Source organism: Pyrus communis, chromosome 17 (assembly GCF_041283825.1).
Source record: "Pyrus communis isolate YQ-2024b chromosome 17, ASM4128382v1, whole genome shotgun sequence".
Taxonomy (NCBI): Eukaryota; Viridiplantae; Streptophyta; class Magnoliopsida; order Rosales; family Rosaceae; genus Pyrus; species Pyrus communis.
In genome coordinates this window covers 8,935,892-9,077,303 of record NC_142581.1, presented here as the reverse complement: position 1 = coordinate 9,077,303, position 141,412 = coordinate 8,935,892, and the positions used below count along the sequence as shown (strand labels likewise).

Genomic DNA, 141,412 nt, shown 5'->3' with positions numbered 1-141,412 from the left:
TTATAATAAAACTCAATGACATGGTAGCTTCCAACAATGTTAGTCCTCCAGTGTCTTGCATTGTTTCAGACGGCCTCATGGCGTTTACTATCACGGCTGCTGAAGAATTTAGACTCCCTATCACGCTGTTTTTTACTTTAGCTGCATCTGCATGCAGCTTAATGGGATCTGAACACTATTCTGCTTTGGTAGAAAGAGGATTTGCACCACTAAAAGGTGAAAATATTTAAGAATTTATTTTATTTTAATGATTTATTGCTTGTTTCTTAAATATGACATGATTGATTGGGTGTTGTAGATGAAAGCCGTTTGACAGATGACATTCTGGACAAGGTAATAGACTGGATTCCGGGAATGAATGGTGTACGCTTAAGGGCTCTCCCCTACTGGGATAGTGACATCTTCCTTAACTTCACCGTTGAAGCAGTGGACAGAGCTCACAAAGCCTCAGCTGTTGTTTTTCACACTTTTGATGCGTTGGAGCAAGATGTTATGGATGCTCTCTCATCTATGCTTCCGCTTGTTTACGCCATTGGCCCTCTCCAACTGCTTCTCAATCAGATACCAGAACACCCTTTGAAGCCTGTGGGATACAGTCTATGGAAAGAAGAAACCGAGTGTCTCCAATGGTTAAACGCCAAGGCACCAAACTCTGTCATTTATGTGAATTTCGGCAGTCTAGCGGTGATGACACCTGAACATGTTATCGAGTTTGGTTGGGGACTTGGAAATAGCAAGCATCCCTTCCTGTGGATAATTAGGCCTGATCTTGTTGCCGGGGAAACAGCAATTTTGCCACCCGACTTTGTGGCCGACACCAAGGAAAGAGGTATGATAGTAAGTTGGTGCCCGCAAGAGAAAGTCCTTAACCACCCATCAGTTGGAGGGTTTTTAACACACAGCGGCTGGAACTCAACAATTGAGAGCTTGTCTGCCGGAGTGCCTATGCTCTGTTGGCCACTCTTCGGCGACCAGCAGACAAACTGTTACTTCACTTGCAACGAATGGGGCAGTGGCATGGAAATCGATAGTAAAGTGAAGAGAGATGAAGTGGAGAAGCTTGTTAGAGAATTAATGGAGGGGGAGAAGGGCAAGAAAATGAAAAATAAGGCCATAGAGTGGAAGAAGCTTGCGGAGGAAGCCACCGGTCCGCATGGTTCTTCATCCAAAAACTTAGACAACTTGGTGAAGCAAGTGCTATTAAACAATAGCGATGTACTGCGCGACTAGATGCGCTTCGCTGAGGCTCCTGTACTCGGTTAGCAGCATCCTTATGAATAAACTGAAACATTATGCTTTTTTCTGTTTGTTCCCCGCTTAATTGGTCGGTGAAAGTACTTGGATTTCCTGTGTTGGAGTTAATTGTTTAGAAGCTAGCACAAATTGGAGAAAATATACAGCGATACAGTACCACCAGCTGGCTTTGCTGAGTGGCAGTACCTGTCCACTAAAATTTTGCCATGTGTACAACAAATACACATAAGCTTAAGCTGTTTAAACCCACGTTATATAAAACCAAGATGCCATTTACTCCGACGTTAAAAACCGAAACGGAGGTTACACTGATCCTCTGCCATGGCAACGCCACCCAAAAGCTTGCTGGACCGGCGACGGCGAGTCTACTGACCAAATACTTTATTTTTTGATCTGCCATCGTTGTGCAATTATATCTTCTAACATTGGATGACATGTCCCGATCCCAATATACCAGGATGGGCACGTGATGGCTGACACTTTAGGGTGACGAAGCCATACTAACCAGTATGGAAGTGCTATCGGTATAGAACATTCATAGTCACATCAATGATGTACTCAACTAGGGGTATTATAGTCGCCCGAAGGCATAACCATCACTTGAAGGTGAAGCTGAACGACATTGGGTTACAACAGTGAAGAAACATGGTAGGCCCCATCACCCGAAGGTGAAGTTGTACGACTTTGGGTTACACCAGAGAAGAAATATATACATAACATAACACACCGACACTAGCCATGGCTAGTGAAGTTGTCTGACATTGGTTTCGCCAGTGAAGCTGGGAGTATGTCATAAATATCCTTAAATGTGTCATATAGCCATAAACATATACATACTCAGGTTGTGTGTGTGTGTGATGTATGAATACCCACTAATTAAGCACAAAAAACATAAATCACATTTCTCGTATCAAATCATCAGGGCTCAAAAGGTCAAAGCATCATCTCATAAACCATAATAAATCAATCATGTGAAATCATAAATTCATATTCGTGAATCCATCATATATTGTAAAGCGTAAAAAGCCATGCTTCGTAAATCTTTCGTAACCATATATTCAATAAATCGTAAATAAATCATAAATAATGCATAAAACGTAATATCATGAAAACATGCTTTTCGTGAATGCAAGCCTAGCATTTAATAAAATAATGCAATTTAAGAAGGTGTCCACTCATAGGTACTCTATCGTTGAGGAGTTGTTCGAACTAGGGAGGACGGGATTGCCACAACAACCCACCTAAGCACATAAAGGGACCAATTAGTAAAACCTTACTAAAACGATTGAATTTGAGAAAACGGATGTCGGATTCAGATTCGGAACGTCGAAAATCTAAAGAGGGACCTCGGGTTCCCCCGCGCATCACCATGAGCCAATTTGGGTCGCTAGAAAATTGGCCAGAAAAGTCACCAGTGCCGCCATGGACGGCGGCAGAGCACAATACCTTCGGTAGAGGCACGTGTGCTTTATGCACCAGGTACTACAACACCATGCGTAACCCATATGCCCGCGAGTATGTTGTACTCGCGAGGCCTCAAACTGGCCGAATTCTAGGCTATTTTTCTAGAGCTCCGTTCGAGCTCATTTCTCCACCAAAAACAATGTTCTACATGTGGAAATGAAGCTGGGAATGAGGAGAATAGATTTGTACCAAATAGAGATCGAGTGGTGGCTGAAGTTGGCCTGAAAATGCCTGCAAAAGTAGGTTCATTCATTGAAAAACTGGGGAAGGTTCCCCCAAGCTATTTTTGCTTCCAACATGAGAGTATAACTTAAAAACTACCCTAATCTAACCTTAAAACACAATCTAAAGGGTTCTAGGCACTTAACTATGTCAGGGATGGTGAGAACTTGTTGTGGGTTCGTCAGGGAAGACAATGAACAATAATCTCTGCCACTATCGGAGTTCTGGGACCTTGGCCTGGGGTTGAGACAACGAGATTTAGATGGTGGTTCACCGACGTGAACTGTGGTGGAGTTGTTGCTGTCATTGTTTGTTTGTGTACGTGCATCTGTGCCTCGAAGAGGAGAGAAGAATGCAGAGATGAGAGGGAGAGACACAAGGAGATGGAGAGTTCACTGGGGAGAGAAATGAGAGGAAAGAGAGGGAAAAAGAGAGAAAAACAAGGAGAGAACCAGGGGACCAAAAATCAAGGCACTACTACGAAACCATTTATTAGTATCACTATAATAACCGACAAGAAATGTATATTACTGTCGGATTTTAAGAAAAATTCGACAGAAAATGGATGTAGTGGCGGATATAATAAGCAATAGAATTGTCAGCGTCAGGAAATGAATTTTTAGACAAAAAATACTCTAAAACCGACAGAAATTGTGTCAGATATAACCGACAGAAAATTTATTAATAATGAATAAATAAAAGTAGTATCTATCGGATAAAACCAACAAAAAAAATATTAATAATAAAAAAAATATAAACCACTTTATGAATCATTTCTTTCCCTTTCAAGTTGGCCTCCCCTGCATTCATTGCATTTTCCAGTGAACGGATCTCGAGTATTCCTGCAACAAGACAACCAACGAACAGATCCGTGAGCACCCTACAAAACTACCCCCAAACTTTATCATTCTTGCAAATCAACAGATTTTCGACATGCAAAACCAACACAGTCAACTGAGAGCATGAATCTTTAATTTGGATTTTGATCCGTGTTTTGTCTCTCTTGCGTAATGTCGTATCCAAGCTTTGGAGTCTGCTCTTGTGCATACATTAGAACACGGATGGGTGTAAAAATCACAGCACAAAAAAACTTTGAAAATAACATCAAAACCAAAGTTTGGGCGTGATTACGTTTTTACCTAAAGATAGGGGAGTCTTGGACAATTCGCCGTGGATCTGGAACTTTTGGGTGTTGGTGCACCTCCCTTGTTGTAGATCCGTGTACTTTCGCAAAAAAAAAAAAAAAAAATGTTGAATGGATGTGTTAGTTCTTTGATTTTTCCATGACAATAAACTCAATGGAACTCCATGGCAGCAAAATGAGATTTTTACCTTTGATTTAGGGGTTTCGCTACTAAGATCCAGTGCAGATGATGGCTTCCATGAACGGGACCAAGATCCATGGCGGCATGGATTACAGTTTTAGATCGAGAGAAATGAAGGCGAAGGGTTTGTGTTGAACAACAATGAAGACTAGATTTTGTGTAGGTCGAGAGCCATGAAGACATTTCTCATGGTTGATAGAGAAGCGGCTATGGCTTCTACCTAGGGTTTGTGTTGATTTGAGAAAGGGCTGAGAGAAATGAGAAGACCTCTTTTGGTTTCTAGAGGGAGAAGGACCTAGGGTTTCTAATTATACTCAGAAATGAAAGCAACGAGAGAAACCTATGGCTTTTCGTTTGGAATCCTAGGAAGATCCTTTTCCTGAAGCACGACATGTGTGCGCATCCTAAGCTTCTGGGCTTATCGAGGACACTGTGGACATTCGCGGAATGAGAGTGCCATGTGGGCTCTGGGCTCGAGATCATCAAAAGCTGAAATGAGAATGGGTGTAGCTGTTAGGGTTTTGCTTTGTTCGTGCCGGTTATATCCGACAGGGCCATGAGTGAAAAAAAAATATTTAAACCATGTGTTTATTTATTTATTTTTAATCAATATAACATTTTAAAATAATAAAATAATCAATTTATGTCGGTTATAACCGTTACCATTAACTTAAAAACCGCTAGAATATGTTAAAAATATTTAAAAAAAAAAAATTCAAAAATACCGGCGGTTATAATAATTTTATAGCAGTTGCATCTGACACTAAATATCCGCCAGGAATTTATGTCGGATATAACTGATAGGATTTCATTGTTATCCGATACTAATGATGTGTCAGTTATCTTTTATCTGATATAATGGCTTATCAAACCGTCACCATCATCCGACACCTAAAGCTAATATTGTAGTAGTGGGGGTAGGCCTCACAGGCTCACCAACCAAGGGGAAAAAAGATCAAACACAAAAATATTCCGCGGATGCAAAATTACTAAAATACCGCTAACACATCAGATTCTGTAAAATTCACGTTCTAGCTCCAAATTCAATTTCGCTTGCACCCACGCGTTTGTAGTGACGAGCACTACAAGGATACACCAAGGAAAAGTGCCCTACGTGACACGATAATACGGTCAACAAAAATCAACACTTTTCACCTCAGAGGACATTTTCGTAAATTCATGTTTAAAATTATAAAAACCATAAAATTTAGGATGGGTCGTTACATTGGATAATTGGGATTTGGGAAAGACCTGTAGGCTTCAAGAAGATGGGAGAAAATCCCAAATTAATTTTCTTGGAAACGATGGCGAAGGTTGTTGGAAGCCAAGCCACCGCCCATGGATTTTCTGAATCTGATTTCTCATTCAATCAAACAGCCTTTGATTGTGCCTCCATCGTTCTTGTTTCCTCTTCCTCACTTTTACATAAAATTCCTCTTCAAATTTTATTCGAGAAATTCTTAATCTTGAGCGGTGAATCAATGATTCTATCAACCATTTGGAATTTCATTTTTATCCACCGGTGGCATGTATTAAATTCTACAGATGGCAAAATTCTAGTGGAACGTTTTACCTAGGTCAGCAATGCCAGCTGGTGGTACTGTACTACCGTGTAATTCTCCCACAAGTTGATGTTGCAAAGATTTGAAAAATCCTTGTGGATTATAATCTGATTAGGTCATAGAAAAGACACATGGATGAGCAAGAGGACAAACTTTTATCACATGTGTTGAGAAAGTCAACAATCATACAAGATATTTGCCAAGGTTAGCATCCAATCAACGTTGATTTGAGATGTTGGACTGATTACCTTCCTACTTAGTGTTGATTGTATTAATTAGCTTTGTATAAATTGTAATAGGGATCAGTCATATGATTCTTCCTATATTATTTATATATTGTAACCTTGGAAATTATGGATCAAGGAAATATTCAGAAGTACTCAAACTATCAAGGGCCGGTCACCCTATTTTGTGATAACCAAGCAGCTCTCCATAGTGCTGCCAATCCCGCGTTTCACGAACGAAAAAGACACATTGAGTTTTTTATTTTTTATTTTTATTTTTAACAAACAATATTATCTACACTAAGGCGGTGGGAGAGTGTCCTCACAAGGGCTAGCAATAATGTGGCTCCAATTCGCCTTTGGCAAGAGTTGAAACTGAAACCTCTCACAAGTGAAGAGGAATACCACTAGACCGTAGTACTAAGTGACAATAAGACACACTGAGTTTGATTGCCATTTTGTTCGAGATAAGATTATGGAAGGAAAGATCGTCACCAGCTTTGTTCCATCCACATCACAGTTTGATGACATTTTTACCAAGGCCTTAGGCAAGGAATGCTTTTGTCCTTTATTAGGAAAATTGGCGTTCATGATATTCGCTCTAGAACTTGAGGAGTGTTGAGAAAGTCAACAATCATCCAACATATTTACCTTGGTTAGCATCCAATCAACGTTGATTTAGGAAAATATGCTGGAATGAATACCTCCTTACTTAGTATGCTGGAATGAATACCAAGCAGCCCTCCACTCCATAGGACGAAGAGAACCACGTGCCACATAGGTCAAAAATGAAAAAGCAAACTCAAACGTCCATTGTTTATCTGGACCACCATCATACAAATTTGAAGTATATACAAAATGTATATGACATATATACATACAATATAGATATATAGTAGTCCGGTCTTAGACTAGAGATATATGAGATGACTAGTTCCATAGAAGTAGTAGGCAATAAGCCTCATGCTGTATGTACACCGCTTCCACTTCCAAGCCATGTAACGGCAATGCTAAAACTTGCAAAGCTCCTCCACCACAAAGGCTTTCACATAACTTTTGTTAACGCAGAGTACAACCACAAGCGCTTTCTTAAATATCTTGGCCCCAGCTCCCTCGATGGCTTGCCTGACTACTGGTATGAAACAATCCCAGATGGCCTTTCAGATACCAATCCCCGCCAATAGTTCCCTTTGCTTCAAGAGTCCGTCAGAAAGAACTTCTTGGCTCCGTTGTGTAACCTCCTCAAGAAACTGAATGGCAGTAATCCTTCAGTGACTTGTATGGTTTCAGATGGTCTTATGACATCGACCATCACAGCTGCTAAAGAGCTTGGAATTCCTATCGTAGTCTTCTTTCCTTTTGCCGCAGCCGGCTTCATGGGCTCTAAACAATATCCTATTTTAGTGGAAGAAGGACTTGCACCTTTGAAAGGTGAGAAGCTGAAGCACTTCTTCTTGTAAGATTTTTTGCTTAAGTGCTTTTATTATAAATTTGTACTAAATTTATCAGAAATCCAAGTGGTTTTATTCATGAATCCAAAACACCCTTCTACAGAATCATAAGCACTTTTTAAGTTGTTCTTCGAAATATAGTCGGAAGTGCTTTTGGTTGTTGGAAAGTGCATTTAGCTTTGTCAAAAGCATTACCATAGAGGCCCTAAATACTCCTTTTGCCAATTTATCATTAAACAAACTATTGATGAGATTAATTTTCCTTTACTTGGATGTTGTGTTGTAGATGAGAGCTGCTTGACAAATGGATTTTTGGAGATGGTAATAGATTGGGTTCCAGGAATGAAGGGTATCCGTTTGAGGGATCTCCCGACTTGCTTTCGAGTTACAGATCTGAATGACCTTGTGTTTAAATTCTCCTTGGAAGCAGTTGAAAGAGTTCATGAAGCTTCAGCAGTTGTTGTTCATACTTTTGATGCATTGGAGCCAGATGTTTTGAGTGCTCTGTGATCTCTACCTCCGCCTGTGTATTCCATTGGCCCTCTCCAATTGCTTCTCAATCAATTTCCAAAAGACCTTTTGAAGCCTATGGGATATAGTATGTGGAAAGAAGAAACTAAGTGCCTCGAATGGTTAAACGCCAAGGCGCGAAATTCAGTTGTTTATGTGAATTTTGGCAGCCTAATATCCCTGACAACACAACAGCTTTTGGAGTTCGGTTGGGGACTAGCAAATAGTAAGCTTCCCTTCTTGTGGGCAATTAGGCCTGATTTGGTTATTGGTAAATCAGCGATTTTTCCACCAGAGTTTGAGTTTGAAACCAAAGAAAGAGTTGATGCCCCCAAGAACAAGTCCTGAACCATCCATCAGTTAGCTGGTTTTTGACGCACAGTGGTTGGAATTCAACCATTGAGAGCTTGTCTGCAGGAGCGCCTATGCTCTGTCGGCCCTTCTTTGCCGACCAGACGACCAACTGTTACTATACTTGCAATGAATGGGGGATCGGCGTGGAGATTGATAATGACGTGAAGAGAGATGAAGTGGAGAAGCTTGTTAGAGAATTAATGGAAGGGGAGAAGGGCAAGAAAATGAAAAACAAGGTCATGGACTGGAAGAAGCTTGCGGAAGAAGCTACCGGTCCACAGGGTTCTTCGACTAGAAATTTAGACAATTTGGTGAATCAAGTGCTATTAGGAAAAAGGTAGACCATGTATCCATAAAATTCTCTATTGTTACAACGGGAAGAACAATGCTTTGAAATTACATAGCATGCGTGATTAAAATAAGGTCTTTTGTACGTGCAGGAGTGTGCGAATGTAGAGGCTAGTGTTATTAATGTTGTGGTCATCCACAAATTTGGCAACAGGCATGTAGTGTGTAGGCTAGCTATCTATAGGCTAGGCTCTGCCGTATTGAAATCTCAATACAGCTAAGCCTAGCCTATAGAATACAATAACAAACTTGAACAAAACAGATGATAATGAACTTAGCAAGTCGACTCTCTCGAATTCAACACAACCACAAACTGAGAACGTGGAGTATCACAACATATAAAATCTCATTGTCAAATGGTGTTGAAATCAAAATACGACCACAAGGGCTTTTCTTAAAACCCACATTGATAATGAAATTTATATTTTGGTTATTAATGTCCTTTTTCAGACCGTTGATCTTTTGAAACATCATTTATATATCATACTTGCAAAAAATAGACAAATCCAAATCATTAAGACATTCATTTATAGTAAAGAAAATAGATGAATACGGTTCTACAAAAAAAAACCCTAAATCCTTAATCCAACGGTCATATGGGTTAAGATTTAAGTGATTTTTGGTAGACATGATTTCTTATGGAATACATAAAAATAGATAATTCGGATAGTTGGAATATATTATGAAGTGGGCCTTAAAAAAGCGCTATAAATTTGACAAGACAAAAGGACGCAACGGGTTTACAAATTTGGCGTCTGAGCTCCGTTTTATCACTAATGTGCACAATACATTGTTATTTTCCTTCCGCTTTTTCTCTTATGTTAGTTCACTCTGTACACTTTTTGTTTGAATTTTAGTGTTTAGTAGGGAAATTAAATTTTAGAGGGAAAGTGACCAATTGCAAAAGTTTAGCAGGTAATCAACTGAAATAAAAGTCCATGTAAAAATTAGCAGCTCTGTATAAGTTCGGAGAAAAATGGCCAATACCTCTTTTTCCTTTTAGTGTATTGGATATAAAAATGAGGGATGCTATCATCGTTGGTCTACAAGAGTTTGCTTGGGTTTCATAATGTGTAAATAGCTCATAGAAATGTACAATGATTTCACAGTTGCTTATGAAATAAAAAAAAACTCATGATTTAGAACACGAAGAACAATAAGAAAACGTCCGAAAACCTGAAACAATCGAAACCCAGAACATTCGAAATTTCGAAAAAAAAAAAAAAACGAAAGATCGAAAGAAACCCACAAACCTTGAAGACAAATCAAGGGACTCGATCAAAGTAAGGCAAATAACAAAGCTTTAAATCTTCAAAATCTCTCTCTCTCTCTCTCTACTCTGTGCGTCTGTGTTTCTTGTTGGGTTTAAAAGGGTTTTTATTTATTAATCATATTCAAATTGGGAGAGAAGGGCATGTGCTCATCTCGTTTTGAATATAACGGCTACTAATTCCTGACCGTCGGGTCTTCATACTACCGAAAAGTCTCGATGGTCTGTCTCTAACGGCTATCGCCCTTTTGTGCTCCGTGCCCTATTTATTATTTCAAATGTTTTTTTTATGGTTTTTTATTTTATTAGTTGGGCCTGGGCCTTGACCTTTTTGTATCCATTGGTTTCCAACTTTATCCATAAAAATCCAACAAAGAAAAGTATGTTGTAATTCACAGGTCATTCATTGTGGATAGCCACATATCCCACTACCAATCCACTGTTTATCTCACCACAACTTTGTCTAAAACCTTGTCTATAAAATGGATGAGAAGAAGGACAACAAATATACATAGATAGACAAACGGCAGGTAGAGGAAGAAAGAAGAGAGGAAGAAGAAAGGAGATAATAGAAAGATTTATCTTTGTAATCTTGTTATTCCAGATTATAATGAAAGCATCACTGCTGCCCCGATGACGTACTCTAGTCACACTAACTGTAGAGGAACCTCATAAAATGACTTCGAACTGTGAAATAATAATAAAAGTAGAAGGGTTGAAATAAAAGAAAATAGCAGACCAAGAAAAAGCAAAAAGATAAGGACTTAATTATTGCATTTTCTGTTTTGACATATTTATGTGCATTGTGTTGGTTTAAAGCCCTATCACAAGTTCTATTTATTTAAAGCAATTTATTTACCATGGTTGGAATTACCGCCTATTGCTTTAATTTATTTATTGTACTTTTTTTTTTCTTTACGATGAGTACATACTGGACCCGAAGTTCCTTGATTAGATAAGAACCTAAAGTTTCTTGATCCTCATCACATAAAATGATTAGACCCGAAGTTCCATCATGAAAAAAGATCAGGAATAAAGTCCCCAGATCCTCAAGATCGAACATGAAGTTTCTTGATAAGTACCTTAAGTTTGAAGAGCCGAAGTGTCACAACTTAATTGTAATAAAGGCCATGAGAGTCCCAATTCATAGGCTATTAAATAAGGACCAAAAGTTCCTTGATGTATGATACATTTTGCTAGAGAGTTTACATCTCGAAGTTTTGATGATTATTGCATGTCATTGGGCATTGATGTTGAACACCATGTTCCTCATGTTCATACTAAAAAATGATTTTGCAGAAGCATTTATTAAGCGGATGAAATTGTTTACCCATGCTCTGCTCATGAAAACGAGATTGCAAGTTTTTCTACATGTGGACATACCATTATACATAATTCACTATTAACTTTGGTTGAGACCAGTTACCAACCATCAATATTTCTCAATACAACTCGTGTTTAGGCACCAGCCAAACATTACACATGTACGAGTTTTTTGATTATGCTATGTATGTGCCTATTGCACTACCACAATGTACTAAAAATGAGCCATGAAGGCAAACTGGAAATTTATGTTGAATTTGATTCACCATCTATCATTCAACATTTGAAACCCTTGACTGGGGATATGTTTACCGCATGGCTTGCAGACTAGGATTTTGATAAGACAGTTTTCCCTCCGTTAGGGGGGAAAATAACATCGTTCCAGAAGAATGATGAGAAAAGACCGTTCTAGAAGAACGAAGAGAATTTGTCTTATTTTGATTCATGAAGCTATCAATATAAAAACGAAGTGAGAATAATTGAATGATGCAACGATATGCAAATCAAATGCCAGATGCATTTAATGATACAACAAAAGTAATAAAATCACATATACTTATTGCAAATGTGCCTACATGAATTGATGTTCCTGTTGGACAAAATAATGTGTTAACAAATCTAGTACACGCCTGAAGCATGGCAGACCCTTAGATTTAAAACGTTCAGTACTTCAAAAGAAGAAGAATATGACACTATTGAACTATTGCATTCCCAAAGCATAACTATTGCATGTGGGAAGCATGACAGTTGCCGCATGGATACATGTCCCAAAAAGGACAATCCGTGGACATGGGAATGTTGATGTCTCACGCATGAAGCATGATAGACATATAGGTTTCAATGACTCAACTCCTGGAAGTGGAGATTAAAATCTCAGCTCTATAACGCTCTAGAGGAGGTTATGATCCGTATTCTCTAAATTATGACTATCCTGGAAGAAATAGTGTAATGCCCTTGAAGCAGCAATGGGTATCCAAAGAAATGAAAAGCTTTTATGCATGTGCATGCACATGAGAATATTGGATCAATGATTGATGAATTGATGAATTGATGACAACCAAAGGTAATTTTGGTTTTTACAAGTAGCTACTAAATTCATCAATGAACTGTATTGATATTGAGTCACGTTCTTTCGTTTGTCGACGAAAGGAAATATTATTTGCCAAAAATGGAGAAAGGTAATTCCATTACAATCTTGTAAGAACGTAGAAAAATGGACCTATATATATATATATGTGTGTATGTAATACATATAGCCAAAAGATGTTGAACCAAATGAGGTTACATATGGGCATTTGTAATACAGTGAATTACACTCACATGATATGACACAAGGTTACTAATTGAAACTTGAAATTTTGCTCTTATAAACAAGTTCATATGAATGGAGAATTATATACGAAGGGTTATGAGTCGTCCACATCATATCTCCATAAGTAAATCCCTCAAACATACATGGAAGCAAGTTGCTCTGTATAAATTCCAAAGGAAAATGTGTCATGAAGTGTAGAAAATCCCTAAAGAATTTAGATTGCTTGAAGAAAACCTTGGGAGGGTAAAGCATAAAATATGTACTTAAATACCAATGGATGGTATAAATTACCTTAGTGAGTACTATCATTATGATATTGTTGTAACATACTAAAATATCTTACAAGAGTTGATAATATTAGATTTAGACTCCTGAAGAGTCTAGAATGTTTATAAAGTGTTGAGAGAGATATTGTCTCGAACTGCAGAATCGAACAATATGCTAAAACGAATCTTATCCATGATGTTTATAAATAATCATATGGATTGAAGATTATGAATTGAATACTCAAATTATTTATACACTAAGAATGATCATTTATCTTCGTGAAGGTAAAGATAAATTGATATTTGGTCCAGAAGTACCACATCTTAGTGAAGTTTATGCTTTATTGTATTTGGCACAATACATTGAGTGAAATAAAGCTTATCTATTAATATCTCCGAGAAATTACATACACATGAGTTAAAACAAACAAACAGGAGGGAAACTTTCACAGAGGTTGCTCATGTGAAGCTTCAGTACTCGGAAGTATCCCAGAAAGGGAAGGCACCAAAGGTTGATTATTTGGAGCCTCAGTGCTTGGTGAAACTCTAGACGGCTGAGACAATGGGTGTCTTTGGAATAAAGACTCGAACCTTTGATTGTCATTTTGAGTCCGAACTTCGGATTCCAGTAGTTGGTCGAGCTTTCTTTTCATGCTCGTCGAGTAATTATTTGCAAGCATGTGTAACACTCTATTCTCATGCTTGAGCCCTCTAATCTCTTGTGTAAGACTTGCCACCTTAGCCGTCAATGATTCAACTTGGTGAGTTCGAGCAAGTAGGCATTGGCCCATATTAGAAACAAAGCCCGCACACTGAATACTGAAAGCCAATGAGTCTTGAACGACTAACTCATCAGACATGTTTGAAAGGATTCTGTTATCCTTGGGAGTGAGAAGATTCCTAGCTACCACTGTAGCAGTTAGGTCATTCTTCATCACAAAGTCCCCAATTGTAAGAGGACCATTAGAAGATAAGAAGGACGGGTGCCATATATTATCCTGACACGGCTCATCTGTACCACTCTTAAGACTCAAATCTAAGCAAATGTTAGATGGGCAAACCATTTTTCAGAAATGATGAAGGAAAAAGGAGGTCAAATAAAATCTCAAAAGTGCAAGAAAGGCAACATTCTACATGTAGTAGTTTTTCAAGCTTACATTTTGAGCACAATTAATGCTTCTATAAAAGAAGAAACAACAGGGCCACTTGTTCAAAAATCGAAGAGACACCACTCTTCGAATTTCAAAAGCCAGATTTTCAGGATAAAATTTGTCAACATTTCTCATACGCAATCTCAGCTTTTGAATATCATGTGCAACTTTGTCAAAAATCTCTGATAAAGTTGAAAACGCGTGAATCTTAGTGTTCTAATTACACCATAGTTGCTGACAAGAGTAAAGGCACAACACCATTACATGTTATTGCGAAGTCCCTATATATGTCAACCTCTATCTTCCATAACAAGGCAGACCTACAAAATTATCTAGCTCTTCTTCCTCTTCAAGAATGCATCTTCAACAAAGTATCTCGAAATACTCAGTTTTCTTCCTCTCCGAGACTACCTCTTCAAATAAGTCACACCAGAGCAAGAATATCTCATATCATCAGGGACAAGAGCAAAAATATCTCATATCATGCAATCTCCCTGTCATTTTCTTTGTCCTTATTCTCACCTAGAGGACTAAGGAGAAAGAAAGCAATCAGTTGGAACTTGAAATCAAATTTCCAGTCAGGAACCGACTGCTTGGAAACTTTCCTGATTGCTTACCTAGTATCGCTCTCGAGTACTCATTTTCAAACTGCTGATATGATGATTGGAGCTACTAAGCATGATGAGTCGCTGAGAAGTGATGTTCTGAAGGACCTATCAAATGCAAGGTTTGCATTCCACTCCTGCATCAGAGGACAAATATTGCAAAAGAAGATGTCAAACCTGCATAAGGAAAATACCACTTCTACAAGGGGGACCTATCAAATGTAAGGTTTGCATTCCACTCCTACATCAGAGGAAAAATACTGCAAAAGAAGATGCCAAACCTGCATAAGGAAAATACCACTTCTACAAGGGGAACAAATAAGGCAAGCGAAAATGATACATTGAAGCATGTAGAGACAAGCACAACAAAACACGAACTAATTCATCCTTGACGGAGTCAAAGATCACTTGTCATGTGGAGTTGCTCATGGTTCCATTTCATTCAAGGACAAGTCCCAAGGATCTTGAAGAAATCACAAGTCCGATTCAATATCAAGTGTCCACCACCCTTGAATCAAATTCTGCTCCATATAAAAGGAGTAAATTTAGACCTTTGGTGCAAGTCTAGTAGAAAGTCCTACAACCCAATTCAAGAAAAAACATGTGGAAAGTTAAGAACAAGTAAAGCACCTCATTCGGCAACTCTCCCCGTAAGAGACTAAAGCAGAATGATCAATGATCAACCTAAAGAATTTGAAATCAGGGGGAGACACCCATCAGGGGGAGCATCCAAAACATATCAAGATTTTAACAAGTCAATTGAAGACTTGTGGTCATCCAAGGGGGAGTGTTGTAATTCACAGGCCATTCATTGTGGATGGCCACCTATCCCACTACCAATCCACTGTTCATCCCACCACAACTTTGTCTAAAGCCTTGTCTATAAAATGGATGAGAAGAAGGAGAGCAAATATACATAAATAGACATATGACTGGTAAAGGAAGAAAGAAGAGAGGAAGAAGATAGGAGATAATAGAAAGAGTTATCTTTATAATCTTATTATTCAAATTATAATGAAAGCACCATTGCTACCTCGATGACGTACTCCAGTCACACTCACTATAGAGGAACCTCGTAAATTTTGTGTCTTATTTATCTATTCCACTGCACACAACATCAGTTTTACAACAAAATAATAATTTTACCAAAAAAAAAAAAAAACCATTATAAAAAAATTTCTTCCATAGTTTCAAACCTAGAATATCACGTGCAATAATAATTTTTTTAATCAATATAAATGATTTACTCATTTGAGCTACAAGCCTCTTTGTACTATTGTCCTTTACTTCTTTTGTGTAGCAATAAGTAAGGTGAAAATGAAAGGGGTAGTGCTCCACACACCTATTTTTACTTCTCAAACACCCCTCTTAATTTTCACTTGCTGGATTGAATGGGTTAAAGAAGATCAATAACCAAAGATTAACAAGGCTGAACAACGGATGTGTTTGTTTCTTTTTTTTTTTTTTTTTTTTTTGAAATGTGTGGAAATGTTTCTTTTGATACAAGTTATTGTGCGGGATGGATCAGTCACAAGCATTTGAATGCTTAAACAACGGTTTATCATTACATATGTTCAAAAACCTTTTTCATGGAAGCTAGACATTATGGTTTATTTGCCTTGATACGAAGATATTGTGTAGGCATTTGAACTAAGTCACATAAGTAGAAGAAACGTTAAAAGAGATTAGTTAAAATAGTTTTTTTTAATACTATTCCCCTGTAAACTATTAAAAATTTAACAAAACTGTTGGAGATGCTCTAAATCCAAAATGTTCAAAGTTAAGAATTCTCACAACCTAAATTTGGCATAGTAAAAATCTAAGGTGCGCAAGCCCCAGTGCGTTGCTTGCATACTCAAACCCACATAGCTACATGATAAAAATTGAACGGTGTTGATTTAAATGACGTACTCGTACGTAGAGGATAATCTGTAACAATCCATCGTGGAATTTACGGAACGGAAAGGTATTTTCATATTTTTCACTTTTGGTTGGGTTTTATTTGTTTTAAAATATTGCTTTTTGGTGTTAAATGGTGTGCCTAAGGGGCCCACCTCTGATTTTGGTTCCCCGGTCTCCCTCAACTCTTCTCTCCCCGTAAGCTCTCTCCTTCTCTCTTTCTCTTTTATCTCACAACTCCCTCATCTCTCTCCCTCTCTTCACTCTCGAACTCCCTTTCCTCGAGCTCTCACCACTTTACAAACCCACCTTCCTCCTCTCTGAGATCACACACACGCAAAACCACCTGCATATTATACTATTGAGTTTCCATCAAACTATGGGGATTAGTATATTGATAATTGATTCAGTATCTCTACTAATTAATAAAACACTCATTGTCAACCAAAATCCTATGAAATTACTAGATTAATCCTTTAATTAAAATAGAACATGAATAAGAAATATGGGGTAGAAATGTAATTTCACACAACCAAATTTTGCTGTTTTTTTCAAAGCCTTACCTACATATAATCCTAACATATCTCTAATTAAAAACAAAAACAAAAACACTTCCCACTCCTACATTCTCTATCACTCTCTTCCTCTCTCCTTCTATTTCAAAAATAAAAATGAATTCTCACACTTTGTGTGTGCCCATATGCTAGTTATATATATCAACTTGGTCCACTCATGTTTGTTTTGTGCCTCCTCAGGACATTAAAATTGGGGCATACATTCCCGGCGTCAAGGCACTTCCACATCGGCATCTTCGAGTCCCCTCAGTGTAGGACCCATTCCTTTGCTCATCCAATTTTATATTATTCCTTTTTAGTGTTCTAGATTAGTTGTATACTTTGAACATGTTCCTCATATGCATAATCATTGTATTTAAATTTCTACTATTTTTTTCATATTCATTGTTCTCATGCATGTTAGTATGGCTTCGTCACCTTCGGGTGTCAGCCATCACTTACCTACCTTGGTGTTCAAGAGAATATCTGGGTCGGGCGTGTCATAATCTCATTTTACAATGGGTAGACCCAAAAGAAATTAAAATGTTGAATTAATTAAAAAATTTACACTAGAGAGTCGTGCTCTCATCAGTGACGGATCCAGAATTTCAACTTCGAGGATTTTTATTATGGTATAAAAGTTACTATAATATTAGGATATATAGAAGACATTGCTAACTTTCAAATCTATATAAGTAGAATCGACTCGTTTATCAAAATTTGAGTTGCACCAATATTCCAAGAAATTCGTAGAACTTACCCAAAATACAGGGTTCCTTTATTTTTGTTTCCGAGGAAAATTCGAGGCGAGTTGCCTTGAGTTCTTCCTTTGATTGTTTTCTAATGATGAACAGATGTGTGTTGTGTTTTATAGCATTAACTTTATGCGTTACAATTGAGCAAGACGATGGGTATTTTACACATTGGTTGTATTGATGTATTAACTTTATGCGAAATTGGAATGCTAGGTTTATGAAGCCAATTCATCTGTTACTACGTTTGCTTTGCGATATATATGTCGAACTTTAGTGACAACATCAATCAATAACTTTTTATAAGAAGTGATAGAGTGATTTCATTCATAAGAACTAAAGAGATACAATGGGTAACAAATGAGTACAACTTCTAAATACTGATCAATTTCTTAATCTGAAAAGCAATCGACATCACCATCTGAAGCACTAAGAGCAAACAGTACATATCTGGAAAACTATCACTAAATTAAAAACCTACATAAGCTGCAACTTCTTTACCTTTTGAACATGTTGTATCGTTTATTATTACCACTAGCCTACTACTGGCAAACTTTAAATATGTTCTTAAAAATATGGAAATGTTGTGACATGTTCTAATAAATATTGTGATTGTGTAAATCCTAAGTATAGATAGATTAGGAATTCTTTGGGATCTAGAAGATCTTTCCTAATAGACTTTGTATTACTTGGAGAGCAAGTTTCTCTCCTCCTTATTACTACAAATAATGGCACAAGGATTGGGGAATTAACTCATAATTTCTCAAGTCTATTCTTCACTCTCTTTCTCTCCATGGTACACCTCTCAGTTAAATATAGACCACAACACGTTATCAGCACGCTCCTACAACTACTCTTAAGGAATCTGACATAGAAGTTATTCATCTTCAATCAAGAGAATATTACGTTTCAATTATTCTTAATTGATTAAATTTTGATTTTATTTTATTTTATTAATTCATATAGTTTTATTGATTCCATTTAAATTTTTTTGTGTGTGTTGAATGTGGTACAAGCTTTGAGATGGAAAGCCAAAATTGAAGATAGAACCCGTTCACAATATTCATCATGCAATCCAGATTTCTTCCAAAATAACGATGTTTATCTCGATATTGTTTCAACTTTGATTGCATCCCAACAAAACCCTAACAGCATCTGTTCGGAAATCACCGCCACTTGCTGCGCCATGCCTTGTTTCGTCGACGGAAGCACACCCAGCCTTCGTTAGGGTGTCTTTAACCTGACCCGGGGCCTTGGGCTTCCCTGTTTGTGCTCAACCCACTACAACCCTATCTCACATCTTGGGCCTAGGGCTTGATTCCCATTTTTTTTGGTCCTTCAGTTCTTTGAGCCAGGTTTTGACACCAAACCCCAAGGAAAAAAAAAACGAAAATAGGTAGTAAGCCCAGTTTGGCTTTCATACCCGTTTTGTGCTTTTTCCAGCCCACTTGTTTTCTCCCAATGGACCTGTAGTCCAACCCACGTCTGAGAAAAACCTTTTTCTTTATGGGCCTATTTATTTTAGACCATATGAAACCTTAATTAAACCCTATTATCGGGATTTAGTTTTCACTTTTTCTTTCTTAACCCATACTTGGGTCTTGGTTCTATTAACCCTAATTTTCTCGCTGGCCCACAGCCCAGCAAATTAAAATAATATTTTGGACTTGAAGCTCCATACTATTAGGGCCGTTTCCCTGAACTTTCACATAAAGGGTCCCAAAGCTACCCACCATTAATATATTTGTTTTCTTTTGCTATACATATTATGTCTTATATATATTGTGTTTGTTTACAGGTATTATGAACCTGAAGTTCATACTTCCAAACCCGAAGTTTCGGAAAAGTGCCATAGAAACCTGAAGTTTCTCGCAACACTTATGTTGAGACCTGAAGTTCTCCATGCTTAAATCTGTTAAAGCCAAACCATGTCTTAGACCCTGAATGTTCTAACTTTGATGTTTATGGAAATTTTATTTCCTAAAACACCAATCACATTCTTGTTTCCACATTCAGCATATTGTAGAATAGTAACAAGTTCGATTTCACTGATTTGGTAGTTTCAAACAAGAAACTATTTTATGTGGATACAAGACGTGACACCCTGCTTGACTACGACTAGTTGCGAAATCATTGTAGCCAGTTATGGTGTGGACGAGTTGAATAAGCCTCCACCATAATCTTCATTCGAAAACTTATGCCTGAAATGTATCAAATGGAAGTACCTCTCTGCCGAGGACTCTATGGCTCTTTGACTCGCTATGGACCGTTTCAAATCATGCAAAGATGAATTCTTTCCCGAAGTAAAACATAATTGAAATCTTTACGTCTATGAATAGGTACAATTCTAGAGTTTATATTCGATCGAATTTTGACTGGAAGAAAATATTTCTCGTCCTTCTATATCTAAATCTTTACGTCTATGAATAGGTACAATTCTAGAGTGCAGAAGTTTACCAAATTCTTAGATCTAATTACTACCACATTTGTGAGAGAAAGGTACCCCAGCAATTCGGCTGGGAGGTACCAACCGATATAGACCAAGTTTTTGGCTGAAGTCTACTAAATAGTGGTACCCTGCTTCAACAAGGATGCACCGACATGCATGCTCTGCTTCGGCAGAGGTACACTGAAGGGCATGTTATACTTCAACAAAGGTACACCGAACCGTATTACTCTGCTTCATCAGAGTCCTACCGAACATACATCTCCAGCTTCAGCTGGAGCCTATCGAACCCAAGTCTGGGTCTATCTCTCTCTCATAATCTGATTTCAAGTTTGTTTTACAACATATGGTAGGTCAGGGTTTGCCAAGAGGTGGTATCACGTTCGAAGCATTATCCTCGGAACCTAAGACCTAAAACTTCAAGAGTAAGGAATAGTATTCCCGAGCCTCAACCTTGTAGAATCTAATTCCGTTTTGATGGAATCAATCATTGGTCATGCACATTTCAGTACCTCTACCAATGTTATTAAGGAGAACCATTCCCGCAGTCAATCCGTGAGACTAATTTTGCTTCACCTAGCACATTTGGAAAAGCAAAATTTGACATAGAATGCCTATTGGCTGAACCCCCTTGTATATTTGGTTTACTTTGTGAACAATTTATTTTGTTCTCAGATTTAAGATTGGTGTTTGGATGTCACTATTACTCTCAAATAAGAGTTAATTAACAAAAATTACCACATGTGACTAATACAATTAACTCATGCTTATGTATGTTTTGTGGATAAGTTAGATGTCTGGTTCTATACTAACTTCATATCTAATCATCCCTTGACAACCTTTTTAGGCTTATCCAACTTGAGTATAGGGCATGGCATTGCCCTATGTTGTCCAATGGTAATAATTTTACCATAATGGGAAACCTTACACTCACTTCGTTCCTGAAGAACACTCTTTTGAGCTTTAAGGATATTCTAGAGAACTATTACCATATTGAAACAAATGTAGAAAATGGAGTAAAATTCATTTGCACTTCCAACGAATACACCCAAAAGTGTAATCTAGAGAAGATGAAATGCTTAACAAGTGGATTACACCCATTCAGGCTCACTATGTGGCTGACCAGAAACTTGAGATTCCAAAAGAATTTTCGCTATGGATGTACGATTAGGATATCTAGGATGATTTATGATTTGGGTATCATCTTATTAGAAGTAAAGACATCATACCTGGAAGCGTACCATGCTTTAGCACCTTCCATCGTTTCTACAAAGGATTCAAGGGGACAATATTAGTGGACTGATTCAACCACCCTGCGAACCATTTAGACACTTTATGGTATTGGTTGATGCTTCTACACATTTGTCACACATGTGGCTGTTGTCCACAAGTTGCCTCTCCACACTGGTGGCTCAGATTAACAAGCTTAGGGCTCACCACCTTGATTATCTAATCAAATATATTCGATTGGTTAAGTTAAAGAATTTACATCGAAAACTTTCGATGGATATTGCATGTTGATTGGGTTTTGAAATTAAATATCATATACCCTATATTCATACCCGAAACGGCCTAGCAGAAGCATTCATTAAACACCTTCAAATGATTGCACAATTGTTGGTCATACGTACGAAGTTCCCAATCTCTGCTTGGGGCCATGCAATATTGCAAGCAACCATGTTGGTTTACTTGAGACCCGTCTTGACCCAAGCTTATAAATAACGCGTTAGTTGGTTACTAGATACGAACCCAACATATCGCATATGCGCATCTTTGGTTGTGCGATCTATGTGCCATTTATGTCGCCCTTACGTACAAAAATGGGTCCTTAAAGAAAGATGAAAATCTATGTCGTTTATGATTCTCCTTCTAATATTTTTTACTTAGAACCCTTGACATGCAATCTCTTTACCGTTCATTTTGCGAATGTCCTCACTATGTCTCATCTCGATCCCAATCTAGATCGTTATAGTATAACCAGACACTTCTTCTGATCTAGCAAAAGTGACGAGATCACATATACCGGCTGCAAATGTGCCTGCAAAGATGAATGTACCAAATGTACGATGGACATTCGTCTCCAAAAGTAAGAACGCCACTAATGTGGTCGACCCTCGTACATTAGCTGCTAGCCAATCAATCTGTCATGCGCCAAAATCATGGCAGATCACTCGGTTTGAATTATTCACCTCCCCGAAAGTGGAGGAACATGGCATGAATGAATCCGCCCCTCGATCACTGTCTCAATCCTTTCCAGCTCATGAGATTAAATTCGGATTAGTCTTGAGACCTGAAGTTCTTAGTCCAATGTAATAGTTTGGATGAGATATGGAATTAGAATGAGATTATCACAGATGATGTTTTATTTATATGGTTACTACCAACATAAATGAAAAGTGAATGTAACGAACCGCGTTCCGTTGATTAGTGTTAACGTAGAACTGATTGGTCAACTAGAAGAATCAATCCATGACGAATGATATGAATGAAATAATGCGATATGACAACTTTTGGGATCTTAAAACGAAATTTATATGGAGTTTCCAAGGGACTTACATGTACTGATCAAATAGTTCTAGACCATAAGAACACCCTCTCGGTTCTAATGAGGTCTTCACTTTGAGGAAGCAGAATTATCCGGGCATATCTGATATACCCGTTTAAGTGAATATCTTATCAGTTAAGGATATATGCCATTGCGTGTACAAAATCTGAAATTGCTAGAGTCGAGAAAACTGACTCGAACCTGATATCGGACTTTAAGATGAGTGATTAGCGATAAAATTATCTTCCACGTTGTAGAGTTGCTTTCAACGAGGAAAATTTTGAGTTCTTGCAAAAAGTCATTTGGTCTCCGTACATCTCTAAAAAAACGAGAAAAAAAAAATCGGCGAGAAAATTGTTTTGTTGATGTACATAATGCTAGTGAGGAAAAATTGTTCTTCTCACTCTAGGTTTAGTGGGAATTATATTCCCTTCCCACCAAAATATTAGTGAGGAAATTATTGTTTTTCTCGTTGAAGAAAATTTTTAGCAAGGAAAATGGGTTCTCGTTGTAGCACTCCCACTGTAATTTTCTCGTTGAACCATGCATCACCGTGGCTGTGTTTCGTAATAGAGTAACACTACACTTATCATTTATTTGTATCATCATTTGTACTATTTCACTGATAGAGATAGGCCTGGCAATGCATGTGGGTCTCATCTTTATTAGAGAAATGGTACAAATTGGTGGTAAGAGTAGGATTTTTGTTCGTAAAACCATGCATACAATAAGTTTCCCGATTTTCAATGAAAAGTACTCACGTACACGTCGGTTTCTTTGTTTATTACTTTGTAGTGATATGTAACTTGAATAGATTACGCAACTAAGTTAGTTAATTTGTATAGATTATGCATTAAGTCATGTTAATCTGTATAGATTATACAATTAAGTAACAAATACATGTTTAAACAATGCTAACAGGGGGTGCGTGGCGATATTCAATGATCTCATCATTGTGCTTTAGCTTTTGTCTGTTCTTTAAAATTGTCTTATGAGCTCTGCCACCTGTATGGTATGTGGTTCTTGAATTATTTTAGGCTTATCAAAATTATTTTGTTCCAATGAAGCTGAAGAATTATGTTATGATATTTTTCTGGAGAAGGGGATTTGAACTTGGTTACAAACGTGTTAGCAAAATAATCAAAATTAAAGTAGGGACTAGTCGACACCAATACATAGGCTGGTAGTCTAACAAAGAATAGCTAAACCTGTCGGAATATGGTAAAATCCTTCAAGATTCTAGTTTTTAGGGTTTAGACCTGCTGAACCAATTTTAAATTGGCGGCCATGCCAGAAACCACGAATTGTGGTGCTCTCTGAAACTTTTAGAATGGCCGGCCTGCAATTTAATTTCAATATTTTCCTATCTTTTCGGTTTTATGGTCATATCATTTTGATTCCAAGCTTTGGTACTTCATGTATCAAACTGAAATTACTTCATCGAGTTCTAGTGTTGAAGAATGCAATTATGCATCAAAAATTTGACGTAATATATGACTACTTATAAATAAATGGATTCACTACTAATAACACCGAGATTTTTGTGATAAGACCTAACACATGTCGCGTTGTGTAGGTGGTTAAGTGGGGACAATATCAGTGTAATTAGTAGTGAGCAGTTAACGTGACTCTAAAATCTTGACATTTAGGACAATTAAGAGACATGATCAAGTATTGAGGACAACATAATTTTGTTGTTGATATGTTGGTCTTTGAGAGCAAATAAAATTGAGTTATTCAAGGCTATTGTGCAAAGGTTCTATTTCAACCTATAGGAAAGTAGAAAAAGGAACAAAACCATGCCGAAGCCGTCCCATTACTTATTTCTATACCTTTGTCTCTTTCTACAACTCATTGTCAGATGGCAGCCGGATCTTGCACAAAAATGTTTTTAGACCTATAAACTTGTGCTACATTAGTGTGAGTTCAAACCACAGAATCTAAGAAAATAGCGTGAGTATTACTTTTGTGATTGACTTGAGTATTCATTAGATAAATATTATTTTTATTTCTTTTGTGATTGACTTGAGTATTGAGTGAAGATCTTTATAGAAATTAAGAAGAAAATCAATCAAAGCGAATTTATACATTTTATACAATTTAGAAATAATTATAAAATGCACTACTAAAGTTTAGAAATGCTAATAACCTTCTCACTTATTTTTTTCAGTTCAACTCTTTCATTTCTTTTAATGTCAAGTGTGCTCTAGTGGCATTCAAAGCTATATTTTAATTACGTTAAAATATTTGTCAATAAAAAAATAATTAACCCCTTAACTTGCATTTTAGAAGAATAAACTTGACATAAGTAAAAGTGAAAATGTTGAATACGAAAGTAAGTAAGAAGGTTGTTAACATTCTCTTGAAGTTCTAGAAATAATTTCCCTAAATGGATATGGCCTTTCAATCTTTATGTATTAATTGAAAAAGTGTTAAAAATATCGACCATTCAAACTACTAATGTGTATAATTTCATAGGCTTTCGTGAATTGTTTATGTAGCATGCGTGGAGCTTACGTTTTTTATTTGAGGATACTAATATTGTGAGAAAATTAGAACGTTTTATCGCCTTATTGGAAAGTAAAACAACACTACAAATTGTATATGCAATTGAGTAATATCAAATTTTTAGCCTAAATTTACAAATTATATAATGTGGGACCATTAAAAAATAAACACGTTAATCAATACATAAGTAATAACTTAATTATCAATAATCACGTCGTATGGTTACAAAAATTTAGTTTAAAAGTTGATCTTCCTAAACTACCCTTTGCAATTAGTTCTAGGGATGTGATATCCACACACCCCATTTTACTTCTTACACACCTTTTGAATTTTTGGCCGTCGGATCGGATGAATTGAAGAAGATAAACGAACAGAAATTATCAAAATGTATGTGAGAAGTAAAATGAGATGTGTGGATAGCACATCTCTAGTTCTATTGGTCAACGATGTAAATGTTGCATCCTATTAAACGAACGACGTGAAATTAAGCGTCGCTTTGCGTTCTCACCGACCGGGCCTATTGGGCAATTTCGAAGCGGTCCACCGAGAAATTTTTTTTATAGCCGTTAGAAAGAAAGAGCTCCCTTACATTTAGACCGACGGCTCAGATTCACTCAATTCAAACTTCAATGCAATCAAAACACTATCCTCACAAATCCCTCCGGTCCTATAAACAAACGGTCTCCTCCCTCTCTTGCTCTCTGAGATCTTCGCCTAAAACTCACAACCTTCTCTCTCTCTCTAGAACTCGCGTTCTTGCTGTGACTCGATTCCATGGAAGGTACTCTCCTGAGTGTCCTCTCTCTCTCTCTCTCTCCCCAATTATTTCTTGTTTTTGATTTAATTTCTTGTTAAATCGTTGAGCGAGCGGCGTAATAATAGCGAATTTTTCCGCTTTAATTCAGATCAAGCGGTGGAAATGTTCCCCAAAAACTGCAAAGACTTCGTTGCGAATCATGACTCCAAGCCCTCTTCGACCTCTGAAGCAGGTTCTTTTTGTTTTATTTTATTCAATTTGCCCACTTTTTAATTTTTTGAATTACGAGAAAGTGTTGAATTTGAGGTTCGGATTCGATTATTACTGCTTCTTCTAGTTTTAATTTTGTTTTCCCGTCCAAGAAAATGTAGAATCGGGAAATTTTCTGATTCAATTTCATCCCTCTTTTTCTTGAGTTAAAACTTAAAACCCGATTACAATACAGTTGGACAGTGACGTGAGCGACAAAGGTGGGTAATTTCAGAAATTCTTGGTTTTTTAATCTTTAATTTTCTGAAAGAAACTGGGAAACTTTTCAAGTATGCGTGTACTTGTTTGTTTTTGTTCACATTTCTCAGTTTGTTTTTGTTACATTTGTCGTTATATTTCAAGTATGCGTGTACTCGTTTATTTGACTATCCGGTTCGCATGAGATCATGTGGCGACTGGTAATGAAAACTTATATTCAGCTGAATGTCGATGTACAAGTTTGGTTATGGAATCCCTTTTGTAATTTTGCATGTTCAAAGTCGAACATGGGATTGAAGATAGATATTATTCTGTGAATATATAACTTTGAAATCGGACAAAAACCTTTTCTTGAGTCTTGATCTGCGCCATACCACTGCCTTGTTTACTAGTTTAACTCACAATTTAGGTGTAAATAATTTGTTGCAACATCACCTAATGTCGTCTTCACCCCGGGGCCGATTTTTTTGGCCTCTAGGGTTCCTCATCAGTAAGAATTTTGCTCTACGGTTATTCTAAGTGTAAGTAGTAAATATATCCGAAAATGCCGCACGCTTTAATGGTCTTGGACCAATCCATTTTTCTTAAGGAAGCAAAGCTGTAAGGCGCATGTTGGAGGGAAGGTTTCTTCATTAGATGGTGTTGAGGTCATTGTCTATTTATGGACGTACATTACACCCTGTTTTTGAGTGAAAAAGGTGACGTATTCATATACTTGCATGATACGTGTAAACAAAGAAAAAGAAATATGAGCTTGTCCACAATCTAACTTTGTATCATCTGATTTGACTATCAAAATTCAGGTAATTCTTTAATCCAGCATTGTGTTTTGTTAACGTCGCTTTGAGGAAAAGCTCAGAATGGTGATTGGAAGCATTTGTATTTTCTTTTTGTTTTGAATATTTCGACAAATTCACTAAACGTTTTTGGTTTTGTTCTCATGATTTAGGATTTGAAGAGAAGTCAAGCTCAGTACAAATTCCTTTCCGGACCCTGCAGTTCTAAACACCATTCAGCTGCTAAGTGAGCCTTTTGTTTTAATTACTCACAATTATTTTCTAACTTTCCTTCTCTTTTTAATTGTAATTTGTTGTTTCTGGATATACAAATGCAGAAGCTTCATCGGAATTGCCCTGGTATGCCTTCTAAAGACTCACTTTATAACTGCTGCTTGCTGTGACTGTGCTTAGAAACATGCATAGGAGTTAACTGCTAGATAAACATGATTATGAATGATCTTAGAGACTTAGCAATTCAATGATAGGCTAGGAACCCATAGCTGCTTGTCTGCTTTGACTGTCCTCTGCATGAAATTTGATTGCATTGAACTGCTTAAATTTTTTGCAATATGATAGTCTTAGAACTCCTGTGGTTGATGTGAATGAATGAATTGCTGCTGGATGCAGGATCCAGTTTTTCCTTATTTTCCTTGCACATCTTAGATGAAATAGGGACACAATTTTTCTTTATTTGCCTTGCACGTCTTAGATGAAAGAGGGTCGCCTTGTATGACCTGATTGCAACCTGCAAAAGGCCAGAGTTTTCCAATCAATAACCTGTTTTTATCAACTCAGTTTTTCACAACAGAAGTTTCTCCAAGCAAAAATTTGCTTTGAAAAGATAAGAATTTTATCCAACAAAACAAATGCTTTTTCGAATTAAAAACACACTTAGGCAGACAAGAATTTTATTGCAAGCAAGGATTTTCAACTAGTATTATTGAAAGAAAACAAAACTGAAAGCAAAATGTATTTTTGTTGGATTTTTTCAAGTTAGTGTTAGAAAATTGGGCTGCCTCCCGATAAACGCTTTAACTATGTCTATAGTTAGATGTAGTAGAAGTTTGATGGTCAACTCACTAGTTTCTTCAGAGTCATTGACTCGTGTGCAACATCGTATGATGACTCCAAATATGGTTTCAACATTGTATGATCATTCACTTTGAATGTGTTGCCACTTTACTCATTTATAATGTCGATAGCCCCATGAGGATAAACCTCTTAGTAACCCAGCGTTGCTTGTTCTAGCTGGATTTCAACTTCTCTGAAAACAACTTAAACCTTGAATTAAACAACAACACTTTTTGCCCTGGTTGAAATGCTTTTATAAATTTGATTGTCATGAAACCCCTTAGTTTTCTCCTTGTAGATCGGTGCACTTTCAATATGCCTCATTACGAATTTTGTCTAGCTTGTTGAATTGCAATTTACGCTTATCACTAGCAGAATCATAGGCAAAATTTAGCTGTTTGATAGCCCAATAAACCTTATGCTCAAGCTCCATGTAGATGACAAGCTTTCCCACAAATGAACTAAAAGGGGAACATCTCAATCAGAGTTTTATACATTGTTCTGTAAGCTTATAGAGCATCGTTTAATTTCGATTCCAGTCCTTGCAAGTGAAGCTGACTATTTCTCTAGGATGCCCTTTATCTCTTTGTTGGAATCTTTAACCTGCTTAGATAGAGAGATGATATGTAGTGGCTACACAATAGGTGATCCCATATTTCACAAGGAGTGCAACATAAGGCTTATCCAAGAAGTGCATACATTCATCGCTGATAATAGCTCTTGGAATATCGAAATGCAAATAAATCATACCTTGGAGGAAGTTCAGGAACACTGACTTTGTTAGTAAGTGCTGCAATTGCCTCGAACCACTTAGAAACGTATCCCATAGCCACAAAAATGTATTGGTTCCCATGGGATGATGGGAATGGTCCCATGAAATCAATGCCCCAAACATCAAAGAATTCAATAACCAGAATACTCTGTTGCGACATCTCATTTTGCTTGGACTGATTGCCCACTTGTGGACAATGATCACAAGCTTGACACCAATTATTTGCATCCTTGAAAAGTGAAGTCCAAAACAACTCACTTTGCAAAATCTTAGTTGCTGTCCTCTTCGGCTCAAAGTGTCATCCAAACGCATAGTGATGGGCAAATTTCAAAATATGGTGTTAACGTTGTGCACTTTTAGACCCACACAATGGCGCATATGAAAGAAAAAACCTAAGGCTCAAGGCGTTCATAGAAGGCTGCCTCGAGCACTCGAGCCGACTAAGACAAAAAGGGAGTTTCCCTCAATTGCATAGAACACTGACAGCTTTATAGCAAAAGTCTCCAAGGGCATAACTACTCAAGTGCCATTTAGACTATGTGGTGGCTCGTAGTCAGCAAGATGCTTAGTATGAGACGTAAAGGTGGTCAAGATAATGCTCGACGAGATGGGGTAGAGTAACCAAGGTCCGAGTGAGACGCTTGGCTCTTTTAGTCCTAAAAAAACATGCCACCCTGACTGGGTAAACTTCATTCCACTAATGAGAGCTTACTCGAATAGGTGGAAAGGTGTCAGTGAGTTAGTACAAGTTGTTGGTGCATTAAATGCCAATTTGAAAGGCTCCAAGATTGAAAGGCCTATATGAAAAGATTAAAACCTCATTTAATATTTGGGTCGGACAAGAGAAGAGAAAAAAATGATTGTATGAGTTGAGTGCTATTTAGTCTTAAAGCCTATTATGAGAATACAATGGCCATAGCCTAGTTTTGAGTCTATTTTGTTTCAGTCCATATCCTAAGCCCACATCGAGGATTTAATTAAGTTTGTTAACCTTACAATTTTGAACGTTCAATATTTTGTCTGTCGATTCAGAATTCCACATACCATACTCACAGATAATGAGCAAACTGGTACAATTTTGAACGTTCACTATCCCTGAAGTCACAGACTGGTAAAAGGAACTCGGCATTCGCCACCTCACTTCTACTCTACAATACACGCAAAGCAATGAGCAAACAGAAGATTTGGCACCGTCTACGGGAAACACATATGCTTTGGTTGCATTTTCTACGCTGTTATCTTTGGGTTAGTTTGTAGTCCACCAAGCAAGATGACCCACAGTCCCTAGCTGACACACCAAAGAAGAAGACGAGAAGAGACGACTAGGCTTATGAGGAAAAGATATGATATACTTGTTGGTGTCGGAGAAATGAACAAGGTGGGGAGTCTCCTCCATGCCTAAGACACCGTACTCCAGGAGAAGCATGACGACCTCCTAAAATAAATCAACCAAACAAACGAGAAGATCGACAACACATCTAAGAGAGGGGCTTGTTCTCCCTTTCGGATGTCAGAAACCAAGGGGCAAAAATGCTTGTGAATTAACAAGAAACTTAGAGCAAAGGAAGACGCTGGATACTCGGGACGACGGAGCGAGAGTCGTCGAGCAAGTGCTGGGAGGCTCGATCGGAACCCTGGTCTGCCCTCCCAACCCGATAAGCATCATAAGTGGGGATCGGCTTTGAGACATTGATCGATTATATATCCAGATTCAATAACGAGTTCACTAGATGCATAGGATGTGATAAGGTAACGACATATAATGCCCTCATGGGGGGATTTGCTGAAGGTGATTATGATTTGGTAGATAGGAAGGTGATCTACACTTTGTTTGAAAGATCTTCACTATCGAGGAATTCTGACCGATCTAGGGAATAATTATCCCCGAGCATTATGAAAGGCAATTTCGCACACTTACTCGGTCGTAGATGATGCTAGTGATAAAGTTACAGGGGCAGAAATGGTCAAAGGTGATTCAGCGTTGGCAAGAGTGTGATATACGTCATAAGTTTTCAAGATTGAGGTGGCAACCAAGCAGTTCGTACAAACGCTCAGAGGTCACCTATACCAGATCCCAATACTTGTTTAATGGTCATAATCTCTCGAAAGGGGTGCAAACGGCTTGTTGAATAAAAAGACTATGGAAATTAACCAAGGAAAAGACATTTTGTAAGCATATAAGGAAGTGAAATGGGAAGAAGAACTTCCTCCAGCCTGCAGATCAATGGCAAGGGCAACTTGTTTATGGACGCTCCCCGAAGAATCCCCTTACAAATCTTCCTGAATGAGTTGATCTCTTGGGGTAAGGCATCACTCGAGCGAGATACCATTATGGTGGTTGAACTTGGCCAGTCTCTTAAGAACTAAGGTTTCTGGCTCATTTCCAATCGGCGCTTGATCGAGGATTTGCTCTTGCTAGTTCTTAGAATGGTTTTTACACAGAGACCAAAGAAGGCCTTGAGCATAACGCCCGACCTATTCTTACCAACCTTTTTTTTTTTGCCTATAGCTCGACGGGCAATATGCTAGCAAAGTACAAATGAGTTATAAATGAATAATTAGAAGTGAGTCCATGCAATTTGAGAGACCATGCAATTTACCTCTTTGAAGGATGATCGGTCGGAAACCTAACGCTAGTGGAAATTTCTGTAGAAGAGAAATAAGTGATGACAATCAACTGAAGCTCTTACTCCTTAGAGCTTAGAACAGTCAACTTCAAAGAAAAAAAGGGGAAGCTGTATTTAAGTTAGAAAACTCATAACTTACTACATGACACTAAGATACGAATGAGGCTGACTATGTTGTTACAACATTTATTCCTAAAGTACCTAGCAACCCGATCGTCTGTCGCTTCTACCTTAGTCGAGCTTTTCCAGTTGCAACTTATAAGGAACTATCTATCCTTGTAGGGTCGTTGATTTGATGGGTTGTCGACAAATAGTAGACAAGACCCGAGGACGTGGCAGAATCCAGCCAATACTGTTTTGTAGTTTATAATAGTTTCAGATAAGGGGCAAAGCGATGGTCAATTTTGAAAAATCGGTGTGGGTTATCACACGATGGAGGAATGAGTGCAAAGGAACCGAATGCCAGATTTGAAAAACTCATCAGAAAAGGCCATTAAGTCATGTAGCGGTTGGCTAAGTTTTTCCCCCGTAATCCAGGTTAGGAGGATGACATTAAACAGGATGTTAAACCAATGCCTCAACTCTTCTAACTAAGCACTCATGATCGAAACTGGGACTTGTAATGCGCAGTGCTCGAATGCTTTAGGCGAGCCTACATCTCCCATTTTGCTGAGGTCTACCAGGTTAAAATAGTACTCCAAGTCTTATTCACAATAACTGAAGGTAGACCATTCCTCAAGAACAGACGCAGTAGGAGAATTCGTCAAGTCCATTATTGGCAGTTAGGTTTGTGGCCGGTGAGGAGGAATAAAGGATGGCCCAATTAGAGGCTCATCAAGCGTCTCAAAAGAACTAACAAAATTGGTGAAGTTGGCCGTGTCATTACCAACTAACTGACATTCAATTATGCCATTATGATATGCAACAGAACGATACGCCAATTGAAGGATAATCAATATCGAATTTGGTTCTCCTTGACCTTATCGCTGAAAACAAAATAAGGCATTAAATTAATAATACTAGCACTTAAAGCACTTTTAAAATCATAATTTCCAATATGCAAGAAATTGTGAAACTCCCTATATTTTTCTTTTTCAATGGCAGCTTGTGTAGTAAAACTGCAATGCATTGTTCCGTTATAATCACTTTCTCGAAGTCCACAAGTTTCTTTGCATATGAAGGAATCATCTTTATATGCAACATGTTGATTTAAGCATTGATCAATGTTTGCATGAAGTTCTTTAATTGCTAATCTTATACCTTCAGTTTTAACCTCTCGAGGTATGGAATAGGTGGTTCATAAACCCGCCAGGGGTATGAAATTTGCAAAAGTCCCTTCCCACGAACCCGAGTTTCTTTACATTCTTACCAGTGGTATCCATGCTCGGCTGCCAAGTTGTTAAGCTGGCAGAGTGCCGCAGAATCACTTGGAGAACAAATTAGTTAGCGCCCAACTTTTGAAGTACACTTAAGGGGTAAGCTGATAAGGGAGATTATGGAATGGATTGAAGCAGAATTGGAGCCCAAGGTATGTGTTCTAAAATGTAGCACAAATATCTTTTGATGAATGATTGCACAAATGGAGAACAAAAGCAACAACCCTCATTTTCCTTTGTATTGGCCATTCTCTACTCTCACTTTGAAACCAAAAGGATGTTGCCTTAAACCCTAACGCCACTCACGTATGAAACAGAAAAGGCCAAACAAATAAGCTGCTAAGCTTATAAAATTAAAAGGCTCAATAGGAATGAGTACCCAAACAAAAGTAGCAACAAACCAGTGCCTGAGTGTGTTTTTGATCCCCCGCTTCCATACCCCAAAAGGTCAAATGAAGCTACCATTGTTGGATGCTATAAAAAGGATTCTTCATATGCAAAATTTTTTAAGGACACATGTCGAGAAAGTGATTTTAACTGCACAATGCCGTGCATATTTTCTGCACAAGTTACCACTGATTTTGTCAATTCTTTCAAGACGCTCGATGAGCCTTTGATCGGGTTGTCCTTTATTCTGCCTTATCAGTCATAAACCCATAGTGGACTTGACGAATTGTCTTATTGCTTCTATTTTTGGTGAAGGGTCTACCTCTGGTTGTCACGAAGAAAACTTAGAGCATTATGGCGACTCAGTAGCCCTTAACAAAAAATGGGAGATGTAGGATTGCCCAACGCATCTGAGTGTTACGCATTACAAGTCCCCTAGGTTCGACTGTAGGTGTCTAGTTAGAAGAGTTGAGACATTGGTATAGCTTACATTTTAATGTCATCCTCCAAGCCCCAATTGCAAAGGAAAAAACCTAGTTGACCGCCATACTGTTGTGTGGTCTTTTCTACTAAGTTTTTCAAATATGGTGTTTGGTTGCCTTTGTCGGTTTTTCAAAGTCAACCATCGCCTTGTTTAACACTACAATAAACTAAGAAACATTCCTAGCCAGATCAGATTCCACCACGTGCTCAACATTTGTCTAAGTAGAAGTGAGTGGCAATTGGGAGAGCTTGACTAGGTAGAAGTGATAGACGCTCAAGTTGCTAGGTGTTTTAGGAATAAAAGTTGTAACAACATAGTTTACCTCTTTCATATCCTAGTGTTTTGTAGTTTGTTATGAGTTTTCAAACTTAAATACAACTTCCCCCCTTTTTTCTATGTAGTTGACTAATCTAGACATATCTCTTTCTCCGAAGAGGAAAAGCTTCAGTTGGCAGCCATCACTTCTTTGTCTTCTACAGAAATTTCCATTACCCTTATCCTAATCAACTTTTGTTTTTGAGCCTTCTAAAAGGTAAATTGAATGGACTCACTTTTGTTCATTTCTAACTCCTTTGTACTTTGCCAAGTAGATTGTATGTCGAACTATGGGGAAAAAGAGTAAGTCGCCAAGAATTGGTCAATGTAGAGCACCCTTTCAAGCGCTAGTAGAAGCAAATCCTCATCTCATTTGAGAATAGAAGGGTCGGGTTCTATCGCTATGATGGTAGCTTGCTCGCGAAACGCCCTCTCTAAGAAATCGAACTGCAAAGGGATCCTCCGCGGATGATGTAGATGTGTGTCAAGGGGAACGCCTACGAGCAAGTAGCACTTGTCATTGCCTTTAATCTGCAAGCTAGAGTAAGTTCTTTTTCCCATTTCATTTCCGTGTGCTTAAGAATCGTTTTTTCCTTCGTTAATTTTCATAGTCTTTTCCCTCACAGGCTCTTTTTGCTCAGTACCGGAGGCTTTAACACCTTTTCTCCGAAAAAAAGCTGAGTGTCCAACTTGAGCTAGACCTAAGAGGCTTCAAGATGCCTACGCAGCTAAGGAGATGGAGAGGCAGAGATCAGCTCCATAAAGTAACTCCACTTTAAATAAATCTTCATCAGTATAATCACATGATTAAGACTAGTAGCTAGAATCTGGAGCATTTTAGCAAACATTAGAGAAAAATACCCAGTTCTATCGTTGCTCCAAAATCTTTTGGCAAACTCTGAAACATGATTTATAAAAAAAAGTTTTAAATAAGAGACATTTTTTTTTCTTTTCTCACCTCTCAATATATGCTACTAGATCAATTCTTTGGATCCTTTTTTTACTTCAAATGGAACAAACAAAGATAGAATCAGACTGATTCCCTAAATGCCTTTCTGGATATTCCTTAATGCTACAAGATCCATTCTTTCTTTTTTCTTTTACAAATGGTTAGAACTTCTTCAAGGTCCGAAAGTTCGCTTATGGAGACTAGCTTCTACAGCTAGCACTTGGACTTGATAACTTGGAGGACCGTCAAAACAGTAAAAAAAGAGTTCTTGGCTAGAGCAAAGGAACGAGCACTTGGGGAGGCAGTTGATCAAACTTCACTTCTAAGGCAATCGGGAAACAGAAAGCTATTCCAATCGTCGCTTGGCAAAAAGCTTACCATCAAACTTCGCTTCTAAGGCTATGTGGAGTTTTACAATAAGGTGGAGAAACCATCATTCTGACTAGTAGCTAGAATTTGGAGCATCTTAGCAGACATTAGAGAAAAATACCTAGTCCTATCGTTGCTCCAAAATCTTTTGGCAAACTCTAAAACATGATTTATAAAAAAAATGTTTTAAATAAGAGACATATTTCTCTCAGTATATACTATTAGATCAATTCTTTGGATCCTTTTTTTTACTTCAAACGGAACAAACAAAGATAGAATCAGATTGATTCCCTAAATGCCTTTCTGGATATTCCTTAATGCTACAAGATCCATTCTTTCTTTTTTCTTTGACAGATGGTTAGAACTTCTTCAGGGTCCGAAAGTTCGCTTATGGAGACTAGCTTCTACAGCTAGCACTTGGACTTGATAACTTGGAGGACCGTCAAAACAGTAAAAAAAGAGTTCTTGGCTAGAGCAAAGGAACGAGCACTTGGGGAGGCAGGTGATCAAACTTCGCTTCTAAGGCAATCGGGAAACAAAAAGCTATTTCCAATCGTCGCCTGGCAAAGAGCTTACCATCAAACTTCGCTTATAAGGCTATGTGGAGTTTTACAATAAGGTGGAGAAACCATCATTCTGACTATGATATGGATGTCTGGGATGAAGATGATAGCTCTGAGCAAGACGGGGAGGAAAAAAAAATAGAGTTAAAGAAACCCTCATCGAGTTTGCCACTCCCAAAGCCTCGGAGCGTACCCAAGTGAGTAGTTGAGCCCTCTAGTGATCCTCTTACCGAGCGAAGTCTTATTCTTCGATCCCACCTGTTGGGAACATGCCAATCAATTCTTATTCTCCATACTTAGCAGTCACAGTTTCTTTCGCCGTTGACTCTGCAGTAGTAGTCAGTCAGTCCAGACTAGCCGTAGACTCTTTGGTTGTTTGCCTAACAATCACAACTGCAGTTGACTAGAGCAGACTAACCCCCTCAACATAATTTTTGTGCTTTTAATTTTTAAGTGTTTTGTGGCAAAACGAAAAACTTTAAGTTTGTAATAAATTTTTAAGGGTCATTTTAAATATTTATATGAAATGTGTTTTCCTTGATCCTTTAAGTGGTTTGGGTGTTTTATAGGACGTGGATTATTCTTAGTCATGACAATGATGATTGGTTTAAATTTCTGAGAAATTAGTGGTTAGACAGATGTGTGTGTGCAAGCTTTTTAGTGTAAGGGGGGAGCAATATGGAAAGTTTGTTTTTTCAACAAACTTCTTTCTCTTTTTATACTAAGTAGAAACAAACTCTCCATGTCGAACCATTTACACCCATAGAGAGTTCAAGTAAGGACTCTATTTACAATCAGCAGTTTTGATGTTCCTACCGCTTTGATATGGCTCGACCAACGTGATGCCTCTACACCATTTAACTAGCTTATGATAAAAATGCAACTTCTTTCAAGGCAATCGTTCTTCCAAAAAAACTCACTCATTTTACTTTGGGTACCTTAACGACTAGTTGTGGGTCTCTATACCATTTTTCGTTATGATATTCTACCATCTTTTCTCTGTTTTCTCAACCTGCTTACCTTTAGGTTCGAGTGCTTGCTGCCTCTGGATCCTTATCTTGTTTAGTTGTTTGGCTCGGGATTAACTGGTTGTCTTACGAAGCAAATCCTTAAAGGTCTTGGGGGGGGGGGAATTCCGAGTCAGATAAACGTAAAAATTACCTTCATCACATGCTATGCATCTGGTATACTTTTTGTTGAATTTGGACATATAATTGCTCAGGGATTCATCCATATCCTGTTTCACTGAGGCAAGGTCAGTCCGTGTGTACTGCCTCTTAAGATGATCATATAGGTGTCCAGGTAAACTTATCTCAATCTTGAGAAATTTGTATGGACTATAAGGCTATTTGCTTAACCCAACTATGGCAGCAGCTCCCATGAGGATAGTAAAAAATAGCCTACATTTGGTACTGTTGTTTTCTCGACCCTTGGTAGCATATATGAACCCATTGAGATGGTCATATAGATCAGAAAGCCCTTCGTAGCTTCGCATCTTAAACACTCGAGTGTCCTTGCTCGTCGGCTTGTCGATAGGTCATTGGAGAATGGAAGTGACCCTTTATCTTTAGAATAATCAAGGTTCTTTGGTTTGAATGATTGTTCAATATCTCCAAGCATCCCACATGCTTTTAATTCCTTACCCATAACTTCTCTCAGGATGTTTCTTAGGTCGAGGGGGCCAATCAGAGTTCCCGTCGAGCCTCCCAGCTCTTGCTCGACGACTTTCACCCCTTTGTCCCAAGCATCCTCCCCTTCTCTAAGCTTCTTGTTGACATCCTAGGGAAAAAACGAGCTTTTCCCTTAAATGTGCTGTCGATTTTCTTGTTAGTTTTGTTGATTTGTTCTATAAGGTCGTCATGCTTCTACTGAAGTAGGGTGTTTTACGTGTGAAGGAGGTTCCCCACCTCATTTATCTCTCCAACACCAGCAAGCATGTCATTCATCTTTTCCTCACAGGTGGCGAGTCTGGTCATCTCTTCTCGTCTTCTGCTTCGGCGTGTCGGCTCGAGACTGCTAGTCATCTTGCTTGGTGGTCTACAAACTGTGGAGCAAATATAGATGGGTAGAAAACACAACCAAATCGTATGTGTTTCCCAATGACAGTGACAAAGCTTCAGCTTGCTTGTTGCTTTGCTAATATTGCAAAGTAAAAGTGAGGTGGTGAATGCCGAATTCCTTGTACCAGTCCGTAACTTCAAAGCTGGTGAACTGCAGTCCATTATCTGTAAGTATGGTGGTATGTGAAATTTTGGATCGACAATTGTTCTTCCAAAGAAAGGATTGAACACTCAAAATTGTAAGGTTAATAAACTTAATTAAATCTCTCGTGGTGGGCTTAAGATATGGAATGAAACGAAATGGACTCGAAGATATAAGCGATTCGGTCCTCAAAATTTGGTTACATCCATTGTATTGCACATAATGTCACTTTAAGACTAAATAGCGCTCGACTCTTACTCGTCTAACCCCGATATTGGATAAGGTCGTAATATCTTTATATAGGCCTCTTAATCTTGGAGCTTCTCAAATTGACATTCAAATGCGCCAACAAGTTGTACGAACTCACTAACGTCTTTCCACAGCTAAGCTCTCGTCAGTGAAATGACATTTTTGCAACCGAGGTAGCATGCCTTTTTAGGTCTAGGTAAGCCGAGCTTCCCACTTGGACCTTGGTTACACTACCCCTACATAGTCCAAATGGCACTTAAGTAGTTCTGCCCTTGGAGACTTCTGCCATAAAGCTGTTAGTTTTCTCACGTGTTCCGTGCGATTGATGGCAACTTTTTTTTTGTATTAGGCGGCTCAAGTGTTCGGGGCGGCCTTCTATGAACCCCTTGAGTCTTGGGCTCTTAGGTCTTTCTAAGCCTGGGCCATTGGCCTAAACACGCCCAACGTTAATGCAATACTTATATCAAACCATTCGACGGTGTGTTCCAAAAAAGGAGCAGGAAAATGTTTTTAAGCTTGCCTATCAATATGCATGTGGAGGACACTTTAGGCCGAAGAGGACAAGAACTAAGATTTTGCAAATTGGGTTGTTTTGGCCTTCACTTTTCAAGAATGCAAATAATTGGGGTCAAGTTTGTGATTGTTGTCCACGAGTGTGCAATCAGTCTAAGCAGAATAAGATGTCGAAACAAAGTATTCTGGTTGTTGAATTATTTGATGTTTGGGGCAGTCATCGTCCCATAGGAACCAATACATTCTTGTGGCTGTGGAATACATTTCTCAGTGGTCTTGAATTTCCTCCAAGGTATGATTTTTTTGCGTTTTCCAAGTGCTATTATCAACGGTGAAGGTAAGCATTTCTTGAATAAGCTTTTTGCTGCACTCCTTGCAAAATATGGGATCACCCATTGTGTAGCCACTGCGTATCATCCTTAGACATCTAGGCAGGTTGAAGACTCCAACAGAGAGATAAAGCAGATCCTAGAGAAAACAGTCAACACCACTTGCAAGGACTGGAGTCTAAAATTAAAGGATGCTCTCTAGGCATACAGAACAACGTATAAAACTCTGATTGGGATATCTCCCTTTCAGCTCATATATGGGTAAACATGATCCACCTATGGAGCTAGAGCATAAGGCGTATTGGGCTATCAAATAGCTAAATTTTGCCTATGATTCTGCTGGTGATAAGTGTAAATTGCAACTCAACAAGTTAGACGAAATTCATAATGAAGAATATAAAAGTGCGAATATCCACAAGGAGAAAACTAAGGGGTTTTATGACAATCAAATTTAGAAAAGAGTTTCAACCAAGTTAGAAAGTGTTATTGTTTAATTCAAGGTTGAAGTTGTTTCTAGAGAAGTTGATGTTCAACTGGAACGGCCAACACTGGGTTACTAAGGTTTATCCTCATGGGGTTGTCGACATTATTAATGAGTAAAGTGGTAACACATTCAAGGTGAATGATCACAAGTTGAAACCATATATGGACCCTACGTACGATGTCACACACAAGTCAATGATTCTAAAGAAACAAGTGAGTTGACCATTAGACTTCTAGTTATAGAAATTAACTAAAGCATTTATTGGGAGGGTATTTTTCTAACACTAATGAAAAAATTCTTGTTTGCAATAAAATTCTTGTTTGCCTAAGTCTATTTTTAATTCGAAAAAGCATTTGTTTTGTTGGATAAAGTCTTATCGTTTCAAATCAAATTTTTTGCTTGGAGAAACTTCTATTGTGAAAAACTGAGTTGATAAAAACAGGTTATTGATTGAAAAACTTTGGGCTTTTACAGGTTGCAATCAGGACATACAAGGCGGCCCTATTTCATCTAAGACGTGCAAGGCAAATAAAGAAAAACTGGATCCTGCATCCAGTAACAATTCATTCATTCACATCAACCACAGCAGTTCTAAGACTATCATATTGCAGAAAATTTAAGTAGTTCAACGCAATCGAGTTTCCCATAGAGGACAGTCAAAGCAGACACTTATGGGGTTCCTACTCTTGTTTATCTAGCAATTAACTCTTATGCTTGTTTCTAGGCACACTCACAGCAAGCAGTAGTTATAAAATGAGTTTTTAGAAGGCATACCAGGGCAATTCCAATGAAGCTTCTGCATTTGGATATCTAGAAACAACAAATTACAATCAAAGAGAGAAGGAAAGTTAGGAAATAATTGTGAGTGATTAAAACAAAAGGCTCACTTAGCAGTTCAATGGTGTTTAGAATTGTAGGGTCCGGAAAGAAATTCGTAGTGAGCTTGACTTCATCAGACTTGGCAGTATATGCTCTCTCTTGAAATCCTAAAGCATGAGAACAAAACCAAAAACGTTTAGTGAATTTTTCAAAAGATTCAAAACAGAACGAAGATACAATGCTTCCAATCACTTTCTTCCTCAAAGTGATTGTAACAAAACACTATGCTGGATTAAAGAATTACCCGAATTTTGTTAGTCAAATCAGATGATATAAATTTAGATTGAGAGCAAACTCATATTTCATTTTCTTTGTTTACACGTATCATGCATTTATGAAAATGTCACCATTTTCACACAAAAACAGGTATGTACGTCATAGACAGTGACCTCAACATCATCTGCTGCAGAAACCTTCCCTCCAACATGCGCCTTACAACTTTACTTCCTCAAGTAAAATGGCTTGGCCCAAGATCATTAAAGCGTGCAGCATTTTCAGATATATTTACTACTTACACTTAGAAGTTTGAACTCTAGAGCAAAATTCTTATTGGTGAGGCTAAATAAAATCGGCCCTGGGGTGAAGACTACATTAGGTGATGTTGCAACAAATTACTTACACCTAAACTAGTAAACAAGGCAGTGATAGCACCTTGTCTGGCGCAGATCAAGACTCAAGAATAGATTCTTGTCCGATTTCAAAGTTATATGTTCACACAGAGAAATGTGAACGAGAACAGTAAGGATACCTCAGTCATCTGCTTCTGCCTGCATGACACAGCAGCTGTGGAGTGTGGAGAGAGGATTATAAATTTGCTTGGCTCTAGAAAAAGCAGCCTGAAAATGTATAACCACAGAAAGCATTAATTCTGTACTTCAGAAGCGGAACCACTTTGAATGAAACTTAGAGCGGATGGGGTGAAGGTCTACCTGCACATATAACCACTTTGTCCTGTCCAAACGCCATGGGGTTGTGATAATACCGGCACAATCTCAACACCTGAAGACTCCCAGTCCTTAAATCTATCCTGTATGACATTACAGGAACACGAAGTCGAAGTAATCAAAGTCATAAATTGAATTGGGGAAATGAAACAAAATAAACAAACAGAAATTCGTGGTTTATATATACCTGATACGCCAGTTGAGATCATCTGGACAACTGGAAGGACCATCCGACATGGAGAACCTTGTTAACATGGCTAATCTCACCAATAATATAATCAGAATCTCACTCGACGGGTTTGGTAGCAATATCAGGAGTACATTCTGAAAATAATGATATAATCAGAGCCTGACTTCAACTACTCAATTGAAATTCACAATGTAACAGTTTAGTTGAAAAGTTTCCCAATTTCCTTTAAGAAAATTAAAGATTAAAAAACCAAGAATTTCAGAAATTACCCACCTTTGTCGTCACTGTCCAACCGTGTTGTAATCGGGTTTTAAGTTTTAACTCAAGAAAAAGAGGGATGAAATTGAGTCAGAAAATTTCCCGATTCTACATTTTCTTGGACCGGAAACAAAATTAAAACTGTAAGAAGCAGTAATAATCGAATCCGAACCTCAAATTCAACACTTTCTTGTAATTCAAAAAATTAAAAAGTGGGCAAATTGAATAAAATAAAACAAAAAGAACCTGCTTCAGAGGTCGAAGAGGGCTTGGAGTCATGATTTGGAACGAAGTCTTTGCAGTTTTGGGGAATATTTCCACCGCTTGATCTGAATTACCACTCGCTCGACGATTTAACAAGAAATTAAATCAAAAACAAGAAATAATTGGGGAGAGAGGACACTCAGGAGAGTACCTTCCATGGATCGAATCACAGCAAGAATGCGAGTTCTAGAGAGAGAGGGTTGTGAATTTTAGACGAAGATCTCAGAGAGTTAGAGAGAGAGAAAGGGACCGTTTGTTTATAGGATCGGAGGGATTTGTGAGGGTGGTGTTTTGATTGCATCGAGGTTTGAATTGAGTGAATCTGAGCCGTCGATTTAAATGTAAGGGAGCTCTTTCTTTCTAACGGCTATAAAAAATTTCTCGGTGGACCGCGGCCCAATGGACCCAGTCAGTGAGAAGTAAAAACAACGCTTAGTTTCACGTCGTCCGTTTAATAGGATGTAACCTTCACGTTTTTTTACCAGTAGAAGTAATTGCAAAGGTTACTATATGACGTGATTATTGGTAATTAAATTATTACTTAAGTACTGATTAACGTTTTTTTTTTTACTTGTGACACATTATAATAATTTAATCTAAAAAATTAATTTACATAGTATTACTAAATTGCATATGCACTTTGAAATGTGGTTCTAATTTCCAATAAGGCGATAAAACGTTCTAATTTTCACACATTAGTATCCTCAAATACAAAACATAAGCTCTACCCATGCTACATAAACGATTAACAAAAGCCTATGAAATTATACACATTAGTAGTTTGAATGGTTGATATTTTTAACATTTATTCGGTTAATACATAAAGATTGAAAGATCATATCCCTTTACGGAAATTATTTCTTCAACTCCAAAATAATGTTAACAACCTTCTCACTTACTTTCTACATACGTCAAGTAGATTCTACCAGCACGCAAGCTATTTTAATTATATTAACATTTTTGGGAATATTTTACCCGCCAAATAAGGACAAAGAAATAGTAATATGCATGTTTTAATAACATATTGAGTAATTATCGTTTCCAATTAATGACTAATCTACGCTACATATTAATAAAATTCTTTTTGTCAATCAAAAAAGGATAAAAATACATTTTTATCTTTTATTACAACAAAAAAAGTTAAGGACAGTAACTTCATTTCACAAAACAAATTTTACTATTTTTTGTTTAAACCTCACCTACACCCACAGGCGATTTTATCATTTCTAATTTTTTTTTAACTTCTCTCTCTCCACTCTCACGTTCTCTCTCACTCTTTCATCTCTTCTTCAATTTTAAAAATAAAAGTAAAAAGTTTCACACACACTTTGTGTGTGGGTATATATGAGTATAAATTAAATTTAGAGAACTTTAACAAAAAGCTTTCAGTATTGTTCACTTTAACGAAAAATTACATTTTTACACTAAAAAGTCAATCCTGGTACTATTCACTTTACCCTTTATTTTGTCATTATAGTTAAAACTCAAAGTTTTCAAGTCATTTTCATTAGTTTTCCTTTAAATTTATGGGTAGGAATAGAAGAGACAAAGTCAAGTTTTGTAGACAAACGTGGGGGAATCATTTAGGTGGAGATGGGCTTGCATGTTCTTAACATGAAACAAGCTATTATAAACTACATATTAATGAAAATCTTTTTATCAATCAAAAGAAGGTAAAAAGACTTTTCGCCTTTTACCACAACAAAAAAGTTAAGAAAAATAATGTAATTTCACAAAACTAAAAAATTTGTTGTTTTCATTTAAACCTCACCTAGAGGTGATTTTATCATCTCTAATTTATAAAATAAAAAAATAAATCTCTCTCCCTCTCTCCCCGGTTCTCTCTCACTTTCTTCCTCTTTCCTTCAATTAAAAAAATAAAATAAAACAAACAAACAAACAAACAAACGCCATTGAACCCCCTCAAGCTGCCTTAATACACCCCCTTAAGCTGAGCTTGGGATCAACCATTGAACCAAGTGGAAACTTGGATTTCAGATAACGAAACCGGCCTTTGGAGAAAGACTTGGTGTAAACATCAACCAATTGATCTTGGCTGCAAACAAACTGAACCTTGATGAGCTTAGCTAAGACTAATTCTTGAATATAGTGATAGTCGATTTCGATGTGTTTTGTTCTGGCATGAAACACCGGATTAGAAGCTAGGGAGATTGCAGAAATATTGTCACACCAGAGATTGGGAACTTGTGAGAGAGAGAAATCATTATCACGGAAAATTTTACAGATCCATGTAATTTTTGCAACAGTGTGGGCTAGGGACTGGTATTCAACTTCAGTAGATGAACGGGCAACAGTGGATTGTTTCTTTGCACTCCAACTAATAAGATTTGAACCTAGAAAGACACAAAAACCACTGGTGGAACGTCGATCAAATGTACATCCTACCTAGTCTGCATCTGAGAAAGCAGTGAGATGAAGAGAACCCTTTTTGAACCAAATTCCTTCAGATATAGTTCCTTTGAGATAACGAAGAACTCGTTTTGCAGCCTGCAAGTGTTGTTCTCGATGAACATGCATGAACTGGCAGATTTGATTTCTTGCAAATGAGAGGTCAGGACGGGTCCATGTTAAGTATTGCAGACCACTAACAATAGATTTGTACTCAGTAGGATTGGAGAGAAGATGACCCGTGTGATCAAGTTTTGTGGAACCAAGAGGAGTACAACAAGGATTGGCACAATCCATATTAGTTTTTCTCAGAAGATCCAGTAGATATTTGGTTTGATAAAGAAAGAGACCTTCAGCAGATCTATGAACTTCTAATCTCAGAAAATAGTGCAGTGGACCAAGATCTTTAACTGGAAAAAGAGTACTGAGCTTTTGAATGAACTAATTACACACAAAGGAACTTGAGCCAGGGACTAAGATGTCATTGACATAAACAAGAACAATGACTGGAGATGGATCTTTAAGAACAAATAATGAAGCATCAGAAAAAGATTGCACAAATCCAAATTGTAGGAAGGCTTGAAAAAGTTTGTCAAACCAAGCTCGGGGGGCCTGTTTGAGGCCATACAGAGATTTTCGCAATTGACAGACATGATGAGACTTGCTGGAATCAATGAAGCCAAGAGGTTGCTGCATGTACATAGATTCCTTTAAATCCCTATGAAGAAAAGCGTTACTGATGTCTAATTGCTTCAAAAACCAATTAAATTGCACTGCTAGTGATAGAAGAACGCGAATTGTGACAGGTTTAGCCGCGGGACTAAAAGTCTCTTGAAAATCAATGCCTTCTTATTGGTGAAACCCCTTTGCAACCAAGCGTGCTTTAAATTTGTCAACAGGACCATCAGGCTTCTTCTTAACTCTAAAAACCAACTTGCAACCGACAACATTTTGAGTAGGGGTGGGAGGTATTAATGTCCAAGTTCTTGTAGATTGCAAGGCATTAAATTCATCTTGCATAGTAGATCGCCAATAAACATGTTTAGATGCTTGCAGATATGTAGTGGGAACAACATCAATATCTACTGGAAGGGGATGCTTGGTAGCGGCATAGACTTTAGGCTTGTACATGCCAACTTTGGAACGAGTCACCATGGGATGAATGTTACGGGGAAGTACTTGAGAAGATGAAGTACTTGAAGATGTAGGATTCGATGCTTCTCCAATAAAATCAGAAGGTGAGACAGAACTGGAAGAATCAGGATTTTGTGATGCACCAATGATGGATCCTGAAGATGCAGATTCTGAGGAGATTCTCGATAGAGGAATAGAGAAATGTAAATCCATAGCAGGTGAATTAGAGGCTTGAACTGCAGCAGCTGGTTGAGAGAGAACTGCAGCAGCATGTTGAGAAATATATACTCGCCCAGTTTGAGGTTCAAGACACCTGTAGCCTTTGTGTTGTAAACTATACCCCAAAAAAATACAACTTTTGCTTTTAGGATCCAACTTGGAATGAACATAAGGCTTAAGCCATGGGAAACAATGGCAGCCAAATACCTTCAATCTAGAGTAATCTGCGGGTTTTTGAAAAAAGAGTTCCCAAGGAGATTGAGATAATCCAGATATTGGCAACCTATTGATAAGATACACAGCTATGGAGAAGGCCTCTACCGAATAGAGATGAGGTACATTAGATGCAACAAGTAAAGTTCGAGTAGTTTCCACAATATGTTGATGCTTCCTTTCTGCGCAACCATTCTGTTCGGGGGTATGGGGACAACTTAATTGGTGTACAATACCATGAGAACGAAGAAAATACTGAAATAGAGTACTAGTGAATTCACCCCTGAATCGGAGCGTACAATTTTGATTTTATTTCCAAGTAAGGTCTCTACATACTTTTTGAATACAACAAAAGTAGAATAGGCATTAGATTTGGCCTTTAAAGGAAACAACCAACTATAGCGACTGTAGTCATCTACTAACAACATATAGTACTTAAAACCACTAGGTGAGAGAACAGACGTAGGACCCCAAAGATCACAGTGAAGTAGTTGGAGACTGTGACTTGTAGTAGAACTTGCACATCCAAATGGAAGTTTATGGTTTTTAGCAAGAGCACAATCTGAACAAAAGAAATCAACAGTGGTCTTGCCTTGTACAACAAGATTATTTCTGGATAGAACCTTTTGAAACAATGAAGAAGATGGATGACCCAATCTGCGATGCCAAATCTTCACAGGTGCTTTGACCCTAATGAAAGCTGATGGGGATGAAATGACAGTGCTATTGAAACCTTGCAGAGGATAAAACCCATCTTCAACTTGGCCCCGCAAAAGCGTCTTCCCTGAAACACGATCCTTTACAGTAGATCTATCAGGGTCAAAAGTCACAGAACAATCATTATCTTTGAGAAATTGATAAGAAGACAATAAATTGTGCTTCATATGTGGAACATGTAGTACATTACCCAACTTGAAATCAGTATGAGGAGTATGTAAATATGAGGAACCAATATTTTTAATGGACAAACCTTTACCATCTCCGATATCGACTTTGTCTTCACCGGTATAGGGAGAGGAGACAGAAAGATTTGCAATATCATTGGTAATATGTGATGTAGCTCCAGAGTCCAGTAGCCAAGAGGGAGAGGGTTTGGAAGAATAATGAGCACATAAGGCAACAAGCTTGGCTGGTGGTACTCTTCCAAAGATGTCAGGATTCATCCTATCAAAACAGTCAATAGCTTCGTGGCTAGTGGAACCACAAATTTGACATGAATTCTTGGTGCCAGAAGAGGATGAAAAGCCTTGATAATTTGATCAGGAGCCTTGAGGATGATTTTAAGAACCACGATGATTACCATTGAAAGAGCCACGATTGGTATGGCGATTGCGATTGCCTCTGTTAAAGGTGCGATTCTGTCTCCCACGATTAGAGTTGTAATGGAAGGAAGATTGAAGTGGTGAAGAATATGCAGGCGTAGGCAGCAATGGTGCCTGAGAGTGAGCAGAGAATGCCTGAAATGGCTCAGTGACAGAAGAAGAACCAGTTTGCTTACGACGAGCCATGGATAATTCTTTTGTAAACAGCAGGCCATGTAATTCATCAAGAGAAGTAGAAGACAACCGAAGCATGATTGAGTCAATAAACGACTCAAATTCATCTGGTAGGCCATGAAGTGTCGCTGCAATTAGGTCTCGATCGGAGATAGGAACACCAGCGGCAGTGAGAGAATCAGAAATTTCCTTGATTTGTTGCAGATATTTTGAGATCGATTGATGACCTTTCTGAATAGATTGAAGACGAGAGCGAAGTTGATGAACATGAGCATCAGATACTCCACCAAAACGTTGTTCAAGCTTCTGCCATAGCTCTCGAGATGTAGATACTCCAACCGTGAAAAGAATGAGATCTTCAGAGAAGGTCGAATTCAACCAGATTAACAGATTTTGATCTTTCTCAAACCATTGCTCAAACACTAGATTCACAGATCGATCAGGGAGAAAAGGACCCGGACATGGCTTAGTACCATCAATAAGACCGATGAGCTTATAGTGACGAAGAATGGGAGCAAACAAGGCATGCCATGAGAGATAGTTGGTGCGCTTGAGCTTGATAGGTACCATACTTCTGATGTTCTGAATCGTAAGAAACAGATACGAATTTGGAGAGGGAGAAATTCCAGAGAGATTAGGGTTTGGTAATGGCGGTGAATCCATCGGAGATGATGGTTCAGAGGGGGATGCCATGATGAATCGGGACAGAAATTACAGATCAAAGGTAGAGATCGATCAAGAAATCGAAAGAAATCAAAAGAAATCAATCAAGAAATCGATCGAGGCAGTGAGCGAAAGAGGATCGAGGCGGTGGGTGAATGAGAGCCGTGAGGCGGTTGCCAACTTGATACCATATAGAAACAGAAAATCTCTCTGTAAAAAAATGATATTTACTTTCTTGAATAATTACATCAGTACAAGAGAGTATATATAGCTAAAGGATTGATGCATTAATGCCCTTAATGCCCTTAGCTCCTACAACTAATTACACAATAACCACAGCTAAAGGTTTACAGTTTTAGCTAACTAATAGCTTGCTTATCTATTTCATTATCTGCCTTAATAGTTTGTGGCTGAAGGTCTAATAACAAGTTGGTGCCCACAAGAGCAAGTCCTTAACCATCCATCAGTTGGAGGGTTTTTAACACATAGTGGTTGGAATTCAACCATGGAGAGTCTGTCTGCTGGAGTGCCTATGCTCTGTTGTCCCTTATTCGGCGAACAACAAACAAATTGTCTCTTTACTTGTAGTGAATGGGGTATTGGCATGGAAATCAGTAGGGATGCCAAGAGAGACGATGTCGAGAAGATTGTCAAAGAGATGATTGTGGGAGAGAAGGGTAAGAAAATGAAAAATAAGGCCATGGAGTGGAAGAAACTAGCAGGAAAGGCAACTGATCCACATGGTTCTTCATGGACCAACTTAGACAATTTAGTGAATCGAGTGCTATTAAGGAAAGGCTAGATGTTGTCCTTTGCAACCTTTATTGGCCTTTAACTTTGTTGTTGTCGATGTTTCTGTTTGGTTTGCTAGATATTTTAGATTGACTTCTTTTAGAGTGTGGGTGAAGTTACGGACCTGAGGAGGTTTATAGGGGTGTTAATGTAGGAGGAGAAGCCTGAGAGGAAATCGAAGAAGAGCAGGGGCAAACATTACACATTTAGGATGAATCGACTGGAAAATAAAGCAATGGCAAACAAAGACTTCAGAAACCCCCATCTGATATAACCATCTTCAAGCATGATATAATCATCTTCAAGCATTTTCTTTAGTTATTTTGTTTAATTTTGTGTTTAATTTAGTGTTTAATTTATTATATTGTCCATAACTTTTATTTTGGCTATTTTTTTAGTTTTGTTGACAAGGTTAATTTGGTCTTTTCACCAATTTTTAGTTGACAAAGAAAAAGTGTTTTGCTAATAAGTAGGAAACGGACTGTAGTTTAATATACATTATCCAACTGTTTGTCAAAACAAAAATTGGGGAAAATGAAAATGGTGAATAATGGTTAATTTGATATTTAGACATACATAGAGACCAAGAGAGAAATAAATTGGTATCGAATTCACTATTCACAAAATTGAACATAAGACCTCTTACTTAAGAGTTGGGTTTCCACTATGTTTGGTGTCCTTTCATTCCATCTCACTACAACAAATCGGTCCTTTAGCGAGAAACGTTTCAACGAGAAAATTATCTTCCACGCTATAGAGTTGCTTTCAACGAGGAAATTTTTGAGTTCTTGCAAAAAGTCATTTAGTCTCCGTACATCTCTAAAAAACCAGAAAATTGTTTTGTTGATGTACATAATGCTAGTGAGGAAAAATTGTTCTTCTCACTCTAGGTTAAGCGGGAATTATATTCCCTTCCCACCAAAATATTAGTGAGGAAATTATGTTTTTCTCATTGAATAAAATTTTTAGTAAGGAAAATGGGTTCTCGTTGTAGCACTCCCACTATAATTTTCAAAAAAGTTTTAAATAGGGCGCCTTTTATTCACACCTACAACGAGAAATTTTTTTATTCGGGTTGCATAAGTCTTCAGCGAGAAAACTATTTCTAGCAGACAGCCCAAATTTTTGAAACCCAAAATTTTTCCAAGTGTTATAAGGGCAATACGATGTCGTTTGGCTTTGAAATAATGGAGAAAAACACAAAGCAATCTCAGGCTCCCAGATAGCTCATTTAGTCACTCTATCTTTCTCGTTCAAACACGTTCTCTCTGCACTCTTGAACGTTTGGAAACAATCTCCAAACCCAATCTTGCTGGTCGACACGGTAATGGTAAGCTTTGCACTCCAATTCATATTTCCTTCATTCTCCAAACCCGAAAGCTAATTTCCCCTTTTCTCTTTTATCTCTTTTTCAGCTTTGCACTCCAGTTCATATTTTTCATACTTGGTTCACCTTGTTTTGCTCGTTATATTTCCCTTTATGTGGTAATTTTATTCATAAACATAGACCCAATTAGATTTGAAAATTAATTAATTTATGGGACTTTTAGACCATCTCCAACCCTTGGCCTAAAACCTAAAATTTTTAGCCCAAAAAATTTAAGTTTTAACCGAGAAACAGTTTTTCTGCTCCAACCTTTCTGACCTAAAATTCTAGCTCCAGATTATTAAAGAATGAACTTAGGCTAATTTTTTTCAATTAACTTTAAAAAAAAATTATGTAGACTATCCTAAATTAATTTTATGAACATTTTAACTTAAAAATATTTAAATTCCGATAAACATTAAAAAATCATTAAACCGACACATGAAACTCATGAAACACTACAGAAGAATATGAAACACTTGATAGAGATGTACAAACACAAGACACATGGTTTTGGAAGACGGTAGAAAGAAAAATTGGAAGAATTGTAGGAGAAAAGTGAGTTTTGTGTGGATGTTTCAACAAATATATAGGTATATATAGAGTTTTTGGTTGAATTTTGAGTTAAATAATTTTTTATAATTATTTTAACCGTTGAATTTAAATTTGGGCCGTAGATCTTTTTTTTTACTGTTAGATTTGATCACATTCGATCTCAGTCGTTTGATTCAATAAATTTATAAATATAAAACAAAAATATTAACTAGATTAAATGTGGACCAGTGGATAACCAACAACCCATGTTAATGTGAGCCGTTGATCAACCAAAAGAGTTGTTAGGCTCAATTTTATTGGCATGCAAGTGGGAGACACACCCATGTGGGTGGGGGCTACACCTCTAATCTAGCCTAAATACTGACCTAAATCTAGCTTTTTTTTAGGTTTTAAGTTTTAGGTCCAAATTAGAACTTGGGTTGGAATGGATTTGAGAGGGGGGAGGGGGGGTGGAAAAGAAGGGGAATTATAGATTTTAGGCCATGGTTTGGAGTTGGCCTTAGTACGAATTGCTATACGTTATATCTTAATTGGGATTTTAACCTACCCAAGAATTGCCCATTTCTTTAAAGTCATGAATTGATGTCTCTGTCCATTCCACCAACATCACGAATTGATGTATCTTTCTCTCTATCTCCCAACTATTTCAACCATGAAATCTTGCAAGTTTCAATTCTATTTGTGTTATTAACTTATATTTTTTTCAGTTGGCAATACAGAGAACTATAATTTCTAGTTGGAAAGCATTGAGAAACTGTATACCATATGCTTAATTTGGAGGATCCTTTTCAAAAAGCTCCCAATTGAGGATCAACTTTAGCGACAAGATATTCCTCCAGTTCCAATATGCCAACTATGTTACAAGAATTTTGAATCTATTGAGCACTTATTTTTTCAGTTGTGAATTTGCATAACGTGCTTGGTGTTGTCTTGCGACCCAATTTGGTACTATTCTTCCGCTTATGCGTCGCTTCTCGAATTTATAGCCTACTTTTGTGTCAAAACGTTTTTCTACACATCTTCGCAATGTTTGGCTAACATCAGGAGTTTTCTTACTAATGGCTATTTTAAAGATGCGTAATAAAGTGGAATTTGAAAGTACGCCTCCTTCATTTTCACGCCTTTGTCGTTCCATTTTAGCCTCTCTTGGAATCTCAGCTAATTCTTGTAAAACTCTTTCTATAATCAATGTTCTTTGGCATCCCCCTCCATTTTCTTGGGTCAAGGTAATTACTAATTGCGTTGCTAAAGGTAACCTGGGTCTTAAGGGCTTGTGATGGGGTTTTCTGAGATTTTGTGGATTATTTTCTTGGTGGTTTTTCCTTGAGTTTGGGGCATCGTACTTCTTTCTATGTAAAGCTTCATGTTGTCATCCTTGATGTAAAATTGGCTCATGTGCAGAGTTGGCAAAATTTATGGCTTGAAAGTTGAAAGTGACTCTTCTAGCATGATGTCTTGTTTTGCTTCTGGTTCTTTTTTTCCTGCTTGGTCGCTCTAGGGACGTTGGAAAATTTGTATTCCAGATTACATGTCATGGTATTCCGTTGCCCTCATATATTTTGAGAAGGAATGCAGTGGGTGACAAATTAGCCAATTTAGGGCTTCTCTCGTCTTCACTTGTTTGGCATGCCTCTCCTCCTATACACATTCATCCTTTTCTGTATTCAAATTTTTTGGGCATGCCGACCTACAAGTTTGTCTCCCATTCTTGATATGTGATTTTCTTTTTTACCTAATCTTTTTGGATTCCCTTTTTTGTTTTGCAGCTTGTCCTGCAGGTTCTTACCTTTCAGGTTTTATTTTAGAGAGGTTTGGTCTTATGTCCACCCCTTCTTTTTCTTGTATATTCTTTTTCAAAAGAGGGAATGTCCATGTCCCCCTTCTTTTCTTGTATTTTATTTTCTTGCTCTATGAGGGGTAAGGTTTATGTCCTTCCTAACTAGGTGTAACCTCTCTTTTTTCATGTCAATAAGTTTCCCTCATACCGCCAAGGTTTTAAAAAATAATAAGAAAAAAAAAATACTAGATTGTAATACTAAATTTTTATTCATATTCATGGTACAAATACAATTACAACGACAAAGACTAAATTTGTCCACGACAAGGTTTTATATTCCAAAAAAAAAGTATGATTTGTAGGTCTAGAGGTTTCACCAATATACATCTCATCTCAACTATTAGGAGGATAATCTATCATTAGATTGGAAAAATCCAAAATTGGAGTGGAACTATCCGAAATAGAATTGTCTAAATTAAGATGATGATATTTGTTTTTAGGGGAAACTTGATATAAGTCCAATTTTTTGAGCCAATAGTAGGAATAGTCCAGTTTATTAAAATAAGTCCAATTTGTTATATTTAATTATTTAATTATCAATAGTTATCTGTTCAATGATAAGATTTATTATAAAAATCAAATTTCTTCCCAATTATCTCTTTGCTTATTTCTTTTTATTTATCTTTTTGTTATTTCTCGTTCTTCCTCCTACTTTAAACCCCATTTATAGATTTTATTTTTAATTTTTATAATCAACCTATATCACAGGTTAATTATATTTATCTACCTATATGACAAATTCTTTTTTTATAATCAACCTGTCACAGATTAACGTGTCTTACTTGTAGGTATGTTATGTTTTTTCTACATTTTAATTAGGTTTCATATCTCACGTATAGGTATTATATACATTCATATATTTGTTACTTGAGTTAGGGTAGAATGTTTTGTAGATAAATTTATGTTAGTATATTAGTATTTTTGTTATAAGATATTAAATATATTCTTTTGGAGTTGGAAAATGCATAATATTAGAAGATTTTAATTGATTTTTAATATTTTTAGAAAATATAAAATGAGTATAAAAGAAATAAAAACATATAATTAGATAACTGGACTCACTCCTAAAAACACTCTACATTTTTGGACTTGGATCTAAAAGCCCCTTGTTTTTAATATCATTCCATAGTTTTAATTTCTGCACATATTAGTTGATAAAAACAAAATTTTATGTCAATTAATTAAGCTAAACAAAATAATATATGAACTATGAACACATGATCAAATTAATATAAAAAAAATCAGAAATTGCATCCCAATTATCATAGCATTAACTATAATCTGTTTTAAAATTCAAAATTTTCATCAAATACACAAAAAATTTAATTTGGAAATTAGAGATTAGGTAGTGGTGGATAGAGATGTACCAGATGGCGGTGAAGAGGAGATAGGTGGACCAAGAGGTGGTGGTTTGATGGGCATCCATTTGGGTTAGGGTGAGTGATAGTTGGGATTTGGGAATTAGGGAGCTGTAAAGAGAAACGAAAATATCACGTGTACAGCGAACAAAAAGATGCTACACTAAGAAAGCAATCCAATTGGGAACAAGGTAAGTGTCCAAGAATTAGATGGTGAAATCTAAAATGAGAAAAATAAGAGCTCATTTGGATGTGCTTTTAAAATGGCTGAAAGCGCATTAAGAGAAAATATTTTTGGATTTCAAAAACACTTAAAATGCTTTCGGCAAGAAGCACTAATTATGTGTTACTTCCATAAAACACTTTAAGTGTTTTTTCAGAATTTACTTGCATTTTTTCCAAAGATTAGTTCTAAAAACATTTTCACCAAAAGTGTTTTTGATCATTTTAAAAGTACATCCAAACGAACTCTAAGTCATTTTTAAAGAGAAAAGAAAATTGATACTCAGTACTACAGTCTGGTGATATTCTTCTTCACTTGTAAGTGAGAGGCCTTAGGTTCAAATCTTGTAAATGATGAATTTAATACCAAATTAGATTGCCCATTGTGTGGCTTAACTGAACTCCTCCTCCCCTTAGTCTAAAATATATTGTTGTACTAAAAAAAAGATTAAATAAAGAAATAAGACATAATAATGCTCATCAGGTCTTTCATATTTTGCTAGTTTTAAAATTAGGATGAATATATCACTTAGTACTACAGTAGTATTCCTCTTCACTTGTAAGTGAGAGGTCTTAAGTTTGATTCTCACCAAAGACGAATTTGAACCACATTATTATGTCTAGTCCAATATGAGACTTAATTAGTCCCCTCCCCCACATTTTAGTATAGAGAATACCGTTTATTAAAAAAAAAATTAGATGAATACAAGCCACACGAATGAGCATAGACGACAAAGCAAAAGTGTCACCACATGTGTCACAAGTTGGAAATTATATATTATAATGTAAGATATTGTAACATATAATTATAGCAATTGAATGAAGAATAGTGTTAACAGTATCTCTTAGAAAGGTTATGTTGTTTAGGTGCATCCCCTTGATAGATAATATATACTTATAAATGAAAAGGTACATCTTTTAATAAGTAGTAGTTGGGTTCTATATAAACCCATGAAACCAATGGTATTAAATGATAGAAAATTAAAGTTAATTTTTACTCTTGAGAAATAGGTTTCTCCACTTTGTTTCTCTTATTCTTTGTTTGTCAAATTTCGAGTTGTGTCTTGAGAATATGGAATATATAAAGTTCGTCAGAGTCCGAAGATTGAAGTGTCTTGACTTTGGATTATAGACTGTTGAATCCTGAGAGATGGATGCCTAACAAGCTACAAGAACAAGAGTAGGGACGAAATTCTATCTTTAGGACATTGCATTTATGCAAGCCTCAATCTCCAAATTTGTTAGTTTTTCTAACTCTCTCTTTAGTTGTTTATATTAATCTCATATATAATTATTGTCAATTTCTTTATGATTATTATCATTGAAATTATATTGTTATTTCTCATATTTTCTAATATTACTCCAACAATCTAAAGACCAAATTTTTTTTATGCAATGTTGAATAGTAAATATGAATGTAAAAAAGAGATGTTAAGAACATTAAACGTTACCCCAAACCCTAATTTGAAGAAACTATGGTTTTCTATGGAAAAAAAAGGTTTGTCTTCGTGGGACAGAATTTTATTTGCTTATTGATGAATAACATACTAGTATAATTGATGTTGTCATTCAAATTGTATTGCTAAATGCATGATACAACTCAAATATATTCATCTATATACGTATGAGCAGTGTTTGCATGTTGATTCAATCTGCGACTTTAAACAAGTTGGGCAACATATAATGTTGTATTTGATATGTAGCCTAGCCCCTTTATGTTAAGATGATTTGCCTAAGATTCATGCCATTAAGACTCTCTGTGATTTTAGTCTTGGGGTTAGATGATGTTTTGGCGTTATCAATGGAAAGCGTGCGGTGTCCATGCAACCACTTGTTTCTTTTGAAAAGATAAAAAAAATTAAATTAAAACTTTTTGGGCAAATGCATCACATTGTAGACATGTAAATTTTGTTGCATACAAATGATGCATCACAAAGCTCCACGTGGCATATGACTCATTACAAATGGACAAGTCATCAATGACATGTGGCACAAATCAAGCAAGGAAAGTATAAAACATTCCCAAAATTCGGCAAAAGGGAGAAAACTCCCTTAAATTCGGCAAAAGGGTCCATATTGATCCTAAAATCGAAAAGAAAGTTAAGGTATCTTCTCAAAACAAGCAAGAATTGAAGATTGCTCACAAAATAGACAACAAAGCCTATAAATTTCGGCCAGGGGAGTAAAGGTGGCTGAAATTAAGACACAAAGCATGCCTAAATTCTTTCATGGACAAATTAGGACACAAATCAAAGCTAAATCCAGCCAAAGGCAAGCCTTGAGAAGCCTATAAAGACAAGGTCCTCCCACAAGCATAAGGGTCGAAAATTTTGGCATTTAGAAGAACTTCTGCCAAACCTTTGAAGACTAATACGCTGCCAAAACTCTCTTCAAAGAACACACAACCTAAGCCGAAGATTTCTTTCGAACAAAGCCAAAGCACTCCCTTGAAGAATCAACAAGCACTTGTGCCGATTCCTTCAAGATTTTGTTGCAAGCTCAAAACTTGTAACGACGTTTGTTTCAAAGATCAAGTCGCCAAGACCCTTGAATCAATGAAATTCTGCATCAACATCACCCTTTGCCGTAATTTTGAGGTCAAGGCTATCCACACACCGTTTCAAGCTCCAAACTTGAAGCAATTGCTCAATCATTCGTCCGAGATCAAGTCATCGCAACCCTTGGATCAACAACCTACGCATCTACATCAAATTTGAAGACTAAATCAGAGGAAAATTGTAAACAGAGATTGTGACCTACAAATTCAAATCAATACAAATCTACTTTGTATACGTGTTCTCGTTTCATTCAATACAGAATTTTTGTGTTTACACACATAACCAAAAGGCATGAGAGCAGTTTGTATGGGTGATTTGAGTTACCGGTATGTTTATGCATGAGTACGTCCACGTGTGTTGGCAAGTTACCTTGAAAGCATGAATTGGATGACTTGTGTGATATGCTTTATGGTTAAATTTCTTAATTTCAAATAATGACATGCCAGTTGGGAAACCTGCACGATTTCTGAAATTTTTTTCCAAAAAAGCTTGTTCATCACAATGGCAGAACAATGATATTTCTAATGAAAAGGAAGGACATATATGCAGATGTGAAAGTCTAAGTAACTCTTTTACCAAGGGTTGTGGCCTACAGTAAGGGGAGTTGTGAAAATTTTCATGATGCGTGCCTGGGAACGATCTGTTAATTTCAGAATGGAATGTGGCAATAGTAGCATGTATCAAATCCAAATACATGTGAAATGAAATGGGTATGACGATATCCATAGGTAAGGTCAAAGGCCAAAGATATAATTGAGAGGCCTAACTATGTCTGTAAAGCAGATTGACCCTTGCCTTTTCTAAGAACCACATGTACATGGTTTTTATTACATTGGGGTAAAAGACAATGAAAAAGAGTTTTGCCATGGCTCATGATTTAGTCATGTTTGGCAATGAATTTTACACTGTTTGTCCATAGGCCAATCTTAGCGTGTAAACTCATTTAGGATGAATTATCTTTGTCTTAAAAAGAAAATAGCAATTGAATTATGGGAGTTCTGCCCAAGGATGCAAGCCAAGAAGAGATTTTCTTATAATGGCTAGTGAGGCACCAAGGCCCTATAATGTGGTGCCATGAGTTACAAAGATGCATGGAACATTGGCAGAGCCTAGAATGATTGGCAATTACTCCTTAAATAAGACTTTGAAGTATGGGGGTTTCTTACAGAAGTGCACTAGATCAGATATGGCTTATTTAGTAGGCAAAATCAAGGTTGGCTATTTTGATGTGTTAGTCATGGTTTTAAGGTACTTAAGGTACATTACCATGTACTATAATTTACAATAAGTATATCCACTGAACTAAATGCTTTGATGATGTTTGATAATTGATTTTTGATAATGTGAAATCTAAATACTTAGGTGGATATACATGCAATGACATAAGCCAAACCTCAAATAAAAGTGCATTGCACAATTTGGAGAGGAAGCATACTGGCTTCAAAAGATTTTAGAGGATAATCTTATGTAAATATTGTGATGGTTTGTCGAATTGAGCAAAGCACAATGTCTAAGTGTGAAGAGTAATTTGCACAATAAAAGAGAGAATAAACAATATATCTTATGATAAATGATTTTTCAAGTATGAAGAGGTTAGAGACCTTCCTTAATACCTTAAGTGTGGGGAAGTATGCCCAAATGTTAGCAAATTACTTACTAAAGTCCCAACATGTACGGTTGAGGACTTGATATTGTAAATCAACTACTCTCGTATGAAATAATTTCATAAGATGGATTGTGTAGACCATTAAAGAGAGTCAACCTAAGTGGTACCAATTATTAAAGGTTTGATTAGAGAGTAAGTTGATCATCGAGAGGAATGAAGCTAAAGCCAGCATAACTAATGAATTGGTTGGGCGGAAACCTAACTTAGTTGATTCGAGAACTGGTTGGGCATGATACAAAGAAGTTAACACACTTATATACCTCATACCTATGATGGAAGAAGTGTGTTGTTTGCAGAAGTTTTAGGTTGTATATTTATACTTAATGACAATGATATCTTATAAATTAATAAGTGGAATATTGCACAGTATTCTTAATCAGCGGTCACCTATGTTAGAGTAGAAATGGGTCGCTTCTATGAGTGTGAGATGGCTAAATTCTCTAAAGCTCTCATGAATCCAGGATTTGTTCAAGACCAAAATAAACATAACCGTATGAACCGTAATATATTAGGATTAGTGATGTGTGTTGCTTATTGTCTCGGTTTTCTGTTGCAGTGAACAATTCAATATTCCATATCCACTACGTCACCAAGTAAATCCAATAAGTATTCTCTAGGGTAGGTTTAAGTCCAAAAGACACCTATCCCGATGCATCTTTTGTTTGCTTGTACTCTCAAATTCTTCTAATTTTTCATTCATGTGGGGGATTGTTGGATATCATATATTATAATATGAAATATTGTAATATATATTTTTAATAATTGGATGAAAAATAGTGTTAACCGTATTTCTTAGAAAGGTTATGTTGTTTATGTGCATTCCCTCGAGAGATAATGTATACTTATGTATGAAAAGTTAAATCTCTTTAATAAGTAGTGACTGGGTTCTATATTAACACATTGGTATTAAATAATAGAAAATTAAAGTTAATTTTTACTCTTGAGAAATAGGGTTTTCCCACTTTGTTTCTCTCATTATTTGTTTGTCAAATTTCGAGTCTAAGCTTGAGAGTACGGAATATATAAAGTTTGTCAGAGTTCAAAGATTGAAGTGTTTTGACTTCGGATTATAGATTGTTGAATCTTTGGAAACAGATGCCTACAAAACTACAAGCACAAAAGTAGGGACGAAAACATGTCTTTAGGATATTGCATTTATGCATACCTCAATCTCCAAGTTTGTCAATTTTTCTAAATTTCTCTCTAATTGTTTATATTAATCTCATAATATAATTGATGTTGTTAATTTCTTTATGATTATTATCTATGGAATTATATTGTTATTCCTAATATTTTCTAACATTGATCCATCACCATCAAAAATACAAAGAGCAAACTCGACGGTCCATTGTTTATCTGAATCATCATCATACAAAGTTGAAGTATATACCAAATATATGTGTACATACAATACACATAATATATACATATATACACACGCATATATATGTATACATATGCTAACATGACCTCTGCCAAGACGGCAAGACCCAGACTCAACGGTCCTGCGCGGCTGCACCGTCCACCCAGTGGCTGTGCACCCACACACTGACCCAACGGTCCCGTCGGTCCTGTAACTGTTACTCTTGGGTATGTAATCAAACCCGCATTTAGCTGCCCAGTTAATCTTAAAATTTGTATTGATTCTGGCTAATACTGATATAAATTAAGATTTGGTAATTGATTATTCTTGTTTTGTAATTTGAATTCTGGGTGTTTTAAGATTTACGGTTTTATGTTGCTGGATTGTGATTGTAAGGTGTTTGTGAATACGCCGCAGTGAAATCCGCAAGTACCAGAAGAGCACAGAGCTGCTGCAAAACCCCTCAGGTAACTTGTGCTTTGATTGTGAATCTGTGCTTTGGTTGTGAATATGTGCTTTGAATATTTCTTTTTATTATATTGTTCTTGTATTGAGAACAGCACAGTTTGAGCGTTCGCCTCAGGCACCAAAAAACTCAAGACCGGCCGTGACGTGATGAGTAGTTCCAAAGAAGTAGTAGGCAATAAGCCTCATGCTGTATGTACTCCGCTTCCACTTCCTAGCCATGTAACGGCAATGCTAAAACTTGCAAAGCTCCTCCACCACAAAGGCTTTCACATTACTTTTGTTAGCACAGAGTACAACCACAAGCGCTTTCTTAACTCTCTTGGCCCCAGCTCCCTCGATGGCTTGCCTGACTTTCGGTATGAAACAATCCCAGATGGCCTTTCAGATAACGATACCCGCCAAGAGTTCCCTTTGCTTCAGGAGTCCATCAGAAAGAACTTCTTGGCTCCGTTGCTTAACCTCCTCAAGAAACTGAATGACAGGAATCCCCCAGTGACTTGTATGGTTTCAGATGGTTTTATGACATCGACCATCACAGCTGCTAAACAGCTTGGAATTCCTATCGTCGTCTTCTTTCCTTTTGCTGCAGCCGGCTTCATGGGCTCTAAACAATATCCTATTTTGGTGGAAAAAGGACTTGCACCTTTGAAAGGTGAGAAGCTGAAGCACTTCTCCTTGTAAGATTTTTTGCCTAAGTGCATCTATTATAAATTTGTATGAAATTTATTAAAAATCCAAGTGGTTTTATTCATGAGTCCAGAACACCCTTCTACATAATCATAAACACCTTTAAGTTTTTCTTCGAAATATAGTTGGAAGTGCTTTTGGTTGTTAAAAAGTGCATTTAGCTTTGTCAAGCAGTTCCATAGAGGCCCTAAATACTCCTTTTGCCAATTTATCATTAAACAAATTATTGATGAGATTAATTTGCCTTTACTTGGAAGTTGTGTTGTAGACAAGAGCTGCTTGACAAATGGATTTTTGGAGATGGTAATTGATTGGGTTCCAGGAATGAAGGGTATCCGTTTGAGGGATCTCCCGACTTGCTTTCGAGTTACAGATCCGAATGACCTTGTGTTTAAATTCTCCTTGGAAGCAGTTGAAAGAGTTCATGAAGCTTCAGCAGTTGTTGTTCATACTTTTGATGCATTGGAGCCAGATGTTTTGAGTGCTCTGTCATCTATACCTCCACCTGTTTATTCCATTGGCCCTCTCCAATTGCTTCTCAATCAATTTCCACAAGACCATTTGAAGCCTATGGGATATAGTATGTGGAAAGAAGAAACCGAGTGCCTTGAATGGTTAAACACCAAAGCACGAAATTCAGTTGTTTATGTGAATTTTGGCAGCTTAATATCCCTGACACCACAACAGCTTTTGGAGTTTGGTTGGGGACTTGCAAATAGTAAGCTTCCCTTCTTGTGGGCAATTAGGCCTGATTTGGTTATTGGTGAATCAGCGATTTTTCCGCCAGAGTTTTAGTTTGAAACCAAAGAAAGAGGTTTACTAGTGAGTTGGTGCCCCCAAGAGCAAGTCCTGAACCATCCGTCAGTTGGCGGGTTTTTGACGCACAGCGGTTGGAATTCAACCATTGAGAGCTTGTCTGCAGGAGTGCCTATGCTCTGTTGGCCCTTCTTTGCCGACCAGACGACCAACTGTTACTATACTTGCAATGAATGGGGGATCGGCATGGAGATTGATAATGATGTGAAGAGAGATGAAGTGGAGAAGCTTGTTAGAGAGTTAATGGAAGGGGAGAAGGGCAAGAAAATGAAAAACAAGGTAATGGAGTGGAAGAAACTTGCGGAAGAAGCTACGGCTCCACAGGGTTCTTCGACTAGAAATTTGGACAATTTGGTGAATCAAGTGCTATTAAGAAAAGGATAGATCCTGTATCCATAAAAATCTCTACTGTTACAACGGGAAGAACAATGCTTTGAAATTATTGTAACCATTGTAAAGCCCAAATTTTATAGAAGAGCGGAATCTGATGATTATATTTATAATGGATGGATTCGTTGCACTATATTTTTTGCATCACTTTTGACACAGTTTTTGTGAGGGCCACTCTATGATGCATTTTAACGATCTGAACCGTTTATCTTCTAAAACATAATTCATATATCATTCTTGCAAAAAATAGATAAATCCAAAATCATTAAGACATTCATTTGTAGTGAAGAAAATAGGCAAATACGGTTCTATAAAGAAACTCTAAATCCTTATTCCAACGGTCATATGGGTTCAGATTTAGGTGTTTTTTGGTAAACATGATTTTTGACGGAATATATAAAATATTGATATTTCGGATAGTTGAAATACATTAGCAAGTGGGTCTTAAAAAAGCGTTTTAAATTTGACAACATAAAAGGACGCAGTGGGAATTTACAAATTTGGCATCCGATCTCCGTTTTAGACGCATGATACCTTCTAAAAAAAGGCGCGACATCTTGGTTCTAACTCACTACTTTCTAGTGATCTATGATTGATTTTAGATTTCCAAAATTGCATTTTAAATTTTGTAATAAAAATCAGACTTTTCGTTTGTTGTCCGATTAATGTCTTTTTTCCTTCATTTAATATCCTAAGGCCTTTAAGTTACCCACAAAGTGTTGTAATCAGGTTATGCAAGTCATTGGATGGCTCCTATTGTAATGATTTTTCAATCATTAGTCGAACAAACTCTTTAGGATTACGATAGCAAAATTTTTCCTTCAAGTAACTATGCATGTAATCCTTTTGTATGGTATTAGTTCCCTTGTGATTCCAACTAAAGGCCAAGAATATTGGGTTCTTCCTGTTAACCCTAGTTCCTTTTAAGATGAACATGAGGGCGAGTTCTTTACAAGTGAAGGTGACTCATAATCAAATCGAGTGGTTTGACCTATACTGGAAAGTACGTAGCTTTGAATTTTATCCTTTGCATACATACCATATGAATATGCCTGAATGGAACCTTATTATACTCTGATATATATATATATATATATATATATATATATATATCGGACGCAGTACTAAGTTTAAAGGATTCCAAGCGTAATTTAAAGGCAAAATTTTGGAATCCACCAATATTTGAGAATAGTCCCAAAGGATTTGTTCGAGTAAGATTGAAATATCACCACAATAGGAGTCAATGAATGGCTTAAATAACCTGATTACAACACCCTGTGGGTAACTCAAAGCCTTAAAAAATTCAATGAAAGCAAAATGACATTAATCGGACAACAAACGAGAAATTTGATTTTTATTACAGAATTTAAAATACAGTTTTAGAAGTCTAAAAGACATCTCGGACAACTGTAACCTCTTTTTTTTTTTTCTTTTTTTTTTTGGGAAACTACGAGTATAGGCCACTCTCTTTTGCTAAGAGAAATTAGAAATAACTGACTCCACTAGAACGAACCCCTTCCCCTCAAGGCCCTTTCCAAACTAATAAAAAAAATTGGGAATTTTAACGAAAAACTCCCGATACTATTCAGTTTAACAAAAAATCACATTTTAACACTAAAAAGTCAATCCTGGTACTATTCACTTTATATTTTATTTTGTCCTTATCATTAAAACTCAAAGTTTTTAAGCCATTTTTATTAGTTTTCTTTAAAAAAAAAAAAAAAGAGAGAGAGAAACTTGATATCTTTTGAGAATAGTCCAATTTATTAAAATAAGTCCAATTTCTTAAATTTAATGATCTTATTATCAATAATTCTCTCTTCAATGGCCATTCAATAGTATGGTCTGGTGGTATTCCTCTTCACTTGGAAGTGAGAGGTCTTAGATTCGAATCTAGTGAATGACGAATTCGATACAAAATTAGATTACTCATTGTGTGGTTTAGCCGAAGATTTTAATTGATTTTTAATATATTTAGAAAATATAAAAAGAGTATAAAAAAATAAAAAATTATAATTAGATAATTAGACTCACTTCTTAAAACCATTTATGTTTTTGGAAATGGATCAAAAAGCCCCAAAAATAAATCACATGAACTGTGTAGCCCGTTGTCCCTGTAAGAATAGGACGATCGAGCCTTGTCGGTTAAATACAACCACATTTACAGACTGAAACACGATAAACCTAAAGAATTGACAATTGAGTTTAACTCGACCACATACGTACGGGGACAAGATAAACCTACAGGCGTCTCACTACTCACTGTCAAACGACCGGTGTTATGTACAACAATCTACCGTATTCCATAAAAGGGACTAGACGAACCACACAACCCAAGATGAACTCCATGGCAGAAGGCAAGAAGCCTCATGCTGTACGTGTTCCACTTCCATTTCAAAGTCATATAAGGGCAATGCTTAAATTAGCAAAGCTCCTCCACCATAGAGGTTTTCATATAACCTTTGTCAACACGGAGTACATCCACAAGCAATTTCTTAAATCCCTTGGACCCAACTCTCTTGATGGCTTGCCTGATTTTCGATAGGAAACAATCCCAGATGGTCATACAATTAGTTCGGATAAACGTACCCCAGAAGACATCATTTTGCTCTTTCATTTCATCAGCCAAAGTATCTTACCTCCGTTTCTTAGCCTCATCGAAAAACTCAACACTGCATTAACGTCCAATGATGTTAATCCTCCAGTGACTTGCCTTGTTTCAGATGGTTTCATGTCATTCACGACCCTTGCAGCTGAGAAACTTGGCATTCCTATAGCACTGTTCTTTACTTTTGCAGCAAGCAGCTTTATGGGGTTTATGCAGTACCCCGCTTTGGTGAAAAAGGGACTTGCACCACTCAAAGGTGAAGAAATAATGGAAGCAATTGTTTAAACTAGATTTATTAATTTTTTGTCCTAATCAAATGATCATTTTTCTTTACTAATGAATATTTTAGATGAGAGTTACACAAATGGATTTCTGGACAAGGTAATAGATTGGATTCCAGGAATGAAAACTATCCGTCTAAAGGACCTACCAACCGTCTTTCAAACTACAAATCCCGATGATGTCTACTTTAGACACATCTTAGAAGCAGCGGACAGAGCTCGTAAAGCTTCAGAAGTTGTTGTTCATACTTTTAATGCACTGGAACAAGATGTTTTGGCGGCTCTCTCATCCATACTTCCACATGTTTACGCGGTTGGCCCTCTGCAATTACTTCTCGATCAGATACTAGAAGACCCTTTGAAGCCTATGGGATACAGCTTATGGAAAGAAGAAACGGAGTGCCTTAAATGGCTAAACGCCAAGGCGTCAAATTCTGTTGTTTACGTGAATTTTGGCAGCGCATCGTTCGTTACACCAGAACAGTTTCTGGAGATTGGTTGGGGACTTGCAAATAGCAAGCTTACTTTCTTTTGGGTAATTAGGCCTGACTTGGTCATCGGTGAATCCGCAATTTTACCACCTGAGTTTGTGGATGAAACTAAGGGAAGAAGTCTAATAGCGAGTTGGTGCCCACAAGAGCAAGTACTTAACCACCCATCGATTGGAGGGTTTTTAACACACAGCGGTTGGAATTCAACAATTGAGAGTGTGTCTGCAGGAGTGCCTCTGTTATGCTGCCCATTCCATTCTGATCAGCAAACAAACTGTCATTATACTTGCAAAGAATGGGGCATTGGTATGGAGATGGATAAGAATGTGAAGAGAGAGGAAGTGGAGAAGCTTGTTAGAGAGTTAATGGAGGGAGAGAAAGCTACGGAAATGAGAAATAAGGCCATGGAGTGGAAGAAACTTGCAGAAGAAGCCACCAGTCCACACGGTTCTTCATCCGTAAACTTAAACAATTTGGTGAATCGAATACAGCAAAGAGAAAAGTTCGATGTTATCCATAAGAATGCGATTAATTAACCTGTTTTCATCAAATTTAGTAAAGATGATATTGTTAGTGAGTAAATTGTGATCTGATGTGGCAGTTGTATTTCTAGCTCATATTGCTAGGATGATTAGCTAAATTGGTTGTATGTTTTCTTATCTTAGTCTCATAGGCCTTAAGTAAGTAAATGTACATGTGTCTTCATCTCATAGGGTGTAAGATGGATGGCTAGGATTTCTTGGATGTAATTTTGAATACTGCCAAATATCAGAAATGTAAACGGTTAAGAGGAGTGTGATATTCCTCACTACCTCGATGTGATGAATGAAGAACGTGTGAAGAACATTTGCAGAGTCATATTCTCTTCTACATTCTCTCTCTCTCTATTGCATCATCTTCGTCATTTTTGTACTGCTAATTCTTCCATTCGAATCTGTGATTCACATCTCACAGAGCTCAATTTCTTCTTGCACTAACAGATATGACGTGATACCAAATGATAGAAACAGTCGTCTACTAGTCCAGTTCATTCATTATCAGCCTTGAACGATACAGACAAATGGAATTGAATGCGATAGTGGTCCTCTGTCATCTTAAAGATGCATGTCTCACTGTATCACGTCAGAAAAAGAAAAAATGTATAAAGCATTCGTTGAATACTTCTTGATGCCCTGTTGAAAATTAGTTTTATTGTAGACCATGAATTAGTATTCTTAACAGGGTTTGATTCACCTATAAAAAAGTTTGAGCTTGCTTTCGTTTTCTCCTATAAATAAGAGTTTTATATTAGTTATTTTACAATAAATCAGTTACAATATAGTCTTAGTGCATAGTCATGATGACAATTTTTCTTTTCAATTAATAAACATATGTTCGTTTGTAGTTTGTAATGTGGTTTGTTAGTCAGATTGTTAATTAAGGCCTGTCGCACAGGTTTGAAACCCCGTCGTGAGGTTCGAAATAATTAGATGTAGCTTGAATAAAAAAAAGTGGAGGGGTTTCAAAATGATAAATGAAAAAAAAAAAAAAAAAAAAAAAAACTGATCAATGGTGTGTGTGTGTGTATTCTTTTAAAAAGAGAATAGCGGGTGGTTTCATTATGACAGTTCACTTTTTCTGAAGCCGGAAAGACTCATAGAAACATTTTAGTTTCTCCATAACCACTATCGTGTGATTCACTAGGGGGAGGCTGAAATGCTTGGTATATATAGAGAGATGAGGTTTAGCCAGTATCTAGAGTTGAGAGCATGAATTTCACCTTGAGGAAAGAAGGGACTTTGCATGTGCATATAAATAGTTGAGCTACTCCATATATTGTCAATTTGTTTATGAAAACCAATTAACAAGGTTTCACCATAAAACCAATTAACAATACAAAGATTAGCCTAATTACTTATAAGCGCATGTAAGGTCCTTTTCCGATGTGAGATTTATACTCTCAACACGCCCCTTGCATTTTGCAAATTTTCAAGCCTAACACGTAGATAACACAAATAGGTCAACGAGGAGTGCGTATGGCCTTGGGCTTCACACATGGATAATTTGCTCTCTTACCATGAAGAAAGTTGATGTTCCACTGTAAAACCAAATGGGTAATATATGGGGTAGCCCTATTACTTATAATCACATGCAAAGTCTCTCATTTCCCTGATGTGGATTTATACTCCCAACATCCAGTGTCGGGTGTCTTTACCATTAGATCTTGATTTTAATAATTTTAAACAAGGATCTAAATGTTAAAACATCCAGAGTTTCTTTGAGCTTCGGTCTGCATGTTGAATGGTTAAGGAAATTAATCCTTTCTCTAGCTGATCACCAAACACATCACCTTTATTTTCTAGAGGATAAACTTGTGCAGCAGAATGTAATTTATTGATGCTCGGCGAAACAATAACATGAGCCTATTGGCTGAATTAACCAACTAGTCGTACCAACTAAAGTGGTTGGCCATTAAAATTGCATTTTTTATCCCTTTAGATAACCGCTTGTTGCTCCCTTATTTCTTAAGTGTAGGCCAATACAGACGAATGGTTAAGAAAATAAAAATTATTTTCCTGGCATAGGAAAACAGAAGTGACTTAACTATGATGAGGGGTAGGCCAACAATGTTTTACGTCAAATCGAGATGTTTTGTATCACAGTTGTTTCATGCCTTGATATGAAACATCAACGACATTATGCAAATTTTCTTTTGCTTTGGATACAAAGTAATTTGAAGTATTATTATGACCCCCGAGCATAATCACTTCACCAATTTTAGTTTTAGGATTCTCCCGTCTTAGAATGAGGATTCTATCGTTAAAAGGTCTCTATTCCACGGTATAAATACACCCATTTAGGATCCATCAAGGGTAACGCAATCTAAACACTAGAATTATCTTGCCCACTGCTTGAGTCTAAAATCATTCACTAACTTGACAATTGGAAAGCCTTTGGCTGGCACACCCCCTCCCAGCCATTGGCTTACTCACTGTTGTTTTCTATTTTGCAGGTTACTTGAGTTTGTGCACAACCACCATTCATGGTGGTGCGCGAATTTGGTTCCAACAATTTTCATTAAAATTCGTTTTTATTATTTTAAATTCCAAAATCAATCTTTTTCAAACTTTGTTTCAAATAATTAATTAATTTGTTGTTACATAAATTGTTTTAAATAATTCCTGTGAGAACCACCTTGCATGAGCATTCTTACTAGAGCTACCATGTAATCTTACAAGAATTTTAAATATTTTTATTCCTACTTTTGCAGGTAGGAAAAATCGTATCAACCAGCCTGCACGTCGCCACTCCCCTCCATCACCTAACCTGCTGCCCAAACTATCAGGTGGTCCTTCAGGGTCCTTGTAGGCACTTCTTCAGGCTTTTGGAGGGTTCCGGGACAACCTGTGTCCATGATTAGATCCGTCTATGCTCTCATCACCTGGTTGGATGTTTTTATCATTAAATTCTGATTTTTACATTTTTAATTAAAAATTTAACGATTAAAACATCTGTAGTACCAAAATACCTTTAATCTGAATGCCACAAATAGATTGCATGTTTGATATATGTTCTAGCTTGAAGGCTACAAGTAGAACATGCATAAGGAAAACGTAACCTTCAGCTTGAATGCTACAAATAGCATGTGCATAAAGAAAACCTAACTTTCAAAGTTGCATGTGTAATTGATAAGTAATTGATAAAATTACATAGGATTGTTAAGATGATGACAAAATATAATTTTACAATTTTATCTTTATAAACTGTTTCCATTTGAATTGATTTACTTTAAATTGTTTTCTCTTGTTGATTTTGCTAATTGTTTTCATAAAATTCGTTTTTCATTATTTTAAATTCCAAAATCAATCCTTTTTCAAATTTTGTTTCAAATAATTAATTAAGATTTGGATAACTACCTTTTAATCTTGTAAGAATATTAAGTGTTTTTATCCCTACTTTTGCAAGTGGTAAAACTCCTATCAACCAGCCTACACATCGTTGCTCGCCTCCATCACCTCCCCAGACCGTTGATCCCTTTCATTTGAGCCTACTGACCACATAATCCGGATCCTTAAAATTTAATCCAACGACTAAAGTTATTATAACTTTTAATGGGGCCCCTGTTTTTAACCGTTGGTTCAAATTTCAAGGGCTCACATTGTGTGGTAAGTAGGCTCAGATGGAAAAAGAGCTGGAGAAGATCCCTTTCCCTTGAATAGATCCCCCCTGCTCTCATCACTTGGTTGGGTGTTTTTACCATTAAATCCTGATTTTTATATTTTAAAATAAGATTTAACGATTAAACATCCAGAGCACTAGAATATATGAAGCAGCAAACAAAGTTCCTGTATGATGGAAACTGAAAAGAATGGTAGTCATCTTCACCGAAAAGAGGTGGTGTGCTCCTCCTCTTCACCAGAAAATAAAAGGTGTAGGTGGTTTGTCTAATCTCCCTTACCTTTGCGTGGCAGCTGGATAAAGGAATAAGATCAAGTATTATATGTGCTGAGTTGCAAATTGCGAGACTAATTGTTTATGTCATGAATTAATACAATATGATGAGATGGTTAATAGCTATAGTTATCAAGAATGCCAGGTGGCAATTGTATGTGGTGACAGATGTTATTAGTACAAGAGGTAGCTTACTGAGTAAGCTTAGCGGTTATTAGTCGTAGTTACTATAAATAACTAATTGTATGGTTCAAAGAGGGGTTAATGAGAATTAGAAATTCTTTACATAAATCTCTCTCTCTTTCTTTCTCGTACTGAATTGTTCTTGATCTTTCTGTAAGCTTCTAAGTTGATTATGATGGTATCTAGAGCTTCTCTCTCTCTCTCTCTCTCTCTCGTATTGAATTGTTCCTGATCTTTCTGTAAGCTTCTAAGTTGATTATGATGGTATCTAGAGCTTGCGATTCACCTGTGGATTGTAGAGTTCTTGATTGACTGGCGCTTGATTTCATTGCGGGTTGTAAGGTTTCTTGGATCTTGATCTTTGTTCTTGAGCTGTTAATTTCTTGTGATTTTTTTTTTTTTTTTTTTTGTGGAAATTCGGCATATGTTCTGTTTCTATTGATGTTCGGGTAGTTCTTGCAGACCGATGCCATAGTACAAAAAATCACTGCAATTTTTAGTTCTTTAGGGTTTCTTTGTACTTGTTGTTGCTAAGGCCGATGCCATAGTAGTGATTGATTGTTAAGAATATAAGTAAAGGCCGATGTCATATAAGTGAAAGTTGATACCATATTAGTGAAGGCCGATGCCAAGATTTGTGGTGAAATTTGTTTAGTGTTCTTGATATATTTGTGAAGGCCAATTGCCTAAATATATTATTTCTGTGTTGATTGCTAAAGATCTGTGCTTGTTCTTGATAATTCAGTATGACTAATTCTCAAATCAAGATTGAAGGAATTTTAGGGATGTTAACAATTAGGCTAGGAGATACAAATTACTCCAAATAGGCATATCAGTTCAGGTTAGTACTTAGGGGTTATAAGTTGTTTGACCATTTTGATGGAACTTCAATTTGTCCTCCCAAATTTGTTATCAATACTGATATAGGCGTTACAAAAGAATTATAGTGGCTTTTCAGGAATGGGAACAAACTGATTTGGCCCTACTTAGTCTTTGGATTGCTACTTTGATAGATGATGCTATTGATCATGTACTTGGTTGTACAACTGCTCATGCTGCTTGGTCAGTTCTTGATGATCGATATGCTACTGTGTCTAAATCGAGGATTAATATGTTGAAAACTGAGTTTCAGACTTTACAAAAAGGAACCGATTCTATTGACAAGTTTCTTTCTCGGCTTAAATCTATCAAAGATCAACTCATTGCTGCTAGAGAGGCAATATCTGATAATGATTTGATCATTGCAGCCTTGGCTAGTTTACCAAGAGAGTATGCAATAATTAGAACAGTTATTCTTGCTAGGGAGACATCTATTTCTCTAAAAGAATTTCGTGTTCAGCTTCTTAACATCGAAAGACATATTGACAGTATGGAACACACTCTTTCTCACTTTATAGCACTCTTTACATGCAAGGTTCTTCTTCTACATTTGGAGGGAGTTCAGGTTCTTCATCCCAATCTCATTCTAATGATAGGTTGTCTTTAGCTACTGTTGGCACGATTTTCGCTGGTTCTTTTCTTCCTAATTCCATGCCTCTTTAGTTTTCATTTCAATTTCCATTATCTCCATCAGATCCTTATCAGCAATCATCTTCTTATGGATATGGTTTTGGTTACACTGGTAATGCCTCTTCTACTTATAATTCTGGTCTTAGGCCTTCCAATACTCAGAGAAATAACTTTGGAGGACAGCAAAGAGGTGGTTATAGGTATTACAACAAATGCAGAAATTCGAATTCTAATAACCGACAAGGAGGATGGCAATCTTGGCCTGGTAACACAGACACTAGATTCAATATGCAACCTGAATGTCAGATATGTCAGAGAAGAGGTCATACAACTCCTAACTATTATCACAGAAATCCAAATTCAAATCAGGTTCATTTGCAGGAATGTCAAATATGTGGAAAACGTGGACACATTGCATTGGATTGTTATAATCGGGGGAATTTTGCTTATCAGAGAGCACCTCCTCCTCCTTCACTACAAGTTCATCAAGAGTTTCCTTATTCATCATCTTCTACTTTATTTCCTGGTTCTTCTTAGCCTAGTGCATCTCTTCATGCTATGCAAGCTCAACATGTGAATTCTTCTTCTCCTAATGATGTTTGGGTGGTTGACACCGGGGCTTAGCATCACTTGACCTCTGATGTTTTTAATCTTGCACAACCTACTCCTTTTGAAGGTTCTAACATGATTAAAATAGGCAATGGTCAAGGTTTGCCTATAAAGCACATTGGTTCTACTTTACTACACACTTCTTCACATACATTGTAATTGACTAATGTTTTACATGTTCCTCAAATTACTTAGGATTTGTTGTCTGTCAAACAATTATTTAAGGATAATAAGTGCTAGTTTATATGTGATGATGTGTGGCTTTATGTGCATGACAAGGTAACAAATTAGATCATTTACAGAGGCAAGAGTAAGCCACATGAGTTGTTTCAGATTCTAGTTGCAAGACCTATGAATTCTTTAGTGCAGATCAGTATAGTTTCAGCATATCTTGGGCAATATATCAAGTCTTCACTGTGGCATTAGAGGTTGGGCCATTGTACCAATGAAGTCTTGTCTTTTATTTTGAATAAGTCTCAGATTTCTCATGTAATTGATGACGTACATAAAATGTGTTCTCATTGTATTCAAGGAAAAATGTCTAGGCTTTCATTTCCTATTGAATCTGATATGTGTTTGTTACCTTTTGAGAAAATACATTCTGACATATGGGTGTCTTCTCCAATCAAATCCATTGAAGGGTATAAATACTATGTAATCTTTGAGGATGATTGTACCAGATTTATCTGGATTTTTCCTCTATGCAATAAATCAGATATTTTTCAAGTATTTGTGTAGTTTTATAATTTTGTAATTGTTCAGTTTGGTTTTGTTATTAAATGTATTCAATCCGATGGAGGTGGTGAATATCTTAGTCGACAGTTTAAGAATTTTTTGGTTTCCAAAGGCATGGTACATCAAATTTCTTGTCCTTATACCCCACAATATAATGGGTTTTTTGAACGAAGGCATAGGCATATTGTGGAAACAACAATTACTTTGCTTACTACAACAGGGTTGTCTCAATCCTTTTGGTTTCATGCTTGTGCTCATGTTGTGTATTTAATTAATCGGTTACCTACTAAGTCTTTACATATGGATTCTCCTTTTTTCTGCTTTGTATCACAAGCCACCTTAGCTGCAATATTTAAGAGTTTTTGGGACTGCTATTTTTCCTTATCTCATAACCTTATAACACTAATAAGCTTCAACCAAGGTTAAATTTATGCATTTTTCTTGGCTATTCAGTTGGATATAAGGGTTGTATTTGCTATAATATTTAGACTCACAAATTATTGATTTCTAGACATGTTGTGCATGATGAGACCATTTTTCCAGCCACAAGGATGCAGTGTACTCCATCTCAGTTATCTTCAGGGGTTTCTAACTCACCAGTGTCTTCCCCTATAGTGGTTACTCTTCCAGTTTTTGTTCCTCAAGTACATCAGACCAATACAGTACCGATATCACACAGTGACACAAGAATGCCAAGTGGTTCATTACAGTCAGTTTATAATTCTTCAACTTCAACTGTTAGTACTGCTCTTCGGAATCTGAAACATCTTCTTCAACAACTCATGGTAGTGCTACTCTTCCTACTCTGGATCAATCATCTTTGTTACCTGTCCATCATTCTGCACAACTTCAGGTATTACTTCCTATTTCTTCATCACATATTCTTCCCACCAATGTGTCTTACCTCTCTGATTCAAACAAGATTGAAAATTGGTGCCATATCTAGGCAGGATTATTCTGCATATTTAGCTTATTTTCCAGAATTAAAGTCATTGCAGCTGGACTCAGAATCTTGTTCTTTTGCTAGTTATTCATTTCTAGCCCAAGTCACTAATATTGATGAACCTAAGAACTTCAAGACTGCCTCTTCTGATAGTCATTGGCAGCAGGCCATGCAGGAAGAGTATGATGCTTTACAATCTCAAGGCACTTGGATTTTGGTTCCACCTCCTGTTAATCGATCTGTTGTCGGATGTAAATGGGTTTACAAACTCAAGAAGAATTTTAATGGTAGTATTGCTCGCTATAAAACAAGATTGGTGGCTCAAGGTTTTACATAGGAACATGGCATTGACTATTCTGAGACATTCAGTCCGGTTGTACGACATTCCACAATAAGGCTTATTTTAGCCTTAGCTACAAGACATAAATGGAAACTTAGGCAACTAGACATTAATGCCTTTCTTCATGGTGATTTACAAGAGAATGTCTATATGCAGCAGTTAGGGGGTTTGTTAGCTCTGAGAATCCTTCTTATGTTTGCAGACTTGTTAAGTCTTTGTATGGGCTCAAGCAAGCTCCTCAAGCTTGGCATTCCAAATTCACAATCTGATACTAGCTTGTTTATCAAGCATGATGTTATGCATGTGGTCATTCTATTGTTATACGTAGATGACATTATAATGACTGGTTTTGATGATACTTAAGTTCAACAAGTCATTAACAGTCTCGCAAAAATTTTTGAATTGAAAGATATGGGTCCTTTGACTTATTTCTTAGGGCTGAAAATTCAATACAAACAAAATGGTGATTTGTTTGTTCATCAATCAAAGTACACTAAAGAGCTTTTTCTGAAGGCTGGGATGGAATCTTGTAAACCTTGTATGTTAACTCAATTGCTTGCTTCTAAGGGCATTTCTCTCTCGGACTCAACTTTTTATCGTAGTATAATGGGTGCTTTGCAGTACCTTACTTTTACACGACCTGATATAGCACATTCGGTGAGCATTGTTTGTCAATATGTGCAGAATCCAACTGATCTTCATATGCACTTGGTCAAGAGAATTCTATGATATCTTCAAGGGACTCTGCACTGTGGGTTAACATACAAAGCTACTTCTGATGTTAGCTTATCTGCTTATTCTGATTCAGATTGGGCTGCCGACATCAACACTTGCAGGTCCATTACAGGTTATGTAGTTTATTTGGGTTCCAATCCTATTTGTTGGCAATTCAAGAAACAATCCTCTGTTTCTCAGAGTTCCACTAAGGCTGAATATAAGGCCCTTGCTCACTGTGCTGTTGATGTTTGGTGGATTCGAAATATACTACGAGATCTTCATGTTTATCTTCTATTTGCTCCTGTTCTTAATTATGATAACATTTCAGCCTTGGCATTCAGTACTAATCCGGTTTTCCACTCTCGTATTAAACATCTTGATACTGACTTTCATTTCGTTCGGGAAAAAGTATAAAAGGGTGATTTGCTAGTTCAATATGTCTCTACCACAAACCAAATAGCTAATATTCTTACCAAGGGACTTCATAGTCCTGTTTTTGTTCGGCATTGTATCAATCTTAACCTTGGAACCCCAGGTTAAGCTTGAAGGGGGGGAGGGGTAATAGCTATAGTTATCAAGAATGCCAGGTGGCAATTGTATCTGGTGATAGATGTTATTAGTACAAGATGTAGCTTACATAGTAAGCTTAGTGGTTATTAGTCGTAGTTACTATAAATAGCTGATTGTACGGTTCGAAGAGGGGTTAATGAGAATTAGCAATTCTTTACAGAAATCTCTCTCTCTCTCTCTCTCTCTCTCTTTCTCTTGCATTGAATTGTTCTTGATCTTTCTGTAAGCTTCTAAGTTGATTATGAATGGTGAACCATGCATCACCGTGGCTGTGTTTCGTAATAGAGTAACGCTACACTTATCATTTATTTGTATCATCCTTTGTACTATTTCACTGATAGAGATAGGCCTGGCAATGCATGTGGGTCTCATCTCTATTAGAGAAATGGTACAAATTGATGGTAAGATTAGGATTTTTGTTCGTAATACCATGCATAGAATAAGTTTCCCGATTTTCAATGAAAACTACTCACGTACACGTCGGTTTCTTTGTTTATTACTTTGTAGTGATCTGTAACTTGAATAGATTACGCAACTAAGTTAGTTAATTTGTATAGATTATGCATTAAGTCATGTTAATCTGTATAGATTATACAATTAAGTAACAAATACATGTTTAAACAATGCTAACAAGGGGTGCGTGGCGATATTCAATGATCTCATCATCGTGCTTTAGCTTTTGTCTTTCTTTAAAATTGTCTTATGAGCTCTGTCAGCTGTATGGTACGTGGTTCTTGAATTATTTTAGGCTCATCAAAATTATTTTGTTCCAATGAAGCTGAAGAATTATGTTATGATATTTTTCTGGAGAAGGGGATTTGAACTTGGTTACAATGTGTTAGCAAAATCATCAAAATTAAAGTAGGGACTAGTCGACACCAATACATAGGCTGGTAGTCTAACAAAGTATAGCAAACTTGTCGGAATATGGTAAAATCCTTCAAGATTCTAGTTTTTAGGGTTTAGACCTGCTGAACCAATTTTAAACTGGCGGCCATACCAGAAACCACGAATTGTGGTGCTCTCTGAAACTTTTAGAATGGCCGGCTTGCAATTTAATTTCAATATTTTCCTATCTTTTCGGTTTTATGGTCATATCATTTTGATTCCAAGCTTTGGTACTTCATGTATCAGACTGAAATTACTTCATCGAGTTCTAGCGTTGAAGAATGCAATTATGCATAAAAAAATTGACGTAATATATGACTACTTATAAATAAATGGATTCACTACTAATAACACCGAGACTTTTGTGATAAGACCTAACACATGTCGCGTTGTGCAAGTGGTTAAGTGGTGCAAGTGGTTAAGTGGAGACAATATTAGTGTAATTAGTAGTGAGCATGTTGATTTTCAAGGAATGAATTGTATCTCATTCATTCATCATTTTTAGTTACAAGAACAACAAAACATATATAGAGGAACCTATAGAAAACTAAGAGGAAAGCTACGGAAACAATGGAGAGTTAAGACCCCTCCATGACACCTCCACCTAACTTAAACCACTAATTCATCCTTACAATGATGATGAGGTCTCCACTCTACCTAACTAAACATCATCAAGGCTTGCATTATGCCTAAAGTAGATATTAAACTAAGATGCACTAAAGCATCACTTAAGTTTTAGCCGAAAGTTTGAATCCATGCATTAGCTAGCTTTCCATTATTCTATTCTTCCATGATACTCCATGATGCTTCCAACTCTTAGGAACCCTACTTCCAACCCTACTTCAAATAAACAACCATCCAATACTCCCCCTCAAGCTAGATCCAGAAGGTTGATGGATCCAAGCTTGGAGAGGAGTCTTTGAAACTGATGAGAGGCCAGAGGTTTGGTGAATATATCGGCCAGCTGATCGGAGCTTTTTACATAATGTGTCTGAATCACCTGCGACTGTACTTGTTCACGAACATAGTGACAGTCGACTTCAATGTGCTTCGTCCTCTCGTGAAAGACTGGATTTGATGCTATGTGCATAGCAGCCTGGTTGTCACAAAATAAGGTCATTGGTTGAGTCGTGAACACACCTAAGTCACATAGAAGTCCTTTTAGCCATATCAGCTCACACGCGGTTGAGGCCATTGCACGATATTCAGCTTCGGCACTTGATCTTGCGATGACAGTTTGTTTTTTGCTCTTCCATGTGACCAAATTTCCACCGACAAAGGTACAGTAACCAGTGGTGGACTTGCGATCGATGGCATTTCCTGCCCAATCTGCATCGCAGTACCCCATGATTTGAGTGTTGTCATTCTTCGTCATGAGGATGCCACGAGCAACGGACCCTTTTAAGTAACGTAAGATCCTTTTTACAAGGTTCAAATGCTCGATGGTGGGGGAATGCATGAATTGACTGGCTATACTCACTGAATATGAGATGTCAGGTCTGGTAATCATTAGGTAAATCAGCTTACCGACAAGCCTCTGATAGGAGCTGATATCCGAGAGTGGTGTGCCTCCCAAGTCAAGTTTAAGCTTGCTATCGAGAGGAGTAAGTGCAGGCTTAGCATCCTTGAGTAGGTCCATGACGTATTTTCGTTGATTAAGAAATAGTCCCTTGTGAGAAGATGCCATTTCGATTCCAAGAAAATACTTCAGCACCCCAAGATCTTTAATCGCAAATCTTTGTTGAAGTGACTTTTTGAGTGTGGAGATCTTTGCAGCATTATCACCTGTAATTATTAAGTCATCCACGTATATCAACACAACTAATTTGCTCGCAGCTCCCGTGCGAACAAATAATGATGAATCTGCATTACTCCTTTTGAAACCAACACTATGAAGAACTGAACTTAGTTTTGCATACCAAGCACGAGGCGATTGCTTCAATCCATAAATCGACTTATGCAACTTACACACCAAATCAGGCTCCTGGCTTTGAGGGTGTCCTGGTGGCAATCTTATATAGACCTCTTCTTCAAGATCACCATGTAGAAAGGCGTTCTTTACATCCATTTGGTACATGGACCAACCCTTATTGACGGCAACAGACAATAGGACCCTAACTGAGTTCATTTTTGCAACAGGAGCAAATGTTTCTTTGTAATCTACCTCAAATGTTTGAGTGAATCCTCGAGCCACCAGCCTGGCTTTATGTCTTTCAATTGAACCATCAGAATTAAACTTGATCTTATAGATCCATTTGCAGCCCACTGCCCTTTTTCCTTTTGGAAGTTTGGTGATGCTCCAGGTGTTATGTTGGTCCAGTGCTTTGAGTTCATCTCGCATTGCTTTTTTCCACACAACTTGGTTATTAGCCTCATGAAAGTTTTGAGGCTCACTGTGACTTGAAATGGTATTAAGAAAAGCAGCATGAGATGGAGTCACCTTTTGATACGACACGCAATTGGAGATTGGATACCTCGGTTTATATGTGACAAAATCTTGAAGTCTTGTGGGAGGTTGTCTATCACACCGAGGGTTGCGTCGAGGTACTGGAGAGTTGTCTCATCCTCGTTCAAATTATCAGCCACACTTTGAAGATTTTCTTGGTTGCCGCTGTTATCATCATCCACAGAACCATAAGGATGAGTGCCTTCATTGTTGACTTCAGTGAGTGGTGTAGGAGATTCATCATTGTTGTCATGGTTAGAACCTCTTTCGTTTAAAACATCTGGAGTGCTGATTTCATCTGGAGTGCTGATTCTTGGTAGAGGAAGCAGATCAAAGATACACTCCCCCTGACCTGTGGCTTCAAGTGACTTGCTGAAAAAAGGGTTAGCTTCATGGAATCGAACATCTTTGGATACAATGATTTTTCTCAGTTGGGGATCATAGCACTTATATCCTTTTTGTGTTGATGAATAACCAAGAAAAATGCATTTGAGAGCTCAAGGGTCCAATTTATCTCGATGGTGTGACTGAATATGAACAAAACAGACACAACCAAAGGTTCTAAGATGTGAGAGGTCGATTTTTCTTCCTTTCATGACTTCAAGGGGAGATTTAAACCCCAAGACTCGGCTAGGAAGTCTATTGATGATGTACACAGCCGGCATGGCTCATTGGGACCAAAATCTCTTTGGTACATTCATGTGTAACATTAATGCTCTTGTTTTTTCCAGTATGTCACAATTTTTCCTTTCGGCTACACCATTTTGTTGAGGTGTGCCAACACAGCTTGTTTGATGCATGATACCATGATTGCTTAAATATTGTGACATGAGATGGGACGTGTATTCGGTGCCATTGTCAGATATTAAAGTTTGAATTTGAGAAGAAAAATGGTTCTTAACAAGGTTGTGAAAATCCTTAAATACTTCCATCACTTCACTCTTAGACTTTAAAAGGTACAACCAAGTGGCTCTAGAGAAATCATCAACAAAGATCACATAATACTTATAACCATCGAAAGATTCAAACGTTGGTCCCCATACATCTGAGTGAACTAGTTCGAAAACTTTACTAGTCCTAGATAAGGATGGGTTAAAAGGCAATCTAGTGTCCTTAGACAAATGACAGGTTTCACACGAAATTAAATCATTCCCTAAATTTGGAAACAAGGATGACAAAACAGGTTGAGAAGGATGAGCTAGACGTTGATGCCACAATTGACTATCTTGGGATGGATTGGACTTGGCTTGAAATCCCCTGGGACTGCTCTTTGATATGTAATAGAGACCATCTAGATAAAACCCTTCACCAATCGTCTTCTTGGTGAGACAATCCTGAAAAATGACATTGTGAGGAGAGAAGATGGCTAAACAATTCAAGGTATTGGTGATTTTTCCCACATATAGAAGTTGAAATGGAAAAGAAGGAACATATAAGGCTACTGACTCAATTTTGTCCGACATTAAGTGGATATTTCCCTTGCCTAAAACCTTGGAACTCTCACCATTGGCAGTTGAGACTTGAGAAGGTTGCGAAAATTTTTCAAACTTTTGAAACTTAGAAACATGATTGGTCATATGATCTGTGGCACCCGAATCAACAATCCAAAAATCATGCATCATATTTACATTAAGAGCAGTTTTGAAAGCAGTCATGATACCTTGCATGTCATCTCGGGACATGTGTTGTGTGTCTGTCAGAAAACCAGCGAACTTGCCTAGCAAAGCTGTTGAGTTTCCATCTTCAAAAACGATCGTTTGATCACTCTTAACCTCTTCTTTCTTGCTTTGAAGATATGCTGCAAACTCATTTATGAGTGCAGCCGGATTTGCTGTGAAGCTCTTGAGTGCGTCAGACCCATGTAAGGTTGAGGTAGATGCATTGTTGGCTCTGTGTGGTGCACGGTTCAGTCTTTGTGAGCCCTTGTTATCCTTCATGAACTCTGGCTTTAATTCTGGATGTAAAATCCAGCATATCTCCTTAACATGGCCAGTATAGTTGCAATGTTGGCACTTCAAGTGTGGATTCTTCACTTTGTATTTTCTTTCGTTGGTTAGGTAAGACATTGCTTCAGTTACATTGGTCTTTGTGCCAATGTTCATGACTTTCCTTCGTACTTCTTCACGTTGGATTGTTGCACATACACTGGTGAAGGAAGGTAGTTCGGGGTTCATGAGTATGTGGCTTCGTAGGTCTTCGTATCCTGAATCGAGGCTTGACAAGAGTTGGAATATCTTGTCTTCTTCTGCCCTTTTCAGTAGCACGGACGCTTCAGTTGTATGAGGCCGATACATTTCCAACTCATTCCACATGTTCTTCATGCTGCCAAGAAGTTGAACAAATGGCTTTCCTTCTTGTTGCAGGTTGGAAATGTCCTTCTTTAGTTGAAACACACGTGCAACATTGTTTTGACTGCCATACATCTCCTTGACTGTCTCCCATAGCTCGAATGATGATTCAGAATAACTGAATATTTCAGCTAGTTTACGCTCCATGGAATTTAGGAGCCATGACATAACTAGCTGATCCTTGCAAAGCCAGTTTTCATATGTTGGTGAGGAAGCATCAGGAACTTCTATGCTTCCATTTATGAACCCTAGCTTGGACCTTCCACCTAGAGCAAGGCTCACTGCTCTCGACCAAGGTAAGTAATTAAACTCATTTAACAAGACTGAGCTTAACCTTTGATTTGGATTGACATCCACCTCAGACATATTTCCGGAAGAAAGAACCGGTGAACTTTCAGCATCTGACCTAAGAGGATTGTCTTCAGCCATCTTGAGGATTGATCACGTTCGGATGAAGCAGAAGCAGGTTATTTTTCCTGCTCTGATACCATGTTGATTTTCAAGGAATGAATTGTATCTCATTCATTCATCATTTTTAGTTACAAGAACAACAAAACATATATAGAGGAACCTATAGAAAACTAAGAGGAAAGCTACGGAAACAATGGAGAGTTAAGACCCCTCCATGACACCTCCACCTAACTTAAACCACTAATTAATCCTTACAATGATGATGAGGTCTCCACTCTACCTAACTAAACATCATCAAGGCTTGCATTATGCCTAAAGTAGATATTAAACTAAGATGCACTAAAGCATCACTTAAGTTTTAGCCGAAAGTTTGAATCCATGCATTAGCTAGCTTTCCATTATTCTATTCTTCCATGATACGCCATGATGCTTCCAACTCTTAGGAACCCTACTTCCAACCCTACTTCAAATAAACAACCATCCAATAGAGCAGCTAACGTGACTCTAAAATCTTGACATTTAGGACAATTAAGAGACATGGTCAAGTATTGAGGACAACATAATTTTGTTGTTGATGTGTTGGTCTTTGAGAGCAAATAAAATTGAGTTATTCAAGGCTATTGTGCAAAGGTTCCATTTCAACCTATACGAAAGTAGAAAAAGGAACAAAACCCTGCCGAAGCCGTCCCATTACTTATTTCTATACCCTTGTCTCTTTCTACAACTCATTGTCAGATGGCAGCCGGATCTTGCACATAAATGTTGTTAGACCTATAAACTTGTGCTACATTAGTGTGAGTTCAAACCACAAAATCTAAGATATGAATTCCAATATTATAGTCTGTAATAAGCCTCATGTTGTATGCATTCCCCTTCCATTTCAAAGCCATATAAAGGCTATGCTCAAGTTAGCAAAGCTCCTACACTAAAGAGGTTTTCATGTAACTTTTGTCAATACGGAGTTCAACCACAGGCGCTTTCTTAAATCTTTAGGACCAAACTCCCTTGATGGCTTCCCCGATTGTCAGTTTGAAACAATTCCAGATGGCCTTCCAGATTCAGAGACTGATGCAACATCCCTAAACCTCTCTTTGCTATTTGATTCCATGAGAAAAAACTTCTTGGCTCCATTTCGCAACCTCCTCTTAAAACTCAATGACGCGATGATTTCCTACAGTAGTGTTAGTCCTCCAGTGACTTCCGTTGTTTCAGATGGTTTCATGCCTTTTGCTATCACAGCTGCTGAAGAACTTGGACTCCCTATCGCAGTGTTCTTTACTTTGGCTACAGTCGGATTCTTGGGCTGTAAGCAATACCCCACTTTGGTGGGAAAAGGACTTGCACCTTCCAAAGGTCAATACATAAATGCTAATGAAGCAACTGTTTGATTTTTATGATGAATTGGTTGTGCCTAAACAAATAATGATTTTTTTGTTGACATATTTATGCGTTGCATTGCAGATGAGAGTTACTTCACAAATGGTTTTCTGGGTAAGGTCTTAGATTGGATTCCAGGAGTAAAAGCTATCTGTTTAGGGGATCTTCCCATCACCTTTCAAACTACTAATCCCAATGACATCAAGTTTAACTTCATGTTGGAAGCAGCTGTTGCAGTTCATAGAGCTTCAGCAGTTGTTGTTCATACTTTTGATGCATTGGAGCCAAATGTTTTGGATGCTTTGTCATCTATGCTTCCACATGTTTACACTGTTGGTCCTTTCCAGTTGCTTCTCAATCAGGTACCAGAAGACTTTTTGGAGGCTATGGGTAATCTGTGGAAAGAAGAAATGGAGTGCTTCAAATGGTTAAACGCCAAGGCACCAAATATGTTGTTTATGTGAATTTTGGCAGTTTAGCAGTTGTCACACCGCAACATCTTATTGAGTTTGGTTGGGGACTTGCAAATAGCAAGCTTCCATTCTTTTGGGTAATTGGACCAATTTGGTAGTTGGTGAATCGGCAATTTTTCCACCCGAGTTTGTGGCTGGAACTAAGGAAAGAAGTCTAATAACAAGTTGGTGCCCACAAGAGCAAGTCCTCAACCATCCATCAGTTGGAGTGTTTTTAACACACAGTGGTTTGAATTCAACCATTGAGAGTCTGTCTGCTGGAGTGCCTATGCTCTGTTGTCCCTTATTTGGCAAGCAACGAAGAAATTGGCTCTATACTTGTAATGAATGGGGTATTGGCATGGAGATCAGTAAGGATGCCAAGAGAGACAATGTCGCGAAGATTGTCAAAAAGATAATTGTGGGAGAGAAGGGTAAGAAAATGAAAAATAAGGCCATGGAGTGGAAGAAACTGGCAGAAAAGGCCACTGAACCAATTGGTTCTTCATGGACCAACTTAGACAATTTAGTGAATCAAGTGCTATTAAGGAAAGGCTAGGTGTTGTCCCTGGCAACCTTTATTGGCCTTAACTTTGTTGTTGTCGATGTTATTGTTGGTCTTAATTAACTTACAAAAATGTAGTGCTTAGAGGCTATTGTGTATTGTCTAAAACAGACCATACATACCCTTGCCTCATAGGCAATACCACCTTTTAGTTTTTTGTTTGGTTTGCTGGAAATTTTAGATTGACTTAGGGAGGTTTTTAGGGGACTTCAGTTTAATTTATGGGTGATGTTGTGGAGACTAAATTAGTAGACAAAATTGCGAACTAAATGATGCGTTACCAATAAGAATGAGCATGTTAACCAACGCTTAAATTATAATCCAATCAACTTCCATGTCATTTAGTTTTCAAAATTTTGTCTACAATTTTAGTCTCCCTTGCATTACTCTTTATTTATTATATTGTACACAACTTTTATTTTGGTTATTTTTTTAGTTTTGTTGGTAGTGTTAGTTTGGTCTTTTCACTTCTTTTGGGTTGACAAAGGGTATTTTTAATAGGTAGGAGCCGGACCCTATCCAACAATCCAAATGAGCCAATTCCACTAATAAAAATATATAAACCCAGATTGGCTTGGACTCATTTAATAAAAAAATTTGAGTTCGGATCCACCAAAAATAAACCTGGCCCGTGGCCAACCCTACTTGTAAGTGGTTTGTAGCTTAGCTGGTTAGAGCATTTGTCATTGCACCTGAGGTTCCGTGTTTGAATCTCTCTCTTTGTAGTTTAATGTACATTTTATATTGTTTGTCAAAAAATAATTTGGGGAAAATGAAAATGGTAAATAATGGTTAAGCTGATAGTTAGACATATGTAGAGACCACTAATGATATAACGATAGATTTACGATAAGGGGTAAAGAAATAAATTGGTATCGGATTCAACATTCACAAAATTTGAACCTAAACGTCTTAATTATAAATGAATGAAAATAACACTTACCGTAATACTAAGTGTTGTACACATGCATTGTTCCGAAAGCTTCATTTTATATCTAGAAATACACAATTGTTTGCAATCAAACATATGATTATTAATCAACTATCTAGTGCAAAGGAATATATTTGGCAATCATGCAAGGGAAGAAAAATTTGACAAAATACACATGTCGAAAACACTTAATATTACAGAATCCATCAACAGTATGGAAGTAGAAGATTAAACCAAACATATATTACATTACAATGCTTAAAATGTGATGGAAACAATTGCGAGGGGATTTGATTCAGATGACCGTTCCCCTGCCGGTAACTGGCGAGACTAACGTTTCCATGTAAACGGTGACTTCCGACTGAGTCCCGATAACAATGTTTCTAAACGTCTTTCCCTCCGGATTATATATACAACGCCAATATGTTTCGCTTGTAGTCCAACAAAACTTCGCCATTCTCTAAAATGCATAGAGGCTTGAAAGATTCCTTGCACTCTTCAGGTAGGATCTGATCCGAAGGAATTTTTACCACTTTAGTCCAAGATTTTGCGACTCCGTACTCCTTCATCACCCATATCCGAAGATCCGTCTCCATTGGGTAAGAATACACAAATAGACAATTTTTACTAACACCAACTCCCACAAAGACATAGTTTTTGTTGCCGAGGTAGGGCAATGGCAACATATGCTTAAATTTCTCATCTGCTAAATCGAAAGACAAAATTTGCGAAGCAAACATATTAACTTCTACCCAATGTAGAGCTCCGTTTAATAAGCAACCCTTCCCGTTCAACTGAAAGTAATTGATGTGATCATCGTCAGCACTCTTCCTCCATGAATCAGATTTGAGTGAGAAAACTTGAATCACGACTTCTTTAGAACCACATGTAGTTTTAGATGATCCTTGGACTACCTTGTAATCATCCGTGGTGGGATCATTACCAAATCCATAAAACAGCGAACCGAAACCTGAATAAAGAGGTTTTGGTAATACCTTGGACTGCCTAGTACAAGGGTTCCATATGATAATTATGTTGCAGTTTACATTTAGGCATATCACGCCGTTGCAGGAACCCACAATTCGTGTAAGAACAATATCCGGGATCCTCACTGGAAAATCAGGCTCTTTACCTGTGACATGAACATGAGCATCACTTTCTTGATCCGCCAATGCGACGTGGACAATGGAGTGGATACACGCGGACGAGATAAGGAGGGTGAAGTTTCTGGTGTTGTTGATGCATGTGAGTACAGCGTGGCTGAGGTGCTTCGTAACAAATGAGAATCGGAGATTAAAGCGCCCCATGACTTGCATACACACCGAAATTGGAGTAAAGATTTGACTGGGAGCCTTGAGAGGATCTCGATAATAATGTCGTTGTAGTCAGTGAGAGGTACTCGTTGATGGAGTTCACTATCAGAGGGGACTTGTGGTTGCTTCAGCTGCCGGGGGCTATTGGGGCCGTCCGCCGTGGTAGTGTTGCTTCCAGGTGCTGGCGGGAGTTTCGAAGTGGAGATTCTTGGAAAAAGGAGGTAAATACAAGAACAACCCCTTGAGTTTGTCTTTGCAGAAAGCATTGTGTCGACAAGGTACTTCTCGAACTATATATAAAAATTGGGAATGTCTGAATGAACACACATACTTCCTTACAACACCCAAGCACTAAAAAATTATTAAAAAATTAAAAATTAAACTAAAAAATATATGTTATAGACAAATCAAATTTCGTGAGATTGCTTAGCTTTCTTCATTCTTTTGTTTCTCCGAAAGCTATGCACTTCCACCAGCCTTTCATTCAACTACCTTCAAATTTTGGTCGAAGTTCCTCGAAGATCGTAGCAACGATTTACTAGCTATCACCAACAAATCTGACAGTTAGTAAATAGCATTTCACTCGTTCAAAAAGAAAAATGTTGTATGTTTCTCATTTCAAGTCATAATACCACTCAAACTATCTATTTAAAAAAAAAAAAAAAAAAAAAAAAAAAAAAAGAACACATCAAGCTCGAATAGATACGAGTAGTCAACTACATTCAAACAAGGAGTTAAGTACAAGTTTTTTTTCATTCCAGTTTGGTACCTAATAAAGTCATAATTCTGAAACACTTTCATACATCTGTTGAGTTTTTCGCCCTAACCTCCGTTAACTAATGACGTGGCACCCACGTGGACAATGATTGGGTACCACGTGGACATTAAATATAAAAATTAAAAACTAGGGTACATCTTAGTTTATACTACCCTGAAATTTCTGGGTTTTCAACATTTCATACATCAAGCTTTTTTCATCCTAGTCTGGTACCTACAGTGATAATTCTTAGACAATTTCATACATTTGTTAAGTTTTCTGTTAAAACAGCAGTTAACTTGTAACGTGGCTTCCATGTGGACAATGACTAGGCGCCATGTGTCAACCTAGGGCCCACGTTGACACGCTCGACCCTGATATTCCCTGAACACCAGGGTAGGTACGTGCTGGCCGACACTCAAAGGTGACGAAGCCATATTAGGATGCATGAGAAATAATAATTATAAACAATACTTATAAATTTAAATACAATGATTATGCAAATGAGGAACGTGTTCAGAGCATACAATCTAACTAGAACACTAAAGGGAAGAATATAAAATTGAATGAATAGAAGAATGGATCCTACATCAAGAGGACTCAAAGATGCTGATGCGGAAGTGCCTTGACGCCGGGATTGTACACCTCGATTCTAAATCCTGAAACAAACATGCGTTGATCAAATTGATATATATATATATATATAATACTGAAACGGTTATCAACATACTAACCCCCAAAGTTTTATGAAAACTCAATAGCATAATATGTAATAGGTTTTTCCGAAAACCCTAGCATGCCATAAAACCTTTCATGAAACATATATCGTATAGTGTGCTAACTAGTGGTATCATATATAAATATCTTCCGGCTGAAGCCATCTACCAACGCCCGACCGAAGCCAATATAAGTATCTTCCGCCGTAAGCACAAAACAGTGCCCTACACACACCTGCCCAAAGGCAATATAAGTATCATCTCCCATACGCACAGAACAGTGCCCTACACATGCCCGCCCAAAGGCAATATAAGTATCATCGCCCGTAGGTAGAACAGTGACCACTAGATACGCACAAAACCATTGAATATAATCTTACCATAAAACATATATCATATACCTCAAAACCTCTTTATAGTATATAGTTATCCATCATGTATACTACAAAGAGTGTAAGTTCGATAAAATATGGTATTCCAAAATATTCTCAGTAAAGTATGATAATCATAAGGTGTAAATTTAATTTACTCATAAAACATAACCATTAAGTCATGCTTTTCATGTATGCATTTCTACTATTAAAACATGCATTTTAGAAGGGGTCCACTCATAGATACTTCGCCACCGAAGAGCCACGCAAACTAGCGAAGACGGAAATGCCACAATAAATACACCTAAGCACATAAAGGGTCCAATTAAAAAAACTCTATTCAAACGATTGGGAAAACGGACATAAAAAAACAGATTCAAGACGTCGAATTACCCTAAGAGGGGTCCCGGGTAAATTTCAAAAAAGTCAACAAAAAGTCAACATGGGAATATTCCATTGGCTCTGAAATGGGTTGGGCTAAAGGGTCGTGGTTTGGGCCTGAGTTCAATGGCCCAAAGGCCTAGGTTTTGGGTTGCTCACTTTAGTTTTGGGCTTGGTTGCACAAAGGTTTTGGGCTCGGCTTTAAGGGCTGGACCCAAGATTGGGCCGGGTAGCTTGGCCCAAGGATTAGGCCGAGTTAATGTCTCTGGGTTGAGCCTGGCCTGTTTCCAGGCCGGTTTCAAGGACGAGGAAAGCCAGAGCTTTCCAAGCTCAATTCAACCCCAAAACGTAACCAAAACAAGTCATGCAATATACCAAAATGAAGCCCAAGGAACAAGGAAGAGATTCGTACCAAATTCAAGGTGTGTGGTGGCTGGCCGGAAAATGACCTACAACTTACGGGGTTCGCCAGAAAATATGGAGAATGCTTCCTCGAGTTGTTCCTGCATTCAAACCACCCTAAACTAACCTAAAACATGATCTAAAGGGATCTTATGAGGCTTACCTTAGTTGCACTGTTGAAAACTTTCCAGTAAAGTGCAAGCATAGTGACTGTGCTCCAGTGCAGGCCAAGAAGATAGGGAGAGTGATTGGTAGAGGGGTGAGGGAGAAAAGGATGGTCAAGGGGGTGGTGGTTGTGTATGAGTATGTAAGTGTAGGTGTGTGTGTGTGGGAGTGCATCGAAAAGGAACGGAGAGAGTCAACAAAGGTGGAGGGTGTGAGAGAAAGAGAGAGAGAGAGAGAGAGAGAGAGAGAGAGAGAGAGAGAGAAGAGATACGATGCACGGGAAAATAAGGAGGGAAAGAAGGAAAGAAATGGGCGGGGGGACCAAAATCAAGGGTGGGCCCTTTGGGCACACCTAGGGCTGGGTTCGGTTCAAAACGGTTCGGTTTTTTGCCTAAACTGAAACCGAACCGAAATTTCGGTTCGGTTCATTTTTTTTTTTGGTTCGGTTTTTTTCGGTTTCGGTTTTTTCCGGTTTAGTTTTGGTTTTTTTCGGTTTTTATTTTTATTTTTAAATGATGTAAATGGAAGGAACCTACCTATCAACCTCCCAGTTCTCATATATTAGAGAATTGAGAGCCTCAAAATCCTGAATATATTCAAGTAATTCAACTACTTGTGATCAAGTAGAACGAATTCAAATTTTCAAAAGTTAAGCAAATACATAAACATATATTCTTCAAGGAAATGTACATCTCTAAGATTCAAAATTCAAAAACTTTAAAATTTACAAAATCATGAAATAACTTAACAAATTAACTGATCGATGCAAATAAAAAAAAAAGAAGCAATTGGGTTCTTCTAAATACCATAATCGGACTTCAATAGCGCATGCCCAGTGCCCACATTCAAATTCATAGTCAAGTCAACAATAGATCTAGAAAATTCCAAAACATATTCAGAGAAAAATACAAACTTTTTCACCTTAAATTACATAAATTTCAAATGGGTAACCATACAATTAAAAACCTATGAACTGACAAATAAATAAAACCACAACCTTTGTTGCAGCGATATCGTCATGATCGTCGCAAGCTCTTTCAATTCCTCTTTTCGTCGGATCTCGAAAAGGGCGAGGGAGAATCATGGTTTGGAAGAAGGAATCCGCGAGGAGGACAGGAGAAGACTGGAGAGAGAGTGATTTGGAGGAAGAGAGGAAGGAGAGGGAGAGGGAGGGAGGGAGAGGGAGAGAGAGAGAGGAAGCAAAGGCAAAGAGGAAGCAGCGGACGGAACAGAGAGGTGTTTGAGATCTGAAATGAAATGGGAGAGAGACGGCTAGGGTTTGTAAAGTTAAGAAATTTTATAAAGCATTAAACATAAGAAACCTATAAATAAATTACTGGTACAATTATAACAACACAAAGCCTATAGTCAAGTTGGCTTGCAACAACCAACCCCAACCCGCAGGGAAAGGGTTCAAACCCTGACGGCAACATGTATTTTTTAGTATTTATATATGATTTTTTTTTCAGTTCGGTTCAGTCCGGTTCGATTTCCAAACCTTAAAAACCGAAACCGAACCAGCCAAATTTGGTTCGGTTCGGTTTGGTAGTTTTGGTTCGATTTTTTTCGGCCTCGGTTCGGTTTGGTTTTCGGTTTTTTGAACCCACCCATAGGCACACCATTTAACATCAAAAAGCAATATTTTAAACAAATAAAACCCAACCAAAGTAAAAATACAGAAATACCCCTTCATTTCGTAAATTACGGGATGGGTTGTTACACACATAGATATTAAAAATTAAAAATAAAGATGAAGGGATTGAAAACATTGAGTTCCCAGCGAGTTTAAAACTAAACCTGGGCAGACCTGGCCTCGCGCACCCCCAACACATTGACACAAAGATCAAAGTTTGGTGTCGAATTCGAAACAACGGAGTCTGGAGAACCGCCTCTGATCCGAAGATAACTTTTCGACGACGGGGACAGGGTATATTCCATGAGGCATTACGAGAATTTGTTCCTGAACAAGCGACTCAGTTGCTAGGAAAACGAGAGGGGTCCTCTTCCCAGGTTCGCGGTTGGAGCAATCGATGCAAGCAGAGCAGGTGAGCCAGACGAGATCGCTGTCAGTATCAGAAACGAGAAAGAGGCGAGGTGGAGGAGTGTCGATGCAGAGATCGACGAAGTACTGTCCAGAATTTCCTGTCATCTTAGTTTAAAGTAAAATATCGCTTGTAGAGAAATTCACCTGTCATCTTCTTCAAGGGCTTCTAGAGATGGTGGTGGTGTGGCATCTTCAAGAATTTTCTGGGGAATCAGACCTTGGAACTTATTAAACTTGGCAGGAATTCTTGAAGAAGACTTGGTGAGTGAAATTGCAGTGCAGCCATTGAACATAGAGTGAGAAGAAGATAAGGGCAAATGTGCAAAGAATGAGGAGTTGGATACTGAAGAAGAAGAAATGGAGCAGAAGTGAAACAGAAGAAAGGGAGCAGAAGTGAAACAAGCAATATGGGGATGTGGAGGAAGCCATCAATGAACTCGCTGCTGACACCATCATTACTTGTACAAAAGTTGGAGAGATTTTGTTTTTTATTAGATAAATATTATTTTTATTTCTTTTGTGATTGACTTGAGTATTGAGTGAAGATCTTTATAGAAATTAAGAAGAAAATCAATCAAAGTGAATTTATACATTTTAGAAATAATTATAAAATGCACTACTAAAGTTTAGAAATGCTAATAACCTTCTCACTTATTTTTTCAGTTCAACTCTCATTTCTTTTAATGTCAAGTGTGCTCTAGTGGCATTCAAAGCTATATTTTAATTACGTTAAAATATTTGTCAATAAAAAAATAATTAACCCCTTAACTTGCGTGCTAGTCGAATAAACTTGACATAAGTAAAAGTAAAAATGTTGAATATGAAAGTAAGTAAGAAGGTTGTTAACATTCTCTTGAAGTTCTGGAAATAATTTCCCTAAATGGATATGGCCTTTCAATCTTTATGTATTAATCGAAAAAGTGTTAAAAATATCGACCATTCAAACTACTAATGTGTATAATTTCATAGGCTTTCGTGAATTGTTTATGTAGCATGCGTGGAGCTTACGTTTTTTTATTTGAGGATACTAATATTGTGAGAAAATTAGAACGTTTTATCGCCTTATTGTAAAGTAAAACAACACTACAAATTGTATATGCAATTGAGTAATACCAATTTTTTAGCCTAAATTTACAAATTATATAATGTGTGACCATTAAAAAATAAACACGTTAATCAATACATAAGTAATAACTTAATTATCAATAATCACGTCGTATGGTTACAAAAATTTAGTTTCAAAGTTGATCTTCCTAAATTACCCTTTGCAATTAGTTCTAGGGATGTGATATCCACACACCCCATTTTACTTCTCACACGCCTTTTGAATTTTAGGTCGTCGGATCAGATGAATTGAAAAAGATCAACAGACAGAAATTATCAAATTATGTGTGAGAAGTAAAATAAGATGTGTAGATAGTACACCTCTAGCTCTATTGGTCAACGATGTAAATATTGCATCCTATTAAACGAACGAGGTGAAATTAAGCGTCGCTTTGCGTTCTCACCGACTGGGCCTATTGGGCAATTTCGAAGCGGTCCACCGAGAAATTTTTTTTATAGCCGTTAGAAAGAAAGAGCTCCCTTACATTTAGACCGACGGCTCAGATTCACTCAATTCAAACTTCAATGCAATCAAAACACTATCCTCACAAATCCTCCGGTCCTATTAACAAACGGTCTCCTCTCTCTCTAGCTCTCTGAGATCTTCGCCTAAAACTCACAACCCTCTCTCTCTCTAGAACTCGCATTCTTGCTGTGACTCGATTCCATGGAAGGTACTCTCCTGACTGTCGTCTCTCTCTCTCTCTCCCCAATTATTTCTTGTTTTTGATTTAATTTCTTGTTAAATCGTTGAGCGAGCGGCGTAATAATAACGAATTTTTCCGCTTTAATTCAGATCAAGCAGTGGAAATGTTCCCCAAAAACTGCAAAGACTTCGTTGCGAATCATGACTCCAAGCCCTCTTCGACCTCTGAAGCAGGTTCTTTTTGTTTTATTTTATTCAATTTGCCCACTTTTTAATTTTTTGAATTACGAGAAAGTGTTGAATTTGAGGTTCGGATTCGATTATTACTGCTTCGTCTAGTTTTAATTTTGTTTTCCCGTCCAAGAAAATGTAGAATCGGGAAATTTTCTGATTCAATTTCATCCCTCTTTTTCTTGAGTTAAAACTTAAAACCCGATTACAATTCAGTTGGACAGTGACGTGAGCGACAAAGGTGGGTAATTTCAGAAATTCTTGGTTTTTTAATCTTTAATTTTCTGAAAGAAACTGGGAAACTTTTCAACTAAACTGTTACATTGTGAATTTCAAGTGAGTAGTTGAAGTCAGGCTCTGATTATATCATTATTTTCAGAATGTACTCCAGACCCGTCGAGTGAGATTCTGATTATATTATTGGTGAGAGTAGCACGCCGAACGGAACTTAACAAGGTTCTCCATGTCAGATGGTCCTTCCAGTTTTCCAGATGATCTCAACTGGCGTATCAGGTATATATAAACCACGAATTTCTGTTTGTTTATTTTGTTTTCATTTCCCCAATTCAATTTATGACTTTGATTACTTCGCCTTCGTGTTCCTGTAATGTCTTACAGGATAGATTTAAGGACCGGGAGTCTTCAGGTGTTGAGATTGTGCCGGTATTATCACAACCCCATGGCGGTTGGACAGGACAAAGTGGTTATATGTGCAGGTAGACCTTCACCCCATCCGCTCTAAGTTTCATTCAAAGTGGTTCCGCTTCTCAAGTACAGAATTAATGCTTTCTGTGGTTATACATTTTCAGGCTGCTTTTTCCAGAGCCAAGCAAATTTATAATCCTCTCTCCACACTCCACTGCTGCTGTGTCATGCGGGCAGAAGCAGATGACTGAGGTATCCCTACTGTTCTCGTTCACATTTCTCAGTTTGCTTTTGTTACATTTGTCGTTATATTTCAAGTATGCGTGTACTTGTTTATTTGACTATTCAGTTCGTATGAGATCATGTGGCGACTGGTAATGAAAACTTATATTCAGCTGAATGTCGATGTACAAGTTTGGTTATGGCCGGACCGGCTGAATCCCTTTTGTAATTTTGCATGTTCAAAGTCGAACATGGGATTGAAGATAGATATTATTCTGTGAATATATAACTTTGAAATCGGACAAAAACCTTTTCTTGAGTCTTGATCTGCGCCATACCACTGCCTTGTTTACTAGTTTAACTCACAGTTTAGGTGTAAATAATTTGTTGCAACATCACCTAATGTCGTCTTCACCCCGGGGCCGATTTTTTTGGCCTCTAGGGTTCCTCATCAATAAGAATTTTGCTCTCCGGTTATTCTAAGTGTAAGTAGTAAATATATCCGAAAATGCCGCACGCTTTAATGGTCTTGGACCAAGCCATTTTTCTTAAGGAAGCAAAGCTGCAAGGCGCATGTTGGAGGGAAGGTTTCTTCATTAGATGATGTTGAGGTCATTGTCTATTTATGGACGTACATGACACCCTGTTTTTGTGTGAAAAAGGTGACATATTCATATACTTGCATGATACGTGTAAACAAAGAAAAAGAAATATGAGCTTGTCCACAATCTAACTTTATATCATCTGATTTGACTATCAAAATTCAAGTAATTCTTTAATCCAGCATTGTGTTTTGTTAACGTCGCTTTGAGGAAAAGCTCAGAATGGTGATTGGAAGCATTTGTATTTTCTTTCTGTTTTGAATATTTCGACAAATTCACTAAACATTTTTGGTTTTGTTCTCATGCTTTAGGATTTGAAGAGAAGTCAAGCTCATTACAAATTCCTTTCCAGACCCTGCAATTCTAAACACCATTCAGCTGCTAAGTGAGCCTTTTGTTTTAATTACTCACAATTATTTTCTAACTTTCCTTGTCTTTTTAATTGTAATTTGTTGTTTCTGGATATACAAATGCAGAAGCTTCATCGGAATTGCCCTGGTATGCCTTCTGAAGACTCACTTTATAACTGCTGCTTGCTGTGACTGTGCTTAGAAACATGCATAGGAGTTAACTGCTAGATAAACATGATTATGAATGATCTTAGAGACTTAGCAATTCAATGATAGGCTAGGAACCCATAGCTGTTTGTCTGCTTTGACTGTCCTCTGCGTGAAATTTGATTGCATTGAACTGCTTAAATTTTTTGCAATATGATAGTCTCGGAACTCCTGTGGTTGATGTGAATGAATGAATTGCTGCTGGATGCAGGATCCAGTTTTTCTTTATTTGCCTTGCACATCTTAGATGAAATAGGGCCGCAGTTTTTCTTTATTTGCCTTGCACGTCTTGGATGAAAGAGGGCCGCCTTGTATGACCCGATTGCAACCTGCAAAAGGCCAAAGTTTTCCAATCAATAACCTGTTAACCTGTTTTTATCAACACAGTTTTTCACAATAGAAGTTTCTCCAAGCAAAAATTTTCTTTGAAAAGATAAGAATTTTATCCAACAAAACAAATGCTTTTTCGAATTAAAAACACACTTAGGCAAACAAGAATTTTTTTGCAAGCAAGGATTTTCAACTAGTATTATTGAAAGAAAGCAAAACTGAAAGCAAAATGTATTTTTGTTGGATTTTTTCAAGTTAATGTCTATAGTTAGACGTAGTAGAAGTCTGATGGTCATTCTTCAGAGTCATTGACTCATGTGCAACATCGTATGATGACTCCAAGTATGGTTTCAGCTTGTGATCATTCACTTTGAATGTGTTGCCACTTTACTCATTAATAATGTCAATAGCCTCATGAGGATAAACCTCTTAGTAACCCAGCGTTGCTCGTTCCAGCCGGATTTCAACTTCTCTGGAAACAACTTAAACCTTGAATTAAACAACACTACTTTTTGCCCTGGTTGAAACTCCTTAGTTTTCTCCTTGTAGATCGGTGCACTTTCAATATGCCTCATTACGAATTTTGTCTAGCTTGTTGAATTGCAATTTACCCTTATCACTAGCAGAATCTGTTTGGGCCCAAAATAATATTGGTGGGCCGAGTTTAGGTTTATGCTCGGCCCAAAACTGTTTCAAATATACTATGGGCTACTTGGTGACCCCGAGTCATTCAGCAAGGATGGTCGAGTCCTATCACAAGAAGGAATAATTCGGATAAGCGAAGGGGATGTGGAAGTCCTAGGGCAATTAGGACTCTCGACCAACAATGAATAAAGGCTCAAAAAGAGGTGAGTACAAAGTCCTAATGGGGGTAGGATTTGTCAAAGCAGTGTTGGAACGAAATAAGAAGTCCCAATCCAGATATGATTTTGGCTCGATCTCAAGAAGGATTCGGTACTATAAATACAAGACATTATGCAACAATTGAATGACCTACAATTCAACACACAACTGCTCTGCGCAAAACCTCTCAAACATCTTGAGATTTTTTATTTTCTTTTTCCCGCCGACACATCTTCAGTTTGGATAAACAGCACTGTGAAGGTAACTGGTGAACACCTTCAGTTTGGATAAACAACACTGTTGCCGTAAAATTAGCCGACCGAGGAGCACCTTCAATTTGGATAAATAGCATTGCGTCGAGGCCGACTGGTTACCTATCCAAGTCTCGGTCGAGAAGGGTTTTCGAATCCTTATTGGTAGAGGTCATCTTATTAGCCTTCTCGGCGAAGTAAGGTGTTACGAGTTACAACATTCGGCGTACTGGACGCCGAGTGATTTTATGATTGGATACTCACAAGTGAGTTTCAGAGTTTAGCATTTTGACAGCCGAATCACATTCACCATCAACACATACATCACCTTTGAATACTTGTTTCTGTACAGTCTAGTGTCAATTCGTCGTGCTTATACTCTTACGAATATAATCACTGTGACCGAATCCGGCACCGACGATTTGTGAACTTCGCAGAACTAGCAGCCTTGTCTTCAGGCTCGAGAATCCAAAGGTCGAGATTTGTTCTTTCCTCGGTCGCAGTCGCAAGATAAAGAAGTCAGCAACGCGCTTAACGCAACATCAACAAATTTTACTCCTCGGCCAAGCTTGGTTGTCGAGTTGGCACGTCCCGCATTCAACCGAATGACGTAGTTAGCTTATTAGTTACTCAGCATGTGCGCCACATAGGCTTTGTAATTTTTAGGGTCAACATTTTGGCACGCCCAGTGGGACATTGTGCTAGACCTTCGGAGTTCATGACTATTGAGACAAGGTCCGTAAAGAAGAAAACAATCATGGGAAAGTCAACAATTGACTTACCAGTGCAAGGCCCTGGGCAAGATTTGTCGCAGGTACAAAATCCGATCATTGTTCGCCACCCGAGGATACAAGTGCGACACGCCGAGAGAAGAAAATTTGTCTCAACGGACAACCTCGTAACCCAGAAATTTCCAACCAAACGACAGGCATTTTCGTTGAAGGAATAGTGAAAGATTGCGACGAAGATGGTGGGGAGGGTTCTGATCCGCCAACTAGGTTGTTTCTTCGAAGACGACTTGATGAACAATATCGACAGATTGAACAGTCGATAGGCCAGAAAATGAATGATTTACTAAACGCAATACACATACCAGGATGCTTGAACTATTGATCAGTAAAGCCTTCGAAGATGGCCACGTCGGCCAACCTCGGCAGCCTTCTTTTACGAATGTTCCATTATAAGCTGAGAAAGGATCCGCTCGGCTACAACCAATTGACTTAGAGTAAAGAGGTGGATCAAGCAATAGATCTGACATACCTAACCAGGGAATAGAAGCAGCATCCGTCAATACCGAGGTCCAAAGAATGATCGACTCGGCCTTAAAAAAAGGGTCGAATTTCTCAAAATTCATCCACCCGTACCCGGCTTATGTGGAAAAGTTCGAATAACCTAAACGCTTCAAGATCCCCGACTTCAGTCTGTTCGCCGGAGAATCGTCCTTATCCTCGTTAGAACATGTGGCTCGGTTCACGGCGCAATGTAGGGACGTCAATAGTGACTTCCATAAACTACGACTATTCAACTTTTCACTGACAGGGTCAGCTTTTTGCTTGGTACATTAATCTCCCACCAAACTCCGTCCAGAGTTGAGAAGAATTGGTCCAGAAATTCCATGAACAATTCTATCGAACAAGGATGGAAATGTTCGTTTCATTGTTGGTTAGGATGGCTCAAGCTTCAGACGAATCATCGATGGAATACTTAACAAGGTTCAAGTCGGCTAGGAATTGGTGCCGAGTACCTCTTCCTGAAGTTGAATTCGTCAGAATTGCCCTAAACAGCCTGGACGTGGAATACAAAAAGAAATTCCTGGGGGCAAATATTCGAGGTCCCCATCCCGGGGAACACTATACAAGAATCTCACAGTCAGCTATGCATTGGCCGAAAGCGAGGACCCCTAATATGCCAGTGTGGACGCGGCTGAAATAATGATAGATAAACCATACGTTTGCAAGGCATTAGCTCAAGTAAGTCTCAAAGATGCCAAGACCTGCTCGGCCGCCGAGGAGATAAGTAAAGCATCGAAAATTTACACTTTTGATATCACTAAAGCCGATGCAATTTTTGACCAGTTGTTGGTAGCAAAGATCATCAAACTTCGGCCAAGACACAACATCTCTAAGGCCGAAGAATTGAAGGGCAAAACATATTGCAAGTACCATAATTCAAACAAGCATGCTACCAATAATTGTGTTGTGTTCTGGGACGCTATTCAAAATTGGATCGAGAAGGGTAAGTTAAAATTCCCAAAGAAACATATGGTGGTTGACGTCAATCCATTTCCCTCAACGACAATTGGTATGGTGGATGCTCATCTCCCTAAAAACAAAGGAAAAGGAAAGGCCGAATTCGTCGTGGTGCAGCATGTCCGTAAGCAGAATAGTCAACCAAGATTGAAGATTGATTTATTTTCAAATGCACCACCCACAGAACCTTCAGGGCCGGCCATCGTTGAACCCATGTCAGGTTTTAGTTTTGAAGAAACTGATGAATCAATGGTTTTATGCGACCACTGTAAAACATGAGTTGAACCTAAAAAAAGGGCATCTCCGGCATCGACTTTAGGCTCACCATCCACGGCCGCTACAAAACCGCCAAAGGAACTCAGTGCCAGCCCACGATGCCAAATGTTTGAGAGACACGGTCCACATGTACAAGCAAAAGACCCAGCCCCAGTCAGACGACGTCTTAACTTTGACGCATTGTTCTATAATGAGGATTATTACTCGCGCAACTCAAGCAATTCGATTTTGTCAGTCAATCGAAAAACCTTCAAACCGCCTAAGCCACGAGACCAACGTTGGTACAGTTACAATTCTCCAACCGGCCTATATACGACGTTATCTAAGTCTCAAAAACGTTATTGCCAGTAGATAGATTGCATGGCTCGACGACAAGAAGCGCAGGCTAATTCGACTACCCGGTGGCAACCAAAAGAGGCAGTAGGAAGCGGTGACGATCGGCCTACCCCGACTATCATGGCCAAATTACTTCAAGGGAAAAAAGCAATTGCTTGCGACTTTGAGACCACCATTGAAGAGTCCGAGAAACGTATCAAGCTCCTTCTTCGGCCCGGGGAGATGAGAGCTCATCTCGAGCATTTTGGACAAGAGGCTGAAAATAAATTTCCCCCGCTACCACTGCAGGAATCGTTAATCAAAGTACGGTGCAATCTGCACCCTCCATTCCTTGGTGAATCCTTGGAGTACATGCGAGAATTTCATAAGAAATATTCCGCCAATGACTTATACTGACTACCTAAGGCATGTTAGGAAGCCCTTGACCTAGCACTAACTTGCCTTGATGCTGAGCAAATTATCCAAAAAAACTTCTAATCCAGCAATGAAAGCTAAGTTCCAGCATATACGTGAGGCTAGGGTCCTCGGCTTTGAGGTCGACACGTACACAGATATAGACACCGCCGAGTTACCCTTTTCACTCGAAGACCTTCAACAGTTGCGATATCATTTCAAAGTTTTCTCGACCGTATCTCTTTTCGGCCTTATGGCCAATGAGGAAAATCGTGTGGCGCGTTTAGACGCATATCTGGACACAAGAAATTCTCGAATCGCCTACGAAGAATGAGCCCGTAAAGTGCTACAAGAACGAAATCAATCTTTGGCAGTAAACGCGCTCGAGGAAGATAATTAGAATAGAATAGATTCAGTCCATACACCTCAAGAGCAGGTTCATACCGAAGCGCTAAATAGTCCAATCGAAGACATTCCAACGACTGATACTACATCTGCTACTCTGGAAGACGACAACCAAGACCCGATAGGTTCCTCGGTCCTCGAGCATATGAAGATCAATATGGTCTATGTCTTACCGGCTGAGTTTCAACGAAGCACCCATCATTCAAATTTTTTGGATGGAGACGTGGTTGCCGAAAAAGCAACACAAGTGGATTTTGTCGCTACTGACGAAGATGGGGAAGTCAGTAAAGGCGACAACCTTAAGGCAGCCCTGGTCGAATTATTTCCCCGCTCTTCTTCTGTTAATCTCCAACATCTAAAGCCGTTATACGTCACGGCTCATATTGAAAGATATCTTATTTTCAAGGTGTTTGTCGATTGTGGAGCCACAGTCAACATCATGCCGATTTTCGTTATGAAGGCATTACGCCTTTCCCATGACGAGCTTATCCCATCAGGGATAACGATGAGCAGCTTCATCGGCGACAAGTCTCAAACCAAAAGAGTGCTCCCATTAGAAGTCAGCGTTGCCGGTCGTAACCACATGACGACATTCTTTATAATTGACTCAAAGACTGACTATAATGCATTGCTCGGCTACGATTGGATCCATCAAACAAGTTGCATTCCTTCATCGCTATACCAAGTTCTCATATTTTGGGACGGTAAATCGATCATAGTGCACTCAGCCGATAATCAGCCATTTGAGACCAACATGATTCAGGCTCGCTATTATGACGATCATGTCGGCTACATCACCCTCAGTGTTTTAACGAAGATGGACGGCTGACCAAAATTTCAGTTCAAAAAGCTATCGAGGTAGGCGCGGAGACTATACAACAGGATTCGGCGAGACTCGGTTTAGCAGATCTAACTACCAATGCCAATTACTGACGCCGCCAAACAAGAAAGGCGTCGGGCGGCGGTTTCGTCAACCATGGAACGTTTGCTGGCTTATTGGTACGTCATTGCCAAGCAACCACATTCAGGCATAAACTTAATAGAATTTTTGGCCGAAGTGGATAACGGCCCCGTTCTATCGTTCGACAAAGTTTAAGCCGCACCGGCCGAACTCGAAGGTAATCGGCCCCAGGTTAAGGACCCATTGGAAGAAATCAATGTTGGCACAACCAATGAGCCTCGACCATTGTTTATCAGTGCGTTATTGCCACCTTCTATGAAGGTTGAGCTTTGTAAACTGCTTTATGAATTTAAAGATTGTTTCGCGTGGAATTATCATGAGATGCCAGGCTTTGATCGAAACCTCGTCGAACATGAGTTACGCATCAAAGAGGGGTGTAAGCCTTTCCGACAACCCCCACGCCGGTTCTCGACAAAAGTACAACTCGGCATAAAGGACTAATTAGTTCGGCTTCTGAAAGCCGGGTTTATTCGGACCGCTCGATACGTCAAATGGTTGGTCAATATTGTCCTGGTGTTAAAGAAAAGTGGAGCCCTCCGCATTTGCATCGATTTCTGTAATTTAAATCTGGTCACTCCTAAAGATGAATACACAATGCCAATCTCGATTTTACTAATTGATGCCGCAGCCAATCATGAAATGTTATCCTTCATGGATGGCCATGTTGGTTACAACCAGATCTTTATCGCTGAGGCTGACGTTCACAAGACCGCCTTCCGTTGCCCGGGGGCACTCAATACCTACGAATGGTTCGTCATGCCATTCAACCTTAAGAACGTCAGCGCCACATACCAACAAGCCAAGAATACGATATTTCATGATTTAATCGGTACGGTCGTAAAAGTTCATATCAATGATGTGGTGGTGAAATCGAAAAGCCGCCGAACACACCTGGATGATCTTCCGTAAGCATTCATTCGCATGCGACAACATAATCTCAAAATGAACCCGGCCAAATGCGTCTTCGGTGTATCGGCCAGTAATTTTTGGGTTTTTTGGTGCACCATCATGGCATTGAGGTCGACGAAAATAAAGCTCGCGCAATCATTAGCGTCCACCCCTGACGACCAAGGAGCAACTCCAGTCATTGCTCGGCAAGATAAATTTTCTCCACCGTTTCATCACTAATTCGACAGGCAAAATGAAAGTATTCTCTACGCTCCTTAAACTTATGGACTCCAACAAGTTTGAGTGTCGCGAAGAACACCAAACGACTTTTACGCAAATCAAGGTTTCCCTTACCACGCCACCAGTGCTAGTTCCACCTTGTCGTGGTAAGCCTCCCAAACTATACATTTCGGCAGTCGCTGAATCCATCAGTTATCTCCTCGCCCAAGATAACGATGCTGGACGTGAACAAGCTATCTTTTATCTCAGCCGTAATCTGAATTCGCCGGAGCTCAATTATTCACCCATCGAGAAACTTTGCTTAGCTCTGTTTTTTGCCGCATCAAAACTTCGGCACTACATGCTCTCATCAGTTACACAGTTCATTGCCCAAACAGATGTTATTCGTTATATGCTCACTAAGCCTATCGTCAAAGGCAGAATTGGGAAATGGACAATGGCTTTATCAGAGTTCAGTTTGCAGTACGTACCCCAAAAGGCCGTCAAAGGCCAAGCCCTCGCCGATTTTTTTGCCCAACACCCTTCTCCTTATGGCTTTGGGGGCAGCGACGTTGACATCGGCTTAGTTGAAACACGCGATAACCACTGGATGATGCATTTTGATGGCTCCAGCACCTCGACCTCGGATGGTGTTGGTATCGCCATTCAATCCACCGACCACTACCGCTGGTATTTCTCTCTCAAGTTAGAGTTCGGCTGTACGAATAATCAGGCCGAGTATGAAGCTCTTATCATCGGCCTTCACGTCCTGCATGATTTAAGAGCGACCCGTGTCCTCGTCCTTGGTGATTTTGAATTGGTGATTAACCAGCTTAACGACATTTTTCGTTGCATGAGTTGTATTCTGGCGCCTTATCACATGGTCGCCACTTATTTGGCCGAGTCATTTAAACGAATTACATTTAAGCACATCTTGCGTGTTCGGAACACTGACGCCAACGAACTCGCCTAAATCACCTCTGGAGCATAACTCAAGGGGGCAAGTTAGGCTGGGTAACACCCACAGTCCTCCGATCTTACCCAGCCTTGGTCAATCAGCAAGTTCTCCAGCGCAATCACATGATACGCACGAGAGTGATGTCTTTACCATCGTTACTAGAGCGAGGAGACCTCGTAGAAGTGTATGCCCTCGAGACACTACCAGACGATTGGAGAAGGGCGATTTTACGATATCTCGATAACCCCAACGGTAAATACGACCGAATAACGAGGGTTCACGCCATGAATTACGTGTCATACCAGAATGAATTATATCGAAAGGGTGAGGATGGGTTACTATTACTGTGCTTCGGCCCACAGGAGGCTGTCCAAGCAATGACCGAAGTACATGAAGGAATTTATGGAGTTCACCAATCAGGGCGCAAAATACGTTGGTTGCTTCGACGACAGGGCTACTTCTGGCCGAGTATATTAAAGGATTGCATCGAATACGTATGGGGATGCATACCATGCCAGATTCATGGACCAGTACAGAGAGCCCCGGTCGAATTACTCAACTCAGTTACTAAACCATAGTCGTTCAGAGAATGGGCAATGGACGTAATCAGCAAAATCACAACATCTTCTGGGGCGGCAAAACACGCATGGATAATAGTAGCAACCAACTACTTCACTAAATGGGTCGAGGCAAAATCATACACCAAATTAACAGCCATAGAAGTTTGCAGTTTTGTAGAGGAAAATATTGGCGTGCAGTCTACGCCGTATTACCCACAAGCGAACGGGCAAGCCGAAGCAAGCAATAAGGTATTACTCGGTATTCTTGAAAAAACGATAAAAGAGAGGCCTGGGATGTGGCATTTAAAGCTAAATGAAGCGTTATGGGCCTACCGAACTTCACCCTGGTCCGCCACTGGAACAATTCCTTATGTGTTAACTTACGGACACAATGCTATGTTCCCAGTCGAGCTAAGTATAAACTCATTATGAGTGATCGAGCAGAGTAGTTTGTTCAGTGCCGAATACAGTCAAGCCATGAGACAAGAGTTAGAAGACCTGGAAGAAATGCGGCTCGACGCATGTAATTTATTAATAGCACAAAAGAAAATTACCGAGCGATCTTATAATCAACGTGTCAAACAAAAAACGTTCAGCGAGGGAGAGTTGGTTTGGCAAACTGTGTTGCCCGTAAGGATTAAAGACCCCAGGTTCAGCAAATGGTCGCCAAATTGGGAAGGACCGTTCATCATACACAAAGTTCTCGGCAAGGGGGCATACCACCTTAAAGACCGAATTGGTTTAGTTCATAAACTACCAATCAACGAACGTGGGAAATGCAACAAGGAATATCATTGTATTAAATTCATAAAAAGACGAACAGATACATTTAAAAAGACTCCTAAAATTTCGAAGGGGTCGAAGGGAGGAAAGTCTTGAAAGCAGCCTTCAACTCCAACCACCTTACTTTGCTCAAAATTATCTCAGCCTACCTCGTCTTCTTATTAAGTTGCAGTTGCTGGATATGCTTTACACCGACAGCGAAGGTCGTAAGTCGAGCCTTATTCGCCTCAAAGTCCCTCTCAAGCTCTGAAGTAGCAACTGACCTTTGTTGTTAAAGCTCAGTGATTTGACGCTGTAGCTTAGAAATCCGGCGATCAAACTCGGTCAGCTGCGCCTTCTTCGCTTTTATGACCTCCACCTCTGACCGACTGGCTTCATGCGCAATCTTGGCTGTCTTCAGGTTGTCCTCGACCCGTAAAGCTTGTTCGAAAATGGTGAAGTGTTGCCGAGTCCACTCCAAAAGGTCAAACAGATAGGCGATATTCTCCGTGCTCAGGAAACCGCCATTTGCAAGGTCGTTCAGGCACTCCCTAACGGAGTCAAGACCCTTGCATTGGAGGACCTGAGAGGCAGAGAGGGACAGAAGTTCCTGCAGCCTAACAAAAGCTTGGGCCTCGGCCACGGCCTCCACTGGTTCGGCAGGGGCAGCAGAGGAACCAGCCGCGCTAGTGGTGCTCTGAAAAAGAGTATCGAGCTCGACTTCCCACGAAGGCTACACGGAAAAGAAAAATTTGTAAGCAAAAGGAAAATTAGATGGAATGCATAACAGAGGGAATGTGTTTCTAGACGTGCTGAAATGAGGCTTCGGCCATGTCCTCTGGTTCACCCAGCCGATGGAGGTTATCTACATTTGATGGCCACTGAGGTGGCCAGGAAATATAAACAACACCCTTCGGCATATAGAATTGTCGGTGAAATGAACGTTCGGGCACCTGACATTTAATATTTTCCTGGTTTTAGATGCGTCATAATAAAATTAATAAAGAAATAGGAGTGAGCCTTACAAAAGCTGAGGTAACTTCTTGTGGAGGAATGTTGAGGTTTTCATCTTGGGGGTGGAGCGGCGTTTCTGCCGACGCCTCAAGCTCGACTAAGGGTATCTTCCCACGATCGGCCATTTGAGGATCCAGTTGAGTAGCTGCCTCGACCAATGGATGAAGATTGGCGGAAGTATGTTTGGTTGGTCAAGGGAGACTTGATAGCAAGATCTCATCACCTTCGTCACTCTCATCATCCTAAAATAAAAGCCATTAGGATTGTAAACTTGGTAAAATGAAGAAGGATCGTTAGCGACATAGTCATACCTCTTCCAAGACTACCGACGGGTGGGGTTATCTTCTCCAGGACAGGCGCAGCTGTTGGCCCCAGGACTACAGGTCCCCCAACCAGCGGAGCTGTCCCTAGATCAGCCGCAACCCTAGGGATGGCTCGGGTTGCTTGGCAAGATGTCGTTGACCATTCTTCCGTTGGGGCCAGGACGACAGGGGCAGGGGGAGAGTTGCTTGCTGCGGTTGTCCCAATAGTATGGCTGGAAATCACGTGGATCTCCTGTTCTCCCTTCTTCGCCAAGATCTTGACGCGTTTTGAGGGTCAGGGAGCTTCGCCGGCCATTTCTGCTTCCGGGCAAGGCTGTTTACCTTGTGAGGGTTGCAGCCTCGGCGATCATGTCTGCTTTCTTCGACAACCGACCATCTGAGAAAACAAGATCACATTAGAAAAGGGTAATGACAATCGAAAAAAGAAATAGAAGAAAGGGTAATCGTCTACCTCGGGTCGGCTCTTTAGATTGGGAGGCAGAGATTCTCCTTGGCCGATCACCAAAAATTTTGTCGGTGATGTTTTCGACCGCAACCCTAAAGAAGGCTCCAGTGTATTTTTCCCACCAGTTACCGAAGGTGAAATGTTTTGCACCAATCCTGAAACTCTATCTCGGAGTCTCTGCACTCCCTCTCCGATGAGCCAGAAAGGCGTTCTCGGCTAAGGAGGGAATGGGAAGTGAGTAGAGGGACCAGACAACCTTGAAGGTATCCAAGTTGTCGGGTCGTGAAGTGGGGGTGGTACACTTCCCAACTTGCTCGGCGAGGATCACAACCAAGGGGAAGGTCGGGTGCTAGCATAATCGACCCCCAATTCTGGCGAAGGGCAGCATCTTCACTTTCATTCCAGGCTGATGATGGAAGCCTGATGGAGCAAGGATGTTCCCGACGACGACACACTAAAAATTCGTCGTCGAAGAGGACTTCTAGGCCGAAGAGGTACTTGAAGACTTCTCCAGCCTGGTGAGGAGGCGGCGGCCGAGATGCCAATTGAAGGCCGAGCGAGGTAGTAGGGTGAAAGGCAGAGATATCAGGCCGAAGTGTGGTGAAATAGACTTGTAGCCAGTGTTGGAAGACCCAGAGGGGACCATTCTGGTTTGGGTCAACTTTTCCAATAGTCGCCTCGGCCAGGCAGCGGAGAAGATTGGTGAGAACGGCCGAGCTAAGCGCCAGGGTGTGACTACCAGGGCCTCGGCCACCGGCATGTTATCGACTAAACACTTGTTCGACCGAGTACAACAAATGAATTTGTTGTACCAGTAGAATAGGAAGGCTTCATGTTCTCCCTTCCTAAGACTTGCTTCGCCTCAGCCAGCGAAGTGGAGGATGAGGGTGTTGTAGTTAAAGAAGTTCTTGTGTAGCTTCTGAACCTCTTCTTTCGATGGCTGTCGACCATCTCGACTCAGTGTTTCGACGGCTCGATCTTCGAAGAGCGCCTTAAGGTCGAGATTCGACGGGTGCCCAAAGAGAATTGCATCTATAGGGATGCCAGATGGAGGAGTCCCAAGAATAGCCGAGACGTCAAGGATGGTAGGGCCGAGAGGGCCAAAAAGAAGGACCATGGTGTTGGTGGCCGAGCACCAGAGACTCAACGCTGCCATGAGGAGTTCTTTATCCATGGTTAGCTCCATGGTCGAAAGCTTGATGGCATCATAAATACCAAAAGTTTTCCACTCTTGGCCGAAGAAGTTTTCCATTTGGACGACCCAAGTTACCCAATTGGCATTACTCGTGGGCCAGGCTCCTTGGGGCCTCGATAGGTCCCATTTTGACCAGTCGAACCCTTGCAACAAGGGTGTCAGGCAGTAAGCCTTAAAGAGGGTGGTGATAGACGAAAGAACTGCATCCTTAAATAGTGGCCCCAAGATTTGGTGGGTAGTGCTCAGGTCACCCTCGAAACGCAGAGTTTTGATGGTGCTCCGATCGATGAAGCTCTTGCATTTGCTGCATTCGTCGCTGAGCTTGGAAACGAAGGTGCCGGAAGTCATTTTGGAAGGCCTGGAAGGGTTTGGAAGAATGTTTGGGAGGATTTTTGGGGTAAGAGTTTATTTTCTGGGATTTAGAAAGCAAAATGGCTGAGAAATTCTTCGAAGGTTTCTGGAAACGTGAAATGAGCAAATGGGAGGATCTCGGGTATTTATAGGCATATTGAGAGGAATGCCAAACGTTTAAGGATTGGAAGCGTTAGATTTTCAAATTTTAGGGGGAAATCGACCGGGAAAATCCCTAATCATTTTGGATATTTTGGGACTCTCCAAGGATAGGATCGAGGTTTCTGTGGTTCAAGGACGCACGATTGCGTGCTGTGGCGGAATCAATGTATTAATGTGGAAGAGACGTTTCGACGGGCACACGTTTTTTAAGGCCATGATTAAGAGTTGTTAGGGTTATCAGAGAAGTGACATGTAGCAGGATATCGGGAACAACAAAGGTTGTGCAATCATATTTCATAAATGCGAATGGTAAAGGTTATCGAGGCAGTTAAGTCTAAAGGAAAAAGGCGATTTCGCTTCTTCAAGGTCAAGATTCAATCGAGTATTGGCGGTCGACAACCTCAGAAGCAAGGGGGCAATGTTTGGGCCCAAAATAATATTGGTGGGCCGAGTGTAGGTTTATGCTCAGCCCAAAGCTGTTTCAAATATACTATGGGCTGCTTGGTGACCCCGAGTCATTCAGCAAGGATGGTCGAGTCTTATCACAAGAAGAAATAGTTCGGATAAGCGAAGGGGATGTGGAAGTCCTAGGGCAATTATGACTCTCGACCAACAATGGATAAAGCCTCAAAAAGAGGTAAGTACAAAGTCCTAATGGGGGTAGGATTGGTCGAAGCAGAGTTGGAACGGAATAAGAAATCTCAATCCAAACATGATTTTGACTCGATCTCAAGAAGGATTCGGTACTATAAATACAAGACATTGTGCAACAATTAAATGACCTCCAATTCAACACACAACTGTCCTACATAAAACCTCTCAAACATCTTGAGATTTTTTATTTTCTTTTTCCTGCCAACACATCTTCAGTTTGGATAAACAGCACTGTGAAGGCAACCGACGAACACCTTCAGTTTGGATAAACAGCACTATTGCCATAGAATCAGTCGACCGAGGAGCACCTTCAGTTTGGATAAACAGCACTGCGTCGAGGCCGACTGGTTACCTATCCAAGTCTCGGTCGAGAAGGGTTTTCGAATCCTTATTGGCAAAGGTCATCTTATTAGCCTTCTCAGCGAAGTAAGGTGTTACGAGTTATGACATTCGGCGTACTGGACGCCGAGTGATTTTATAATTGGATACTCGCAAGTGGATTTCAGAGTTCAGCATTCTGACGGCCGAACCACATTCACCATCAAGACATACATCACCTTTGAATACTTGTTTCCGTACAATCTGGTGTCGATTCGACGTGCTTATACTCTTACAAATATAATCACTGTGATCGAATTCGACACCGACGATTTGAGAACTTCGCAGAACTAGCAACCTTGTCTTCAAGCTCGAGAATCCAAAGGCCGAGATTTGTTCCTTCCTCGACCGCAGTCGTAAAATAAAGAAGTCAGCAACGCACTTAACGCAACATCAATAAATTTTACTCCTCGGCCAAGCTCGGCCGACGAGTTGGCACGCCCCGCATTCAACCGAATGACGTAGTTAGCTTATTAGTTACTCGGTCTGCGCGCCACGTAGGCTTTGTAATTTTAGGGGCAACAGAATCATAGGAAAAATTTAGCTGTTTGATAGCCCAATAAACCTTATGCTCAAGCTCCATGTAGATGACACGCTTTCCCACAAATGAACTAAAAGGGGAACATCTCAATCAGGGTTTTATACATTGTTCTGTAAGCCTTAGAAACGTATCCCATAGCCACAAGAATGTATTGGTTCCCATGGGATGATGGGAATGGTCGCATGAAATCAATGCCCCAAACATCAAAGAATTCAATAACCAAAATACTCTGCTGCAACATCTCATTCTGCTTAGACTGATTGCCCACTTGTGGACAATGATCACAAGCTTGACACCAATTATTTGCATCCTTGAAAAGTGAAGTCCAAAACAACTCACTTTGCAAAATCTTAGTTACTGTCCTCTTCGGCTCAAAGTGTCATCCAAACGCATAGTGATGGGCAAATTTCAAAATATGGTGTTAACGTTGTGCACTTTTAGGCCCACACTTGGAGCATATTAAAGAAAAAACCTAAGGCTCAAGGCGTTCATAGAAGGTTGCCTCGAGCACTCGAGCCGACTAAGACAAAAATGGAGTTTCCCTCAGTTGCATAGAACACTAACAGCTTTATAGCAAAAGTCTCCAAGGGCATAACTACTCAAGTGCCATTTGGACTATGTGGTGGCTCGTAGTCAGCAAGATGCTTAGTATAAGACGTAAAGGTGGTCAAGATAATGCTCGATGAGATGGGGTAGAGTAACCAAGGTCCGAGTGAGACGCTTGGCTCCTTTAGTACTAAAAAGGCGTGCCACCCCGACTGGGTAAACTTCATTCCACTGATGAGAGCTTACTCGTATATGTGGAAAGGTGTCGGTGAGTTAGTACAAGTTGTTGGTGCATTAAATGCCAATTTGAGAGGCTCCAAGATTGAGAGGGTTATATGAAAAGATTAAGACCTCATTTAATATATGGGTCGGACAATAGAAGAGAAAAAAGTGATTGTATGAGTTAAGTGTTATTTAGTCTTAAAGCCTATTATGAAAATACAATGGCCATAGCCCAGTTTTGAGGGGTGAACCCCTTATATCTTTGAGTCTATTTTGTTTCAGTCCATATCCTAAGCCCACATCGAGGATTTAATTAAGTTTGTTAACCTTACAATTTTGAACGTTCAATATTTTGTCTATCATCTGTCAATTCAGAATTCCACATACCATACTCACAGATGATGGACAATAGTTCACTATCCCTGAAGTCACAGACTGGTAAAAGGAACTCAGCATTCGCCACCTCACTTCTACTCTGCAATACACGCAAAGCAATAAGCAAACAGAAGATTTGGCACCGTCTATGGGAAACACATACACTTTGGTTGCATTTTCTACACTGTTATCTTTGCGTTATAGTTTGTAGTCCACCAAGCAAGATGACCCACAATCCCTAGTTGACACACCGAAGAAGAAGACGAAAAGAGACGACTAGGCCTATGAGGAAAAGATATGATATACTTGTTGGTGTTGAAGATATGATATACTCGTCAGCTTGTCGATAGGTCATTGGAGGATGTAAGTGACTCTTTATCTTTAGAATAATCAAGGTTCTTTGGTTTGAACAATTGTTCAATATCTCCAAGCATCTCACATGCTTTTAATTCCTTACCCATAACTTCTTTTAGGATGTTTCTTAGATCGAGGGGGCCAATCGGAGTTCCCGTCGAGCCTTCCAGCTCTTGCTCGACGAGCGTCTTCCTCTTCTCTGAGCTTTTTGTTGACATCCTAGGGAAAGGACGAGCTTTTCCCTTAAATGTGATGTCGACTTTCTTGTTAGTTTTGTTGATTTGTTTTATAAAGTCGTCATGCTTTTTCTGAAGTAAGGTGTTTTGCGTGTGGAGAAGGTTCCCCACTTCATTCATCTCTTCGACACCAGTAAGTATGTCATTCATCTTTTCCTCACAGGTGGCGAGTCTGGTCATCTCTTCTCGTCTTCTTCTTCGGCGTGTTGGCTTGAGACTGCTGGTCATCTTGCTTGGTGGTATACAAACTACGGAGCAAATATAGATAGGTAGAAAACACAACCAAATCGTATGTGTTTCCCAAAGACAGTGACAAAACTTCAGCTTGCTCGTTGCCTTGCGGGTATTGCAAAGTAAAAGTGAGGTGGCGAATGCCGAATTCCTTGTACCAGTCCGTAACTTCAGAGCTGGTGAACTGCAGTCCATTATCTGTAAGTATTGAAATTTTGGATTGACAATTGTTCTTCTAAAGAAAGGATTGAACACTCAAAATTGTAAGGTTAATAATAAACTTAATTAAATCTCTCGTGGTGGGCTTAAGATATGGAATGAAACGAAATGGAATCGAAGATATAAGCGATTCGCTCCTCAAAATTTGGTTACATCCATTGTATTGCACATAATGTCACTTTAAGACTAAATAGCGCTCGACTCCTACTCGTCCAACCCCGATATTGGATGAGGTCGTAATATCTTTATATAGGCCTCTTAATCTTGGAGCTTCTCAAATTGACATTTAATGCGCCAACAAGTTGTACGAACTCACTAACGTCTTTCCACGGCTAAGCTATCGTCAGTGAAATGACATTTTTGTAACCAGGGTAGCATGCCTTTTTAGGTCTAGGTGAGCCGAGCTTCCCACTTGGACCTTGGTTACACTGCCCTTACATAGTCCAAATGGCACTTAAGTAGTTCTGCCCTTGGAGACTTTTGCCATAAAGCTGTTAGTTTTCTCACGTGTTTCGTGCAATTTATGGCAACTTTTTTTTTTTGTATCAGGCGGCTGAAGTGTTCGAGGCGGCCTTCTATGAACCCTTTGAGCCTTGGGCTCTTAGGTCTCTCCAAGCCTAGGCCATTGGCCTAAACGCGCCCAACGTTAATGCAATAATTATATCAGACCATTTGACGGTGTGTTCCAAAAGAGGAGCAGGAAAATGTTTTTAAGTTTGCCCATCAATATGCATGTGGAGGACACTTTGGGCCAAAGTGTCACATCCCAGCCTGGACGGGACCACTTCCCGAGCCCGTCACGATATTGTCCGTTGGGCTTACCATTCCCTTACGGTTTTATTTTTGGAAACTCACGAGCAACTTCCCAGTGGGTCACCCATCATGGGATTGCTCTAGCCCCCTTTTCGCTTAACTTAGGAGTTACTACGGAACCCGAAGCCAATGAGCTCCCAAAAGGCCTTGTGCTAGGTAGGGATGAGAATATACATATAAGGATCACTCCCCTGGGCGATATGGGATGTCACAATCCACCGCCTTAGGGGCCCGAAGTCCTCGTCGGCGCACCACGGCCAGGGTTAAGCTCTGATACCAAATGTCACATCCTGGCCCAGGGGGGACCACTTCCCGAGCCCGCTCCACCACTGTAGCACGATATTGTCCGCTTTGAGCCCCGACCACGCCCTTAAGGTTTTGTTTCTGGGAACTCACACGAGAATTTCCCGATGGGTCACCTATCTTGGGAATGCTCTTGCACGCTACTCGCTTAACTTCGGAGTTCCTATGGAACCCGAAGCTAGTGAGCTCCCAAAAGGCCTCGTGCTAGGTAGGGATGAGAATATACATATAAGGATCACTCCCCTGAGCGATGTGGGATGTCACACGAAGAGGACAAGAACTAAGATTTTGCAAATTTGGTTGTTTTGGCCTTCACTTTTCAAGAATGCAAATAATTGGTGTCAAGTTTGTGATTCCTGTCCACGAGTGTGTGTCTAAATAGAATAAGATGTCGAAACAAAGTATTCTGGTTGTTGAATTATTTGATGTTTGGGGCAGTCATCGTCCCATAAGAACCAATACATTCTTGTGGCTGTTGAATACATTTCTAAGTGAGTTAAGGCAATTACAAGACCTATAGCAAGGGTCAATGGTCTTGAATTTCCTCCAAGGCATGATTTTTTTGCGTTTTCCAAGTGCTATAATCTACGGTAAAGGTAAGCATTTCTTGAATACGCCTTTTGCTGCACTCCTTACAAAATATGGGATCACCCATTGTGTAGCCACTGCATATCATCCTTAGACATCTCGGCAGGTTAAAGACTCCAACAGAGAGATAAAGCGGATCCTAGAGAAAACAGTCAATACCACTTGCAAGGACTGGAGTCTAAAATTAAAGGATGCTCTCTAGGCATACAGAACAACGTATAACTCTAATTGGGATGTCTCCCTTTCAGCTCATATATGGGTAAACATGATCTACCTATGGAGCTAGAGCATAAGGCGTATTGGGCTATCAAATAGCTAAATTTTGCCTATGATTCTGCTGGTGATAAGTGTAAATTGCAACTCAACAAGTTAGACGAAATTCATAATGAAGAATATAAAAGTGCAAATATCTACAAGGAGAAAACTAAGGGGTTTCATGACAATCAAATTTAGAAAAAAGTTTCAACCAAGTTAGAAAATGTTATTGTTTAATTCAAGGTTGAAGTTGTTTCCAGAGAAGTTGAAGTCCGACTGGAACGGCCAACACTGGGTTACTAAGGTTTATCCTTATGGGGTTGTCGACATTATTAATGAGTAAAGTGGTAACACATTCAAGGTGAATGATCACAAGTTGAAACCATATTTGGAGTCACCCTACGTACGATGTCACACACAAGTCAATGATTCTGAAGAAACAAGTGAGTTGACCATTAGACTTCTAGTTATAGAAATTAACTAAAGCATTTATTGGGAGGCAGCCGAATTTTCTAACACTAATGAAAAAAATTCTTGTTTGCAATAAAATTCTTGTTTGCCTAAGTCTATTTTTAATTCAAAAAAGCATTTGTTTTGTTGGATAAAAAGTCTTATCTTTTCAAATCAAATTTTTTGTTTGGAGAAACTTCTATTGTGAAAAACTGAGTTGATAAAAACAGGTTATTGATTGAAAAACTTTGGGCTTTTGCAGGTTGCAATCAGGACATACAAGGCGGCCCTATTTCATCTAAGACGTGCAAGGCAAATAAATAAAAACTGGATCCTGCATCCAGCAGCAATTCATTCATTCACATCAACCACAGCAGTTCTAAGACTATCATATTGCAGAAAATTTAAGTAGTTCAACGCTATCGAGTTTCCTATAAAGGACAGTCGAAGCAGACACTTATGGGGTTCCTAGCCTATCATTGAATTGCTAAGTCTCTAAATCATTCCTACTCTTGTTTATCCAGCAGTTAACTCTTATGCATGTTTCTAAGCACAGTCACAGCAAGCAGTAGCTATAAAATGAGTTTTCAGAAGGCATACCAGGGCAATTCCAATGAAGCTTCTGCATTTGGATATCCAGAAACAACAAATTACAATCAAGGAGAGAAGGAAAGTTAGGAAATAATTGTGAGTGATTAAAACAAAAGGCTCACTTAGCAGCTGAATGGTGTTTAGAATTGCAGGGTCCGGAAAGAAATTTGTAGTGAGCTTGACTTCATCAGACATGGCAGTATATGCTCTCTCTTCAAATCCTAAAGCATGAGAACAAAACCAAAAACGTTTAGTGAATTTTTCAAAAGATTCAAAACATAACGAATATACAATGCTTCCAATCACTTTCTTCCTCAAAGTGATTGTAACAAAACACAATGCTGGATTAAAGAATTACCCGAATTTTGGTAGTCAAATCAGATGATATAAATTTAGATTGAGAGCAAACTCATATTTCGTTTTCTTTGTTTACACGTATCATGCATTTATGAATATGTCACCATTTTCACACAAAAATAGGTACGTACGTCCATAGATAGACAGTGACCTCAACATCATCTACTGCAGAAACCTTCCCTCCAACATGCGCCTTACAACTTTACTTCCTCAAGTAAAATGGCTTGGCCCAAGATCATTAAAGCGTGCAGCATTTTCAGATATATTTACTACTTACACTTAGAAGTTTGAACTCTAGAGCAAAATGGTCCGGCCATAACCAAACTTGTACATCGACATTCAGCTGAATATAAGTTTTCATTACCAGTAGCCACATGATCTCATATGAACAGTCAAATAAACAAGCACACGCATACTTGAAATATAACGATAACGAATGTAACAAAAGCAAACAGAGAAATGTGAACGAGAACATTAAGGATACCTCAGTCATCTGCTTCTGCCCGCATAACACAGCAGCTGTGGAGAGAGGATTATAAATTTGCTTGGCTCTAGAAAAGCAGCCTGAAAATGCATAACCACAGAAAGCATTAATTCTGTACTTCAGAAGCGGAACCACTTTGAATGAAACTTAGAGCGGATGGGGTGAAGCTCTACCTACACATATAACCACTTTGTCCCGTCCAACCGCTATGGGGTTGTGATAGTACCGGCACAATCTCAACACCTGAAGATTCCCAGTCCTTAAATCTATCCTGTAAGACATTACAGGAACACGAAGGCGAAGTAATCAAAGTCATAAATTGAATTGGGGAAATGAAACAAAATAAACAAACAGAAATTCGTGGTTTATATATACCTGATACGCCAGTTGAGATCATCTGGAAAACTGGAAGGACCATCTGACATGGAGAACCTTGTTGAGTTCCGTTCGACGTGATACTCTCACCGATAATACAATCAGAATCTCACTCGACGGGTTTGGTAGCAATATCAGGAGTACATTCTGAAAATAATGATATAATCAGAGCCTGACTTCAACTACTCAATTGAAATTCACAATGTAACAGTTTAGTTGAAAAGTTTCCCAATTTCCCTTGAGAAAATTAAAGATTAAAAAACCAAGAATTTCAGAAATTACCCACCTTTGTCGCTTACGTCACTGTCCAACCGTGTTGTAATCGGGTTTTAAGTTTTAACTCAAGAAAAAGAGCGATGAAATTGAGTCAGAAAATTTCCCGATTCTACATTTTCTTGGACCGGAAACAAAATTAAAACTGTAAGAAGCAGTAATAATCGAATCCGAACCTCAAATTCAACACTTTCTTGTAATTCAAAAAATTAAAAAGTGGGCAAATTGAATAAAATAAAACAAAAAGAACCTGCTTCAGAGGTCGAAGAGGGCTTGGAGTCATGATTTGGAACGAAGTCTTTGCAGTTTTGGGGAACATTTCCACCGCTTGATCTGAATTACCACTCGCTCGACGATTTAACAAGAAATTAAATCAAAAACAAGAAATAATTGGGGAGAGAGGACACTCAGGAGAGTACCTTCCATGGAATCGAATCACAGCAAGAATGCGAGTTCTAGAGAGAGAGAGGGTTGTGAATTTTAGACGAAGATCTCAGAGAGTACGAGAGAGAGAAAGGGACCGTTTTTTTATAGGATCGGAGGGATTTGTGAGGGTAGTGTTTTGATTGCATCGAGGTTTGAATTGAGTGAATCTGAGCCGTCGGTTTAAATGTAAGGTAGCTATTTCTTTCTAACGGCTATAAAAGAATTTCTCGGTGGACCGCGGCCCAATGGACCCAGTCGGTGAGAAGGGAAAACAACGCTTAGTTTCACGTCGTCCGTTTAATAGGATGCAACCTTCACCTTTTTTTTAAGAAAAACTAATGAAAAGAGCTTGAAAAATTTGAGTTTTAATGATAAGGACAAAATAAAGGGTAAAGTAAATAGTATCATGATTGACTTTTTGGTGTAAAAATGTGATTTTTCGTTAAAGTGAACAGCACTGTAGGATTTTCATTAAAACTCCATTTTTTTTTAGTAGTAGAACTAATTGCAAAGGCTACTATATGACATGATTATTAATAATTAAATTATTACTTAAGTATTGATTAACATGTTTCTTTTCTAATTGTGACACATTATAATATTCATAAATTTAGTCTAAAAAATTAATTTACGTAGTATTACTAAATTGCATATGCACTTTGAAGTGTGGTTCTAATTTCCAATAAGGCGATAAAACGTTCTAATTTTCACACATTAGTATCCTCAAATACAAAACGTAAGCTCTACCCATGCTACATAAACGATTAACAAAAGCCTATGAAATTATACACATTAGTAGTTTGAATGGTTGATATTTTTAACATTTATTCAGTTAATATATAAAAATTGAAAGACAATATCCCTTTACAGAAATTATTTCTAGAACTCCAGAATAATGTTAACAACCTTCTCACTTACTTTCTTATTCAACAGTTTCACTTCCACATAGGTCAAGTAGATTCTACTAGCACGCAAGCTATTTTAATTATATTAACATTTTTGGGAATATTTTACCCGCCAAATAAGGACAAAGAAATAGTAATATGCATGTTTTAATAACATATTTATTAATTATCGTTTCCAATTAATGACTAGTCTATACTACATATTAATGAAATTCTTTTTGTCAATCAAAAGAGGATAAAAAGACATTTTTATCTTCTATTACAACAAAAAAGCTAAGGACAGTAACGTAATTTTACAAAACAAATTTTATTATTTTTTGCTTAAACCTCACCTACACCCACAGGTGATTTTATCATTTCTAATTTTTTTTTTTTTTTTTAACTTCTCTCTCCACTCTCACGTTCTCTCTCACTTTCTTCATCTCTTCTTCAATTTTAAAAATAAAAGTAAAAAGTTTCACACACACACTTCGTGTGTAGGTATATACTAGTATAAAATAAATTTAGGGAACTTTAACGAAAAGCTTTTGGTATTGTTCACTTTAAAGAAAAACCACATTTTTACATTAAAAAGTCAATCCTAATACTATTCACTTTACCCTTTATTTTGTCCTTATGGTTAAAACTCAAAGTTTTCAAGCCATTTTCATTATTTAAATTTATGGGTAGGAATAGAAGAGACAAAGTCAAGTTTTGTAGACAAGCGTAGGGGAATCATTTAGGTGCAGATGTGCAAATGGCTTGCATGTTCTTAACATGAAACCAGCTATTATAAACTACATATTAATGAAACTTTCTTTATCAACAAAAAAAAGGTAAAAAGACTTTTCGTCTTTTATCACAACAAAAGAGTTAAGAAGAATAACATAATTTCATAAAACTAAAAAATTTGTTGTTTTTGTTTAAAACTCACCTAGAGGTGATTTTATCATCTCTAATTTACAAAATAAAAAAATAAAAAAATAAATCTCTCTCCCTCTCTCCCCGGTTCTCTCTCACTCTCTTTCTCTTTCCTTCAATTAAAAAAACAAAATAAAACAAACAAACAAACACATGTGGGCATATACTAGTTATAATACATAAAAATTTGGTGAGAGAGTTGACAGAGTGGACCTACTTATTACTTGAATAACATGGTAAAGTAATCATATCGACGAGAAATTGTAGTCCAGTAATTGAGAAAATGTCCTTTATATTAAGAAAATTGTTGTGGTTGGCATGGTTGATATTCAACTTAAATTTAATTATTTTAACTCAAAAATAATTTTTGAGTCTCAACCTTAAAATTTTTGTTTAGTAGAATTATTTTTGTAAGATTATAATTCTGAACGAAAATATATTTAATTCATTTAGTTAAAGATGACTTAACATATATGACAAAAGAAGGGACAAAACTCCGTCGACGCCACCCATTATTTATTTCTATACCCTTGGCTCTTTCTACAACTCTGTCAGAAGGCGGCCGGACTTGCACAAAAATGTTGTTAGACAAATAAACTTGTGCTACTTCAGTGTGAGTTAAAACCACACAATCTAAGAAATGAGTTCCAATATTGTAGTTTGTAATAAGCCTCATGCTGTATGCATTCCCCTTCCATTACAAAGCCATATAAAGGCTATGCTCAAGTTAGCAAAGCTCCTACACTACAGAGGTTTTCATGTAACTTTTGTCAATACGGTGTTCAACCACAGGCGCTTTCTTAAATCTTTAGGACCAAATTCTGTTGACTTCCCCGATTTTCGGTTTCAAACAATTCCAGATGGCCTTCCAGATTCAGAGGCTGATGCAACAACCCAAAACATCCCTTCGCTATGTGATTCCATGAGAAAAATTTTCTTGGCTCCCTTTCGTAACCTCCTCTTGAAACTCAATGAAGCGGCGAGTTCCAACAACAGTGTTGGTCCTCCAGTGACTTCCATTGTTTCAGATGGTTTCATGCCTTTTGCCATCACAGCTGCTGAGGAACTTGGACTCCCTGTCGCAGTGTTCTTCACTTTGGCTGCAGTCGGATTCATGGGCTGTAAGCAATACCCCACTTTGGTGGAAAAATGACTTGCACCACTCAAAGGTTAGATATATAAATGCTAATGAAGCAACTGTTTGATTTTATGGTGAACTGGTTGTTCCTAAACAAATAATGAAATTTCATAGGCTTATTTAAGTGCTGCGTTGCAGATGAGAATTATTTCACAAATGGTTTTCTGGATAAGGTCTTAGATTGGATTCCAGGAGTAAAAGCTATCCGTTTAAGGGATCTTCTGGCTTCCTTTCAAACTACTAAGACCTAGTTTGGTACTGAGGTGATTCTGAAAAAAGCTGGTATCAAAAAAAGCTGGGAGCTGTTTTTGTGTTTGGTAAACATTCAGCTTCAACTTTTTTTCACAGTTTTGGATGAAAAAAAGCCGAAAACAAGAAGCTGCAAAACCCAGCTTTGAAAAATCGGTTTTTTTTCACATCTGTTTTACATAAAAGTTTACCAAACACTATAATACTGTTTTTTTTTTTCAAAAGCACTTTTACAAAAAAGTTTACCAAACACTCTGCTGCTTTATTTCACAGCCGCTTATTCTCACAGCACAGCAGAATCAACTTTTTTTCAAAGCACAGCAATACCAAACCAGCCCTAATCCCAAAGACATCAATTTTAACTTCACCTTGGAAGCAGCTGTTGGAGTTCATAAAGCTTCAACAGTTGTTGTTCATACTTTTGATGCATTGGAGCTGGATGTTTTGGATGTTTTGTCATCTATGCTTCCACATGTTTACGCTGTTGGCCCTCTCCAGTTGCTTCTCAATCAGATACCAGAAGACCCTTTGGAGCCTATGGGTTACAGTCTGCCGAAAGAAGAAACAGAGTGCCTCGAATGGTTAAACACCAAGGCGCCAAACTCTGTTGTTTATGTGAATTTTGGCAGTTTAGCGGTTGTCACGGCACATCTTATTGAGTTTGGTTGGGGACTTGCAAATAGCAAGCTTCCATTCTTTTGAGTAATAAGACCTGATTTGGTAGCTGGTGAATCGGCAATTTTTCCACACGAGTTTGTGGCTGAAACCATGGAAATAGGTCTAATAACAAATTGGTGCCCACAAGAGCAAGTCCTTAACCATCCATCAGTTGGAGGGTTTTTAACACACAGTGGGTGAAATTCAACCATTGAGAGTCTGTCTGCTGGAGTGCCTATGCTCTGTTGTCCCTTATTCAGCAAACAACAAACAAATTGTCTCTATACTTGTAGTGAATGGGGCATTGGCATAGAGATCAGTAAGGATGCCAAGAGAGACGATGTCGAGAAGATTGTCAAAGAGATGATTGTGGGAGAGAAGGGTAAGAAAATGAAAAACAAGGCCATGGAGTTGAAGAAACTAGCAGAAAAGGCAACTGATCCACATGGTTCTTCATGGACCAACTTAAACAATTTAGTGAATCAAGTGCTATTAGGTACCGTTTGGTAGGTGGGACGGGACGGAACGGAGTGGGATGAGGCGTTCTGTCCCACGTTTGGTACGCCTAAAATGGGTGGAACGTGTTGTTCCACGGAACGAGTTTTAGGTGAATTTTCGTTCCACCTCCACCCCCTAGAACGACTCGTTCCACATCCGTGGAACACAAAATTATAACCTCTCCGTCTCCTTTTTCTTCCTCCTCGCTTCCATCCAAGGGCATGGGGAGCTATCAGAAACGGCGGCCGTGGCGGGGACCAAAGTCGCACCAGCAATGGCGACACTAGCGGCGCCCTGGTGGAGAAAGGCGTCGACTTCGCCAACTACTTTTGCACCTATGCCTTCTGCTACCACTAGACGGAGAAGCTCTCCGATCGAGTCCGCATGGACACTTACTACAACGCCATTTTCAAGAACAAGCACCACTTCCATGGCAAGGTACAACATTTCATGAGCTCACTACTTAATTACTCCTCCTTTACCATTTGTTGTTATGCTGTAAAATATTTGGGATAAATTTGGTTTTAAGGCCAGAAAGAATGAAAATTTACTGAAAAAGTTTTGAAATCGAGAGGTACCCACTTGGTTTTTCCCGACGATTTGTTCGAAAGCAGTCTAAAACATTTCTTATTTGTTTGATTTGGGTTGGGGTTTTCTGTATTTTGCAAGCGCGGAATAACCGTTCTGTTCCGTCTCTACGCGTACCAAACATACACGAAACCTCTGTCCCGTCTCGTCTGCGTACCAAATGGTACCTTAAGGAAAGGCTGGGTGTTGTCCCTAGCAACCTTTATTGGGCTTAACTTTGTTGTTATCAATGTTATTGTTGGTCTTAATTAACTTACAAAAATGTAGTGCTTAGAGGCTATTGTGTGTTGTCTAAAACAGACTATTCCTATAGGTATACCACCTGTTAGATTGACTTCTTTTAGAGTGTATATGAAGTTACTGACCTGCGGTGGTTTTTATAGGATTTATGTTTAATTTATTATTGCCCACAACTATATTTTGGTTCATTCTTTAGCTTTTTTGACAGAGTTAGTGTAGTCTTTTCACCTCTTTTTAGTTGAGAGCTTCATTAATAGGTAGAAGCCGGACTGTTCCAAACAATCCAAATGAGTTGTTCCACTAATAAAAATACATAAACCCGGACCGGCTCGGGCTCATTATAGAAAAACAAGTCGAGTCATAATCCACCAAAAATGAACCTGGCTCGACTCACACCCTGTCACTCCCCGACCCCAACATACATCCAAGATCGACACGTGATGTCACCAAGTATCCACATATCTAACATACCCCGCCTCCAGGATATATGTAAAACACAGCTGACGATCCAAATTGCATAGTAATTTTCGTATACTTTATGGCTGAATCCAACCTCCTCGTTAGACTGCCCACGTACCCTAAATAGGGATCAAGCTATTCGTAGTTCGTTCTTCACTATACAAGCAGCAATCATCACATAATTCACTATGTCTCAACATAAAACGACACTACAAACATGTAACATCACGAGGAACATTCAACAAAGTGCAACATAATCTTTGGCCACATTGGTCAACGAGTCTAATCATAATCATAACAACTATATCCAACAATATTCAATAATCACACCAAACAATAACATGTACAAAACACTGAAATGCGGGGCTAGAGCAACACAGTTCGGCTGAAGTCTACATCTCCGAAGAATAGGATTAAAACCGATGAACCAACAAGTCAAATGATGCGATTTTGAACCACTCAACAAAACCAAGACACCAAAGGGGATTCTGGACCACTCAACAGAATCCAAACCAGGATACGATTTCGAACCACTCAGCGGAATCCAACTAAAATATGTCACCTATTGAAATGTCCTAAGTACCACTAATCCTCATCACCCCTGGTATGCGTATGGCCCCCTATCGCGGATTTACAAAGAAGAACCATAAACATAATCTCATCGTGCATGCAGTGATCATCCATCGCGGATATAACAAGCATGACCACCCCTGAATACGTATGGTCCCTTATCGCGGATATACCAAGCAGAACCACATCCTAACTCTAGGTAGTTCCACTCATCGCGAATATACCAAGCATGATCACTCCTAGAATGCATATGGTCCCCCATCGCAGATAAACCAAGCACAACCATAGGTATGGTCTAATAACGTAGGCAGTGATCATCCATCCCGGATATACCAAGTATGATCACCCCTATCAATCCCCCATCGAGGATATACCAAGCAGGACTATATCCTATAGCTCTATGTAGTGATCATCTATCGCGGATATACCAAGTATGATCACTCCTAGGATGTGGTCCCCCATCGTGGATATACCAAGCATAATCACCCCTGGAATACGTATGGTCCCCATTAACGGATACACCAACCAGGATGACATCCCAACACTAGTTAATGATCACCCATCACTAATATACCAAGCATAATCACTCCTAGAATGCATATGGTCCCCCATCGCGGATAAGAAAAACAGAACCATAGGCATAGTCTAATAACGTAGGCAGTAATCACCCATCGCGGATATACCAAGGATGATCACCCCTAACAATCCCCCATCGTGGATATACCAAGCAGGACTGTCTAAGCACCACTGCTACCTGGTGCAATCAGTTCAACACACAATCTACCCCTACCTCAATCCCTATGATTTCCAAAGTAGACACTTGCACTATCAACTTCTCATGACCACTAACTATCTTGTCATACAAGCATAAAAGTTCTACATAATACTTCTAATAAGATTCTAGGTTCACATCGTCATAAAAATAATCATACACATCATTCATATTATCAAGAATTTAAATATACAAATGCATGTCACAATAAGGCATTCCAATCACGTAAATCGAGGTAAGCATTAACTTGAATCACTCACTAACCAAGATAGGTCTGCTAGGCTTTATTAGGTCTCTAGTCATACTAAACTCATAATTTACAAACGATTTGGAACATTTTATCTGAAAGTCAACCCTCGGTCGACATTGTCACTCGTAGGATCAACAATCCTACCTAACTCAGTTTGGAAGATCCGCCCACGAATCTCCAATCCATAACTTCCCAATAGTTTCATTAAGCATCTAGAACAAAATCCTAAAGTTTTGGAACGATTCAACGGTCAGATCTCCGTCAATTGATAAAATTACGTGGCGGCCAACATTCAATTTTACAAACTTAGGAAACCAATCCGGGAAGATCCATACGTCAAATTCCTGATTCGTCAGCTCCTAATATCCTCAAATATTATGTACTATTACGTATTTATATTTGGTGCCGATCCAACGGTCAGATCGTCAATTCATATAATGTCCAAGTGGCGATCTCTATCAAAACTATAATCATACGATGAGATTTCATCAATCAAACATCACATATGGAATCAGGGTATCCAAATTAGTCTAGGAAGGGCAGGTGGGGTCTCAGCCCACGCACCGCCGCACATGGCAGCCGGCCACCCCGTTTCGCCGGAAAATTCAACTATTTCCGAAAATTACCAAATTTTACAGGCATGTAGATCTTAGTGAGAGGAGAAATTTTTGTACCTGGGTAGAAATCCAATTCGGCCAGGAAACACCTGAAATCGCCCATGAACTGCCGGAACCCTAGAATTGGGTGTGCTTCAATTCGACCTCCATACTCGCTTCGACGCCTCCACCACTGCTTGGGCTTTGTTCCTAAGGTTGGGGGGGAGCCTATTGGTTGTGGTGCTCGGTCGGGTCGTGCGGGTCAAGGGGAAACCCGGTTTTCCCCTTCATTTTCTCCTTCCCTCATTTCCCTCATTTCCCTTGTCTCTCATTCATCCATATCTCCCCCTTCTCTCCTAATTGGTTCATCCTTTTTTCTTTGATTGGGCAACCAATGCCCTCCTCCCTCACTCTCCCACACCTCTCCTTTTTTTTCCCGTCTTCTTCACTGCCATCAGGCAACTTCTTTTTCTTTTCTTTTCTTTTTCTTTTTTTTTTTCTTCCCAGCCACTCACTGGCTTCCTTGCCTTGAGTCTGATTGGTCAGCCCTCCCACAAGGTGGGAATTCACTAAAAAAACACGAATCCGAATGCCCCGTAACTTTTCCATTATAATCTTGATTCACAAACGACTTTCACCTTTGCGCTTGTGGTTTTGAAATCTATTCGAAAACATTAATTGTGACCTCGAAAGGCCAACAAATTTTTAAGATTAATTACAAAAATTCAAACCCGATAACTATTCGATTTAATTCTCAAAATTTACGGAATTAAAATTAACTAATAAAGATAACGTAAACGTAAATTACAAATTTAAATTACGGGATACATAACGGATAGTGAAATTCCAGAGACGGGATTTCACACACCCACGCCTACTTGCAAGTGGTTTGTAGCTCAGTTAGTTAAGAGCATCTGTCCTTGCACCTGAGATTCCAGATTCGAATTTCCCTTCCCGTAGTTTAATGTACATTATCCTATCATTTGTCAAAAAAAAAAAGAGAAAAAATGATAATGGTAAATAATAGTTAATTTGATAGTTAGATCGTATGTAGAGACGAGTAATGATATAACAATATTTTACAATAAGGGGTGAGAGAAATAAATTGATATCGAACTCAACATTCACAATATTTGAAAATAAGACCTCTTACTTATAAATGCATAAAAATAACATTATACTGTTATACAAAGTGCTATATGCATGCATTGTTTTCAGTACATCCTTCTATCCAAGCCAAATTGACTAAGCTGAAAACTACTGCTCATTTTATATCTAAAAACACAACTGTCTGCAATCAAACATATGATTAATCAAATCTCTAGCGCGAAGGAACATATTAGGCAATGAAGAAAAAAAATTGGCAAAATACACATGTCGAATACACTAATTAATACAGTGCTTAATGTGCGAAGGAAACGAAGCAAAAAGTGTGGAGGAAACAATTGCATGGGCTCACATTTGGTCTGATTCAGATGACCGTTCCCCTGCCGGTAACCGGCGAGACTAACGTTTCCATGTAAACCGCGACTTCCGACTGAGTCCCGACAGCAATGTTTCTAAATGTCTTTCCCTTCGGATTATACAACGCCAATATGTTTCGCTTGTAGTCCAACAAAACTTCATCATTCTCTAAAATGCATAGAGGCTTGAAAGATTCGTTGCGCTCTTCAGGTAGGATCTGATCCAAAGAAATTTTCACGACTTTAGTCCAAGATTTTGCGACTCCGTACTCCTTCATCACCCATATCCGAAGATCCGTCTCCATCGGGTAAGAATACACAAATAGACAATTTTTACCAGCACCAACTCCCACAAAGACACAGTTTTTGTTGCCAAGGTAGGGCAATGGTAACATCTCCTTAAATTTCTCCTCTGCTAAATCGAAAGACAAAATTCGCGAAGCAACCATACTAACTTCTACCCAATGTAGAGCTCCGTTTAAGAAGCAACCCTTCCCTTTCAAGTGAATATAATTGCCGTGATCATCATCAGCACTCCTCCTCCATGAATCGGATTTGAGTGAGAAAACTTGAATCGTGACTTCTTTAGAACCAAGTGTTGTTTTAGACGATCCTCGGATTACCTTGTAATCATCCGTGGTGGAATCATACCCGAATCCATAAAACAGCGAACCAGAATAAAGAGGTTTTGGTAATACCTTGGACTGCCCAGTACAAGGATTCCATATGATAATTTTGTTGCAGTTTACTTGTAGACATATCAAGCCGTTGCAGGAACCCACAATTCGTGTAAGAACAATATCCGGGATCCTCACTGGAAAATCAAGCTCTTTACCTGTAACACGAACATGAGAATCACTCTTCTGATCAGTCAATGCGACGTGGACAATGGAGTGGATACGCGTGGATGAGAAAAAGAGGGTGAAGGTTCTGTTGTTGTTCATGCATGTGAGTACAGCGTGGCTGAGGTGCTTCGTAACGAAATGAGGATTGGAGATTAAAGCGCGCCATGACTTGCATACACACCGAAATTGGAGTAAAGATCTGACTGGGAGCCTCGAGAGGATCTCGATAATAATGTCGTTGTAGTCAATGAGAGGTACTCGTTGACGGAGTTTACCATCAGAGGGGGGAGGTTGCTTCAGCTGCCGGGGGCTACTGGGGCCGTCCGCCGTGGTAGTGTTGCATCGAGCTGCTGGCGGGAGTTTCGAAGTGGAGATTCTTGGAAAAAGGCGGTAAATACAAGAACAACACTCTGATTTTGTCATTGCAGAAAGCATTGTGTCGACAAGGTACTTCATGAACTATATATAAAAAATGGGAATGTCTGAATGAACCCACATATTTCATTACTACACCCAAGCTTTAAAAATAATTTTAATAAAAATTTTACTCTCTAAACTGTACAATTATAAAAAAAAATTAAAACTAAAAAAAAAAATGTTATAGACAAATCAAATTTCGTGAGATCGTTTAGGGTCTGTTTGGTATCCTATTAAAAAAATTCATTATTTCTCAAAACATTTCTTAAGAATATCTCTTGAAAACAATTTTCTTTAAGACTCAAAAACTTGTTTTATATGAGATTTAAAATTTTTAAATCTTAAAACTTAAACTAAACAAATAGATCCAAAGAGAGGGAGTTGAAGGGAGAAAGAAGAGAGAGGATGAGAGAAAGTAAGAAAGGATCGAAAGAGAGAGAAAGAATAGAGAGGATTAGAGGAGATAGAGAGGAGGATGAGGAGGAGGAGGAGAGAGAGAGAGAGAGAGAGAGAGAGAGAGAGAACGAAGAGAGGGGATTTGAGGAGAGGGAAAGAAGAAAAGAAAAAAAAAAGAAAAAAAGAGAAGGATAGAAGAAAAGAGAGAGAGAGATTCGGAGTGAGAGGGGAAGAGAGCGGGAAAAGAAAGGAGTGAGATTTAAGTTTAAGTACTCCAAAAACTCACTTTTGGTGTTTTTAGAGAGTAGACTATTTTTAAGTTAGCTAGTCTTAAGTTCAGTTTTTTAAAATATTCTTGCCAAACAATTGTTTAATGACTAAAACTTGAAAAGTGTTTCTGAGTTGAAAAGTTGGATTCAAATAAAGTATCAAACAGGCCCTTAGCTTCTTTCTTCATTCTTTTGTTTCTTCGAAAGCTATGCACTTCTACCAGCTTTTCATTCAATTGTCTTCAAATTTTAGTAGAAGTTCCTGTTGTAAACTAGACCAAACAATCAAGTAATAAATAAAACACACAACACGATTTAGAGTTCCTCCAATATAGGAGTACCTAACGGAAGCTTTATTGATTATTAACGAATACAAGAGAACTCACAAACACAAAGCACTCTCACGTATACAAACTTATGCCACTCAAACTCACATACAAAATCTCTCCCAAAGCCATCTATTTATACAATAGATGTCGTGCGTTTTATAGAAATCCTATAGAATATAGGAAACCAAATCATAGACTAAAACCAAATCCAAAACAAACTAGAAAGTTGTACTCAATGATAACATGTGTCCAAGTTATCCCAGTCCTACACCTTTCCTAATTCTTGTTTTGGTTTAGGCACATGTTGATTTAATGCCAAATCCAACAATTTCCACCTTGGCATGAAATCCATACTGAGGCATCCAACATAACAGCTTTCGTTGCTCCACCATAATTGCAAGATCAAACTTGCTTCATCTGCACCAAATACAAACAGTGCTTGAACTTGGCTGCATTAACCACCTTTGTTAACATGTCAGCTGGGTTATCTTCTGTAGCAACCTTCTGGAGACGAATCTCATCTTCAACTATCACTTCTCTCACAAGATGGTATCGTTCATCAATGTACTTAGTCCTTGGATGATGTACTTGGTACTTGGCCAAATAAATTGCACTTTGACTATCACAATATACCATTGTGTGGTTCCACACCTAAGTCTCCTAACAACCCAGAGTCCAAATTGCTTATTTGATGGCTTTAGGGATCGCCATGTATATAGCTTCTGTGGTTGATATTTTGCCATTGTTCGTTGTAGTATTGATACCTTAGTATCCATTTAGCAGCATTCCAATGCTCTCTTCCAAGATTAAACATGAACCTATTGACAATTGTAGCTACGTGTGTAATATCAGGATGAATGCATATCATAACATACATTAATCCTCCAACCAAATTAACATATGGAACACCTTCCATCTTCATCTTTTCTTCATCTGTTTTGAAACATTTTTGCTGCTCAACTTAAAATGAGAGGCTAATGGAGTTCTCACACGCTTAATGTCTTCTGTTACTCCAAACTTTTGTTCTCAAGATATTGCTTATGAGAGAAGCACTCTAAACCTTTCTGTCAATCCCTTGTGATCTTCACTCCTAATATTTTATTGGCTTCACTGGGATCCTTCATTTCAAATTCCCTTTTCATTTGTGCTTTCAACTGGTCTATCTTTGTCGCCTACATAAATGAACCATCTTCAACCTTATGTGATAAACACAATGATCATAGTGACTTTTTGTATAGTCTTGACCCTTCAAAAACTTGTCAAATCTTAAACACCACTGCCTAGACAACTGCTTCAAACTATAGAGAGATTTCTTGAGCTTACAAACCAATCTTTATTTTTATTTCTCTTGGTGCCCCTCTGTTGTCTCGTATAAATCTTTTCGACCAAATTCATATGAAGGAATATAGTTTTTACGTCTGGTTGTACTAACTCAAGGTTGAATTGTGCAACTAGGACAAGCAATATTTGAATGGAGGAGTGCTTAACCACAGGATAAAATATCTCATTGTAATTATCCATTTCCTACTTCTGAGCATATCCTTTAGCCACTAACCTAGCTTTTGAATCTTACCAAGCTCTTGTCATCCATTTCATCCTTCTTTGCATAAATACACTTGCAACCTAGTGCTTTCCTTCCTTAAGACATCTCCACCAATTCTCAAGTTTTGTTCTTGTGAAGAGGAAACATCTCATCATCTATTGGCTCATGAAATAGACTATTTTTCACTATTTGATGCTTCTTCAAAGTTTGTGGGAATTTTAGCCTCAATTATAGCAGTGCATGTAACATCCACATAAGCCAGGGGGGTGATCCTTATATGTATATTCTCATCCCTACCTAGCACGAGGCCTTTTGGGAGCTCACTGGCTTCGGGTTCCGTAAGAACTCCGAAGTTAAGCGAGAAAGGGGCCATAGCAATCCCATGATGGGTGACCCACTTAGAAGTTGTTCGTAAGTTCCCAAAAACAAAACCATGAGGGAATGGTAAGCCCAAAGCAGATAATATCGTGCTACGGTGGAGTCGGGCCCGGGAAGTGGTCCCACCTAGGCCGGGATGTGACAAATTTGGTATCAAAGCCTAACCCTAGCCGTAGTGTGCCGATGAGGACGTCGGGCCCCTAAGGGGGTGGATTGTAACATCCCACATCGCCTAGGAGAGTGATCCTTATATGTATATTATCATCCCTACCTAGCATGAGGCCTTTTGGGAGCTCACTGGCTTCGGGTTCCGTAGGAACTCCAAAGTTAAGCGAGAAAGAGGCCAGAGCAATCTCATGATGGGTGACCCACTGAGAAGTTGCTCGTGAGTTCCCAAAAATAAAACCGTGAGGGAATGGTAAGCCCAAAGCGGACAATATCGTGCTACGGTGGAGTCAGGTCCGGGAAGTGGTCCCGCCCGGGCCGGGATGTGATAGTGCATATACCATGCACGCCATGCAATCCTTGTATTTGTAGGTAGGGATGTTTCCCTTTTTCCCTTCCTTTTGGCTATGCAATTATCTTGTGTCTTCAGTTTTTTTGGTGTTGTCTCTTCTTCGTGAACACTCTCTTAAAATTCATGTTGATCTCCTGTCTTTCTTCTTCCACAACTTCTTCCCTTGGCTTTGAGTTCATGATGACTTGTTCCTCAAGCTCTACCATTTGAACATCTTCTTTTAACTTCATGTAACTTTCATCAAACATCACGTCTCTGCTAACTATAATCTTATTCAACTCAGGACACCAATGTCTAAAACCTTTCACATTACTATTAAATCCCATAAATACAACTTTCTTTGCTCGTGGATCCAATTTATTTTCCTTCACATGAACGTAAGCATTGCATTCAAAAAAACAAAGTTTATCATAATCCTGAGCTGGTTCTCCAAACCACAATTCAATTGGTATTTTTCCGCTCTAATGTAGCAGATGGCAATCGGTTCAAAATACGACATGCATAGGTTAGAGCTTCTACCCAAAATCTCTTCGGCAACTTAGCTTGAGACACCAAATAACAAACTTTCTCGAGCAAAGTTCTATTTAGTCTCTTAGAAATCCCATTATGTTGTGGAGTATGTCTGACACTGAAATGGCGAGTGATTCCTTCCTTCCTTCTTTCTTATATAGAACACTCACAATGATTTTTACACAAACATGCTATAGTTCTGCTAAAATTTTTGTATTCTTACAACTTAATGTCCTTTTGAGAGATGGAAGATCTAACCATTCTATGGGGTTCTTCTTCCTAAGAGCCATTTTGAGAGATGAAAAACCAGTGACACCATTGTATGGGGTTCTTCTTCCTAAGAGTCATTTTGAGAGATGAAAGACCAGTGACACCGTTATAAACAGAAAAGACTTGTTTTCATTATTAATTGAACTTAGACATGGCTACTTAGTCAAAGGGCTTGGATTTCATCTCTCTACCATTCAAGAAGGCAAGAACAATCTCAACTCTTCAGTTTTCATAAGCACTTAGACTCCCAAAGATTGCATTAGGAACTGTGGCAATGACCACACACACAACCATAACTAAATTTAATCTTAAGCCTAAAATGAATTTAGTTTAAAAGTAGAAGATGCGATTCAAAGGAACATACGAATAGAAACAGACACAAACTATAAGTGATGCAACCTTTGAATGTAGACATCTCTGCTCGAATAAAACTTACAGCCTTCAAGTTCGTTAAGGTCTTCTGAACTAAAAACATTTTAATCAAACATCAAGCAGAAAGAAGGCACATAAATATAAGAAACTCTACAATCACCAAATTATTGTTCATAAACCCTAAAAAAAATTTAAATCAAATGGAAAAAACTTGCATAAACCAATTCATGCATTAGTTGGAAGATTCAAAACTTCACTATGCATTGGTAGAAAAAATTTGTTTTTCTCTTAGAAAGCGTTTTAAGGTTTTAACATAAGATAAAGATTGTGTGGGTTTATTGATAAATTTTAGTTTTATTAAATTTTGGGAGCTGATGGGGTTCAAACCCATGTCGTGGTGCAAAGGTAACACTTCTCTCCACTACTGTGGTAAAGAGCCACTTGCTAGAGTGAGATTATATGAATTCATATAAAATTTTCCAACACCACTTTGTACTACGATTCAGAGGTATTCTTCATCACTTGTAAATGAAAGGTCTTAGATTTGATTCTCGCAAAAAACGAATTTGTGTCACATTATTGCCATCCTCATTGTGAGGTTTAGCACACTCATCCACCCCTTAATGTACATAATATTGTTTGTTTTAAAAAAAATAAAATAAAATTCCCAACAAAAAGTTGACTATCCTCAAGTTTTTTTTTTTAATCAACTATGCAAAAGAAAACAGTAAATTGTAGCAATGGTTCCTTAACTTTAATCAAATTGGAGCAATGATCTCTCAACTAAAAATCTATTACCGTTGGTTCCTTAACTCATCAAAGTGTATAGTTATGGTAATTTTCGTCAACTTCGTCAGAATTTTGTCAAAATGAGTTATGTTAGAAAGAGCATTGCTACAATTGGGTTAAACTTGAGAGACCATTTCTCAAATTGGGTTAAAGTGGAAAGACGATTTCTTCATTTGAATTAAAGTTGATGGATTGGTAATGAATTTTTAGTTGAGAGACTATAGTTGCATGTTTTGATGAGTTGATGAACCAATGGTAATGAATTTTTGATTAAAAGATCATTACTCCAATTGAATTAAAGTTAATGGACTATTACTACAATTTATTCCAAAAGAAAACGACCCTAGAAATCTTGAAGAAATAAAAATAGTTAAGAAGGAGGCGCGAACTCAGGAGAAGACTAAGTTAGACGCGCGCGCACCATAACCCAACTCAGAACTATAAAAGCAGCGGAGTCCAACAGCTACGATTCTCCGGACTTCGGTCTTCGGTCTTCGGAACGCAAAACTTGGGCGATTCATTAAAAAAAAATCTACTGGTACGCCTCCCTCCATCCTTCAATTCCAATTAAATCCGATCCTCTTTCCTCTCCCTCTCTAAAAAAGCACCTTGATTTTGATTTGATTGGAATCAGTGAATCCGAGTAAGTTTTTGATGCTTCAAAAGTTGAAATTTTTGAAAATGATGCAGGATTTGTGTAACTTTATCGGTTGTTGTTGCTGAAAATCGCGGTAAAAAATGGGGGTTAAACAAGCGTTAAAGAGCCTGGATGCGTTTCCTCGGGCGGAGGAGCACTTGCTGCAGAAAACACAATCGGGGGCACTCGGTAATTCTTCAGATTTTCGTCTTGGTTTTGTATTTGGGTTTTTTGTGAGTTGTGTTTTGGATTGGAAATTTATTGGCTTTTTTATTTTGTAGTTTCTGTTGTTGGGCTGCTTATAATGGCGACATTGTTTGTGCACGAGCTTAGATATTATCTCACTACATATACCGTCCATCAGGTTCGAATTTCGAATGCATTGCTTTTGTTTTTGGGGGATTTTGTAAGGTAAATAAGTGGGTAATGAATTGAAAGAAATGCCATTGCCAAGAGATTGTAAGTTGTCTAATTGAAAAAGTTGTGTTTTTGGCAGATGTCTGTAGACTTGAAGCGCGGAGAGACTCTTCCGATTCACATAAATATGACATTTCCAGCTTTACCTTGTGATGGTTAGCATGTTTTTTTTTTTTTTTTTTTTTTTTAATCTCTTGCTATTTAAGTGAATGCCGATTTCTTTGTAGGCTAATATGTTCATCATTTGGTAGCTTTGTGTGATGATAATCTTCGGTTTTCAACGTTTGATTGCAGTCTTGAGTGTTGATGCAGTCGATATGTCAGGCAAGCATGAAGTAGATCTTGATACAAATATATGGAAAGTAAGAGACTTTATTGATTCTTATGTATTTTCCTTTTCTTGATATTGGGGTGCAATGTGATATGGTGTTTCATGTCAAAAAGTAAAGAACTGCATTTGTACAATGATAGAAAAAGTGTTGTATCTGTTTAAACTTTTATGAATGTATTACAAAGGTTTTGGCTTCTAAGTCTTATCTCCACGTTTGTCATACGCATGCTGCACATTGTTTGTTAGGTACCAATTTAACTGTTCAAGTATGAGATCTTGATTCAAGCGAACATAATTCGTTTAACCTGCACCACTTCGTATGGGATTCTTTGGATCTCCCTTTACTTAGTGCTTTCTCAAGCCTTTTTTCTGGTGATTCTTTGCTGGGCCATCATCGGTTGGTAGTGATGACTATTTTTGTTCTTTCCTTTGATCCACTGTCTTAAATTTTTATTATAATCTCATAGCTATTAGACTACCTTTACCCATGCATTTATATAGTAAGATTTAGTTTTCAAAATTGGCAACTTGTGATCTGTCTCTGTCCTTCCCTTCTCTCATAGTTATTCTCCTAACCAGTTTAGAGTGGCTGCAGCTTCGCCTGAACAGTCATGGACACATCATCGGCACTGAATATGTGTCTGACCTTGTTGAAAAGGAGCATTCTCACAAGCAGGGTAACATCTGTGTTGCATTACATATCACATTTTGTTATGATTGTATGTCTTGCTTTTTAGATTTTCGTTTTCTGATAAAGAACCTTGGCCAGATGACGGCAAAGATCATCATGACGATAAGGACAAGGAAGTTTATCCACAAGGAGCTTTTGATCAAGCTGCAGAAGATCTTATCAAGAGGGTAAAGCATGCAATAGCACATGGAGAAGGATGCCGGGTATATTCATAACACAGATCTCCATTTTTTGTACTAATGAACTGCACTTGCTCCTTCTGATATTGCATATATCTGATATAAAATTTTGCTGCAGGTTTTTGGTGTTTTAGATGTCCAAAGGGTTGCTGGAAACTTTCATATATCAGTTCATGGGTTAAACATTTTTGCTGCGCAAATGGTTAGTTTGCCTTAATATCTTGTTTTCTTCTCCCTCCAATTTCTTTCCATTTTGTGGTGAAAGAATTCCATGTGTTCTAGAACATGCAAAGTGATGTGCTTGGTCTGAAGTGCTTATGGTCGATCCAAATTATCGTCCCCTGAATGAAAATTTTGATAAAATTTGGTTTTTGGCATTTTGAACTGCCAAACCATAGGATCGGTTCATTTTGACTTGATAAACTCTTGTTTAAATCCTATTAGATATCTTTAATCTTTTTTCAACTTTTTGGGTTTCGAAATGATATGGGGATTGAAGGTGCTTGAGTAAACTTATCCGTCTCAATTTTTGTATCATGGGGGTGCTTTGTGGATCAGTATTGTGCCAACTAGCTTTTTTTACCATAGCATATCTTTAAAGCTTGCTACTCTAGTTTATTACAGCTTCCAACTAACTGTTTCTGTACAGATTTTTGAAGGATCTAGAAATGTAAATGTAAGCCACATCATACATGACTTGTCGTTTGGCCCAAAATATCCAGGAATTCACAACCCACTTGATGGGACAGACCGAATTTTGCATGACACAAGTGGCACATTCAAATATTATATAAAGGTTTCAAACTTGAACTTCATCTGGGTTAATATACAGCTATTTGGTAGATTTAAATATCTGGTATCTGCAATATACACTGGCCTATTTCATGCACGTCTGTGCAAGAATGCTTGCTTGAGTCTAAGCCTTAAAATGAACGCTATTTTTTCTTTCCCTTCTGTTACTTCTGGAAGATAAAGTAGTTGTCCCATATTTTAACTCAGATAGGTGAGATTCAAAGCAAGAAAGTTTCCCGGCTAGGAAGAGACTTGCATCCAAAAAGGCATACTAGCCAAGAACTTGTCTTTCCCATCAAGAATTTGTACTGTTTCCTTCATTAAGTGGTTTGCAATACTTTACTAATGCCGAAATACATTGAGTAATGGTATTCGTTACCTTTTTCTCGAATTAATAATTATGTCTCTGTTCAGAAATGGATACCTGAATTGATTTTATCACAATAATTATGCCTAACGTCTATAAGAAAGTTCTACACTTCCCGGGGCTGTATCCTGTCAGTTCTTCTGCCTCAACAGTGAGGCATGACATGCGTACTCCTTACCTTTAGAATAAAAAAGTCAATCAAACATGTGTGTCAATGTCATTACCAACCAAATATTAGTTATTTGATCTGATTTTTGTATTGTTAATTGGTTAGTTCCTTATCAAAGTGTAATGGGAGTTTTGCTTCATTTGTCAGTAGGCGTTTTGATATAGTTCAGCACCATAAGTCGTGAACGTGAAGAGGATTCAGAGGATTTGTTTTTAGAAATATTAAGCATCTGTCTTCAAACTAATGTTTTCAAACGATCCAATTGCTAGGAAAAGAAAACCAGAAGGATTTGTTTCATGTTCTGATATATTCTTTATAGACGGTTTTTGTGAATAAATTAGCAAGCTTGATGATCTATGCTGAAAATGTTTGCTTTCGTTGCCGTGCAGATTGTTCCAACTGAATATAGGTATATCTCAAAAGAAGTTTTGCCAACCAACCAATTCTCTGTCACAGAATATTTCTCTCCTATGAAGCAGTTTGATAGGACATGGCCAGGTCGGTTATAAGAAGTTTATTTGTCTGTCCCTTTTATTGAGTTCATGGTGTTAATTATCGACCCTGTTTGTTTGTGTCCAGCTGTATACTTCCTATATGATCTCTCACCAATTACTGTAACTATCAAAGAAGAACGCCGCAGTTTTCTCCATTTCATCACTCGGCTTTGTGCTGTATTGGGCGGTACCTTTGCTTTGACAGGTTTGTGTTTTTCGCTCATTCTGTATCATTTTATTTAAGTCAACATTATCAAAATATACCGTGGATTTGGAACTTCGGTTTCTGCTTATTGAAGTTCCAACTAATCGATCTGCTCTATGTCAGAGTCTAGGCCATCGAAGTTGAAGCTTCCATTTGTACCATATTTTGTTGCAGATGGGAGTGTCTTTTTTCATTAATTACCCATTCCATTTAACTCTGTTATTCCTTCTCTTGCATCAGGACTGCTAGACAGATGGATGTACAGGTTTGTTGAAGCATTGACGGCCAAACCACATGCTAGAAGTGTACTGCGATAAACTCTGGGAGTCTGCTAATACAATTTACTCAAGCGCATCTCCAGATGGACACTAACGTTTCCGGTTAGCAAGTGACATTGGATGTAAAACGGAGGCGAGAGCTGAAATGTGCATTACTGCTCATGTAACTCACTTTTTTGCTCCCCCTCTTAGTGGTGATGACCAATATGTGAATACATTGGCATCTCTTTATACATGTTATTATTATTATAGTTTTGATCTGCCGGAGGGAAACTCATGGTTGTTGTAGCTAAATTGATACACGCAGGATTCTTTACAGATTCCTTCAATTTACATAGTTTCGATTTAGGCACTGTTCAAATTTTGCTGAGTGCTGAGATGTTATGAGCAGTTCTAAGCTCTTGCTATTAACTTTTTGTAGAAAAAATTTCTCGTTCCATTTATCAAATTCTTGCACTCTATGGGAATTATCTTCAATTGAATTCTGCTAACAATCGAGGCCGGTGATGTGTGTGATGAGTTACCGTCGTTACCAAAGACGGTATCGGCGGTTACTCGTTTTGAAGAATGTTCAAACTTATAAGTTAATGTGATGTGCAATTCTGTCCAAAACGTGGGCCGACCTGCTTCGCGCCCAGGCCTATTCACTTATGTCAACTTCTGTAACAAGCGTCATTGTTGTCCTAATCACACTTCTAAAAATCTCTACCTAGCTTTGCTAAAGTCCTGCATAGACGCTACATGGCTGACCGCTGACATGATTAATTTCTAAGCGTTTGAAAATAAAAAAGCGCTTAAATTGCTTAGACGTCTTGCCTAGTAAGCCTAGGCGCCCACCTAGCACACCTAGACCTACCTAGGTCGCCACTACTCGAGTCAACACTTATTATATGATTGTTTCTCATATTTTCAATATGTTTTAATACTTTATAATATGTATGTCATTTTTATTTTGCAATTTATATATCCCAATACAATTATGTATTTTTTTTTAATATAAATAGGCATTTAATTATACAATATATAATAACTTGCTTACATCTCCCTAGTCTGCCTACATCCTAACCCACCGCCCAAGTAGCGTCTAGTGTCGTTCAAAACCTTGTTCCTCGTTCGTACACACTAAAAATTTAAAGACCAACTTGTCAGGAAAAATAATTTGGACGACTAAAGTGAAACAACCCCAAAAGCGTAAACCCTGCTTGCGCAAGGGGCACAGACTTTGCAAAACCCTTACAAGAAAGCCATCAAGACAGGGCATTTCACTTTCTCTTTGGCAGGGAGTACCTCGTTGTGCCCGAGATGTTTCCGCTTACAATAATGTTCGTAAGGGAGTCGAGCACAAAGGCAGGTGAATACAACATACCATCAGGTCTGCCTTGCCTAAGAATCTGTGTATTTCTACAACATTCCTCTTGTTAGGTTACTCGCCATTTGAGTCTCTGATTCCCGATCGTATAACCTTTAAAATCTGCAAAAAGTTCAAATAAAACAAGCAATCATATTAAAAGTAAATACAGATTTTACATGGCTGGCAAGGAAACGAGAAGGTCAGCTGCCCCATCTTACCAAAATTATTAAATGTTAATGTGCATGGGAAAAGAGGAATGATCTTCAGTATACAGAGCTCAAATTTACCTATCAAAGAAGCCAAAATTGCTCAATCTTTATGAACTATGCGCCCTGTCTAACTTCTAGCTGCCTGGAACCATCAGTATTTAGATCTCCGTCTAACTGTTGCAGCTGTTGCTCCTGTTGGTGTCGACGATGCTCTTCTTCTTGCTGCTGCAGCTGTCGTTGTAGTTGCTGGTACTGATTATGTGAATCTTCCATCAATTGTTGTCGTCGTTGTTGCTGGTATTGGCGTTGATATTGCTCTTCTTGCTGCTGCCACTGCTGGTGCTGTTGCCGGTGCTGCTGCAGTTGTAGTTCATGCCGATGCAATGCATTGCTAGTGTGTTGATGGGAAGATTGCAGTTGTCTGCTGGTTTTCCATCTAAGATACTCCACCAGAAGGGAATTCGTGCTGATTGCAATCCCAAACCCGGTGAATGAAGAAAGTAGAACCGAGAGAATTGGATTTACATTAAGCTGCCGGTAAGTGAACATGAGAAGCTGCATCAGAGACCAATAGAATACGAAGAACAAGGAAAAGAAAGGAACACGTGGGGTCTATAAATTCTTGAAAGAAATCGGTTCTGCTTACAACAGTATAAAATATGTGAGCAAACAGGATCACAATGGCAAACTGGAAGGAGGCATAAGCCCATATGTAGCTCCTGCTCACTGCCACCATCATGCATAATCAGGTAGCGTATTTCAACTATAATTCATGAAAAAATAGAATGCTCCAAGTATTTGAAGCAAAAATAGAGCTTGAAAGGGGGCGGAATGAGAGAGTAGGAAACATCATGACTCATGAGTTGCTCAGTAAAGGACCACTCTGGTCATTTCATTGAAAGAAAAAAAAGCCGTTATAGAAAGTAATTCCTTAGGATAATAATTTTCTCACGTCTCAAAATTCCTGATTTTCCTCCTTTATTCTTTCAATTGTCCAAAATGAACTCCTAGGGTACTTTTTATCCAGTGTACTTTTATGTTTTTAAGATTTGATGTTCCTTTTTGTCCCCTCAACTTTCGAGGCCATATCGGATTGACAATATAAAATTCAAGTTGGCAATAGATGCCACAACTCTATTCTTAAAAGGGTGCAGATAAATATTACCTAACTAAAGCTTGATATGACAAAGCTTCCATTTCTTACTAAAGAGAACGGATTGAAATTAGTAACTTCACAGATGGGTTGGGGAAAATAATTGAGCTGTATGGCAGTATCTTTTATGAAATGAAAGGACAGAAAACTAAAAACATACTGATAGTAAAAGGAAGAAAAAACTTACCCATTGTGGAAGCAATCATGGATGAAAGGAGACCTAAAACACAAGAGAAGGGTAAAGAAATGGCAAGAGCACGAGGGCCCAAGTCAGATACCTGTTCAGAACGAAAAAAGAAAACGTCACAAGTAAAATGTTCATACAAATGTTTAAACAACCACCATAGATGTAGAAACCGCAACTGGTAAGTTGTTGAGGTTAAGAAAATTTTCTAAAATGCACTGCCATGTTGCCTCCCGTAAGTTATGTTTGTTAAATTATTAAATCTTGACAAAATCAGGCTCAGATCAAGGACAATATGAAGTATGATTGAACAACTGAGGTGACTTTCAGAATCTAGTCGAATTTTCTCTTTGCCAGCAAGAGTGAGCGTACAACCCTAACTATGATTCTATTAATGAAGAGCTTGAGTTTATAGTAAAAAAGCATAAAACATACCAGAAGTTGCTCCAGAAAGCAGAAATATGCAAGCATGCTGATCAGGACAAGAATTGGTATATCCTGCCAGACCCTGTCATGCATGGAACAAGGAAAAATCCAAAATCAAACTCAGAATGATAATAGCTCAAGTGTCAACAAAGAGCATGATACCAAAAGTTTCTGGAAAATGTGCCAAGTGATATGTTTGACTCATTTTTTTTTTTTTCTATGCGCTTAACAGGAGTTGTA

The 141,412-nt window shown here is 38.4% G+C and overlaps 10 protein-coding genes, 3 long non-coding RNA genes and 3 pseudogenes across 51 annotated transcripts in view; 9 read left to right on the top strand and 7 right to left on the bottom strand.

Moving 5' to 3' along the window:
• The window catches only part of LOC137708295 (7-deoxyloganetin glucosyltransferase-like), a 1,795-nt gene extending 447 nt beyond the window's left edge, over positions 1–1,348 (top strand). Inside the window, exons 1-2 of the mRNA XM_068447341.2 lie at positions 1–216; positions 299–1,348. The exon at positions 1–216 is cut by the window's left edge and continues 447 nt beyond it. Of these exons, the coding sequence (XP_068303442.2) occupies positions 1–216; positions 299–1,230 (1,148 nt within the window). The 3' untranslated portion in view covers positions 1,231–1,348. The remainder of the gene's footprint in view (positions 217–298) is intronic.
• A 2,349-nt stretch (positions 1,349–3,697) lies between these two features.
• Positions 3,698–4,600, bottom strand: LOC148689402 (uncharacterized). 2 transcript variants are annotated; one of them, XR_015958281.1, is made up of 3 exons: positions 4,273–4,600; positions 4,080–4,164; positions 3,698–3,782 (listed from the first exon to the last, which is right to left on the bottom strand). It is a non-coding gene; the product is annotated as an uncharacterized LOC148689402 (long non-coding RNA). The 2 variants fall into 2 exon arrangements; XR_015958282.1 differs by having other exon boundaries at positions 3,705–3,973.
• A 2,386-nt stretch (positions 4,601–6,986) lies between these two features.
• Positions 6,987–8,765, top strand: LOC137709443 (UDP-glycosyltransferase 85A3 pseudogene; annotated as a pseudogene). Its single transcript, XR_015958765.1, has 2 exons — positions 6,987–7,482; positions 7,789–8,765. The product of XR_015958765.1 is annotated as a UDP-glycosyltransferase 85A3 pseudogene (transcript).
• Positions 8,766–25,983: 17,218 nt separating this feature from the next.
• On the top strand, positions 25,984–27,938 carry LOC148689401 (uncharacterized). The gene is made up of 4 exons (XR_015958776.1): positions 25,984–26,126; positions 26,251–26,334; positions 27,520–27,593; positions 27,685–27,938. It is a non-coding gene; the product is annotated as an uncharacterized LOC148689401 (long non-coding RNA).
• On the bottom strand, positions 27,435–42,894 carry LOC148689400 (uncharacterized). 6 transcript variants are annotated; one of them, XR_015958771.1, is made up of 7 exons: positions 42,557–42,894; positions 42,050–42,186; positions 41,848–41,945; positions 41,667–41,754; positions 40,927–41,025; positions 40,814–40,849; positions 27,435–28,094 (listed from the first exon to the last, which is right to left on the bottom strand). It is a non-coding gene; the product is annotated as an uncharacterized LOC148689400 (long non-coding RNA). The 6 variants fall into 6 exon arrangements; XR_015958774.1 differs by lacking the exon at positions 27,435–28,094 and adding an exon at positions 42,326–42,427 and having other exon boundaries at positions 40,610–40,849; XR_015958775.1 differs by lacking the exon at positions 27,435–28,094 and adding an exon at positions 42,326–42,418 and having other exon boundaries at positions 40,610–40,849.
• Positions 42,895–60,416: 17,522 nt separating this feature from the next.
• LOC137708573 (7-deoxyloganetin glucosyltransferase) lies at positions 60,417–62,919 on the top strand. Of its 16 annotated transcripts, none has more exons than XM_088689787.1 (4): positions 60,519–60,652; positions 60,822–60,892; positions 60,986–61,545; positions 61,849–62,919. In XM_088689787.1, exon 4 carries the CDS (start codon positions 62,511–62,513, stop codon positions 62,778–62,780), a length of 270 nt encoding a protein of 89 aa, XP_088545913.1. In that variant the 5' UTR covers positions 60,519–60,652; positions 60,822–60,892; positions 60,986–61,545; positions 61,849–62,510; the 3' UTR covers positions 62,781–62,919. The 16 variants fall into 15 exon arrangements, with proteins under 16 accessions (XP_088545922.1, XP_088545923.1, XP_088545927.1 ...); XM_088689796.1 differs by having other exon boundaries at positions 60,417–60,652; positions 60,843–60,892; XM_088689797.1 differs by having other exon boundaries at positions 60,447–60,652; positions 60,843–60,892; positions 60,991–61,545.
• A 2,130-nt stretch (positions 62,920–65,049) lies between these two features.
• Positions 65,050–67,024, top strand: LOC137749155 (7-deoxyloganetin glucosyltransferase-like). The gene is made up of 2 exons (XM_088689931.1): positions 65,050–65,650; positions 65,744–67,024. The coding sequence occupies exons 1-2, from the start codon at positions 65,518–65,520 to the stop codon at positions 66,700–66,702; spliced, it is 1,092 nt and encodes a 363-aa protein (XP_088546057.1). The 5' UTR covers positions 65,050–65,517; the 3' UTR covers positions 66,703–67,024.
• Positions 67,025–74,927: 7,903 nt separating this feature from the next.
• LOC148689399 (uncharacterized) lies at positions 74,928–82,032 on the bottom strand. Its single transcript, XM_088688465.1, has 4 exons — positions 81,198–82,032; positions 79,566–79,991; positions 78,271–78,876; positions 74,928–74,989 (listed from the first exon to the last, which is right to left on the bottom strand). Exons 1-4 carry the CDS (start codon positions 82,030–82,032, stop codon positions 74,928–74,930), a joined length of 1,929 nt encoding a protein of 642 aa, XP_088544591.1.
• Positions 82,033–82,790: 758 nt separating this feature from the next.
• On the top strand, positions 82,791–84,953 carry LOC137749466 (7-deoxyloganetin glucosyltransferase-like; annotated as a pseudogene).
• A 1,072-nt stretch (positions 84,954–86,025) lies between these two features.
• Positions 86,026–86,928, bottom strand: LOC137709116 (F-box/kelch-repeat protein At3g06240-like). Its single transcript, XM_068448241.2, has one exon. It carries the CDS (start codon positions 86,926–86,928, stop codon positions 86,026–86,028), a length of 903 nt encoding a protein of 300 aa, XP_068304342.2.
• A 6,477-nt stretch (positions 86,929–93,405) lies between these two features.
• On the top strand, positions 93,406–115,712 carry LOC148689398 (uncharacterized). Of its 2 annotated transcripts, XR_015958766.1 has the most exons (8): positions 93,406–93,548; positions 93,671–93,754; positions 94,131–94,264; positions 94,370–94,467; positions 94,561–94,648; positions 95,109–95,280; positions 95,532–95,605; positions 95,697–95,746. XR_015958766.1 is itself a non-coding variant. In XM_088689825.1 (7 exons), exons 2-7 carry the CDS (start codon positions 93,722–93,724, stop codon positions 115,273–115,275), a joined length of 465 nt encoding a protein of 154 aa, XP_088545951.1. In that variant the 5' UTR covers positions 93,406–93,548; positions 93,671–93,721; the 3' UTR covers positions 115,276–115,712. The 2 variants fall into 2 exon arrangements, 1 of the variants encoding a protein (XP_088545951.1); XM_088689825.1 differs by lacking the exons at positions 94,131–94,264; positions 95,109–95,280 and adding an exon at positions 115,126–115,712 and having other exon boundaries at positions 95,697–95,718.
• On the bottom strand, positions 95,885–117,695 carry LOC148689397 (uncharacterized). 12 transcript variants are annotated; one of them, XM_088689830.1, is made up of 8 exons: positions 117,363–117,505; positions 116,957–117,276; positions 116,671–116,817; positions 116,469–116,566; positions 116,296–116,375; positions 115,577–115,675; positions 115,464–115,485; positions 95,885–96,106 (listed from the first exon to the last, which is right to left on the bottom strand). In XM_088689830.1, the coding sequence occupies exons 3-6, from the start codon at positions 116,718–116,720 to the stop codon at positions 115,595–115,597; spliced, it is 309 nt and encodes a 102-aa protein (XP_088545956.1). In that variant the 5' UTR covers positions 116,721–116,817; positions 116,957–117,276; positions 117,363–117,505; the 3' UTR covers positions 95,885–96,106; positions 115,464–115,485; positions 115,577–115,594. The 12 variants fall into 12 exon arrangements, 9 of the variants coding, with proteins under 9 accessions (XP_088545956.1, XP_088545958.1, XP_088545953.1 ...); XM_088689832.1 differs by lacking the exon at positions 95,885–96,106 and adding an exon at positions 113,962–114,297; XR_015958767.1 differs by lacking the exon at positions 95,885–96,106 and having other exon boundaries at positions 115,239–115,485; positions 116,957–117,064; positions 117,194–117,276.
• Positions 117,696–119,778: 2,083 nt separating this feature from the next.
• LOC137749227 (7-deoxyloganetin glucosyltransferase-like) lies at positions 119,779–122,073 on the top strand (annotated as a pseudogene). Its single transcript, XR_015958127.1, has 4 exons — positions 119,779–120,343; positions 120,451–120,562; positions 120,897–121,724; positions 121,935–122,073. The product of XR_015958127.1 is annotated as a 7-deoxyloganetin glucosyltransferase-like (transcript).
• Positions 122,074–126,662: 4,589 nt separating this feature from the next.
• LOC137709118 (F-box and associated interaction domains-containing protein) lies at positions 126,663–127,997 on the bottom strand. Its single transcript, XM_068448243.2, has 2 exons — positions 127,974–127,997; positions 126,663–127,739 (listed from the first exon to the last, which is right to left on the bottom strand). The coding sequence occupies exons 1-2, from the start codon at positions 127,995–127,997 to the stop codon at positions 126,663–126,665; spliced, it is 1,101 nt and encodes a 366-aa protein (XP_068304344.2).
• Positions 127,998–133,705: 5,708 nt separating this feature from the next.
• LOC137708049 (uncharacterized) lies at positions 133,706–138,326 on the top strand. 3 transcript variants are annotated; one of them, XM_068447027.2, is made up of 12 exons: positions 133,706–133,827; positions 133,980–134,115; positions 134,208–134,290; positions 134,423–134,498; positions 134,638–134,705; positions 135,270–135,351; positions 135,444–135,568; positions 135,663–135,746; positions 136,194–136,340; positions 137,262–137,370; positions 137,452–137,571; positions 137,812–138,326. In XM_068447027.2, exons 2-12 carry the CDS (start codon positions 134,028–134,030, stop codon positions 137,886–137,888), a joined length of 1,059 nt encoding a protein of 352 aa, XP_068303128.2. In that variant the 5' UTR covers positions 133,706–133,827; positions 133,980–134,027; the 3' UTR covers positions 137,889–138,326. The 3 variants fall into 3 exon arrangements, with proteins under 3 accessions (XP_068303128.2, XP_088545851.1, XP_088545849.1); XM_088689725.1 differs by having other exon boundaries at positions 133,761–133,827; positions 134,208–134,337; XM_088689723.1 differs by lacking the exon at positions 133,706–133,827 and having other exon boundaries at positions 133,842–134,115.
• A 665-nt stretch (positions 138,327–138,991) lies between these two features.
• LOC137708294 (uncharacterized) overlaps positions 138,992–141,412 on the bottom strand; it is a 5,302-nt gene continuing 2,881 nt past the window's right edge. For both annotated transcript variants that reach the window (XM_068447339.2, XM_068447338.2), the window contains exons 5-9: positions 141,182–141,254; positions 140,750–140,840; positions 140,056–140,135; positions 139,488–139,940; positions 138,992–139,320 (exon numbers count right to left, since the gene is read on the bottom strand). In XM_068447339.2, coding sequence (XP_068303440.2) covers positions 139,524–139,940; positions 140,056–140,135; positions 140,750–140,840; positions 141,182–141,254 — 661 coding nt within the window. In that variant the 3' untranslated portion in view covers positions 138,992–139,320; positions 139,488–139,523. The remainder of the gene's footprint in view (positions 139,321–139,487; positions 139,941–140,055; positions 140,136–140,749; positions 140,841–141,181; positions 141,255–141,412) is intronic.

What these genes read in the sequence shown, in the direction of transcription:
- LOC137749155 (XM_088689931.1), top strand. Translation starts at nt 65,518, where the DNA reads ATGTCATTCACGACCCTTGCAGCTGAGAAACTTGGCATTCCTATAGCA. An exon ending in GGGACTTGCACCACTCAAAG is followed by an intron (nt 65,651 to 65,743) that starts GTGAAGAAATAA and finishes TGAATATTTTAG; the next exon opens with ATGAGAGTTACACAAATGGA.
- LOC137708049 (XM_068447027.2), top strand. Translation starts at nt 134,028, where the DNA reads ATGGGGGTTAAACAAGCGTTAAAGAGCCTGGATGCGTTTCCTCGGGCG. An exon ending in AACACAATCGGGGGCACTCG is followed by an intron (nt 134,116 to 134,207) that starts GTAATTCTTCAG and finishes TTTATTTTGTAG; the next exon opens with TTTCTGTTGTTGGGCTGCTT. An exon ending in TTGATACAAATATATGGAAA is followed by an intron (nt 134,706 to 135,269) that starts GTAAGAGACTTT and finishes GAGTGGCTGCAG; the next exon opens with CTTCGCCTGAACAGTCATGG.
- LOC148689399 (XM_088688465.1), bottom strand. Translation starts at nt 82,032, where the DNA reads ATGGAGCGTAAACTAGCTGAAATATTCAGTTATTCTGAATCATCATTC. An exon ending in GTCCCGAGATGACATGCAAG is followed by an intron (nt 79,992 to 81,197) that starts GTATCATGACTG and finishes CAACACAAAAAG; the next exon opens with GATATAAGTGCTATGATCCC. An exon ending in TTTGTCACATATAAACCGAG is followed by an intron (nt 78,877 to 79,565) that starts GTATCCAATCTC and finishes TAATAATTACAG; the next exon opens with GTGATAATGCTGCAAAGATC.
- LOC137709116 (XM_068448241.2), bottom strand. Translation starts at nt 86,928, where the DNA reads ATGGGGCGCTTTAATCTCCGATTCTCATTTGTTACGAAGCACCTCAGC.
- LOC137708573 (XM_088689796.1), top strand. Translation starts at nt 61,041, where the DNA reads ATGAGTAGTTCCAAAGAAGTAGTAGGCAATAAGCCTCATGCTGTATGT. An exon ending in AGGACTTGCACCTTTGAAAG is followed by an intron (nt 61,546 to 61,848) that starts GTGAGAAGCTGA and finishes GTTGTGTTGTAG; the next exon opens with ACAAGAGCTGCTTGACAAAT.
- LOC148689398 (XM_088689825.1), top strand. Translation starts at nt 93,722, where the DNA reads ATGACTCCAAGCCCTCTTCGACCTCTGAAGCAG. An exon ending in CAAAGTGGTTATATGTGCAG is followed by an intron (nt 94,468 to 94,560) that starts GTAGACCTTCAC and finishes ATACATTTTCAG; the next exon opens with GCTGCTTTTTCCAGAGCCAA. An exon ending in GGCAGAAGCAGATGACTGAG is followed by an intron (nt 94,649 to 95,531) that starts GTATCCCTACTG and finishes CTCATGCTTTAG; the next exon opens with GATTTGAAGAGAAGTCAAGC.
- LOC137709118 (XM_068448243.2), bottom strand. Translation starts at nt 127,997, where the DNA reads ATGTGGGTTCATTCAGACATTCCC. An exon ending in GGGTTCATTCAGACATTCCC is followed by an intron (nt 127,740 to 127,973) that starts ATTTTTTATATA and finishes CTCATTGACTAC; the next exon opens with AACGACATTATTATCGAGAT.
- LOC148689397 (XM_088689828.1), bottom strand. Translation starts at nt 116,720, where the DNA reads ATGTCAGATGGTCCTTCCAGTTTTCCAGATGATCTCAACTGGCGTATC. An exon ending in GATCTCAACTGGCGTATCAG is followed by an intron (nt 116,567 to 116,670) that starts GTATATATAAAC and finishes AATGTCTTACAG; the next exon opens with GATAGATTTAAGGACTGGGA. An exon ending in GGCAGAAGCAGATGACTGAG is followed by an intron (nt 115,676 to 116,295) that starts GTATCCTTAATG and finishes CTCATGCTTTAG; the next exon opens with GATTTGAAGAGAGAGCATAT.